Source organism: Amphibalanus amphitrite, unplaced genomic scaffold, assembly GCF_019059575.1.
Source record: "Amphibalanus amphitrite isolate SeventyFive unplaced genomic scaffold, NRLGWU_Aamphi_draft 000272F_arrow, whole genome shotgun sequence".
NCBI classification, from domain to species: domain Eukaryota; kingdom Metazoa; phylum Arthropoda; class Thecostraca; order Balanomorpha; family Balanidae; genus Amphibalanus; species Amphibalanus amphitrite.
In genome coordinates this window covers 604,241-748,419 of record NW_024881767.1, presented here as the reverse complement: position 1 = coordinate 748,419, position 144,179 = coordinate 604,241, and the positions used below count along the sequence as shown (strand labels likewise).

Below are 144,179 nucleotides of genomic sequence, written 5' to 3'. Positions count from 1 at the left end.
AACCTAACCTAACCTAACCTAACCTAACCTAACCTAACCTAACCTAACCTAACCTAACCTAACCTAACCTAACCTAACCTAACCTAACCTAACCTAACCTAACCTAACCTAACCTAACCTAACCTAACCTAACCTAACCTAACCTAACCTAACCTAACCTAACCTAACCTAACCTAACCTAACCTAACCTAACCTAACCTAACCTAACCTAACCTAACCTAACCTAACCTAACCTAACCTAACCTAACCTAACCTAACCTAACCTAACCTAACCTAACCTAACCTAACCTAACCTAACCTAACCTAACCTAACCTAACCTAACCTAACCTAACCTAACCTAACCTAACCTAACCTAACCTAACCTAACCTAACCTAACCTAACCTAACCTAACCTAACCTAACCTAACCTAACCTAACCTAACCTAACCTAACCTAACCTAACCTAACCTAACCTAACCTAACATACCCATTTGTGCTCATTGTTCCAGATTTTGTCCTGATAATTCCAGGGGGCTGGAAAAATCAGGACCTGACTTTGAACCTTCCTGAAAAGGGTTTAAAAGGTCGTTTCAAGGGTTTTGTTTTTTCTAAGGGTAGCCCCATCAATTCTCTATCGAAATCTGTTTTCCTAAACCCTGTATCTCTTTTCGTTCAAAAGATATAGCCCTTTAAGTTTTTTGCGATTTGGGCATTTTTGCCCAAATTTTGGTTTATCCTAAATTCGTTAAAAATTTTCCTAAGGGGTTGGTTTTTTGGGTTTCTCAGTAGAGTTCTGCACGGCTGCAATTTTCCACAGCCTAGCCGCCCCGCAGCCGTGGCTCCACAGCCACAGCCGCCCACAGCCGTGGCAAACTGTGGGCAGCCAGCCGTCAGCCGGCCGTGATGAAATGCAACCAAATAGTATATAATAAGTTGTTTTTAGTTGAAACATATAGCCAAAAGCACATTGCAATGGGCTATAGATTCTCAAGCTCATGAAGCATCATAGGCTAAGTGGTTGTGTATCTGGCTTTAGGCCGAAGGCCTGAAGCCTGATGCGCATCGCATGCCTACACAAGCCCTTGCAAGGGGTTAAGAAAGATGGGTAGGTTAGGTAAGGTAGGTACCTACATCAACAGAAAACATAAACAACGAACCAGAATAGAAGCACTAGCAGTGTAGAATAGACATCTAATGCCAAATCCTGAAGCATGGTTGTGGGACAGAACAACAGACCCTGATGCTTTTCATTATCAATGTTAGGTATGGAAAATGAAACTGAAGTTGATGGACAAACAGTGATTGTCTAGTCAAAACTCTTGCTTCTTTCTTACCCTGCATATTTTCTGGGGTGTGATATGCCAGGCTTGAAGCAACCTTCTGAGCAAGTCTCCAACTAATTTGATATGCAAGGCATCAAAACACTAGTGAGCATCCAAGAAAGAAAAACATTCATCTATTTTGATTTTTCCAAATAATGATCTTCGCTCAAATCCCCAAGGACGTGCGATTGCTCTTTCAATCAAAAATTTTACTTGAGTCAAATGACGTAAAAAGCAAAGAAGTGGCAATAAATTGTTTTGTGTCACCATAAACAGCCATAGAAATCATAATTAATCAATAATAATGCTATACAGTTAAAAATTTGCTCTCAAACAAATATCAATTATCAAATTTTTACATTTTTAGAGGAAGACGTCATTATATTAGTAAAATCAACAGCTCGCGTAAGAAATATTGTGTTCAGGGTTTTCACCGTCATGTGAATTACGTGTTCAGGGTTTCCACCATCATGTGAATTAACCGTAAATAAGGTTCATACTCACTTATAATCTAATTCCATTGGCTTCGTTGATCAGCATTTTCTGTTAGCGGTCACTCACACGCCAGTTAGAACATAAAGCGCCAGTTTTATATTATGTAATTGGACTTGCCGAAAATCCAGAAGTACATCTAAGAGTTATTTTAGATAATATTTTATGAAGCCTTTACCTGCCTTTACCTAGGCGTGATTTCTTTTTCTATTACCTGAAAGAATTATTGAACGCTCATCTTCAATAGCTGTAAGGTGCTCTCCTAATGACCAGGTAAGATTGAGATTGATTTGAGGGGGATGTGACAGCAACATGTTGCATTTTCTGAAACTGTCAAGCTATTGATGATGAAGGAACAATTGGTGCCTATAATTAGTATTCTGTACCAGAGTGCAAACTCTTCTACAGCAAATGGTAAAACCATTACAGGTTTTCAAAGGCTTCACCACTTTCAATATTGCTGGGCATCCTTTGCATGATTTTTACAGGCTAGGCTGCTTATCAGAATGTAAGATTAAGGATTTAAAATTTTATATTTGAGTACTTAAGATTGAGCTTGAAATCTCACAGCCGTGGCCACAGCCGTAGCCGTGTTCTTGGAGATATTTGCAGCCGCCCCGGCCCACAGCCGTGGGGCTGCAGCCAGCCGCGGCTGCAGCCGGCCGGTGCAGACCTCTATTTCTCAGTATCTCTTTATCCTGCATAAAACACTACTGTTGGATTTATCCTACCTCGGCTTTTAATTTTTTGCTTAATTTCACGAAGACGGGGTCCGCCTTTCCATATCCTCATAGGTACCGAAAAGTCCTGACGGGTAACAGTTTCCCGATTCTCAGTCAACATTGCACAGAGTCGGTTCTAAGAATCGGATCAACTTGATTCTTTCAACAGTCGATAGGGTTTGATGAGCTCTATCTGTGACAGAAATTTTGAGTGAATCGGGCGAAAAATGTGGAAATGGGGACGAAAAAACAAAATTTTGGAAAAAACTAACTTTTTTGTTTATGGACATTTTTGCAAAAACAAAACGGTTTTAGATGTATCTTGTGACGCTGAGCAACTTTTTCAAATAATTTTTTTCAAAAAAATGACGTCATCACCTCCAAAAATGCAAAAAACCTTAATATTAGCACTTTTTTGAGGTTGCTTCGTTATTCTTAAAACTGAGAGTAAAATGTCATCTAAATAAAAGATAGAACTTGCTAAGATGTATCTTATAAAAAAATATTTTTGAAAATCGGTTCACTGGTTCTTGAGATATGGTCTTCCAAATGTCCACTTTGACGCGTCAACCCTTGATCTTTCAGCGGTTCCTGGGGCTGTGTTTATGGATCAAAAAACGGTTTTTTTCGTGCATGCACCTTGGTTTGATGCCCTCTATCGAATTTGCGGGTCAAAATCAAAAAATTTTTTTTTGGTTTTTGCCCAAAATTTTTGATTTTTTCAAAAAAAATTTGGAAATTTTTGGCATGAGTCGATTTGCTGTGTCATTGTCCATACACCCTGCAAGTTTCAAAAAGATCGGTTGGTAAACAAGCGAGTTATGATTTTTTAATGAATTTTTGCTATTTTTTGGTCAAAATTCAAAATGGCGCTAGACCAAAAATCAACCCACCATTAGATGCAGAATTTGATGGCGCATCCAACCCTGGTCTTGGTTTTTCGCTCACTTTACTCAAAACCGAGTAAAATCCAAAAAACTGGAAAATTACTCACTTAGCACTATTATTTGATTGATTTATTGTGCAATCCTACAAAGTGGATCAAAAACTTTCTTGCATGGAATCAATAGAGCACAATAACATCTTTTAAATGATAGGTATTTAATTCGCGTATCTGCTCAGGTTTCATAGATATTTAGGTGTAAACATTGAAAAAACACATGCTTGTAACTTTCGAAATTTTGAGTTTTTGACTTTTTCATGCCCATAACCAGAAAGATCTCGTCGAGCTGAATCTAATGATAATTGAAAATTTGCTCTAGCCTATTTCGTTAAGTTTCTAGAGGCCTTTGAAATTTCAACCCTTTACGTACTTTTTCCCAAAACTGCCTTTGGTTTTTTGCTCATATCTTTGAAAATTTTCATCCAAACGGATTTTTTTTTTGTATTGAGCTTGTAGAGAATTGAGCGGCCTACCGATTCCAGGGTAGTATATCGCCTATGCGGCTTTTTTCATTGCAGACTGATTTTCTGAAAAAATTAAAATAATAGTGTGTTTTTTGGGATTATCTTTTTCAAAAAAGGTGATAACAGATTTTGCTGTATATGAATCGACGCGCCTCGTCAAGAGCTATCGAATGATACCCAGATTTTTGACATTCGTTAAAAAATAGCCGAGATATCTTATTAAAACAACCTTGAACTTAAATTTTTAACCTTCAAGGCCGTTTCTAAGGTCTTTCTGGTCATTTTGGTATAAAGATAAGTTATGTTTTTTCGATTCAGTATGTCGCATTCTATCATAATCCACTCTTTAAAATGGCAAAGACACAAATTTTGAAAAATTCAAAATTTTCAAAATTTTCAAAATTTGCAAAAATGTTCTTGAGATGGTCATATCAAAGTTTGTAATATACATGTTTAAGCGAATATGGATACTTAACGAGATATTAAGCATTGAATAGTACTACTGAAACACTTAGAAACTTCACGTGGTGCTGTAAATTTTCTAAGTTTTTCCAAATCTTTTGTTTTTCAAGTAAAACATCAAAATTGGGTATCATTGGAAAGCTCTCTGCAAGACAAGCCCGATGGTGCGCTCAGATCATACCTTACTTGTACAGTGCGGATTCTACAGTTGTTTGAAAATTGTATTTTTTGCTATGTTTGACACTAATTGTTACAAAAACAAAAGGAAGTGTTATCATTTTGATGGGCATATGTTGTAGAACTTCTTATCGTCTATCTAAAAGGTAAGTAAAGTTTTTTGATATCGTTTTGAGAACTAGGCGAAAAATTACTTTAAACTTTTTGTACTTTTGACTCAAAATTTCAGGGTTAAAATAACAAAGTACTTAAACTATAGGTTACAGGTCTAATAGAACATAAAAAGTTCTATACATTAAGATGTAAAACATTGTCCTAGTTTATTTAGTTCCTGAGCTATAGATGATCAAATATTGTAAATTTTTTCAAAGATTTACCTCTAGAAAGCAAACTACCGCGATTTTGGTTATTTGCTCTTCTGGGGTGCTTCTGCTACCTATTACCAACATTTTAGTGGTATTTTGAATGAAAAATTTTGACAAAAAAAATTTTTGAAAATTTTTTTTTTCTCAAAATTTTGACTTTTTTTTCTTTCTTCTGATAGAGCTGGACGAACTGATTAATAATCACAAACATTTACAACAGTTGATACTCGTTTTCATCCTTAAAAATTGTCAACAAGTTTTTCTTTAACATTATGAAACCGTGTAGTAGCCGTACTAAATGAACGATATTATCAAAAGTACTGATATTTTCTAACGCAAATATATTAGTAATATGTTCAGAATTGATTGGAGCATCTTTTAAGCAATTTTCAAAAAATTAAGTTTTTTTGAAAAAATTTGAGTTTTATACAAGATAGATTTTTTAAAACCAGATTTTCTGAAAGAGGACAAAAAGTTACATAAGGAACATCACCAAGAAGAATGAATTGACTTTGTTTAGGACGTCTTTACAGTGGTTATATTTGTAGCTTTGGCTGAACTGAAATGTTGGGTGCTGTATACCGATTTTTTATTATTTTTTGCTACCATATATTAAAAATCGCTGATAGCAGTTTTGTAGTGCTGCCAAAGAGCAATTTTTCTAATACATAACAATACATCTTGTTTGAAATTTGTAGATGCTACAGGTGGTTCAATTAAAAAATATGTATTTTTTGCAAAAATTGGTTTTTTTCTTTCTTGTGGGAAAACTACTCAAGATACAGATTTGAGACTTGCTTTTTTGAACTCAGCATGTCAAACTTCATAGGACTAGAAGGTTTTTATTAAAAAATATTCATTAGTTTTTCTCTTGATTTTGGGTAAAAACTAAATATAGCGTATAACTCGCAATTTTTATCCTACCTAAAATTTTCTTGGATTTTTGGAGTCAGAAGGACATGATTGATCGTCTGGTACCAAAATTTGTTGAAAAAAACGATTGAAAATTTTTGCTGGAATCTTAAGCAAATTCCTTAGAGGTTTGTTGCTTAATAACTCAAGTAGTTTTTTTCCTACAAAAATTTCACTTGGATTTTCAGAATCAGCATGACTCATTGCATATGATTGAATTGCAAAAAACGATAAAGAAGACAATTTGCATAAAATCTGGATTAATTAGGGCATTCCTTAGCCCTGGATTTTTAAGAACCGATCTGGAATAATAAGGACACGCTCTCTAAGGAGATCATTTTTCGCCGTTTTTCGACCAACTTTGCGCTTCTCTAGCTCTGTTATTACAATAGGTAGGAAAAAATAAAAGGTGTCAAACGATAGGTTCGTTCTTCCTTAATGAGTGTGCAAAGACTCATTTGCATAACATTAACGTGTTAAGAGATATTTAGGATAACATAGGACCATGTTTTGGGAAAATCTGGAATTTTCAGCACCGATGTATAGCACCGATTGGGAAAGCTGGGCTGTAGGCGACGAAATACCGGCTGAGTTGTCACACGTTGAAGAGGTTTATAGACATCAGTCTTGTGAAAAAGTTAAACTTTTGCCTTCAATATTTCTACATACATACATACATAAAGGTTTATTTGACCACGTCCCAGTAAACATGACGACGTCGGCCCGACGTCGGGCCGAGGCTCGGCCCGACGTCGGCCCAACGTCGGTTCAACCTCGGCCCGACATCGGCTGGACGTCGGATATGCCCGCATGTTCCGACGTCCAGCCGAAGTCCAGCCGACGTCGAGCCGACGTCGGGCCGAGATCGTTTGCCGAGGTTGACGAGATCGTTTGTCGTTGGACCGACGGGGCCGACGTCGGCATGTTTATTGGGACAACGCGCCAAAAATATCAACCGGCGGCGGGATTCGAGCCCCCCAGTCGCCGACGTCGGCATGTTTACTGGGACAACACGCCAAAAGCATCATCCGGCGATGGGATTCGAGCCCCGTGTCATTCAAACGCGAGGTTAGTGCGCTAACCACTACACCACGCAGCCAGCTAACGAAGTTAGTTTGTTTTGTTGGGTTATGGCCTTTCGGTCTGACAAGAGCATATCAGAGCCGGAAGGATCATAGGATGGAGACATTGGTCTTCTTGGCGAGCACCCTGGGTCCAGTTCATATAGAGTCCCTGGTCCCATTGCTGTTACGTGACACTTATTGGAAAGGGCGACCCCACAATGGATTCATATAGCCACTCTTACACACCTGCACCAACGTTTCCCAAAGTGTCCCTTTGATAAGTGGCACTTTGGCAAAGTGACACTTGCCGACTGGCCTTTCTATATGAACTGCCGGGCACGGCCCTGGTGAGTTGCAGGGGCTGAGCCTGACCAAAGGATAGGCCGAGCAGCCCCCAAGCACTCACCGCACCCGGCTACGGGCGAGCTCGGCTTACGGGCAATCCCAAATGGGATAAAGTTTCCCGTCCAGTCCGGATCAGGGGGTTGCGGCGTGGAGGAAGATTTGAGTTTCCTGAGGATATTTTGAATACAGAAGCTCTCTATGAAACATGAAACATGTATTTTATATAATTTTAACGGTCAAAACAGCGGCCGATGTCGGTCCGACGTCGCCCCGACGTCGGCCCGACGTCGGCTGGACCTCAGCAATTGATCTCGGTCCGACGTCGGCCCGACGTCGGCTGGACCTCGGCTGGACGTCGGAACATGCGGGCATATCCGACATCCAGCCGACGTCGTGCCGAGGTTGGACCGACGTCGGGCCGACGTCGGCATGCCGATGCCGAGTTGCCGACGTCACCCCGACGTTGGCCGACGTCGGGCCGACGTCGGCATGTTTACTGGGGTGACAGTCAACGACTGGTAAAAAGGCCGTACATGAGCTGTGCAATGGTGGCACCACATGAAGAAGTGAAAAGCATCACAAAAATTAAAAACACAGTGCATTTCAAAAGAGCTCCGAACATATCTACGTGGGGATCACATCCTGTTCATTAGATCTATGAGTACAGGCACAGTGGACTTTTTATACCGCTCAGTTTTGGCCCGCGGTACGACAAACTTTCGCTGCCGGCGCAGAGGGCGCCTCACATTTGCCAGCTGCTCGCCCGGGTACAGTGGGTGGGCGGGGTTGGCGAACAGGCAATTTTAGAAATGTCTTTACATAGATTACAAAACCGTTAAGATTATTGTATTCACTTCAAGCCTTCCCTATTGTTCTTGATGATGATGCGGGAACTATTCCTAATTAGTGTTTCTAGTTAGTAAAAGAGCGTATTGTGCAAACGATGAAAAAAGCATAAACGGAAGATTTTAAATGCAATTTTCTCTAACAATTAATGGTAACTTATCTACACATCAAGGAAAAGGTGCATGCTAACTGATAATTTAACGTTCTTGGGGCCAGTTGTTTTCTTCTTTACTTACGTCGCCCCAATGGCCGCGAATACACTTGTGATAACGCCTATCGTAGAAAATATGTAGAGTTACTGGGGTAGGTGTGATGGATATCCGTCGCTATCCATGTGCGGGTTATCCCTCACACTTTTAGGGTGCGGGTCGGATAAAACCCCTCGTTTTTTCGCGATTATCTCGCGCTAAAAGCGGTGGATCGTGACGAAACTTTGAGTGTCCTCGAACTTAGCTACGTTACTGGTTACACATTCCATATACAGTTCATGATCCTGAAACCAATGACCTTTGACCTTTGATCTTATTCTGAGACCATGGCAGACCGAACTGATTTGCCGTTTATGTTAGCGCACATAAAATTGCGTTTCCAGACTTCTATTGTGATAGCATATAAACGTGCCAACATGTGAACTGATGGTTATCCCATGCATCATGATGGGTTTCAAGTTGACTTGTCAGTTGTCGGCCAGGTCAAGGTCATTGACGTTTGGTGACTTCGGGTGACTGTTTCAAATTTTACGATTTAAAGGAATTTTTTTTAGCTTATTTCGAATCCAGCATTCGTTGAGACATTTGAGAAGTACGTATAGTTGTGGTGCCAATGCAACTTGCTACGAAGCTGTCGCTGGTGGTTTAGGTACAGCTGCTATAAACAGGTGGTGCGGGTGGGACGCCTACTAACTAGTAACTACTTGACCCAAACTTACCCAGCCCATCCTAGCTTAATCCTCGCCCCCCCCTAGTTTTTTCTCGATAGCTCCGAAGTCCGAACACGCCAGCAACAGAGAGCTGAAACTAGGCATACCTGACCTTTGATTCAATCCAGATCTTGTGACACCAACCAGATTTTCAGGTCAGGTCAAGTTACTGACCTATGACGTCATAAGTGGACGGTCCTCAGATGCCGCAACTTCGCAACGCCCTCAGTCCCAGAGGAGCTTTTATAGGGGGATGAAACTTACAGTATATGTGCATCTTCTAGAAGTCTAACAACTTGTACCTCTAGGATTTTTCCTAAAGATCACATGAGGTCAGGTCGGTCACGTGACCTCACCACTATAAGTCAATTGAGAGAAATGAAAACTGCTATTCTGGCGCCGGGAACGATCTCAAACTATCTCAAGCACACGCATCGTGATTTCATGCACTCATTGCAAGGTTGGATGCTTCAATTTTGCATTGCTGACGTTGCGTGATTATGACGTCACTAGGGTCATACGAGCTTTTCGTCAATAACTCCCGATCAAACGGAGCTAGCGAGTCGGTCAAGCCACCAATGGACTGAGGAAGACCTGCCGAATCGAATAATATGCAACATGACCTCCTTTGACCAATTTCACGACCTAAGGGTCTCTGACCTGACCATGACCAGAGGTCAACACCTCAAGTTGACCTCACCCGAACAAAAAGGATGCCATTCGACGCGCCTGAGCAAGGCGAGCACGTTTATGCTAAAATCGCGCTCTGCAACTGTTCTTAAGAAGTTATTAATCAAAAACCGAACCCGTGTTTTGGGTCACTTGACCTGACCTCAGAGGTCACCGGTTGACCTGAGACCTTAAAATCGGGTACTATAATAGCTGCTGTGTCTCCTAACGGCACCCACGTTCGTTTTTTTTCCGCGACGCTCCACCTCCATCAGGGGCGAAAAACGACGATGGGGTCGTACCAACCCTCCCCCGGCCCGTAGAAAACCAACAGGTACTGCAGGGTTAACCCGCGCCCCGTAGGGGGGGCCGAAACGGCCCCCCTGTCCTTTTCGGTCGATATCTCCTAAACCGCTTCAGATATCGCCACCAAACTTTCAGGACTCCTCCGGGCATCAATTTTACACATTGTGACCAAAAACTTTTCCAGAGGCTATGATAGGTTGGCCACAAATGACGTCGGAATGACGTCATGTTCTGTCATTTTCGACCGAATAAAGACCTTCGCGAGAAGACCTTTCAGGCCTACAGCTTTGAAGATACAGAAAAATGATCAAGACATAAAAGGTGTAGAATAGACAGGGCTACAAAACTGCTATCTCGGATTTTTGAAATTTTTGAGTTTTGAACCCCAAAAATTAAAAAAACATTTTTTTGGATATATTAGCCAAAAAATCCAAAAAGTTTTTTGAGTTTAAAAAAAAACCGGAATATTTGTGATAGTACCTACCGTTTTCTATCTACATACCGAATTTCAGATCGATACCTCGTTTTTTGGCCAAGTTATAGCGAAAAAAACTGTTCAAAATTGATGACGTCAAATTTTCAAACTCAATTTTTGGCAGTTTTAGACGTCGTAGAGCAAAACAAAGACCACCATTAGACTTCCCGTGACGAGCTGCATCGAATAGATACCCATTTTATGCAAAAATATCAACTTTGAAATTTGACCTTATTTGACCTGACCTTGACCTGACCTTCACCAAAACGTGACCTAGGCTGGCCCCAAAGGCTGCCTAACCCACATAATCGCATTTGTCATGTAAAATGGACCATAAAACATGTATCACACGACACTTTCATACTGTGACCCCGGTGACCTGACCTCGCTGTGACCTGACCTGGTATCAGTGACCTCAGATAGCAAAGTATGTGTTTGACGAACAATGTACCATCGATGGTTTTCAATAAATTACCAATTAACTCGATTTCACAACACATTTCTTGAAATGCCTGTGAACGGTGAAAATCTGACCTTTGACCTGACCTGTGACGTCATTGGTTTGACCTAGGTCAATGAAATTTGGTCACAAGGTAGTTCCCGGGTGGGGCTATCGAACACCGTTTGAATTTTGAAAATCGGCCGGTAACTTTCCGAGATCTTAGGGGGGCCGAAACGCACCCCCCCCCCCCTACGGGTGGTAGGGTCCGCCGGTAGCCCTACGGGGCGCGGGTTAACTCTCGCCCTTATTGGTGTTTTGTTAGCCGCAAACGCACATAGGTTGTTGGACATTGGTTGAACTTCCCGGTCAGGTCAGTGACTCAAAAGTCGGGAAAATAGGGACCTTTTAAAACATTGGAAAGTTAGGTTGTTACGAGGTTTTTCGGGGCGCTGATCGCGAATTTCTTGTTAGCTTTGATCACCGATGATGTCTTGATGTTTTTAGGCCAGGTCGGGTCAGGTCAGGTCAGGTCAACCAGTAGGCGTCTTGCTAGCTGTCCATAATAGGTGTCAACCACCACTGGCAGATTCGTGACATGGTACGAAGGCTCCAAAATTACTTTGTAAATGTTCAAATGGGTGCTCAATTCGAAATCAACTTAAAAAACTAGCCTAAAACATAATTTTAAACCTAGAAAAAGTGAACTTAGGTCACCAGTAAAACGCCTTTTGGGCGAAGAACGAGCGAGCGAGATAGTGAGCCCTGCACGTGCGGAGGGGCGAGAGGGTGCTTCCAACGGGCTTGCGCAAAGCACCCTTCTAACCGGTCGCTAGCGGTGTGCCAAATTTGAACGCAATCGGCCCAACCGTTCCTGAGATCTGGAAGCGGCATGCTGCACGTGCGCACGTGCAAACGGGGTCCAAAATGACTTTTGCACGGCACCCTACCACCTGGTCCCCAACCGTGTACCAAATTTGAGCGCAATCGGCCCAGCCGTTCTCGAGATCTGGAAACGCCCCTGCACGTGCGCACGTGCAGTAGCACCCTAACCGCAACACATGGGAATGCATTGCCTGGTGGGTGCCTACCTGTATGCCAAGTTTCAGCGAAATCGCCCCAGTAATTACCGAGTTACTGAAATGGGAACAAACTAGGGTTACCCGCGTGCTCCGCAACGCGAAGAAGGGTGATTTTTTGATCCGTGGGTATTGGGTTGGTCTGTATCGATTTGGTTGGTAGATATCCATTTCGTTCGATTGCTTTTTGACGGCCAAGCATTTTGTAAGAAAACAAAAAGATACATCGCATCGAGGTGCCCGTGTCGTATTATCATGCGTTCTACTTTAGAATGATTCGAAAACTGGCGTGAAGTCTTTTGAGGGCCATCGATGAATTTCGCTAAAAATGACAATGTAATGGTTTGGAACATTTACATTTTTAAGGATACTGTTGCTAATCATGCAAAAATGAAGAGTGAATATTGGACAGAATTGAATGCTCTATCCAATGGTACCATATTCAATTGCCAAAGGTATCAGGTTATGCAGCAAACCCCGTGTGATTAATAAAGTGGCACAAAATTGACAAACACCATTTTCTCCTGTGATTTGCACCACCTTGCTTTGGATCAATCAGCTTTTCACAATTTTTATATGATAGGCGGTACATTTCTCTTGCCAACAGGCGTTGTTCCAACTCGCCCTGTTTAACGGTCACCTAAAAATAAAATCAATTCCAAAATCCGCCAAAAACCGCAATTTTTCAACAAAAGTGCCCTCCCCGGTGCACGTGGCTTGTGCTATCCTCTGTATCGCACACGATTCCATTGCCCATTCAATTATCTACACGATGCTGTTTTCCCCGTGCCGGTCGGACCCCTGGTCACCAAGATATTGCACGGGAACTGGACCCGTGTCGGCCAAAATTAGCCGTTTTCGCCCGATTTCGCACGCCGATTTATACATGTAAAGTCTATGACGCGAATTTGCACTTTTTGAGCACGCGCCACGCGCTCCCTATCAATCCGATCAAGCTGAGACCCCTCAAAGGCACGTCGCGCATCCTTGATCTATAAGTTGTGCAAATTTCACCGGGCTAGGTGCAACGGTCTGGCCTGTAGTCCACGCAAAGCACCACCAAGTCGGGACCTCGGTAACGGACAGACGCACCCTCCTCAAATAGTAATATAGATTTGGCACCTCTTATTGCTGTATTTTGCACGTGCACTGGGGGTGACCTACATGCATCGAGATTATCCTATTTTGGGTAGAAGGGATGCTGCTACCCTACAAAAATTACCGCAAGTCAATCGCCAAAGCGGCTGCTGAGATATGAGCCTCCCAAAATCACTACTTTTGCAAAGCAGCTTGAACACCCTTGACTTTTCACGTGGCACGTGCCACGACCGTCACGGAGATGTATCAAAAGTAGTCAATTACGGGGTAGAAGGGATGGGGCTACCCAACAAAAAAGACCGCAGGCCAATCGGTCCAGCGGTTGCTGAGATATAAGCCTCTCAAAAGCGTTACAGGCCAGGCCAGGCCGGGCCGGGCCGGGCCGCTCATACTGAGATTTTTCCGTTATATTGAAAAGACTCACTTCGCTCGCTGCGCTCGCTCGCTCGTAATCAAAGGTTAATACCCTTGACCTTACCTTCACGACACCCACCATAATGCATGAGACAGCCATCATTTCACATGTTTGAACGTTTGCAATCACAAAAAGACTGGAAACGAGCGGATAATAGCCGTTTTACGAAGGGCTACCCATGGCAAATGCATCTAATTTGAACAAATCTGCACCAAATGTGCACCTTATCTGCACAAATGTGTACTAGATGGCGGTCGTGAAATACTCCTCAGCTGAATGTTCGAATTCTGTTCTCCTTTTGTTTTTAACTGAACGTGAACTAGATTGAACAAGATTTTCATTGGACAAGATTGTTGACGGCCCTACTGTGAAACGAGACCCGATGAATTCTCAAACTCCCTAGTTATTTTGTAACAACCCTAGGTTCGTTGCATACTAACTAGGGAGGTTGCAACGACCCTAGTTTCGTTACAACGTCCCGGAACGGGCAGTTATTTTGTAACGTCCCTAGGGCCGTTGCAAAAAAAAAACTGATCGTTCAGGGAGGTTACAACCACCCTAGGGTCGTTGAAAATTAACTGAAATCGCATACTCCCTGTAACATGTATACTGATGTGTGCACCGATCTTCTTTGTGTCCATATTACATGAATCATGACAGTGGTCGATAAAATTTCAAACGTGCAACGCTCGTTGGAGCAAGATATTAGCAATACCTGGAAGAGCTGGGCCCTGTTCATGAACCCCGGCGGTCGCTGCGGCCGCTGCGGCCAGCCGGGTTGTTACGTCACGAAAAGGGGCGGGGCTCATGTAGTATGACGAATGTATGACGTCACCTTGCTGCGGCCGCTGCGATCTCTGCGGCCGCCATCCAGCGACCGCCGAGCTGCAAGAAAGTAATTGCACTGAACTTGGCGCACTGAAGTCAAAGTGTAGGCTGTGTTGCCATGGAGACGATGTTGTAAACAAATTCATTCCGTCCGGTGTTGCATGCCATGATACCTAAAAATTAGATTAATGCTTTTATATGAGATTTAATGTTATTTGTGCTACGATTTAATGAAAAGAATGCCAAATCATTTATGTGACCCACTTACAAAAATACAGAAACACCAGACGGCCTTGAGAAACGCCCTTTTCATCACAGGAATGGAATACACAAATAAAAAAAAGCGCGTGGAAACTATTGATTAGTAATCGTCTCAAGCGCGCAATTATCGGAAACTATTTCGGCAGCAGACGTGTTCATGGAACGCTGATTGCGGTCGAGTGGGTGATGACGTTTCAAAAATGGGCGGAGCTTAGAGCCTGCGGCCGGCCGCAGCGGCCGCAGGGTTCATGAACAGGGCCCTGGAGACAATCCGCCCGTCTACATGGATGTTCCTTACGCCTAAAATACAGCATTGACTTGTGGCTTTCTAATCGTCCGGTGCTGTTATCGGCTGCTCGGTACCGCGGTGCATGTTCCCTCATTCGCGTGACGTCATAAATGGCGTCACGCAAGGTCAACATTGCAAAAGTGACGCATTTACCTTGCAAGGAGCTCATCAAATCACGATTTTGTGTGCTTGAGATTGTTGGAGGTCGTTCGTAGCGCCAGAATAGCAGTTTTCATTTTCCCTTTGACTCATAATGGTGAGGAACGAAAAAAAAATCAAATGAAAAAGAAATTCCTGATCTAAGGATTTTCTAACTCTAAATCTCTATAATCTCTATCCACAGGCCAGATCTATCATATACAGGATATCCACACTCATTTTGAAAGCTTATATTTCGTTTTATGACCGACTTCTCGTCATTGCAAATTTACTGATTTGACCTTGTTTGACCTCCCTTTGAAGTCACAGGTCAAATATCAAGATCATCGATATCCTTTCTTGTGCATCTGAATGAGCTCTTTCAATTGCCGTTTGAATTTTTCCGATCCGGCTATTGGTTCCGGATATACAATGGGGGGCCCTTTGCCCCCCCCCCTCCAACAGGACGTGGAACCTGCCAGACCTCAACGGGGCGCGTGTTAATACAGACCTAGAAACCCATAGCTTGCTAAATGCGTGTAATCCTTTCTTTTCATTGGAACCGAGCGATGCCGAGAACAATGATTGGTCAGGAACTAGCTGGAAGTGTGCTTAGATGTGTCAGACATCAGGTGCTGTTTAGTCCATTTACAGCTCAGTTTTATGCTCAGCGACATCGGAACTGCTCCATATCGGAAAACGACAGAACTTTTTGACGTCACTGTGACGTCATCTTAAGTGCTGCAACTACCAAACGTTCTTAAAACATTGCCTAGGTATTCATTTGAAGCTATGCCAAGTTTCAAGCACGTAGCTCATACGGTTTCAGAGATATTTCACAAAACGTAAAGGGGGCAGCCTTATTCTCCCCCCCCCCCCAGCAGCTCGTGGGCTACCGAAGGTCATGTGCAGCGTCAAATACGACTACAACAAATATATGGTGACGTATCGGAACCGCCTCGAACAGACAGCTACACAACCACGTCAATGTGTGATCACGTGTGCTGCAGCGTAGATTCTTATATGTTTTGTTCTCATATGTGCGGGACGAAGGGGGGGGGGGAGTTTCTGTCGGCTGACGCGACGCGGCAGCACGAGCGGCGTGACTATGCTTAGTGCGATAGATTTGACACTATTGTATTGAGAGCGGCCGTGTGCCTGCACGCTTTTTGCTGGGAATCAGCCCCGACCGTCTGAACCAAAACATGACATTGCTGACTGGCCTCACGCAGTCACCGAAACTGCTATATGCGCCAATAAGAGAGCTGACACAATAAATGCAGTGACTGAGGAGCCGAGGGGCACAGGATTGTGCAGTTATCAATTGCAAGCACACCTCCGACGTGCACTTGTGGTCCTTAGATGATATTGAAAGTGAAGCGTTGAAGGCAAAATGGAATATAAAGCATCCTATGCATGAAAATTTGTTCATAGACCGGTTATTGGGAGAAATAATTTTCAACTTCGTTGCATGGTTCTTGAAGGGGAGTCAAGAAGTGAGTGACTGCCAATGACTGACAAGGTGGTGACTGTGAAGGAAGTGGAGGACCACATTCTTACAGATTGTCCGGAAAGTCCTGGCGCTTCTTTTGGAAGCCGTCTAACGCGCGCTGTGATTATTGGACATTCAGCCAATCACCACAGACATGACCACTCGTTGACCGCTCAGCTAGGGGTCGTGTAAATATGACCCTGGAATCGTGTTCAGCGATGGGTAAATGGTCAAAGATGCGCCTTGTCGCTGAATGCCTGCGCGCGGCCGCCGGGTGCGACTTGAACGAGGCGCGAGTTTCAGCCCGATGCGGCGTTTTCGATGAATGGTTAAGCAGGTTAAGGTTAATTCCGACTTGGGAATTCCTTAGAAATATCCTCAGGCCGGTACAACTGCGGTATGTCAAAACTGCCGAGAACGGAGCAGCATTTCAGCGCGGCAATCGAAGAAAGTGCGGGGGTCTGATGAACAAAAATGTCCCATCATCTTCGTCAATGTCGAATAAATGAATAACAGGCTGGTTCACGAGGGGTTCCTGGACAGCCACGTCAACCCGAGGTTCAAGACGACTTGCCCTAAGGGTCACTTTGCATTTCGACAGCACAGAGTGCCCTCCAACAACGCCGCTGCCGTTCAAGCTAAACTCACATAGGAGCTTGCCGGGCCAGATCACCGTGGCGAAATGAGATAAGGCCGTCTTATTCTCCTAACCTGACCTGCTCGACTAAGGCGTTCTACGCGTTTTATAGAACAGGATCTAGGCCATTTATCACCCCAACCTGGAGTCACTGAAGAATCGCATCATGAAAGCATAGGAGGACCTGGAAATGGCACAAATCGTCAAAACCCGCAGGCGCTTCCTCCCCTACGTCGAGGCCGTCGTCGGCGCCGACGATAGTTACATTGAATGAGTACGTAGCGGAAGCATGTCGCTTGGTGTCCCTGGTCATTTTTTTTGATCCATTGATGAGTATCTATGAACCAATGGCATTTGTTTTAGACAATGTTTAAAAGCGCCAGAACTTTCCGGACACCCTGTACGTATCGTCGTGTGACCTTTCAGATGATTATACAACGGAAAGGTATCAATGCTGGCAGTGCCTGAAAACATTATCAGCGAAGAACTACAGCGATAACCCGCGCCCCAGTGGCAGTCTAAGCCAACTTCGCCCTAGTGAGGGGGGGCATATGTTACCACCCACCTCTAACTCAAAAACTAAGAGGGCTAGAAAGACGCGGTAAAAAGCAGTCGATAGCTCTCAATGCGTACGTTTGAAAGTATTTCAGTCATTTTTCACCTTAGAGCAATATTGGGGTCACCAGAGGTCATCAAAGGTCAAAATTTGCCAATTGTCATTATATTTTTCAGAAAACATGCCGCTATCTCAGGAACTATGGTAGCTAGAATAACGCAGGGAAGAGCAATCGATAGCTTTTGAACTCTTCTTTGAAAAGGTCATTATCAATATTGACCTCAGGTCAACGGTTTGGCCTCCAGAGGGCAAAAAGTCCAAAAATAGCTGTTTTTACGAAAAGTGTTTTTCGACAATAACTTTCGACTACAAAACGCCACGACATTTCTATTGCCAGAATCGTGTTCCTCTCGCCGAGACGCGTCGAATGAACTATAATTTGACCTTGAAAGGTCAAGCTGAAAATTTGACCTCAGGTCAAGGTCATGACCTTACCGGAAAAGGTCATGCTGCATATCAGTCGATGCGTCTCAACAAGGCAAACACAATGAGACCATCCCCAGCGTTCTATCTCTTTCCAATCGCGAGTTATTGGCAAAAAACTGTTTGTAGCCTCAAGTGACCTCGGATGACCTGTCTAGAGGCTATCAGCAAAAATGACACTTTGGTCATCACGAGTGGACTAAATCATTGTGATTCTGAAATATTTGGACTGTTCCGATGCGTACACACGGATCTAGAGGCATTTTCATTTTTCTCCATTGACTTGTAATGGAAAGGTTTCACCACTGACCTGACCTTAGGTCACGGATATAAAAAATCCGAGATATACAAATTGTAGGCGCCCATAACAGCATGCAACCCACCAAGTTTGAAACCTTTCTGACAAACACTGCAGGCTGGACATGATTGCAAACTTTTTTTAGGCTTGGTCAGTTAACTTGACCTGGTGACCTGACCTGACATGACCTGGGGTCAAAAATTTCACACATTGTCCAAAATTGATGTACCAAAAGCTACCCCAAGCGGCGCGGCGCTACGCGCCGCGGTTTTTTATTCACACGCAAAAAACGCGACAGGGTGGTAACATATGCCCCCCCCCCCCACTGGGGCGAAGGATAAAGGATTCAGCCACTCAGAAGTTCGTGTGTTGACTTTTTCAAAAGAAAAGTGCGTGTTGACCTTCCGAAGCGAAACTACGCATTTTTTAGGAAATTGAAGAAATATTCGATCGTTTGACCCTCGCCGGCACAGGGGGAACCCCCTAAGGTTTTACGCAAATAACTCGCGTAAAAAGCGGCCGATCGCGACGAAACTTTCAGTACCCTCGCATTTATTAATTGTACACATACCCTGAAAATTTCATGACCCTGACCCCAATGACCTTTGACCTGTGACCTATTTTCCGAGACTATGTTTGGCCGGAATGGCGATTCGGCGTATGTCGGCTCGCATTAGCCGCGCGTTTGCAAGCTTTTCGTGGTTTCAAACGTTCAAACATGTGATTTGATGTTGCTCCCATGCATTAGGGTGGGTGTCAAGGTCACCTGAAGGTCAGGTCAGGTCATTGACCTTTGGTGACCTCGGCTCACTTTTTCGAGTTTTACATGTTTCTTGGCTAGTTTTTGGAGCTGAATTCGAATTTAGCAACCATTTGAACATTAACGAAGTAGTTTTGGTGCCGTCGTAACATGTAACGAAGCTGTTAAAGGCGGATGACACGTACTAGAAAATACCCGTCACGACCCCTACCGGTTGACCTGACCTGACCTGACCTAACCTGACCTGACCCGACCTGGTCTAAACGCTTAACGACATCATCTGTGATCAAAACTAACACGATATTCGTGATCAGCACCCCGGAAAATCCCTTAGCAGCCACACTTTACTACTTTCTAACAGGTCCCGATATTCCCGATTTTTGGGTTATTGACCTGATCTGGAAGGTCAACCGATGACCTAGGACCTTAACCCTATTCCTGGCGGGCTCCGCCGGGACAAGAAACTGGCGGGGGGGCCGATTCGGCCCCCCCTGAGATCTCGAGAACGAAGCAAGATAGCGACAAGCGGTAAACGGCATCGGATACGCACGGCCAAGATCTACAATTTTTACTAAGGTCATTTTCAGGTCAGGTCAAAGATGACGTCACAGGGGTCGAAAAAGTCAAAATGGCGGCGCTAGATATGGAGAGAGTTTTTCTCGAATAACTTTCGAATTAGTCAAAATAGGAACAAACTAAGGGCATCATCGTGATCCTCTCGTCAATCCGCATCGAATGATGTATATGTTGACCTCGAAAGGTCAAGGTCAAAGGTTGACCTCAGGTCACGTGACCTCGAGGTCATCATGTATATCATTCGATGCGTCTTGACGAGCTGAACACAATGAGACCATCCACGCGTCTGTATCTTATTCCTGTACGGAGTTATTGGCCAAAAACCTTTGGTGACCTTTGATGACGTCACATGACCTCACAGCTGCCCAACAGCAAAACAGACCTCAAGGTAGTGAAGGTTGATCGTATATGAAGTCATGTATGGTATATGGGGCCATTCCGACCCGTTTTAGTGGTAAAAACAGGGAGTTGATTTTTCCCCCATTGACTTATAATGGGGAGGTCGCGAAATTGACCTGACCTTAGGTCACCGATATCAAAATTCCGAGATATACAAATTGCACATACTGGTACCCTAACTAAACCCTGAAGAGAAGAAATTGATCGGTCAAAAACTCTAGCTCTGGCGTGATTGCAAACTTTTCTGAGGTAGGGTCACCAAACCGCCTCTGGTGACCTGACCTGAGGTCAGATCAACTCAAAATTTTCAGACATGTTGCGTAGAAGCCTTTTAGTAAAAGTCAGAAAATTTGAGCTTCCTAGCTCAACGCGTTTGGGAGAAATAACCAAAAAACCTCAGGGGGGGGCTCCTGAGGCCCCCCCCGCCAGGAATAGGGTTAAAATTGGGTATCTTTGGCTTCCTCACGTGATGGGCAACACGCTCGTTTTTTCTGCGAAGCTCTAGCTCCATCAGGGGCCAAACGCGAGGGGGGTCGTACCAACCCTCCTTGTGCCGTCGAAGGACTCAAAATGGCCTGTGCCGGCGAGGGTTTATGACTTTTGACGTATGCTGGGTGTACAATGAGAGTTAAAATTATCAGGGGTATACCAGCCCTTGACACTTACAAGGTTTGACTAGGTCGATACCAAAGGTCAGACATGGTCAGACTATGTGACCCTCTGGTACCACCACAGGCGGATCCAGACCTGCGTTTTTTTTGGGGGGGGGGGGGGGCAACTCATGCCAGGAGCCAAACCTAGGGTACCGCCAAATCCTGTTTTCTCATCGGATTTAGGCCACTTATTTTTCGTCACAGCCCTGAAACGATATTTTCTTAACTAGAAATGAAATAAAAAATATAAAAATGGTAGCCCACCTGACCCGTGCCCTTATATTACTTTAAAAACACTTCAAGTTGCTTTTGTTGACCAGCTAGCCCACTCCGGGTCGGTGCTTGGCACAGCCCTCGCGGGCCGGGAGGTGTCGGTTGGACACCCCTGCCGTTCGGCCCTTGATCAAGCTAGAGCTTCGCGGAAAAAGCAAGCGTGTCGCGCGTGAGTAACGAGAGGAAGCCGATGGTACCCGATTTTAGGGTTTTTGGTCATCGGTTGACCAGGTCACACTGTGACCTGGTTAACCGATGACCAAGAACCCTATCCCTATCAGTATCAGTATCCCAACCCTATCAGTATCCCAAAATTTGTCGATTTGGGTGCGAAGTGACAGCTAAATGAAAATTATTTTGCACTGTCATCCCCATTTTTTAAGGGCTATTTCCCACTTCAAATTTTACTGACAGTAAGCATTTGCGTCGATGGTCGTTTTACATCCTGCAGACTGTCACAATTGTACAAGGTGTCCCAAAAAAGTTAACCTAGAATAAATATCCGACGCTGATAGTCAGTTGGTCAGTTTCCATCCTTGAATAACTGACAAGTCGCTACCAACTTAACAGCGGAAAGGAATTTCTAAAGGAACCTCACTATGGAAGGCTGGAACTTACCAGCAATCAATCATTTTAATGACCAATCCCGGTGCATTTGGGGAAGGCTAATTAATATTGCCGCCCCTGTCGAGTTTCGAATGGGAGGATCTAAAGCCCCTGCCGCCATCCCCCCTTGATCAGCCAGTTGGTACCACTCTAATTCCACCTCCCAGCCCCCTGGTAAGGCGCTAGTGTCCATTCACGTTCGACCATGCACCCCAAGTATCACTCAAGTTTCTGCTAGCAAAAGCTACCACCACCCATGGTCAAAACAAGGGGCTAGTGTTGTCACATAATGCAGCCTGAGCATATCAATGCTGTTCATGTAAGATTGAAAAGTAACAGATTACTTTGGTCTTCTTGCTGGCACGGCCGCTGCTTTCCAGAGTGTGCTGTGAAACTCCCTCGCCAAGTGTTAGAGAGCCTGTTAATAGCCAAACTCTTTGTCATCCTCGTTCATGTTTTTTATTTAGCTTTTATAATGTAAATGTTTATTGAAATTCGTTAACATGTACATACCAAATCAGGGCATAGCATGCATTTACACTTGCATCATGAAAAAAGTAATAACAGAGCTGTATTGGCTAAACCTAAGCTAACTCAACATTTTTTGTTTTGTTGGTTTGAGCAGAATGTGTAGTGAGAACCGTTTTCCACCTTGATTTGAGAGTTTTTTGTTTAAATAAATAGACGCGATAAACCTAACTGACACTTAAGAAGTTGAGCGCTGCTCGAGAAATATCAGCGCTCTTGTATGTATTTATAGTAGATACACAGCTCCAATGTTAAACAATGAACAGTCCAGGATAAAATGTGGTCGTTTTTGTTAAAAAGGTATATGCCGAATCAGTTTTCACTAAAAAGTATTTAGTGCTGCTCACTTTATCATTCAGCTTTAGGCCCTTCAAAGTGCACTTTGACATCGGTGAGACGTTCCTTGGGCTCTTCCACGACGCACACTGGACGATGCTTGGATGCTGAACTGGCTGCATTCTTGAGAAACATTTTCTGGATCTCTTCGATTGACTTGCCATTGGTATCCGGAAGGCAGAACAGGCTGAATGCCAGCATCAGGAAATGCATCAGCGTAAAGAACCAGTATATCCCAGACATGCCTACTGTTTGCAGAACTAGCGGGAAGGTGTAAACCATCAAGAAATTGGATGTGCCGAAGAAGGCCAGACATATTCCACCCAGTTCCGAACGGATCGAGTTAGGAAGTAGCTCACCAAACAAGACGCTCTTTAGGGGACTGATACCCAGAGACATGAAAAATACAATCACCAGGACAGAAGTGAGGGACAGCCAGGCGTGGTCGGAGAGCTGTTCGCGGTAGAAAAAGTAGCACCCGGCGACAAGACAGCCGGCGCCTCCGACGGCGCCGTTCACCATTAGCAGCGTTCGCCGGTGCAGTCTGTTCATGACGACACTGCACATGATGGTGGCAACGACGCGGACAACGCCCACAAGGATTGAGCCCATATACGGGTTACTGAAACCACCAACGTCCTTGAAAATCACCGGCGCGAAGGTGGTGGTCGTAAATCCGCCAGAGAATACAAAGAACACGTACAGTGCAAGCACCAGTAGGAACGGAACGAGATTATGGCGGTGACGCAGACGACCAAGAACTTGGACTAAAGTAGCGTCATGTTTGTGACCATCCCCAAGAGATTCTCGAATTCCTTTTAGTTCCGAATCAACATTGAAGTCGTCTCCAAAGTAGAACTTAAGTGACCTGGCGGCCTCTTCTGCCGGGTGCCCTTTCACGATCAGCCAGCGCGGTGAGCGAGGCAACATCAAAGTTATCACAAACATAAACACCATAGGACTGATGCCCATCACGAGGCACATCTGCCGCCAACCGAGCAGCCAGCCGGTTAGGTACGTGCACGTGATTCCCGACACGCCAATGGTGATCATCGACGACGTCAGAAAGCCTCTCAGATTGGCCGATGCGATTTCGCCCACGTGCGTGTTGGTGGGGCCCGTCGTCACCCCGTTGAACAGCCCCAGCAGCAGCCGTCCTGCCAGCAGCACCCAGAAGTTGTTGCCGAGCGCTACCATCAGGTAGCCTCCGGCCACCAGCGGGGCGCAGATTTGACAGACGCGGATGGCACCGTACATGGGGTTCACGTAGCTGGAGATGAGGTACCCGAGCATGTTGCCCACAGAGGTGATGGAGCATATCCAGGAGATTTGTGACACGCTCAGCTGGAGGCCGGCGTCGGCCGAGGTGATCTGTTCGGTGAATACGCCGGCGAAAGCCACCGACACTCCCATGACGAGGTGATTCATGGCCAGCGCCAGCGTGGTGACCACCTGCCGTGGAGCACCCAGAAACGTCAGGACACAGTCAATATGCGGTGCATTAGACAGAACGGTTCAATCCTTCATTTCGGGGGGTGGGGGGGGGGAGGATGGTGTGGGAGGAGTGGGATTCAGGCTGGCTTCTAGTTCTTTTCTGTGAAGAGATTGGGGGTAGGGGTAGGTGATGAGCCACGTAACAAGTTTGTACCTATTGTGCCGCAAAACTCGTGTTAGAAATGGGTATAGGTTTCTTTTTACGGCAGAATGCCTGTCATTGTCAATTAGACAGATTTTACCCTTTTTGACTTTTCTGCGACGTCACATCTCAAAAATCGACGTCATTAGGACTGAACATTGGGCATCGCGACAAGATCTTTCGAATGCATGCCGTTTAAATTTTTCTAATCAGACCACTGATTCCTGATATCCGGCCCAGGGCCTCCTCTAAGGAATTTTCACTGGGGGGGGGGGAGGGGCAGAGGCTCAGAAGCCAAACCTAGGGTACCCCCAAATCCGGTTTTCTCATCGGATTTAGGCCACTTATTTTTCATCACACCCCTGATGCCATGATTTTTATTTTTATTTTGAAAAAATAGAGAAATAGTAGGCCGCCTGACTCTATACCGGTGGATCCAGACCGGCACGGGCAGGGTGACATTTGGGGTAAATATCCCCCGCGCAGCGTCCGAAATTGACGAAAATTTCCGGCTTTCCGAAAATGAAACAAAATGCCTTTATTAAAAAGTATTAAACGGCACAGCAGTGCGTAAGGAATCTAACTGATCACAGAAAGCGGCTTAGGTATCGATTTCCCAAACGCTGCAAAACAGCTACCTGCCTGAAAACAGCTCACCATCCTAAAAAGCTACTTGCCTGAAAATGACTCAAGAAACAGGCCACAGGTCAATGAGAATGAGGGTCAGGGAACAGGGTAATTACATTTTAAGGAAATGAGTAGAATTGAAGTGATCACGAGAATACCTACTAAAACTTTTGCCAGCTGGGCCACTTTTTACGCGAGTTGTTCGCAAAAACCTAGGGGTGGGGTATATCATACCCCTCAATAAGTGAGAGGGCTTATCGCTGCTAGTCCCAAACACTGTGGAAAAAAAACGTTTATATCGTGCTATCAAGCTCAGCCGCACTCTTATTTGACCGTAGAAAAATTTCTCTTCAAGAATAAACCCGTCTCCCGAAAAAAACAATACTTCTCCGTGTTAAACCGTAAGCGCTTGACTGATTGAGACTAGAGAGGGCGACCGTTCGGCCTGTTTCCTTCTCAAAGTGATACCCCGTTCGGGCTTCAGTCGGCGTTCGATGGTAAAATCTGCCATGTCTGACCTCATTCCGCGGCTCATCCTAGGCGGATCTGTAAAAAAACCTGTAGGGGAAGTTGGGGCAATGCCGGAGTTGGGGCAAAGCCGAAATTCGAGATATTTCGAAAACCGTACGACATGGATGCCACTTGTCAGTGATGCTCTGAAGTTTAAGTGACTACCAATTATCGCATGTTTGTTACCAGTCGTCATTCGGAATACTTCGGCTGTGAGGGCGCCAAGAGCGTTTTCAAGGTACGTTTCCTTTGTACTACATGCGTCTTCGAAGCTGCATTTCCTACTCATTATGCTACCGTTTGTCCGGCCAATTCGGTCAAGTAATCTTCAGCACGTCTTTGCAAAAGTGTGCTGCCTATTTGAAATTTATACAGCACGTTGAAAAGTTATGGGCCTGCAAATGAAAGTATGGCTGGCTGGGGTAATGCCGAAAACGTGCAATTACGCGCGTTAAAGCACGCTACGTGAACTTTACCGCTGTAGAATAGCAACGCGTATTTTTAGTCACACAAATTACACTTTTTACCGACACAATGGCCTGTTACCATAAGGAATGATTTACCTGGCCTTTTCTTATTATATCACACAATTATAACTTCCAGTGTGCACCAAGCGTCCTCAAGCTCTTAAAACGCGTGTCAGCTTTGACGAATTCTGGATAAAATTTGAGATAAAATAGCAAAACATCAATTTCGGCATTCCCGTAGATCATTTCTCCCATTTTCGGCTTTCCCCGCAGTCCGGGGCAACGCCGAAAAAGTCACTTCTTTGATATTTTTAGTTTGTGCGCTTAACGGTATGCGAATTCATCAAATGCGCCTGGTATGTTTGAAAGGCAAAAGACTGGCCTCTCGAATGACGCCAACAAGAATAGCTTATGTTGTCTACCTTGCGTGCTACGGGCGTCAGAAAAAAAGTATTCGGCGTTCCCCCAACTTCCCCTAGATAAGAAACCAACGATATAAGGAAACTAAAATTAGTAACGTGGTGATCCTGGAGATAGTCTGGATTGTTTGTTTGGTAAGCTTATAGTGAAATTTCCTCGTTTTTCTACGTGATTTGCTTAACTGCGTGGCCCCCCAGTGACGCGATTTCAGCTCCACTGGGGGGGGGGGGCAGCGGCATCACTGGGGGGGGGGGGCCGCGCCCCCCCCAGTTAACATGTTAGAGGAGGCCCTGATCCGGCCAGAGCCTAAATTGTGAACAACCAAAAATGCCGATAATTTTTACTTTGACCTGACCTCTGACGTCATCGGTGACCTCGAGGTCAATGAAAATAGGTTTCGCTCGACAGTTTTTCCAGGGCTATCAGACGCCGTTTGAATTTTGACGATCGGCCCAGTAGTTTCGGAAATAGGAGGGGGGCTCTGGAGAGCCTCCCCTCAGTCACTCGCGTTATGGAAAATACCCCGGTCATGCGCGGGTTAATTGCCTAATCTTAAACTGTATGGTAATGAAGAGAGCTGTTGAGCATCAATAGCGACAATGTGACACGCATATATGTATGTGGACAAAACTAACAATAGGAGTGGACATTGCAAAACGGAACACAATCTGCAATTGTTGCATTTCTTACCTGCATTAAAAGGCCACGCCGTCGCCCGTGTCCTCTCACTGCGTTTTTAGAAGAAAGCGTCATTTTGAAGAGTGTAGATTCAGTATCTCAATAATTGTCCTGCACTCAGATGTACAACAAAAGAATATGCAGTGCTGAGTACCGTTTGAAAGAAAAATAAGGTAGACGGCGAGGCTCTCCGGCCGGTCGGAGGAGGAGGTGGGAGTCGCCCACTGCTGCACTCGACGGCAGCCGGCTGACGTCTGGCCCGCGGTCCGACCGACGGGCGACGTCCTCTGACGGTGTTACGTCACACCGGCCCCTCCCGTGACACGTGCCGGGGTGATGAGACCAGACCACCCAGCGCCAGTGCTGCCGGTGCCAGCCGGACAGCTGATGTCAGCACGCAGTCCCGCGACGCCGCGTCGAGACAGCCCCGGTGGAGCTGGGATCAGTTGTCTGTCTGTTTCCAGAGACGCGAGCTAAACACACCCTGATTTGGTTCAGAAAAATACACCGGCTGCTAGAGTCCATATTACGGCGTGATTCACCCGCGCCCTGGTGGGGTCTGTTTATAACTCGACTTGGTGTGTGTGTGTGTGGGGGGGGGAATATTTCCCCCCGTATCTCCGAACCTACTGAACGGATTCGCAAAAATCAAACGGCGTTCAATACCCATGTCAAAACTGTCAGAAGAATTTTAATTTTATTGACCTTGGGGTCACCGATAATGTCACAGGTAACATCGAGTAAAACGCAATTTATCGAAAATCATCGACAGAGCGTAGATATACCTAGTAGATATGTTGCTAATAGAGGTCACTGATACCAGGTCAGGCTACAGAGGTCAGGTTACCAAGGGTCAACACATGAACCCAATTTTACTGGGGCCGTGTGATGTGTTTTATGGTCAATTTTTCATTTGACGTCCTCGGTCCGGTCTGCACGGTAATCACGTTCACATAGTTGACTGATATAAGGTCGATCCCCCGCTGACGAGTTCTCTCGAGAGAACCACACCGCCTGCGGGTTCACAACGGCCCCTCCCCTTTAACGAGAAAAACGAAATAGTGTTCTAGGAATTCCATGGAAGAAGGTAAAACAAAAATCACTGCTGCACGTGCTGCCGCGGTCGCTGCCCTCTGTCGACTGGCGCCTTGGCGTGTCCCTCTCCGCTTCCCTCTCGCCCCTGCCTCCCCGCGGCCATGCGCCGTCCTCCCGCCGTCCCTCCCCCTGCCGTTGTTCCCCCTCTCTCCCCTCACTTCGCCGTGCGTCCCTACCCGATCCGTCAACATACCTTACCGTCTCCGCCGTCAAGGTGGCTATTCCAACTCAATGGTGTTGGTAAGACCAATAAAACACCTTTTGGGGCGACCGACGAAGCGAGCGAGAGGGTGGGCCCTGCACGTGCGAAATTGCAAGGGGGTACCTCCAACAAACTTGTGCACTGTACCCTACTAACCGGTCCCTAGCGATGTGCCAAATTTGAGCGCACTCGACCCAGCTGTTCTCGAGATCTGGAAGCGGCACCTTGCACGCGCGCACTTGCAAAATGGGTCCCAACTGACTTTTGCACGGCACCTTACTAACCGGTCCCTGAACATGTACCAAATTTCAGCGCAATTGGTTCAGCCGTTCTCGAGATCTGAAATCGACCCCTGCACGTGCACACGTGCAGAAGCACCCAAACTGTGGCACATGGGTATGCATTGCATAGTGGGTGCCTACATGCTTGCCAACTTTCAGCGCAATCACGTCCCAGTAGTTACGGAGACATTGCAATTGTTACAAAACTGACACCTCTTTGTTTTGCACGTAGTACGTGCATAAGGGATCACCCACATGCATCGGAAATAGTCCAATACTTAATAGAAGGAATGAAGCTATCCTACAAAAATTACCGCATGTCAAGGCTGAAACAGACTCTTTCCGCATTCAGGAAATCGCATGCGAGAGCCTATTCAAATACATTATAATTCTTCTCGCATCAATCGCATCCGGGAGGTGCGTGCGATTGATGCGAGCGTGCTTCCATGTATTTGAATAGGCTCTCGCATGTGATTTCCTGACTGCGGAAAGAGTCTGTTTCAGGCATAAATCAGTCAAGTGGTTGCTGAAATATAGGCCTCGCAAAAGCGTTCGCACGGCAGGCCGGTCGGCCGGCTGGCCGGCCACTCATACTCAGAATTTTCAGTTAATCTACGAAAGACCACGCTCGCTTCGCTCGCTCCATAACGACCATCAGGGACGGTTTAGGTTACTTTTTGATTAAGGCCAGGTCAAGGTCAGGTAAAATAAGGTCGAATTTCAAAGTTGATATTTTTGCATAAAAAGGGTAGGGGAGAGTGGGGTGGGTTGTATCAGTTTTTACTCCGAGACCCCTAACCTCGTAACTATCCGTGATAAACTCATTATTACCATACTATCTCCTTCCTTGATTCTTCTGCTTTCTTGTGCAAAGTAACTCATGGTGTGTCAAAAGTGGAAATAGCCGCCCGGCTTTAGTTCGCCAGCCTTGTCAATAGATGGCAGTACCACAATATGGGCAGCGGATCGTGCAATTGACGTCAAATTTTCGTTATCTGCTAAGAATTGAATGACGGATCTTTTCATGCAAGAATCAAGTAAATCGGTCCACAACTTTTCTAGCAACAGAGATATGAAGTCAAACACCCTGCCAGAGCGGCGGCGCGGCGGCCGGCGGCAGCCGTTACGCGCCGCCTGGGAGACTGGCGGCGCTGAACAGGATTCCGAATTGGCACTGCACTAAAACCTGTTAACTGCTTGGAATAGTTATTATAGCAAAATTTTCATTCAAGTGAGGAATAACCAAGGGCAGGAAGTATGTATGCTTGTGTGCGTACTATGTAAGCCAAGAAACTGCAATAACAGATACTCGCTAATATTAGATCCAGCCAAGTCCAAACGCATTCCAGGTGATGTGTTTCCGATGGGTCAACAATATTTATCGTTCGAGGGCGGATACAGTTTTAACAATACAAAAAAATATTTTTGCACAGCTCTATTCCTTGAATAATTCTCTTCAACACCTCATTCCTAGTTAGGCGAATTAGCCCACCCTGGTTGAATAAATAAGGCGATCTCGCCACAAGGTCGGGGAAAACCGACCGAAAACGGCCGCGCTCAACGTTAATTTGGGCATGCAGACTCTTAAAAACTTGCATTGGGCGGGCAGGGTTTCCCAGGTATTGGCTCCAAAACACCGTATACGGCTCCCGAATACGTCCAAGTGACCCGCTTCGTTCCTAGTTAAGCTCAAATTAGATCAAGTGACTCATAGGGAGCAAAAAAGCGACAAAAAGCATGAATTTCCCTATGGCGGCGGGCTGCCGGGTTGCCAGACGGGGCACCGGCTATTTCCACTTTTGACACACCATGTTTCCGCTACCTCTACCAGTTTTTCTTCTACGGTCTGCCGAATAGAACAATGTTTTTGATACAACTTGCCCCATGGCTTGGGTGAGTTGTATCACATGGTGGGGTAATTTGTATCACTATCTCACGTTTCAGGGAGTGTGCTTGTTACTGGTTTTGAACATAACAACAACATTAAATGGGGTTGATACAATGTATATGCTCAAAGGCTTCACTTTTATTAGACCGAACTTAGGTCAATCCGAACGAAACATCGAAACGAACGAATTATCAACAGACTAGACGCAGTGGCCCGTTAAGAGCAAAGAAGCCAACACATTGTGCTGAAATGGAACGAGTACTAGGGTGACCCGCGTGCTCCGCAACGCGAAAAGGGGGTATTTACGATCGGCGGGTGTTTGGTTGTTCTTGTGTCGGTTGGGTTATCAATCCATTTCGGTCGATTGCTTTTTGACGGCTAAACGTTTTGGTTTGTGGAAAAAATATCCACCGCATCGAGGTGCCCGTGTCTGATAAGCATGCTTTCCACTTCAGAATCTGTCAAATGTGCTTTATAATTTAGGCGCGTAGTTTTATGACAAATGAAAGGCGTAGATAGTTTTCACTAAAAATCGTTTTGCAGAGGTTTGAAACATTTATATTTTTAAGAATACTGTTGCTTGTCATGCAAACGTGATGATTGAATCTTGGAGAGAATTGAATGCTCTTTCTAATGATAGCATTTTCAATTGTCAAGCGTATCAGGTTAAGCAGCAAATCCCGTGTAACTTTTTAGTGGCACATTTTGGACAAATACCATTTTAATTCAGCGATTTTTCCACATTGTTTTTGATCAATTAGCTTTTCACAATTTTTCCATGAGAGACGGTACATTTTTATTGCTAATAGTCGCTGTTTCAACTCATTCCGTCTGACGATCACCTGAAATTAATATAAATTCCAAAATCCGTTTAAAATGGCACTTTTTGAAATGAAATTGCCCTCACACTTGCACGTGGCGCGTGCCACCCCTGCACCGCACACTATTCGATTGCCCGTTCGATTCTCTACACGATGCTGTTTTCCCCGTGCCGATCGGGCGCACGGCTACCGAGATATTGCACGGGGAACGGACCCGTGTCGGGCAAATTTAGCCATTTTCGCCCGTTTTTGCCAGCCGATTTATACATGTAAAGTCTATGACGCGAATTTGCACTTTTTGGGCACGCGCCACGCGCTCGCTATCGATCCGATCGAGCCGAGACCGCTCAAAGGCACGTTGTCCATCCTTGTTCTATAACTTGCGCAAATTTCAGCGCGGTAGGTGCAACGGTGTGATCTGTAACCCGCGCTACGTAGCACCATGTCGCGACCTTCGTAATAGACAGAAACTACGCCCTCCTCAAATAGTATAGTAGATTGACTAGCTACCTACAAATTAACGTGAGCCAGGGCTTAGCTTTCGCGATCAAAAGCAACATAGGTACCCATGCATACATACATACATACATGTTACAACATACCCCACCCGGCTCTGATACAACATGTACCTCGCCGCCATCTTGGAAAAAAACATCCTCGTGCTCAAAAACAGCGGACAGCTGGAGAAATCCATTTTCACTCACGCAGCCTTAGAACCAACCCTCACCACCGCTACGGAGATCTTTCAAATTCGTGCGCATTTGAATGCCCAAAACACACATTTTCTTGCAACTTGTTTTTTTAGAATGACATTAAAAAAACATAAAATCGGCTCTTACCTCGAGACGCGTCCACCCAGCCACACGATAGAACAGGGAAAGATGGCGCCCGGAAAAACTCGTCGGCTGGTCGTGTCACGAGCGCAATCTATTGGATAAGTTTGGCACAATTCGCCCTGATACAACTTGGACATGATACAACTCTCCCCGCTCTCCCCTACCTATTCGATGCAGCTTAACCCGCGCCGTGCTGGTGGCTTGAACTTTCCGCCGAGTGCTGGGGGGGGGGGGGGCGTTTTCACGCCCCCCCGTCTAACTCGGCTCCTGGGCCACGTAGCGACACGCGGTAAGCGGCAATCGAAAGAGCGTCAAAAATAAGGACGAAAACACTTCGGTCATTTTTTGGGTCAGGTCAAAGGTCAGGTCACCAGAGGTCACCAAAGGTAAAATGTTGACTATTTCAACATTTTGGAAACTGCCAACGGCTATCTCGGGAACCGATAGAGCTACAGCGCCGCGGAAAAGCGCATTCGATAGCCCTTTTACAGACCTTTCTGAGTAATGTTCTCAGATTTGACCTCAGGTCAACGGTTTAGCCTCCAGAGGGCAAAAACTCAAAAATAGCCGTTTTTACGAAAAACGTTTTTTCGTCAATAACTTTTGACTCATAAGCGCCATGACATTACTTTTGCCAGCATCGTGTTTCTCTCGTTGAGACGCGTCGAATGAACTATTCGTTGACCTTGAAAGGTCATTTTGAAAATATGACCTCAGGTCAAGGTCATGACCTGACCGAAAAGGGTCATGTTGCATATCAGTCGATCCGTATCGTCGAGCTGAACACATCTGACGTGTTTTCACCGCTCTAGCACGTCTCTATCAAAAGTTATAGCCAAAAAACTGCTGGCGACCGTTCATGACCTGAGATGACCTCAGGGGCACACAGAGGGGTCACAGGTGCATTTTTCCTATTCAGTGTGTCATGTTTACCTATGAACCGATGTTTGAGAGCGTTTTGAACGATATTCGTCCAAAAGAGGCGCATTTCAATTTTCTCCCATTGACTTATAATGGAGAGGTCGCAAAATTGACCTGACCTTAGGTCACAGATATCAAAAATCCGAGATATACATTTTATACATACTGTTACTCATATCAATCGCTGAAAGTTTCAAAGTGATCGTTCAGTCGGTGTAGCTATAGCGAGCCTTTGAACTTTTTCTGAGGTAAGGTCACTTGACGTGACCTGGTGACCTGACCTTGAACGGCCTAGGTCTGAAATTTTCACAAAATGTGCGGAAATGATGTAGGAACACGTGTACCAAAAACAGCGGCGCTGCGCGCCGCCGTTTTTGAGATATTCGCGAAAAACCTGAGGGGGGGGGGGGGGGGCGTAAAAACGCCCCCCCCCCAGCACGGCGCGGGTTAACACGAGAAATCCAACAATGGTCTTAGTTTTGTGTACATGATCTATAACAGCTAAAAATTTGGTTGAAATGTTTGACGTCATCAATTTTGAGCAGTTTTTTGCCATGATTTTGCCCAAAACAGAGCTACCGAGCTCAAATTTGGCACGTCGATAGCAGACTAACAGTTCTACAAAAAAAAAAACACAACAAATATAATACTACCGTAAAGTGGGGCTATTTGAGACAGTGGGGCTATTTGAGACAGTATTTAAAATCGCTATAAAATGAATATCGTTGGAATTTTGTGTGATATTTTTGCTCACGGAGGTGTAGAATCGAGCAGTAAATCGCCTGAGCAAAAATTAAGCATAAATTTCAAACGGTTTTTACTTTATAACAATTTTAAATACTGTCTCAAATAGCCCCACTGTTTCAAATAGCCCCACCTTACGGTACCCTTGCAATTTTTGAAATTTTGGCCCTCGCCCTGGCAGGGGGGTCGATACGACCCCCTCTAAGGTTTTTCGAAGATAGCGTAAAAACGGCGGCGCGCAGCGCCGTTAAATTTGCACAGCCTATGGGGCAACCCTTTTATATCTACATTGCCTGAAAATTTCAGGTCCGGGTGGCCTTGGGTCAGGTCACCAGGCCATAAAAACCGGTACAAAGTTATGGTCAAATTTCAATTTTCTTTATGCACCTGTCCAACTCACATTTTTGGACTGATTTCTTTCAAACTTTCAGGATGCGTTAAAAAGTTAATCGAGTTGAATAACGTGTAGCTCGTTTTTTTTTATGTCACTGACCTGAGGTCAGTTAGAGGTCACTACGTCGTTATGTTTAGCCTATGGGGAAATTTTCAATTCGGAAAATACTGGAGATATTCGCTTCGTTCTATCACTTTTGTGCTTTGAAACCTCAGTACTTAATATTATGTTGCTTGGTGCTTCATTGTTTGGTGTAGCTACTTGTCCATGGGTCAGGTCAAATGAGGTCAACTGAGGTCAAATGACGTTTGTGCCAATAACTTGTCACATAATAAAGATAAAGCTTTCAAAATGGTATCATTTTGTTCCTTTTGAAGAGCCAAGTCGAATGATATGCAGCATTAAGCATTTCGACCAATCTTAAAACTTAAGTTCCACTTAAGATGTGCTCAACTTTTTAAGTACACTTAAGCAAGCAAAAGTAAATCATCCGACGCGCCTTGACGTGCTGAGTTCCCTGACGCTTTTCTTTTTCCTCTATCGTAGTTAGATCAAAAGTTATAAGCGAAAAACTTTTGACCTGTTTTTAGCGAATTTTTTTTTCATTCATATCCCCCCCAAAAAAACAGGGATGCGGAGCCCTGGAAATTTCAGACAGCTTCGGCTCCGGCTCCGGCTTCGGAGAAATAAAATCGGCTCCGGCTCCGGCTCTGGCTCCGGGTGAAATAACATGGCGGCTCCGTCTCCGGCTCCGGCTCCGGGCAAAAATGTGCCGGCTCCGGCGGCTCCGGCTCCGGCTCCGCACCCCTGCCCAAAACCCCCTAAATATTGACCTAGAGGAAACAAATTTTCACAGGGGCGTGAACCCCAGGGGCCCACCTACCTACCAAATTTGGTGTTTCTAGGTGCCATAGGAGCCAATCGCGACGGGAGGGGGTTGCATCGACCCCCCCCCTGTCAGGCCGTGTTATGAAAATTGCCCTGCCAGGGCGAGGTTTTTTTTTAATCGAATCGAAAAAAGAATCGTTAACTTTTTGGCTGAATCAAACCTGAATCGTTCCTTTTTTGTTTTTAGTATCTGAATCAAATGGAAACGATTCACCATTTTTGAAATTATTGAACGGAGATTTAATCGCAAAAAAATCAAATGAATCAATGATTGAATCGATCATAAAAAGGTGAATCAATAATTAATCAGTCTGCAAGGATGGTCCGGCAAGGGCTAATGCTGAACTGGTGACAAAAAGTTTTCACAGGGCGATATTTTCTATGGGTCCACCTACCCTATAAATTTGGTGTTGATATTTGCCATAAGGGTTTGTGCCAACCCACCCTGGACGTTTGTGTTATAGGAAGGGTGTTGGCTCAGCAAGCGCTAACCCTCGCCCGTAGCTGCCTATTGGTGTTTTTTTCCAGCCGCGAACGTATAGGGGGTTCCGTTGGACCCCCCTTGCTGTTTCGCCCCTGATCGAGCTAGAGCTTCGCGGAAAAAACGAGCGTGTTGCCCGGACGAGAGGAAGCCGATAATACCCAATTTAACCCGGCGGCCGCTGGGCCTCCGCGCCACCCGCCGGCCGCTGGGGGGGGGGGCATATAGTTGCCCCCCTTTACTTCTGCGACGATATCGTCGCAACGCGAAGAGATAGAGAAGCGAAACTTCGCACACATCTTCCTGAATACCTAGCCGAGGTTGTGTTCAAATTTGGTGTTGATCCCATTTGAAATGACGTCACAGTGACGTCATAAGTGAAATTATAGATTTGCGACTCTCATATTCTTCACGATACATCAGATATATGGGACCGAATATAAAGGGCCGATTATTGGTCAGAAACTAGATGGAAGTGTAGTTAGATGTTTTAGGATGACAGCAGGTGCTGTCTAGTTCATTTACAGTTGAGTTTCATGCTCAGCGTCATCAGAAACGGTCCATATCGGAAAACGACAAAACTTTATGACGTCACTGTGACGTCATCTTAGGAGCTGCAACCACCAAACTTTCTTCAAACATTGCCTATGTATTCATTTGAAGCTATGCCAAGTTTCACGTTCGTAGCTCATCAGGTTTCGGAGATATTTCACAAAACGTAAGGGGGGCAACTTTATGCCCCCCCCCCCAGCGGCTCGTGGGTTAAGGGTCCTAGGTCATCGGTTGACCTTCCAGGTCAGGTCAATGACCCAAAAGTCGGGAAAATTGATACCTGTAAGAACGTCGTAAATTGTGGCTGCTATGGGGTTTTTCGGGGTGCTGATCACGAAAGTATTGTTAGTTATCATCATAGATGAAATCTTCATGCATTTAGGCCAGGTCAGAACAGCCAGTGCCTAAGGGTTTTGCCGGGTATTCATAGAAGTTGGGAACCGCCTCTGACAGCTTCCTAACATGTTATGAAGGCACCAATGGTGCATCGTAAATGTTCAAATGGTTGCTAAATTCAAATTCATCTCCAAAATTTAGCCGAGAAACATGTAAAACTCGAAAAAGTGAGTCGAATTCATTAAAGGTCAATGACCTGACCTGATCTTCCGGTGATCTTACACCCACCTTAATGCCGGGGACCAACATCATATCCCATGTTTGAATGCTTGAAACCACGAAAAGACTGCAAACGTGCGGCTTATGCGAGCCGAGATACGCCGAATCGCGATTGCGGCCAAACATAGTCTCGAAAAGTAGGCCACAGGTCAAAGGTCGTTTGCGTCAGAGTCAAAAACTTTTCAGGGTAGGTGTAAAAGTGATTAACGCGAGGGTACTGAAAGTTTCGTCGCGATCGGCCGCTTTTTACTCGAGTTACTCACGAAAAACTGAGGGGGGGGGTCCAATCGACCCCCCTTATACGGGCGAGGGTTAATTAAAGGCCTTTAAAACATAAATCGGTTACGTTTCTTTTCAAGCAAAGAAAGCAGGGAAATTCCGTCAAATTCCATTGAACGCATTTGCCGTCGGATCTCTAATGACACGAGGGTAAGCGATGAGCTCCTGACCCGTCCTCGACCAACGCTGTTGGGCACCCCGCACTCCGCCGTGCTGCGGCGGCGCAACGTGCGCGCGCCGCACAGTCTCTCGCGCAGCGGCCGCCCGGCCGGGCCGACTCGCTCGTTGGCGCTGCATCAGTAGCACTGCTGGGAGCTGACTGGGAGGAGTGCGCGCCCGGCGCTGAGTGGAGGGTGTTGGATAGTGCTGCGCTGGCTCTCACTTGAGACAGCTGGGTTAAACACGTGTGAGAGCTGAGCCATTCAGGTCCCACTGGTGTGGTGTTGTGGGCTTTACTAACAGGATTTTAACTGCTGATTGTATTTCAATCGTCTTGAACCGTCAAATGTGTTGCTGAGTTATTTTTTGCCTTGTCTTTTTCTTGGAAGATGACTTTTCGTTCTTAGGAGAAAAGTGGGAAAAATAGTGAAAAGCGCCATTTCAAGCTCAACAGTCAAATGTGTTTTTGGCATTTATGGAAACAGTCAAATGTGTATGTTTGTCTAAATAACCCTTCAAAAGTAACAGTTAAGTTCACGGCTAGTGGAGATTGGGACTTTAGCTAACCAGAGTCGACCAGTATGGAGCTGAGTGAGAGCACGTCAGTCGCGCCCGATGCGCCGGCGGTGACCAACTCGAGTGTGCCGGACGTCGCCGAGCACCACTACCATCCGGCGTTCGTGGTCACCATGAGCGCGCTGATGGCCACATTCATCGTGTGCAGCCTGGTGGGCAACACGCTGGTCATCATCACCATCTGCCGACACCGGCAGATGCGCACGCGCACCAACCTGTTCCTGATGAACCTGGCGGTGGCGGACGTGATGGTGGCGCTGCTGGACATGCCGGTGGCGCTGGTCACGCTGATCGCCGGCCGCTGGGTGTTCGGTGACGTCCTCTGCCAGATGAACGCCTTCTTCGTCGGCCTCGGCACCATGACGTCCGTCCACACGCTGATGCACATCAGGTGAGTGATGTCGCCGCCGGACATCAATGTGACAAGCCATTTTGCCATCGCAGCCGCCGTCGACATGTTTGATTTGCTGGTGTTGTAGGTACAAAATAACCAGGAAGGTTATCATTGACGCATTATTGGAAAAGCTGCATTAGCGATATTGCAAAGCCACCAAAGTGCTTTGATCAAGCAGCGCCATTTTAGGGTGGAAAGGCGTCAGTCTTATTTGTTCACGGCCGACTGCTCCGCCTCAGTGAGTCACTGTATAGAGACCATCGACTGGTAACCCGCGCCCCGCTGAGGTAATGAGCCGAACGCGCACCGCTGAGGGGGAAGGGGGGGGGGGGCTAGATTTTTGCCCCAGTGTTGGTTGTAATAGATGAGCTTAACCCTATTAGTGGCAGGGGGGGTTATTTTTATCCACCCCTAAGGTTTTTCGGGAATATCTCCGAAACCGCTGAAGCTACGATGCTGAAATTTTCTGACTTTTCCTAAAACTAAATTAGGCACATTCCCTGAAAATTTCAAGTTCATTACTTTACCAGGGGCGGCTCCAGAGCACTGGGAATTGGGGAGTCCTATTCGTATATGCGAGTCATTTGGGCGAAGATCACGATGCTGATGTATTATAACTGTATGCACCAGTTTTACGAACAGTGAATGAAAGGTATCATGTGATAACATACACAAAATTATTGTGCATCCTCTTTTGACACGTTTTTGCTATAATAGGCGGATCCAGGCGTCCAAAAAGGGGGGTTATGTTTTACCTCCCAACATAGGTGCCCTGACACCGCCTATGCATGACCAATACAATTGTAGTCGTTCTTTCATAAGAAAATTGTAACATAACAAGACCATTACCACCCTTTCCAGAAACAGTACCAACAAAAACCTTATTTACTATACTTTTTGTGTACCCCCAATCTCAATGATCTGTATCCGCCTATGATTTTCGAAAATGCATATTTTTAGGATCCATGTGAACTCCTGGTTCATTCTCTATCGATCGGCAAAAGTTGCGTTAACCCATTAACGCCCAGCGGTACCAAAAGGTACCAACGCACATTTTGGCTTGCTGCGTTGAGACCATACGTTTTTTCGCCACGTAGATTCTGTCATTGGATAATCGTCTCCTTTCCGGATATGCTGTTGGGTAAAAATAACGTGCTGCTAAGAAGAACTTCGTGTGAGGTGCAGAAAAGCGAGGAGTGTTTCGAGGCGCCACAGTCACTGGCTGACGTCGGGAGAAGGAAACGTTTGTATTTGCTTGTCTGTGAATATTTTTCTAGCCAAAGTGTGTTTACATTAAAGATTAAGAGCTTGTAGCTGCAGTTAAGCAGAAAATCCGATGTTTCGTCATGAATCCTGGCGTCCCTAGGGACAGAATTATTGTTGGTACCTTTTGGTACCACTGGGCGTTAAGCTAAGCGTTTTTTCGCTATTTCATGCGTGTGCAGTATGTGCAGACGCGTAACAATGTTCAACGGAGTGATGCGGACAAATTGCCATTTGGGGCGCCATCCCTCAAGGGGACGCTATCGCCTAAAGAAATTGGGTGCGTAAGAGGAGCGCCTGTGAGGCCATAGTGGCCCCTATATGCAAAAGAGAGGCGCATATAAAGTTCATAGGGGCGATTCAATGCAAATGAGGATGTCCATAGGAGCGACTTTGATGCCCATAGGAGCACGTGCATGCGAAAGAGGGGCACCCGTGAAGCCTATAGGAGTGCCTCTGAGGTCCATGAGGCCCATAGTATATGTAGGGGCACCAACATGCAAAAGGGGCGCCGCCATGCAAAAGGAGCGCCCATAAAGGTCAAAGTCGAACTTCCATACGAAAGCTTGGCCACTGCATCCCAAAGATGAACGGCTCTGAGGCATACAGAAAGAGGTGCGCCTGTGAAGCCCATAGGGGCGCCTCAGTGGGAACGAGGGGCGCCTGCTAGGTCTAAAGCGGCGCCCCACTTTCGCCCACATGCGAAAGAGGGGGGCACCTAGGTAACCCATGGGGGCGTCTCTATGCGAAAAGGGGCGCCTGTGTAGACTGCGAGTCGTTCGCGTAACGTTTCTCAGGGACGGTGTGCAGTTTACGGCAAATAGAATCTAAAAAGAGATCGAAGAGGGGAGTGCCTTCGTCGCCCTCGCCGCTTGAAACTGATGCATTCATTGCTGCTTGGTCATTCACCGCTGACGTGACGCATTGATGTTGGATAGGATGCTTGCCCTGTAATCGCTGGTATTATTGCGGGTACCCCTGCGGAGCAGACATGTGGTCAAGGCCCCAAATGAATACCTATTGCTTGGGGGGAGGGGAAGGGACACGGTTTTGAGATCATCGTGTTGTTTAGGAAGGCTGTTGCTGTTGTTCAGGAAGATGTGGGTAACGGCGTCACATCCCAGTGCAGTTTGTGTGGTAGCATACGGAGGAAATATTGATGCGGATCGTAGTGACAGATGAGTTCCTGCAGACCTGCTGCTTGGTACGTGCACCTGATAATGCTGCATACGCCGCGACTGATGCAGACACTGGATTAGAGTAGGCTCCGCCATGAAGGCGTATGCATTGTACTGACGTGGCTGTCACTAGAGTCATCTGTGGCAAGTGGCGCGTGGCGCTCTGCCCGGAGACGTACATGGAGAAGTATAACGGCTAGAGCCTAGAAACATGACGTGTTGACTGCTGCAACGTGTGCCTCTGCGCAAGCAGCACTGTACTATCCGGCTGAAGTCCATTTTGGAGATCTGTCTCGTTGGTTGCTGGATTAGATTTAATAGGTTATAGCGCGTGTCTTGCAGTGCACGAACTGTAACTACAGACTGTGCTGTATCTTGAACAATGGGCTTCATGTTTATTTTCATAATTTTGAAAGAAAAATTAACACAAAATGTAGGGTGGTTGCTGGTAATGGCTTTAAGAAAACCGTTAGTTTTGTCACTTGTATAAAGATATTTGTGCATCTTAGGAAAATAAACAACCCTACAAGACTTGAAACCTGGGCTGCAGAATCTGAGTCGGGAGTCGGTCGGAGTCGATATATCTAACTGAAGTCGGAGTCAGAGTCGGAGTCGATTGTGGAAGCCGGAGCTGGAGTTCGAGTCGCCGAAAATCCCGCGACTCCGCAGACATGCCAGGACTGCGGAGATGGAGTATGAGTTAGAGTCGGTCGGAGTCGACAATCATGCCTGGAGTCTGAGTCGGAGTCGGTGTTGAAATGTAAAAGTCTGAGTTGGAGTCAGAGTCAGTCACTGAAAATTCATCGACTCCGCAGCCTTGCTTGAAACAGTACAGTTCTTCACTAGACCGACCCACTACCAGGTGAATAATAGCATTGACGTTTATGGCAATTAGGCAAAACATGCAGTAATGACGTCATAACCAGACAACTTGAAAAACATAAGCGGCGAGCGTTTGCCATAATATTGCCGATCAGTATGTCGTCTTATATTCTGATTTTCACGAATGAGCTGCAAAGTCTTCTTGGCAAACATATCTTGTATGCTGCTAAAATGCATGTTTTTGCGAAAAAATGATGTCATTAACGCCCAGTGGTACCAAAAGGTACCACTTCAAAAAAGGATATTTCTAAATTTCGCACATTTACCAAACTCACATGGTACCCTTAGGGGACCATTACCTCTAAATCGGCAAATGGGCATTCGTGTGCGTTCCCTGGGGAATTACGGGCGTTAATGGGTTAAGATTGGTTCAGAAAATTGGCCGTGATAAACAGTCTAAAATGTATCTGCAATTTGCCCGTTTTTACCCCCTCTACATTGACATTTTACCCCCTCTACATTGACATTTTCTTAATCTTTATTTTTTGAAATGTAGATCACGTTGAGCGAAATCGAATGCCGTTTGAATTTTGAAAATCGGCCCGTTAGATCTCGAGATATCAAGGGGGGGTCGTAAACAGCCCCCCTGCCACTAATAGGGGTAGCCAGGAGCCTGCCGGCTGCCACTAATAGGGTTAACAGATGTTCGTAGAAGAACTGGCAAACAGTAGTTGGAAGGTCTCAACAAGACGGATCTTTGGAGCGCATTATTTCTGCCTCAGTAAGTCACAGGTCAGGTCAAGGGTAAAACTACAATGTTGTCATGAGCAGCACGATAGGTTCTTTGCAAAGGTGAAGTTCAACAAGGGTCAAACGGCTGAGGTTTGAGGGTCCGGCCGACCCCGTTCTACGTTGAACGATGAAGAAAGCCGAGTACGGGAGAAAGTTAAACTTCGCAGATGTGCAAATCTGATTTCTGACCTTGAGCCGATAATTGCGTCATTTTAGAGAGCTGTTTTGTTTTTGAAGACTTCCTTTGCTGAGGATGCGGGCAGTCATGAATAATTCATCAACGACGTGGACGTAAATGGATATTATAACGACTATTTCATTACCAGTTACATGTTTTCGGGTAACAGCTATGCTCTTTTCAGACTCATTTCATTTGCGCTCAGAATCAAAGAAATAACTTAACAATTTCATTGCAATGGAAACGTTTTTCATGAAAGTAACAATGATGTGTTCATTGTTTGTGACTATATCACAACAAAGCGAGAATAATGCCAGTTAGATAGTTTTCCGCCACAGACAGTTCGTTACAAGGTGTGATAGTCCGTGGGCGAGCTGCAGCCAGTGCGCCGCACGTGGCAGAGCTCTCCGGCAGGCGCCACGCAGACCACTGCACGTAGGCGGCCCGCTCGGCCCGCTCCATTAGGGAAATGCGCGGCTGGCGTGTAGTCGCCAGAAAGTCGGCAGTTTGTTGATAAAGTACGGGTCGCCATGGGCTGCTGGTCACAGTGTACTGAATGCAGCTTCCAAGGAGGGACCGGCGTGGGTCGGTCAGATGGATTAGTTCTGGGTAAACATTATTAGATACCATTGAACGACCTGTCACGAGGAAAAAGCCCCTAGCAGAGACCTGGGCAAGGTTAATTGCTTTTCTGTTAGAGCCGTAAGGACAGGCTTAGTGATTGAGAGTCAGAATCTGCCTTCAAAAAGTAGTCGGTGAATTCAAAGGTCTTATCTATGCCGCAGAGACGGCAGGGGCGTCGCCACGGATTTTTGACTGGGGGGGACGGATTGGCTGACTAAAAACCCAAAAGCTAGTTACCGTACAATTTCAGGCCTATGCACTACTTATAACGCATACACAATACACATGTTCTCATGTTCTCGCGTGGAGGCGTTATTAGTCACACTCTTTTCTATCTGTGCATGAATTGGCGGCGCGAAGCGCCGCGAAAATTGGCAAAAACTCTTTGCAAAACAGTCCCAAAACGCATAAATTTTGCATCCCGAGTAATAAGTTTGATACCAGGACAGTTAGGATCTGGTCACCAAGTCCAGCAGCCCTGCCTCTAAAAAATCGTGTGGTCCTCTGTCAACCATAGGTACAGCTTATTTCCAAGAAGTTTGAAACTCTGTGCAGTGTAGCTGCAGGACCGCGGGGTCGGAGTCGACTTCGGTCGTAGTCGACGGTTTTGGTCGGATACGGAGTTGGAGTCACCAAAGTCGTACCAGACTTCAACTCTGAAGTCAGAGTCAACGTCATCCCCGAGGATGGGTCGGATAAAAGCTGGAGATTCTGTTGGCTGTGGTGATTGAAGGCCGGGTCATGGTAAGACCAATGTAGGACCATACTGAGTATTACATCCTCCTGGGCTCTCTCAGACCAGGACGAGGTCCTCTCACCCTCAAGCATCAAGCGTTCAAAGGACATGGTGAGACCTTCTGCTGTCGGATGGCCTTGAACGGGAAGAGGGCCGTTTGAGAGTGAGCTGAAGGTCTTGACTATTACGAATATCCTACATAAAATGTGTGGTCTTTGCAAGCTTGAGACTTTGGGACAGATCTTCAGCCCTTGTTGAATATGGTCGCCCCTACAACTGGAGCTTTGGCTCCCTATCGAGGACCTGGGACGGACAGTCCAGAGCTGCACCTCGTAGGTAATGTTATCTTTTAACGTGCCAAGAAATGTTCAAAGAGACAAAAGCATCACATCACATGTTTTTCACTCCGATGCGGGCCGAGGGATGCCGTGATCGGAGATGGGGTGGGGACTCCGAGCGATTTTTTAAAAGCCGGAGTCAGAGCTACCAAAATCAATCTACTCCGCAGCCCTGCAAGCAAGTGCAGTGTCAGCAATTCGCATGATTCAATTTGTATACGAGTAGGTATCCGCAATTTCATCCCAAAACGACAATACACCAATTTCGTTGATCACTTTTTTAATCATTCATGAGGATATTTTTGCGGGGGACGTCCCCCCCGGATTCCTCGACTGGGGGGGACGCGTCCCCCCCGTCCCCCCCGGTTTCGACGCCCATGAGAGACGGGTTGGGGGAAAACGTTTTAGGTCCGCTATGCTTACCATTCGCCAATTTAAGCGAATTATTAACGCAATCGCTGACGTTTTGTCATGGTTTATTTCAGCTATTTGTTTTTTGCCTAAACTACAACTTGCGACCCAGGTCATTTAATGTTTGGCCACCATCAGGTGACCAGGTCACGTCAAATAGCCTAACCCCAAGGAAGATTCAAATGCTAACCACAGCTTAAGTGAATGAACGATTGCTTTGAAACTTCCAGCGGTTAACCCGCGACCGCCTGGAGGGGAGGGGGGGGGGTCGGATCCGACCCCCATCCGTTTTTCACGAATAACTCACGAACCGCTTACGGTATCAACTTACAACTTCGTGTACCTTCCCCTGGATCAATTTGACGGCTTTTGTCAATTTTTTTAGGCAAATTTTCTAATAACTTTTAGAGATATATCGATTTTAATGATGTAACTACGTGGCTTTTTTTTCGTCAAAAAATGGTAAATGTTTGAAAAATCGCCAAAAATCAAAAGTTTATGCAAATTGCAAATTAAACACATGAAAATACGCAGTTCAATTAGTTCTTTAAAATGACGTCGATGACCTAAGGGCAGGTCAATTGTGCGATCTCTAAATTACGCATATGCCAATGGGAGATATTTTAACTGCGCCATCGACCTACATACAAGAAGACCTCTTTCGGTCAGGTCAGCACCTCAACAGTTTGCCAGTTTTTCCAGTTGACTGTTAGGTTCTGAGACGTAATGAGTGCGCTGACCATTACCAGGCCCGGGATCTAAAGATAATCTGGACGAGAGAGTGGGATGAGATGTTTGTTTCGCCAATGCCAAGAGCGCAGGGCCCGCTCGGGCCACCACGGCAAGTGGCTCCGTGATCGTGAGTCCGAGCTGCCGCCGACCGACTCCGGGAACCGCCTGCCGGCGGCAACGCCCGGCGACGACCTTCAGCTGAGGTGAAACTAGAGACCGTCCTTGTGCAGCGCTCATCAGTGCCCACTGGGGCCGGGAACGGGTGAACTGCGCCCGTCCTTATCGGCGTCTGGCAGGCAGATCTAGCCGGAACACCATCCAGCAAATGGCCCGAATAGCAGCACTGAACTGGTAGTACAAGAGGCGAGCACACCCACCTGCCGTGCTGGATCCTCGGTCGTAAGTCAGCGCTCGCGGGATGGCGACCTATCTTCAGCGGCTGCTGGTCAGACCAGTCAGACTATTCGTGTTCGTTCGTCGTTAGCCTCGTACAGAGCATGTCCGTATGCCGTCTGTAATAGGATGGATCTACATACTCAGCGCAGGTGTCATACGGAGAATAGCTGGACACTCGACACAAACATGCACACTACACACACACATACATAATGTACACACGCCTCTCCCCCAGCACTAGGGCCGTATCAGAGCCGAGGCGGCCGCCGGGTGTAGGTACATACAGATACACACGGAGTGGGTACACAGCGCCGCTGCCGATGGCGTGCGTCCGAGCCGGTCGCCGGTCGCGACACGTGCCCCTGTGGGTAATGGCAGGGTCACCCGTGACGCGGCTTGGAAGGCGGAGACAGGGCCGGTGGCGGCTGTCGGCGGCAGCTTCCAGGTGGTGTATTTTATAGGAATGGCGTACATGTCCTCACTCTGACCGAGGTCTTACTCATTCCGGCTCAGAGGAGAGCTTTACATGGGTGGTCGACATACTACGCTTCGTACTTCTCAATGAAGGTTCCACGTCGGTACACCATCGGCGATTGGCCTCGGTGACCTAGCGGGTGGTTTTGTTATCTTTGCACCGATGACGTGTAACCGGGACCACGGCTGGTCGCACGGCCGTCAGACAGCGAGTGTGGCAGGAACCTGGCGGACCCGCTCGGCCCGAAATCCGCAGCGGTCTCAGACTGCCTCACAGAAGGTACGTACTTACCTGTGCGACGTGCCGCACGCCCAGCAGTTGGCGCTTCCCTCCGCGGCGCAGCTGGCTCGCTGCCATGGTGTTCCACACCACTTCAAAGGTGTTCCACCCATACGAAGCACAGTCGAGCAAATAATATTTCCTCCAGCTGTGCTCAGAATCTCTCCACCAGCTGTTTTCAGAATCTTACCGCCAGCTGTGTGCCGAATTTTACCCATACCCACCCATAGAAAATCAAACAATTTGACCTTAATAACCGATACCAATTGTTGTTTTGTGGTGATGACTGTGGACGCAGTCCGGTCGATGGAGGCAAATTGTCCCGCCCCGTTTATCGACCCTGCTGCCTCGAGTCGGCTGTGTACCGCGCGCCTGCGGGTCCGCCCAGGGTCAGGGTCACGGGTGCTGGTGGCGCGGTGGCGGCCGGATGGTGCTGCCTCACCGGGGAGCTGACCGATGACGGCCGGGCCGACCGGTGAACAGACAGTTAAAGGAAGACTACCACCTTCAAAAAGTTTTCTCAGATCGGCCTATGATTTATTCCCTGGACAAAACAAAATTTTGTAATTCACCTGACAAAGTATCATCACGTGAATCGCGAAAAAAATTGTCGATTATCATACAATTATCAATCGGTTAATGTCTAGCGACAATGTTTACACATCACTAGACTTCAAGGTCATAAGATTATTACATTTTATTTGAAAAAGTAAGGTATTTTATGATTTACTAATATATGATTTCATAAGTAATTGGCCATGTTTAATTTATTTTGCATTTAAGTTCGTAAAACATTTAAAAATCATGGCTCATTTGGAATGGGTCTGGCCCATGTTAAACCCCATTTCCCACACTTTTTTGGAAAAAATGAACTACTGAATATATAAGTTTAACTTTTATTTTGACACTCCAAAATTCTTCTCTGATCTAGAAACAATCAAAGTTTTGACATATATTTACCAAAAGATAAGAAAATTAATGTTTCAAAGTTATCGATAAACAGTAGAGATGTCGGTTTTCTTGGACTAAAAAATGGCATCAAACTGAACTTTGGTCTCCGATTTCTCGCAAACGGGTTCGAATTTCGGAAAACCGACTTCAGTCTGGGACATAGGTGGCTCAGCTCTAGTGAAAACCGTTTTGTGGAAAAAAGGTGGCAGTCTACCTTTAACAACGGCTCCGACCAGTCGTTGGTGCTCATCAGTGGGGAGCTGACCAATTAGAGACGTGGGTGGGGACAGGGTGGTGTTTGAACTGAATTAGGTAAACAATCTGGATATCGTGGCGTGTGAGCGCCTCCTGCCCAGCAGGGGAGTGTGGTTGATTTTGGAGGCCAGGTGCCGAGAAATTGACACAGGATGAGGACTAAACATTGACCTGGATTCAATACCTTTGGCACAGGGAGACATATTGTGTGAGGCGTCCTACCTTGTAAACTCATTGTTTCTGAGTGCCATGGGAGCCAATCGCCAGGGGCGTATTCACCCCACCCTCCGGCCATTCGCGTTATTAAACCTCGCCCGCATATGCCATTTTCCCATCCTAAAACGGAGCTATCAAAGACCATTTGGAAACTGGACAAGGGGCAAGTTTCGGGGCAAGCTCGGACAAGTTTCAGGGCAAGTTTCTGGACAAGTTTCGGGGCAAAGGGTGAGGGAGGGGGCCTACAGAGCCTCTCACCCCTTCACTCGCGTTATGGAACATACCTACCTCACACATGCTACACATACTTACTACAGGTGACATAATCAGTGATATAATCAGTAATATAGGACGGGCTCCCGCTGAGCTGCTGCGCACCATCCAGCCGACGCTCCTAGCATCAAACAAAACAGCATCGCCCTGGTTTTCAGTCGAGGAAATAATTTTATTGATAATATAGTTCTAAGACATTTTAGATGAAAAATAAAAACTTCCATTTTTTTCGGGAACCACCGGTATTAAAGGGGCAATAAATCTTACTTTTAACAGGCACAGTGGAAAGGGGGCGATTTTTGCCCACCCCTCCTGTTTTTCGCAAATAACTTGCGCCGCAAACATAATAGTAATGTGAAAATTTGGCTACCAGTCCAGAATTGAATTGCGGATCTTCTCCTGCAAGATTTTTTAAACACTTTTTCCGTTTTGCCCCGCACCCGGGGTAAAACGGGAAATGGAGTGGGGCAATACGGGTTTAGACAAGCTGGGAACAATCTAAGGGCATCATCGTGATCCTCTCGTCAATTCGCATCGAATCACATATATATTGACCTCGAAAGTTCAATATCAAAGGTTGACCTCAGGTCACGTGACCTCAAGGTCATCATGTATATCATTCGATGCGCCTTGACGAGCTGAACACAATGAGAGCATCCGAGCGGCTGTATCCCGTTCCTGTAAAGAGTTATTGGCAAAAAAAACTTTGGTGACCTTTGATGACGTCACATGACCTTACAGCTGCCTAACAGCAAAACAGGCCTCAAAGTAGTGAAGGTTGATCGCATATGAGGTCATGTATGGTTAGGTTAACCTGACCTTAGGTCATCGATATCAAAATTCCGAGATATACAAATTGTAGCTGCCAATGACCTTATAACATCCTGTGACTTTCAAAGGGCTCCCTCATCTACTGTAGCTCTGACACGGTGACAAAGTTGCAAACAAGTGACTTGAGGTTGGGTCATTCAAAGTGACCTGGTGACCTGACCTTTAAAGTTAGGAGGTTTAAACTTGCACACCATGTGTAAAATTGATGAGAAAATAGTCATACCAAATTTCGCGGCGCTACGCGCCGCGCTATTAACGAAAAACCTCAAAGGGGGGCGGATACCCCCCGTCGGTGCGCGGGTTAACATGGTTAGCTTTCTTTCGGTAGCAAAGTCACTTGGCGTCTCAGCACGTGTTTTAACATTATGTTTCGAATATTAGTACGTGCCTAAAAGCCAAGGCCGTATAAAGGAGGTAGAATGGTTAGCTGTTTGTTTACATCAGTTACCTTGAAAGATGACGTCAGCGGGTGTCTACCAATCATCGCCAATATTTTTCTTCGAGGATTTTATCCTCTAAGGCAGTTTGATAATAACCTTTGGGCTACCTTACAGCCTAAAAATTATGTAGTGCACAGCAACGTCCTAAAAACCGACAACACATTGACACCCCGTGACGTCATCTGTCTCCTGAGCCCTCCCTATGTGGCATCATAGAACCGTAATATGGCCTTGACCGTAAGCGCCTGCTAAAAGATTTGTCTTGCAGTGTCGAAAGGTTATTTTGGCCTTTTTTTGCATATTAATTATTATGTTTCTAGCAATTGCTGTTTGCTCGGCTGTTCTGATAATTTTCCTTTTGTTCATGGCAGCAGAAAATGATGAAACCAGAGATATGTGAGCCCTCTTTGCATCGCTGTAGCATGTAAGTTACGTTTCCATTCAATGACGAAATTTTCGATAAATGTACATATATAAAAAGATGGGCACTAAAGCGTGGGTGATATCTTTCTAGTTGAGGTTGATTTGCCATTGGATATACAGTGCAGGGATATGCTTATTTTGCACTCCTCTGAGATGCAGAGATAAGAATTTGCTATCTCTGTATCCCTCTGAGATGCAGAGATAAGAATTTGCTATCTCTGTATCCCTCTGAGATGCAAAGATATGGAGGATTCTTCATGGTTACGAGTGGAAGATAAGGATATATTTTCCAAGCGGGTTACTGAAAACCGCGGCGATGAAGGAGCGAGGTTTTTCTGTAACACGCGAGGAAAAGATATCCGATCTTCCACGACTGAGCCATGAAGAATCCTATATCTTTCTATGTTGAGGTTTATTCTTAATTAATTCAATATTACATTTAAATGCATTCATCTATGTAAAATAGATTGAAAGCAGTTTGTTTTTATGTTTCATACACAAACAATCATTAAAATGGTTCAGTTATTGACCCATTATCACTTGAACTCTTGATTTTTGGCTATGAACCCTCGAGACCTTATTTTTGCATCTCAGAGAAGTGCGAGATAGAAATATCCCTGCACTGTAGACCCAACGGCAAATAAACCTCAACTAGAAAGATATAGAGGATTCTTCATGGCTCCGATTGGAAGATAAGGATATCTTTTCCAAGCGGGTTACTGAAAACCGAGCGACGAAGGAGCGAGGTTTTTCTGTAATACGCGAGGAAAAGATATCCGATCTTCCACGAGTGAGCCATGAGGAATCCTATATCTTTCTATGTTGAGGTTTATTCTTAATTAAGAAAATAATATATTTAAATGCATTCATCCATGTAAAAATAGATTCAGAGTAGTTTGTTCTTATTTCATAAGTTTCATCCATAAACAACCATTAAAAATGTCGTTCGGTTATTGACCCATCATCACTTAAACTCTTGATTTTTCGTTATGAACCCTAGCTCGAGACCTTATCTTTGCATCTCAGAGGGATGCAGAGATAACAAATTCTTATCTCTGCATCTCAGAGGAGTGCGAGATAGAAATATCCCTGCACTGTAGACCCAATGGCAAATAAACCTCAACTAGAAAGATAGGAATTTGTTAGGTATCTCTGCATCCTCTGAAATGCAAAAAATAAGGTATCGAGTGTTCATCACAAAAAAATCAAGAGTTCAAGTGATGATGGGTTAACCCTCGCCCGTATTGGTGTTTTTCCAGCCGCGAACGTATAAGGGGGGGGGGGTCCGTTGGACCCCCCCTTGCCGTTTCGCCCCTGATCGAGCTAGAGCTTCGCGGAAAAAACGAGCGTGTTGCCCATGACGAGAGGAAGCCGATGATACCTAATTTTAAGGTCCTAGGTCACTGGTTGACCTTGCAGGTCAGGTCAATGACCCCAAAGGCGGGAAAATCGGGACCTGTTAGAACGTCGTAAAGTGTGGCTGCTATGGGGTTTTTCGGGGTGCTGATCACGAATATCATGTTAGTTTTGATCACAGATGATGTCTTTACGCATTTAGTCCAGGTCGGGTCAGGTCAGGTCAGGTCAATCAGTAGGGGTCCTGCCGGGTATTCGTAGTAGGTGTCAGCCGCCTCTGACAGCTTCGTAACATGTTACGAAGGCACCAAAACTACTTCGTAAATGTTCATATGGTTGCTAAATTCGAATTCAGCTCCAAAAACTGGCCTAGAAACATGTAAAACTCGAAAAAGTGAACCGAGGTCACCAAAGGTCAATGACCTGACCTGACCTTCAGGTGACCTTGACACCAACCCTAATGCATGGGGGCAACATCATATCACATGTTTGGACGCTTGAAACCACGAAAAGACTGCAAACGCGCGGCTAATGCGAGCCGACATACGCCGAATCGCGATTCCGGCCAAACATGGTCTCGAAAAGTAGGTCACAGGTCAAAGGTCATTGGGGTCAGGGTCATGAAATTTTCAGGGTAGGTGTAAAATTGATCAACGCGAGGGTACTGAAAGTTTCGTCGCGATCGGCCGCTTTTTACGCGAGTTATTCGCGAAAAACCATGGGGGGGGGGTCCGTTCGACCCCCCCCCCCTATACGGGCGAGGGTTAATAACCGAACTGTTTTCAATAGCTGTTTGTGTATGAAACATGAAATAAAAACAAACCACTCTAAAACTTTTTCTAAATTAATAAATGCAATAAGATATAATATGCGATTGTTTAAGAATAAGCCTCAACCTAGAAAGCATATATATATATATATATATATATATATATATATATATATATATATATATATATATATATATATATATATATATATATATATATATATATATACAACGGGGCTTGTGCAAAGCACCCTTCTAAACGGTCGCTAGCGGTGTGCCAAATTTGAACGCAATCGGCCCAGCCGTTCCTGAGATCTGGAAGCGGCATTCTGCACAAGCGCACGTGCAAACGGGGTCTAAACTGACTTTTGCACGGCACCCTACTAACCGGTCCCCAGCCGTGTACCAAATTTGAGCACAATCGGCCCCGCCGTTCTCGAGATCTGGAAACGCCCCCTGCACGTGCGCACGTGCAGTAGCACCCTAACCGCAGCACATGACAATGCATTGCCTGGTGAGTGCCTACCTGTATGCCAAGTTTCAGCGAAATCGCCCAAGTAATTACCGAGTTATTAAAATGGGAACAAATTTGACACCTCTTATTGTTGTATTTTGCACGTGCACTGGGGGTGACCCACATGCATCGAGAGTATCCTATTTTTGGTAGAAGGGATGCAGCTACCCTACAAAAATTACCGCAAGACAATCGCCTTAGCGGCTGCTGAGATATGAGCCTCTCAAAATCACTACTTTTGCAAAATAGCTTGAACACCCTTGACTTTTCACGTGGCACGTGCCACGACGGTCACTAAGATGTATCAAAAGTAGTCAATTACGGGGTAAAAGGGATGGGGCTACCCAACAAAAAAGACCGCAGGCCAATCGGTCCAGCGGTTGCTGAGATATAAGCCTCTCAAAAGCGTTACAGGCCGGGCCGGGCCGGGCCGCTAATACTGAGATTTTCCCGTTATTACGAGCGAGCGAGCGCAGCGAGCGAAGTGAGTCTTTTCAATACGAGCGAGCGAGATAGTGAGCCCTGCACGTGCGGAAGGGCGAGAGGGTACTTCCAACGGACTTGTGCAAAGCACCCTTCTAACCGGTCGCTAGCGGTGTGCCAAATTTGAGCGCAATCGGCCCAGCCGTTTCTGAGATCTGAAAGCGGCGTTCTGCACGTGCGCACGTGCAAACGGGGTCCAAACTGACTTTTGCACGGCACCCTCCTAACCGGTCCCCAGCCGTGTACCAAATTTGAGCGCAATCGGCCCAGCCGTTCTCGAGATCTGGAAGCGCCCCCTGCACGTGCGCACGTGCAGTAGCACCCTAACCGCAACACATGGGAATGCATTGCCTGGTGGGTGCCTACCTGTATGCCAAGTTTCAGCGAAATCGCCCCAGTAATTACCGAGTTATTGAAATGGGAACAAATTTGACACCTCTTATTGTTGTATTTTGCACGTGCACTGGGGGTCACTCACATAGATCAAGAGTATCCGACCTTTGGTAGAAGGGATGCAGCTACCCTATAAAAATTACCGCAAGACAATCGCTCAAGCCGCTGCTGAGATATGGGCCTCTCAAAATCACTACTTTTGCAAAACTGCTTGAACACCCTTGACTTTTCACGTGGCACGTGCCACGACGGTCACTGAGATGTATCAAAAGTAGTCAATTACGGGGTAGAAGGGATGGGGCTACCCAGCAAAAAAGACCGCAGGGCAATCGGTCCAGCGGTTGCTGAGATATAAGCCTCTCAAAAGCGTTACAGGCCGGGCCGCTCATACTGAGATTTTTCCCTTATATTGAAAAGACTTCGCTTCGCTCGCTGCGCTCGCTCGCTCGTAACCAGTAAAACGCCTTTTGGGCGAAGAACTAGCGAGCGAGATAGTGAGCCTGGCACGTGCGGAAGGGCGAGAGGGTGCTTCCGACGGGCTTGCGCAAAGCGGCAAAGCACCCTTCTAACCGGTCGCTAGCGGTGTGCCAAATTTGAACGCAATCGGCCCAGCCGTTCCTGAGATCTGGAAGCGGCATTCTGCACGGGCGCACGTGCAAACGGGGTCCAAAATGACTTTTGCACGGCACCCTACTAACTGGTCTCCAACCGTGTACCAAATTTGAGGGCCCGGCCTGTAACGCTTTTGAGAGGCTTATATCTCAGCAACCGCTGCACAGTGGGCGATCCGGCCGGTGTAGCCTCGCGAAACCTATCGGCATTCATAACATCCATGTTTTTGAAGCTAGAACCACAATATTTAGGAGCAACCTTCTTGAATATCCAATGAGCATATGTTTCAAACAAGGACTATCTCTTAAAGGATTTGTGCTCTGTGATTGGTAAATTCCTTTTTAATGACCTCCTTACAAATTATTTATGTTTTTGATGTATTTAGCTTGATACAAATTTTCGGCCACGGGCCTTGATCACATATCAGTTTAAACACAGACACGAAAAACACACAGACACCAATGCAGTTACAGTTTTGCCAGTTTTTTTTTCAGTTTCTGTACAACTTCGCGTGATAAAAAAGCACAATATACCTACAGTTCTAAGGAATATGTTAGATGGGCCCAATAAAAACGATCATAGACAACCTAATAGGTCAAAAATTAACTTTAAATTCGTTTTCGTATTCGATTCATTCATCTACTTTTCAACGTTCACTCATGTACATGCACATAAAACCCGATAACTACATAATGTACCACGATGATACATTTCGATTCAGTTGCGGCTTTAGCTTTCGGATTTGTAGCGACTCACTTATCTTTCGGTGTGGATGGTCGCCGGTTTTTTGAATGATTTCCACCGTTAGAGGAATTACACCCCTTTGAAGTTCTAATTCTCTGTGAGCCGATCTAAAGTGATCACCAATGGGTGTGTCTCGGGTCTTGTTCTTGGCGCTTAAGACATGCTCATTAAAACGTAGCCTAATAGGCCGTTTTGTCTCGCCCACATATGTTACTTCTTCTCCACCTTTCTGGCAGACGCTACATGTGATTCTATACACTACACCTGCGGTTAGGCACTTCCCTTTCAATCCCGACTCACAAGTATTGCAAACTCGCGACCCTGCTGGGCACTTGGGATGGGAGAGGGCAGAACGTGTGAGGCGGCTTTTCAATGTGTTCTTGCTTTGCCAGGCTACTCGCAAGTTTAAATCAGTTTTTCTCACGATGGCTACAGAAAACAGTTGGTGCGGAGGCTGCAACGAGAGGCTACTCGAGCAGAGACACATCCGACGACAAATGGAGAGCACCGGCACCACAAAAAGCAGCAAGTACAGCAGCTAGACGGGTACCTGACTCTACCATATATCGACGAGACCGTCTGTGCCAAAGTCAATGCCATCGTGAGAAAAACTGATTTAAACTTGCGAGTAGCCTGGCAAAGCAAGAACACATTGAAAAGCCGCCTCACACGTTCTGCCCTCTCCCATCCCAAGTGCCCAGCAGGGTCGCGAGTTTGCAATACTTGTGAGTCGGGATTGAAAGGGAAGTGCCTAACCGCAGGTGTAGTGTATAGAATCACATGTAGCGTCTGCCAGAAAGGTGGAGAAGAAGTAACATATGTGGGCGAGACAAAACGGCCTATTAGGCTACGTTTTAATGAGCATGTCTTAAGCGCCAAGAACAAGACCCGAGACACACCCATTGGTGATCACTTTAGATCGGCTCACAGAGAATTAGAACTTCAAAGGGGTGTAATTCCTCTAACGGTGGAAATCATTCAAAAAACCGGCGACCATCCACACCGAAAGATAAGTGAGTCGCTACAAATCCGAAAGCTAAAGCCGCAACTGAATCGAAATGTATCATCGTGGTACATTATGTAGTTATCGGGTTTTATGTGCATGTACATGAGTGAACGTTGAAAAGTAGATGAATGAATCGAATACGAAAACGAATTTAAAGTTAATTTTTGACCTATTAGGTTGTCTATGATCGTTTTTATTGGGCCCATCTAACATATTCCTTAGAACTGTAGGTATATTGTGCTTTTTTATCACGCGAAGTTGTACAGAAACTGAAAAAAAAACTGGCAAAACTGTAACTGCATTGGTGTCTGTGTGTTTTTCGTGTCTGTGTTTAAACTGATATGTGATCAAGGCCCGTGGCCGAAAATTTGTATCAAGCTAAATACATCAAAAACATAAATAATTTGTAAGGAGGTCATTAAAAAGGAATTTACCAATCACCTACATGCCTTACATACAAAGAGCACTACAAGAATTAAAAGTGATTTGTGCTCTGTGGCGAGCTTGCAATTTGCCTAATTGCTGTTCGAATAACGCATGAATACTTTTGAGGGTAGGTCGAAATTCATGACGATATGAGCTGGGTAGGACATTGAAATGGTGTGTACCTCCATAGAAAATTGCTTCCAAACCAATTTTTTATTCAATCGATCATGCCCTACCAATTTATACGTATCATGAAACAGCGTAAATCTCGCCCGGCAAGGCCCCATTTCATAACGTAACCCAAGCAGCGGGTTTGGTTTTTGGTAAATAACTTCGCAAAAAATGGCCGCAGAACCACGATTTTGACATCGCCGTGTTCGCCTTGCTCAGGCGCGTCGAATGGTATACTTTTGTTTAGATGAGGCCACCGTAAGGTCAACCTGGCCTTGACCTCGAGTCAAGGTCAGGTCAGAGGTCTCCAAATCACGAAGTTGGTCGAAGGAGGTCATATCGCATATCATTCGATTCGGCAGGTCTTACGGAGTCCATTGGTGACTTTGTCGACTCTCTAGTTCAATTTGATTGGGAGTTATTGACGAAAAACTCGTATGACCCTAATGACGTCATAAATGACGTCATGCAAGGTCAACAATGCAAAAATGCAGCATCAGATCTTGCAAGGAGTGCATGAAGTAGCGATTCCATGTATTTGAGACAATTGAATATCATTCCTGGCGCCAAAATAACAGTTTTCATATTTCCCCATTGACTTATAGGTGAGGTCACGTGACCAACCTGACTTTATGTGACATTTAGGAAAAATCTGAGATATACAAGTTGTAAGACCTCTGAAGGACAATAAGTCCTGCAAGTCTCACCTCCCTGTGAAAGTTACTCTGGCACTGAGAGCGTTGCAAGGTTGCGACATCTGAGGATCGTGCAGAGGTTCATTTATGACGTCATAGGTCAGTGACCTGACCTGACTTGAAAGTGCGGCTGGTGTCACAAGATCCAGCGTGCATCAAAGGTCAGGTATGCCAGGTTGCAGCTCTCTATTGCCTGGGTGTTTTGAGCTATCGCGAAAACACCCTTTGGGGCATTTACCACTTGTGCTCAAGTGCACCAAGCCACGGCCAACCCTTAGAAGAAAAAAGTGTCTGGATGCTAGGGCTGCAAGTTGCTGCAAATTTTCACTGGCTCCCCTAATAGATAGTGTCTTAGTGCATGCGATGCAGCATTATTTTCAGTTCATCCTCGTAAAACTTTTTTTTGCTGGGCTTGGTTAACCCGCGCCCCGTTGGGCTCTGCCGAGCAACGCGCCCCGTTGGGGGGGGGGGGGCCATTTTGGCCCCCCCTAAGATCTCGAGAACCACGCAACGTAGCGACAAGCGGCAAACGGTGTTGGATAGCCCTATCAGGGAACTACCTTGTGACCCAATTTTATTGACCTAGGTCAAACCGATGACGTCACAGGTCAGGTCAAAGGTCAAATTTTCACCGTTTACAGGCATTTCAAGAAATGCGTTGTAAAATCGAGTAAAATGCATTTCATTGAAAATCATCGATGGGGAAATGTTCTTCAAACACATATTTTGCTAGTTGAGGTCACTGATACCAGGTCAGGTCACTGAGGTCAGGTCACTGGGGGGTCACAATATGAAAGTGTCGTGTGATACATGTTTTATGGTCCATTTTACATGACAAATGCGATTATGTGGGTCAGGCAGCCTTTGGGGCCAGCTTAGGTCACGTTTTGGTCAAGGTCAGGTCAAGGTCAGGTCAAGGTCAGGTCAAATAAGGTCAAATTTGAAAGTTGATATTTTTGCATAAAATGGGTATCGAATCGATGCAGCTCGTCAAGGGGAGTTCAATGGTGGTCTTTGTTTTGCCGTACGAGGTCTAGAATCGCTAAAAATTGAGTTAAAAAATTTGACGTCATCATTTTTGAACAGTTTTTTTCGCTATAACTTGGCCAAAAAACGAGATATCGATCTGAAAGTTGGTATGTATATAGAAGAGCGCAGGGGCTATCACATATATTCCGGTTTTTTCGAAATTCGGAAAAATTTTGGATTTTTTTTTAGTTTTTCTAAAAAATCATTTTTTTTAAGTTTTTGGGTCAAAAACCCAAAATTTTGAAAATCCGAAATAGCAGTTTTGTAGCGCCGCTTTTTGTCTATTAGACCATATAAAGAACTTTGAAATTGCTTGATAACTGTAGATTTGGTGAGCGTTTCAAGATTGCATGTTTTTTGCTCATTTTTGCTCGAACATGACCTCAGTTTGAGCTCAATAACTCCTGACCTAAGGTGACCTAAGACTTGAAATTTGGTGTGAAGGTGTCAAATTGATGCCCGGAAAGGTACTGAAAATTTAGCGGCGCTGCGCGCCGCCGTTTTCTTGCTATTCAGGAAAAACCACAGGGGGGGGCCAAAATGGCCCCCCCCCAACGGGGCGAGGGTTAATTCAGTGAACGTAATGTTCAGTGGTAGAAAAAATATAAAAAGTTAACCTAATTATAAGACATTTTGAACTGATTTTGTCTACTTGCTTTCTATGGCGGAATCGTCTAAACACCTAAATTTCACTTTCCATGCAAAATGGATGCTCAACACCTAGCAATTTCATCGTTCCGCAAAATATTCAAAGAGCGTAAAAATCGGCTGTGATTATCCCCCTTATGAAGTGTTACGGAACGCTGTCTTTAACGACACTTTTGTCTACGAAAAAATGTCTCCTGAGCCATGCAAATGCACTAATCGTAATCTTTGATGAATTTTCTGTCGACTAGTATGCGTTGTTTTCCAATTTTCGGAAAAAGTCTCTTTGAGGTTTCGCGAGGCTAGACCGGCCCGATCGCCTACCGTGCGCTGGACCGATTGGCCTGCGGTCTTTTTTGTTGGGTATCCCCGTGGTAGCCCCATCCCTTCTACCCTGTAATTGACTACTTTTGATGCATCTCAGTGACCGTCGTGGCACGTGCCACGTGAAAAGTCAAGGGTGTTCAAGCAGTTTTGCAAAAGTAGTGATTTTGAGAGGCTCATATCTCAGCAGCGGCTAGAGCGATTGTCTTGCGGTAATTTTTATAGTGTAGCTGCATCCCTTCTACCAAAGGTCGGATACTCTTGATCTATGTGAGTGACCCCCACTACACGTGCAAAACACAAAAAGAAGAGGTGCCAAATTTGTTCCCATTTCAGTAACTCGGTAATTACTGGGGCGATTTCGCTGAAACTTGGCATACAGGTAGGCACCCACCAGGCAATGCATTCCCATGTGTTGCGGTTAGGGTGCTACTGCACGTGCGCACGTGCAGGGGGCGTTTCCAGATCTTGAGAACGGCTGGGCTGATTGCGCTCAAATTTGGTACACGGTTGGGGACCGCTTAGTAGGGTACCGTGCAAAAGTCATTTTGGACCCCGTTTGCACGTGCGCACGTGCAGAATGCCGCTTCCAGATCTCAGGAACGGCTGGGCCGATTGCGTTCAAATTTGGCACACCGCTAGCGACCGGTTAGAACGGTGCTTTGCACAAGCCCGTTGGAAGTACCCTCTCGCCCTTCCGCACGTGCAGGGCTCACTATCTCGCTCGCTCGTTCTTCGCCCAAAAGGCGTTTTACTGGTTACGAGCGAGCGAGCGCAGCGAGCGAAGTGAGTCTTTTCAATATAACGGAAAAATCTCAGTATGAGCGGCCCGGCCCGGCCCGGCCTGTAACGCTTTTGAGAGGCTTATATCTCAGGAACCGCTGGACCGATTGGCCTGCGGTCTTTTTTGCTGGGTAGCCCCATTCCTTCTACCCCGTAATTGACTACTTTTGATGCATCCCAGTGACCGTCGTGGCACGTGCCACGTGAAAAGTCAAGGGTGTTCAAGCTGTTTTGCAAAAGTAGTGATTTTGAGAGGCCCATATCTCAGCAGCCGCTTGGGCGATTGTCTTGCGGTAATTTTTGTAGGGTAGCTGCATCCCTTCTACCAAAGGTCGGATATTCTTGATCTATGTGAGGGACCCCCACTGCACGTGCAAAGTGAAAAAAGAATAGGTGCCAAATTTGTTCCCATTTCAATAACTCGGTAATTACTGGGGCGATTTCGCTGAAACTTGGCATACAGGTAGGCACCCACCAGGCAATGCATTCCCATGTGTTGCGGTTAGGGTGCTACTGCACGTGCGCACGTGCAGGGGGCGCTCCCAGATCTCGAGAACGGCTGAGCCGATTGCGCTCAAATTTGGTACACGGTTGGGGACCAGTTAGTAGGGTGCCGTGCAGAAGTCAGTTTGGACCTCTTTTGCACGTGCGCACGTGCAGAATGCCGCTTCCAGATCTCAGGAACGGCTGGGCCGATTGCGTTCAAATTTGGCACACCGCTAGCGACCGGCTAGAAGGGTGCTTTGCACAAGCCCGTTGGAAGTACCCTCTCGCCCTTGCGCACGTGCAGGGCTCACTATCTCGCTCGCTCGTTCTTCACCTAAAAGGCGTTTTACTGGTAATAATTATGCATGTGTCTGCCGGGGAAAATGAAAAATTATCAGGACGAGTGAAAAGGTCTGAGTGAATCTTTTCACGAGTCCCGAGTGAAAAGATGGCACGAGTGCTGATAATTTTTGCCATCTTCCCGGCAGACCCATGCACAATTTTATTTCTTGCACACTTATAGTTGCTATAAATTCTTAAATTTATTAATTCTATGAACTCAAAAACGGGTTATCTTGTCCCGGCCGGGAAAAGACCCAAGTGCCCCGTTTGGAAAAGATGTCCTTATTTTCCACTCGGAGCCATGAAGAATCCTCTTTATCCCCGAGAAGAGCAATATGCATCTTTAATGAAAAAGCCATTAAGCCTTTCTCTGTTCAGCTACATTTGGCTGTGAGTAGTTTTTAATCCTCATTGTGTTTCAGCTATTTATTTAAAAAAACAGAATAAATAAACAAGCAGGCAGCACCTAGCATCAGAAAAGGGTGAATGTCGCCACATTCTATGTAAATCGTTTTGGCTGACCCATCAGGCCAATAGCCACTGGATGCCACTGGAAAATTGCCCCAGAATGGCGGAGGAAGTCAAACGAAGTCGATTCATGCACGCGACCCGAAATGGTAGCCATGCAGAAAAGCAGTAAATGTGGGTTGACGAACAAATACATTCAGTCATATTTATAACAAAATAAAATTTCCTAAAATGCCCCTCCATGTGATATCTTTATTATTTCTATCCATCACATATTTTCGGAAATATGACTAACATAAATGATAACGTTACTTATGGGACATCCGGTATTTGTGCACTGTATACACATGCTGACCGGTATCAGGAAACGTTGGTGCCGATAGCCACAATCGAGCCCCATTTAGATAACTGGTATGCGTGCATGCATCACCGGGCTGACCACTGCCACGGGCTGACATTGTAGTCTCATTGAAACTTCTCATGTCTCACATTTTGTTTTATAGTTTCTGTTTTTCTTTTAAAATGAGGCGTGCAAATGTTGAACCAAAACAAAAATGATCATAACCTGACTTTTACCATGTCGCAGTCCCCATGTTCTGTCACCAAGTCCGTCCCCCCGTTTCAGCATCCACAAGTACATCAGCATGACGCGGCCGTTCAGCCGCTTCATGACGCGTCAGAAGATCCTGGCTCTGATGGCGGCTGCCTGGCTGTGGTGCATCGGGTACAACCTCACCCCGCAGATGGGGCTGACGCACACAGGTAACGCCGCCGCGCCGGCTCCGCGGCTCACACGGGCCACCTTTGTCAGCGGCTCTCACGTACTTACCGCTCTGGCGTACCTGCCTGGCTGCTGACGACGGCTCACTTATCACCGGGGATGGCGCAGTAATGGAGCCTGCGAAACTCTTCTCCATGGTATCTGTACTTGTATTGAACAGCTAAAACTCACCCCACTGAAACATTATCACCAGTATAACGCCTTTTGGGGCGACTAACGGAGCGACCGAGAGGATGGGCCTTGCACGTACGAAATTTCGAGGGGGTACCTCCAACTGACTTGTGCACGGCACCTTAACCCGCGCCCGGCTGGGGGTCCTGGATTTCCACGCCCTGCTGGGGGGTGTTTGAACACCCCCCCTTGTAACTCGGCTCCTGGGCCACGTAAGGATACGCGGAAGGCGGCGTTCGAAAGAGCGTAAAAATAATGACGAAATCACTTCGGTCAATTTTTTGGTCAGGTCAAAGGTCAGGTCACCAGAGGTCATTGCCGAAGGCAAAATTTCGCCGATTTCCAGGTCGAATGTCGAAAATTTCCAAGAAGCCAACGCATAGCTCGGGAACCAATAGAGCTAGAGCGCCGCGGAAAGGCGCATTCGATGGCCCTATTAACGCCCTTTCTGAGTAATTCTCTCAGATTTGACCTAACCTCAACGGTTTTGCCTGCAGGGGGCAAAATCTGCAAAAATAGCCGATTTTTTCGGAAACAGTTTTTCTGCAATAACTTTTGACCCAACCCTTGTATGAGCTTACTTTCACCGGCATCGTGTTCCTCTCGTCAAGACGCATCGAATGAACTATAACTTGACCTTGAAAGGTCAACTTAAAAAATGACCTCAGGTCAAGGTCATGACCTGACCGGAAAGGGTCATGTTGCATATCAGTCGATCCGTATCGTCGAGCTGAACACATAAAAGGCGTTTTCATCGCTCTAGCATGCCTCTATCAAAAGTTATCTGCGAAAAACTGTTAGATACCATTCGTGACCTAAGATGACCTCAGGGCATAAACAGGGGTCACGGACACCATTTTCATGTGCAGTGTGTCTAAACCACTTGTACTTCGGTGTTTGGGAGTGTTTATAATGTCAAAAAGAGGCGCATTTCAATTTTCTCCCATTGACTTATAATGGGGAGGTCGCAAAATTGACCTGACCTTAGGTCATCGATATCAAAATTCTGAGATATACAGTTTGTACATGCTATTGCTTTTAGCAATCGCTGAAAGTTTCAAAGCGATCGGTCACTCGGTGTAACTATGACAGACATTGAAACTTTTTATGAGGTGAGGTCACTTCAAGTGACCTGGTGACCTGACCTTGAATGACCTTGGTCTGAAATTTTCACAACATGTGTAGAATTGATGTACAATAAGGTGTACCAAAAACGGCGGCGCTCCGCGCCGCCGTTTTTTAGATATTCGCGAAAAACCACAAGGGGGTGTTCAAACACCCCCCAGCAGGGCGCGGGTTAATAACCGGTCTCTAGCGATGTGCCAGATTTGAGCACAATCGGCCCAGCCGTTCTCGAGATCTGGAAGCGGCACCCTGCACGTGCGCACGTGCAAAATGGGTCCCAACTGACTTGTGCACGGCACCCTACTAACTGGTCCCTAACCGTGTACCAAATTTGAGCGCCATGGGTCCAGCCGTTCTCGAGATCTGGAAACGACCCCTGCACGTGCGCACGTGCAGCAGCACCCCAACTCTGGCACATGGATATGCAGTGCCTAGTGGGTGCCTACCTTCATGCCAACTTTCAGCGCAATCGGCCAAGTAGTTACCGATTGTTGCAACAATTGTAATTGTTGTAATTGTTGCAACAATGCAACAATTACAAAACTGACACCTTTTCGTTTTGCACGTGGCACGTGCATAAGGTGGGTGTAACCCGTCTCAATATATACATTTGTCTATTGCTACTCAGTGAATGAAATAGCTCTAGACTCTGTTCGTATGCCTTTGGTGGAGCTAACCCTTGGACAAATTTGCAAAACTCTCCCCCCCTCATTATTATATTCAAAATCAATAAAACGTGAATTTTATTAGAAAATGGTAACTTTTACTTCCGTTCGAAAGCATGTAGGATTAGCATATACAGCGTTCGAAAAATGTAGCTACAGCATGTATAATTCGGGATGTAAACGAATTTTGACATTGTGGTCTCGTTCTTCGGGGTGTTCAGCGTTATTGCAAATTAATTTGAGTCAAATTAGTCGACTATTCCTAAACTAAGAAAAAAAAAGACTGATTTTCCCCCGGTCAATGCCCTTTCACTAGATATAAGTTACATTGTAAAAATATGTTTATATCAAATTGTTTAGAGTGAATAATTGAGCAGTGTATGTAAAGGATTTGCATCTGAGTCACGCACGAAAATCACTGACTAGACCTGAGTCAAAATCAATCGAGTATAAGTCCGATACCGAGACAACATAAAAATGCGTATAGGACACACGTCATTGCTGATGCTGAAGCTGACTCGCCTGTAACATAAAATCCATACCTCAAATTAACACCGGCAAAATTCCACACCCCACCGGCCAAATGACCCTGCCAGCGGGTGATTTGGCCGCTTTGCAGACCTCTGTGAGACGTCAAAATTTAAGTGTGAGTAGTCACTCCATCACTTTCAGTTTGCTATACAGGAAAGTAAAATGAATGCGACATCTGCGGTCTGCCAGCGTTTAGAGAGTGCAGAAATGTGTCCTCAATTTCGAGATATATCATATTTTCAAATGGGCAGCCAAATTATACCATCCTCCTGGCTTCCATACACCACATCTTTTGAACAGCCTTCGTATTATGATTTTATTCCAGTGTTTTAACCCTCGCCGGCACAGACCATTTTGCGTCCTTCGATGGCACAGGGGGGGGGGGGGGGTACAATAAGCGCGCGTTTGGCCCCTAATTGAGCTAGAGCCTCGCAAAAAACATCGCGTAGGTCGTCACGAGGCGAGGCAAACGGTACCCAGTTTTAAGCTCATAGGTCAAATGGTGACCTCTGAAGTCAGGTCAATGACTCAAAAGTCGGGAAAATCAGGACCTGTTAGAACGTCGTTAGGTGTGCTTGTTAGTTTTGATCACAGATGTTATCTTCATACATTTAGGCCAGGTCCCATCAGGTCAGGTCAGGTCAACCAGTAGGGGTCCCGTCAGGTCAGGTCAGGTCAACCAGTAGGGGTCCTGCAGGGTATTCGTAGTAGGTGTCAACCACCTCTGACAGCTTCTTAAAATATTACGAAGGCACCAAAATTATTATGTATACAGGGTGATCCAAAAAAATTGGAACCCCTAACTTAAAATGTCTATCAGTCCGAAAGTATTCACTTTATTGACAAATTGCGAACACCATTAGAAAGGGCATTAAATCTTCCATAAAATCACATAAAATTGGTGCATGTATGTTGTAAAGCATTGGCACACTATTAGCTTTTGGAATGAGCGTCAGAAAACTGAGTGAAACGAAATCGCCAAATGTTAACAATGCGCTGAAATCCGTTAGCACTCTATCTGTTGTCTTTTTGCGAATAACACCACATCCAAATTCAATTTTATTTCATAAAGGTTTACACAGAAGCTTACAGTAGAACAGATATACGCGTCCTAGCTTCCGCTGTTCATCACAGCATGTGCTCAACGCGAGCTCCGGGGGCCGTCACGCAGACCTGCAGTTGCTTGGGGACGGCTTCGACTGCGCGGCCCAGCAGTCTCTGGGACAACTGGTCCCAGCAGGCCGTCAGCCTTTCCTTTCCTTACAATAGCACGTGAATGAGCTACTTTATTCATGAACCTCCAACAAGCGACATGGTCAGAACAGCAAACCGTCAATCACTGATTTGCGCATAATGTTTCAAAACCGTTTCACTGAGTTTCGTGACACAAATTTTATAGGCATATGTCTAGGGCAATATTTATAACAATAAGTAAGTACAATCAACGTGGTTTTATAGAGAATTGAACGCTCTTTCTAATGGTGTTTGCAATTTATCAATAAAGTGAAAATTTTCTGACTTACAGACATTTTATGTTAGGGGTTCCAATTTTTTTGGATCACCCTGTATGTTCAAAGGGTTGCTAAATTCGAATTCAGCTCAAAAAACTGGTCTAGAAACATGTTAACTCGAAAATATGACCCGAGGTCATCAAAGGTCAATGGCCTGACCTGACCTTCAAGTGACCTTGAAACCCACCCTAATGCATGGGACCAGCTTCATATCACATATTTGAGCGCTTGAAACCACGAACAGACTGCAAACGCGCGGCTAATGCGAGTCGAACTGCGCCGAATCGCGATTCCGGCCAAACATGGTCTCGAAAATTAGGTCACAGGTCAAAGGTCATTTAGGTCAGGGTCATGAAATTTTCAGGGTAGGTTTAAAATTCATTAACGTGGGAGTACTGAAAGTTTTGTTGCGATCAACTGCTTTTTACACGACTTATATGCGAAAAAACTCTAAAGGGTGCATCAACCTCCCTCTGCCAGCGAGGGTTAAAATCGAAAATTATGCCTGATACCTATAGAAAAAATGAGGTTTTTAAGCATCTGTGCTACTCAAGCTGACAAATTTTAGGATGCACAAATAAACGCAACTTTACCAAATCTGCACCAAATCTGCACCTTACCTGCACCAAATGTGTTTTGCAGATGGCCGTCGTGAAAACGGCTATTGTGTGTCTGCTGATCCGCGCTCGCTGTCTGTCTCCAGTGTACAAGCGCGGGACGACCCAGTGTGGTCCCGAGATCCCCAGCACCGTCCAGCAGCGGATCCACAGCGCCATCAACAGTCTCGTCAACCTCTACCTGCCACTCGGCGTCATGATCTTCTGCTACTTCAGGATCTTCCAGGAAATACGAGCTCACCTCAGCAGGTCGGTCCACACAACGTCCGCCTCAGTGAGCAGCGGATCTCTCTTCAGACAGTGGGTACCTATGATATTTTGAATCTCTTGTCATTTATTTGAGTTTACTTGCTGTGACCTCTATATGCGAGATTCGTGCCAACATGCTCATGCAAGCATCTGTTAGGAATGTGCCGTGATGTACCAGAATGCATAATTGGATTGTTCACACTAACCTTCGCCTGGTGTTCGTGTTAATGTCGTGTTGATGGACAAATTTAATTCGCAGCGTGGATTCGGAATGTGACGCTCTGCAGCTCCTGGCACAAAGCGGCCTCCTCTCTCACCGCCGGCCGTAGCCAGCTGGTGCCAGCTGCCTCCAGAATCCCGTTGCTTCATTTGAAAACCACAATTCTAACGAATAGCATTGTCAATTTTCAAACATCCCGCGGTTATAAATGTGCCTTGGCGGAAGGCTTCGGAACGGGCGGGCGGGCAACCATCAGATACCGAGCTAAGACTAGAAATAACTGGCCCTGTCGTGCGGCTTACGGGCGTGGAGTCCGCCACCTCAGGCGTGACGGCTATCGGCGGACTCCGAACGAAGTACACGAGCCGAGGCCAGTCGACTCTGCTGCAGTCGCAATCAGCGCAGCGCTGGGAGACATGGATGGTCGCTCTCTAACGCCACAAAGGCATGATTGAATTTCGGGTGTTTTGGCTCTACCGCTCTGCAAGTTTCTCTCTCTTCATTATTCGAATGCTGGCCAGCTTGGTGTTGTTCGTTGGATCTGCCAGCTTCACGCTCTCAACCAATCAGTGGAGATGCTTTCAACAATTCCCGGCCAACCGACGAAATATGAGAGCTGACAGCACCTCCCGTTCGCAGGGATGCGAAAATCAGCCAGCAATCAGGCGAGGGGAAGAAAGAGAGAGAGAGAGAGAGAGAGAGAGAGAGAGGAGAGAGAGAGAGAGAGAGAGAGAGAGAGAGAGAGAGAGAGAGAGAGAGAGAGAGAGAGAGAGAGAGAGAGAGAGAGAGAGAGAGAGAGAGAGAGAGAGAGAGAGAGAGAGAGAGAGGATTTTTTTTTGCTGAAAATGAAATAGTTAATGATGACATGCAACGAACTCTTTTACTATCAATCCATTGCAATTGGGGGGGGGGGGGTTGATGCAACCCCCCCCCCCCAAGTGTTTTCGCGAATAACTCGAGTAAAAAGCGGCCGATCGCGACGAAACTTTCAGTACCCTCGCGTTAATTAATTTTACACCTACCCTGAAATTTTCATGACCCTGACCCTAATGACCTTTGACCTGTGACCCACTTTTCGAGACCATGCTTGTAGTATTGCATGTTTTATGCGAGTTTAAAATGTTTCCATCCTTTTTGGTCCACCCTGTATTCCAGGCGGGCTCTGAAAGGTTTGATTCTGGGCATGTGGGGGCCTTTTCGGCCTCCCTTCAGATCTCAAAAACTACACATCGCAGCGACAAACGGCAAACGGCGTTTGATAGGTCGTTTAAAGATCTACAACTTTTACATAAAACACTTTCAGGTAGGTCAATATTGAGGTCACCAGAGGTCATCAACGATGAAATGTTTTGGAATTAGTTACCTATATAACTTTTAAACTAAGAAACATAGAGACAAAAACATTTTTGTTTCTCTCGTCGAGGCGATGCGAAATAAGTATGCGATGACCTTCACAGGTCAATTTGAAATTTGACCCGAGGTCAAGGTCAGGTGATTCATCAATGAGGTTGTGGGGCATGGTCATGCTGCATACCAAACGACGCGCCTTGACCAGGCGAGCAGTTTGGTACCACTTACAAGTCTTTAGCACCATCATGTCGTGATTTATTGACAGAAAAACGATTTGTGACGTCACATGACCTCAGATGACCTTTGCCGGTGCCCCTGTCAATTAGCGGCACCAGGATCATCACCGATGAGATAATCTTCCATAATACTGAAAGATTTGGGTGTTTTCGACTCGTTTACACGAAGCAGGAGGCGTTTCAATATTTTCCCATAGGCTTGCAATGTAAAGGTCATGAGTCTGGCCTGACCTCAGGTCACAGATATAAACATTCTGAGATATACAAATTGCACGTACTGGTACCCTAACTAAAACCTGAAGAGAAGAAATTGATCCGCCAAAAACTAGCTCTGGCATGATTGCAAACTTTTATGAGGTGGGGTCACCAAACCGCCTCTGGTGACCTGACCTGACCTGACCCGGCAACTTTTTTTTTATCAAAATGTGCGCAATGAATGTTTAGGAAGTCACCAAGTATGAGCTTTCAGTCTTGCGGCGTTTGGCAATGGCACAAGAAAAACCTGAAGGGTGTACTTAAAGGCCTCCCCCCCACCCGCCCGGAATAGGGTTAAGATGTATTTTACACCCATACGGAGCGATGACAGGAGGCCAAAGCTGCTCGTCGTTTTTTTCCTTATCCCGCGCCCCACTGCACAGTGGGGATTTTTCCGATCTAGCGCCTATTAATTCAAAAAGTATTTTTTGGATTTTGGTTTATTTTTTGTGTCAGTAGGGCTAAGAAATGTCTGAATTTTTCATATATGGCATTGTTTTATCTGTATGTCCACAGCAAAACTAGGAAAAATGCGCCCAAAGTTCACACTCATGTGTGATTACTCAATGGGCTCAGCAAGGCCCGAAAGTATAGCTCAATTTCATTGTCCTGTCCTGTTGGTTTTAATCTTGCGAGGTCTTAAAGTTGCATATCGTCTGAAAGGCACCTTTATTAGGAATGGAATGGCAAACAGAAAGTATGCCACAACCTTACTAAGGTCACAAAAATGCCCTTTACAAAAAACCCTTACAGACACCATATTGAAGGAATGGTATTCTAAATAAATGTAGGAAATCAACAATGTTCTCCACACTTTTCCACTCCGAAATATATCCTATCGAATTCGCCACTTTCTTCTGCACAAGACAACGCCTAGTTTGGCTGCCGAAACTTGCCTGAACACGGAATATTCACATTAGAGTATCTTAACACCCCACTCGAGGAGCGCTAGGGCAAACAGCACGATATAGGTATGTTCCGGACATAGGCGAATAATTTTACTTCGTGATTTATATGATGCATATTTTCTGAGACACATTCATTAGGAATAGGATGACAAGCGTAAATTATACATACCGTAACCTTATTAACCATCGCACTTGTGGGGAGGGGGAGGGGGAAGGGGTCGGATAAAACCCCATGGTTTTCCGCAAATTACTCGCGCAAAAAGCGGCCGATCGCGCCGAAACTTTCGGTACCCTCGAGATCATCAATTTTACATCTAACCTAAAAATTTCATGACTCTGAACCAACTGACCTTTGACCTGTGGCATATTTCTCGAGACCATGTTTGGCCGGAATCGCGATTCGGCGTATGCCAGCTCACATTATCCGCCGTTTCCAGTCTTTTTGTGGTTTTAAACGTTCAAATATGTGAAATGATGTTGGTGCCATGCATAATGGTGGGTGTCAGGGTCACGTGAAGGTCAAGTCAAGGTCATTGACCTTTTGATGACCTTGGTTCACTTTCTCGAGTTTTACTTGTTGCTAGGGTAGTTTTTGGTGCTGATTTCGATTTTAGCAGCCATTTGAATATTTACGAAGTAGTTCTAGTGCCTTCGTTCCATGTTACGAAGCTATCAGTAGTAGGTGACACTTCTATGGATGGCCGGCAGGACGCCTACTAATTGATCTAACCTGACCTGACCCGACCTGGCCTAAATGCATAAAGACATCGTCTGTGATCAAAACTAACATGAAATTCGTGATCAGCACCCCAAAATACCCCGTAACACCCTAACTTTGCGAAGTTTTAAGAGGTCTCGATTTCCCAACTTTAGTTGGGTCATTAAACTGACTTGGAAAGTCAGCTTATGACCTTGGACTTTGAAATTGGATATATTCGGCCTAATTTCGTCATAGGCATCACGCTTGATTTTTCCGCGAAGCTCTAGCTTGATCAGGGGCCAAACAGCTGAGCGGGGGGTCCAATTGAACCCCCTATACTATGTTGATTATGCACATTTACAGGTAAAATTCTCACCAGGACACACCAGCCAACATCTGTGCACAATCTGGCTACAATTCTACCTATGGTTTGCCCTCTACGAATAAATACGTGCTAGATCGGAAAAATCCCCACTGTGCACTGGGGTCTGCGTATAACACGCCCTACTGGGGGGGGGGGGCTCTCCATAGCACCAAAGCACCAGTGAATTCAGCACGTCAAGGCGCGTCGAATGATATAGTTTATGCTTGCTTAAGTGTGCTTAACAATTTTCTTAATTATTAAGTAAACTTTAATTAATTAATTAAGTTCGAGTTGACCAAATTGCATCATATTGCATATCATTCGATTCGGCTAATCCCCAGGAGCACAATGACACCATTTTTAAGCTTTATTGTCATTGTGTGCCAAGTTATTGGCAAAAACGTCATTTGACCTCAGTTGACCTCATTTGACCTGACCTATGGATAAGTACACCAAATAAGGAAGCACCAAGTGACATGCTGTTAGTTACTGTGGTTTCAAAGCACAAACGTGATAGGACGAAGCGGATATCTCCAGTACCTACTTACCGAATTGAATATTTTCCCATAGGCTTAACATTACGGCGTAATGACCTCGGCTCTAACTGACCTCAGGTCAGTGACATAAAAAAACGAACTATATGTTATACAACTCGGTGAACTTAGCACATCCTGCAAGTTTGAAGGAAATCAGTCAAAAATTGTGAGTTGGACAGGTGCATAAAGAAAATTGAAATTTGACCATGACCTTGTACCGTTTTTTCTAACCTGGTGACCTGACCCAAAGTCACCCGGACCTGAAATTTTCAAGTCATGTAAAGAGGTTGCCCCGCAGGCTGTGTCACGCTGCGCGCCGCCGTTTTTACACTATGTTTGAAAAACCTTAAGGGGGGGGTTGCATCAACCCTGCCAGGGCGAGGGTTAAGAGAAATGTTATTTTTAATAATTGTTGACAAAAAAAGACACATACTATTTTTTCAGCATCGTGATCGTCTAGTCGAGGCGCATCAAATGAAATAGGTATAAGTTGACCTTACCGGAAAAGGCCATTCTGCTTATCAGCATATCAAATTGTCAACCTGAACACACCTAAGTCGTTTTCATCGTTCTAGCGAGTCCCTATCAAAAGTTATTAAAAAAACTGCCGGGACATTTCATGACCTGAGATGACCTCGAGGACTTAGGTGGAAGAGGAGTCGGAGGGGTCACAGGTGCTGTTTTCCTATTCAGTGTGTCAAGTTTACCTGCATCATTCCCGATGACCCGCGCCCCGTAGGGGGGGGCGAAACGGCCCCCCCTGTCCTTTTCGGTCGATATCTCGTAAACGGCTGGAGATATCGCCACCAAACTTTCAGGACCCCTCCGGGCATACATTTTACACATTGTGACCATTTTTTTCCAGTGGCTACGATAGGTTGGCCACAAATGACGTCAGAATGACGTCATGTTCTGTCATTTTCGACCGAAAAAAGACCTTCGCGAGAAGACCTGTCAGGCCTACAGCTTTGAAGATACAGAAAAACGATCAAGACATAAAAGGTGTACGATTGACAGGGCTACAAAATTGCTATCTCGGATTTTTGAAATTTCTGAGTTTTGACCCCCAAAAATCAAAAAAGCATTTTTTTTTATATATTAGCCGAAAAATCCAAAAAGTTTTTTGATTTTCGAAAAAACGGAATATATGTGATAGTACCTACCGTCTTCTATCTACATACCAAATTTCAGATCGAACCTCGTTTTTTGGCCAAGTTATAGCGAAAAAACTGTTCAAAAATGATGACGTCAAAATTTTCAAACTCAATTTTTGGCAATTCTAGACCTCGTAGAGCAAAACAAAGACCACCATTAGACTCCCCGTGACGAGCTGCATCGAATCGTACCCATTTTATGCAAAAATATCAACTTTGAAATTTGACCTAAATTGACCTGACCTTGACCTGACCTTCACCAAAACGTGACCTAGGCTGGCCCCAAAGGCTGCCTAACCCACATAATCGCATTTGTCATGTAAAATGGGCCATAAAACATGTATCACACGACACTTTCATATTGTGACCCAGGTGACCTGACCTCGCTGTGACCTGACCTGGTATCAGTGACCTCAGATAGCAAAGTATGTGTTTGACGAACATTGTACCATCGATGGTTTTCAATGAATTACTAATTTACTCGATTTCACAACACATTTCTTGAAATGCCTGTGAACGGTGAAAATCTGACCTTTGACCTGACCTGTGACGTCATCGGTTTGACCTAGGTCAATGAAATTTGGTCACAAGGTAGTTCCCGGGTGGGGCTATCAAACGCCGTTTGAATTTTGAAAATCGGCCGGTAAATTTCCGAGGTCTTAGGGGGGGGGGCCGAAACGCCCCCCCCCCCCTCCCTACGGGTGGCAGGGTCCGCCGGTAGCCCTACGGGGCGCGGGTTAATTAAGGATGTCTAGAATGGCTAGGTTAGGTTAAACAGATGCCTTTCAATTTTCTCCCATTGACAAATTGGAGATGTCGCAAAATTGGCCTAGCCTTAGGTCCCCGATATCAAAATTTGTAGATATACATTTCGTAGATAATGTTACTGTTATCAGTTGCTGAAAGGTTTAACCTTCCAGGCGGTGGAGGGGGGGGCATTTTTTGCCCCCTTTAGTTTTTTCGATATATCTCGAGAACCGCTGCGCCGATCGTCACCAAATTTTCAGTACCCTCCCCGGAGTAGCAGCGCACATGGTGACCAAATTTTTTTTTTCCAAAGGCTATGATAGGTTGGCCGCTAATGACGTCATATAGCGCTTTCCCTAGAAGCCCCGTGAACGGTGAAACATTTTATCTTTGACCTGACCTGTGACGTCATCGGTGACCCCGAGGTCAATGAAATTTGGTTTCTTACAACAAATTTGACAGGGCTATCGAACGCCGTTTGAATTATTCGGATCCGTCCAGGAGTTTCGGAGATACGAGGGGGGCAAAAAAATGCCCCCCCCCACCGCGCGGAAGGTGGCTGGGAGGCCCACCACCTGCCGGGTTAAGGCAATTGTTCGGGTGGTGTAGCTATGACGAGTATTTTAACTTTTTATGAGGTGAGGTCACTTGACGTGACCTGGTGACCCGACCTTCACCGATCTGGTTCTATAATTAAAAAAAAAACATGTGCGGAAAAGATGCGGGGACGGGACAGCTAATCGAAAACCGGCGGCGTTCCGCGTTTTTGTATTTGAGATATCTGCGTAAAACAACATGTGGGTGTCCAAACACTCCCCGGCACGGCGTCGGCTACCAGGAGTAGTCAGTGCGCAGACCAAGAGTGACAGGACGATGCAATTACATTAGGGATGACGAACGTTTTTGACACAATGAGATATTGCTACTAATTTCGGAGAGCGCAAGTAAACTGATGTTTGTTCCGAAAGCTTTGAAAGAGCATGAAGTGTTTGTGTGGAATTACGCCAAGACGATATGATGTTGGCAGTGGCACGCCCTGGTCTGTGGATTTTAACACAATCTATCGTGAATTGCTCACATAATGAGCTGGACATGCTCATTGATATTGCATCCGCGAGTCCAGTAAGATATTGCAATAGATTAGCGGGAAGACTCCTGTCATAAGCCGCAATACCCCATTAGGTAATATTGCAGGTGCCTGGGTGATGTGATAGCAGCTGCTGGCCGTCAACATGTATACAGTCAGTTGAGTTTGAAGCCCGATTGGATGATGGTCAGTGCGGCGCCTGTGTGACGGCGGTTGACGTGTCCGTGGCGGTCGCGCCGTCCGCCCGCAGGATGCGCGAGAACTCGAACATGGCGCAGCGGAGCAGCGTGCTGCAGCAGCAGCGGATCGCCGTCACCCTGTGCCTGGTGCTGGCCTGCTTCCTGCTCTGCATGGCGCCCTACATGGTCTACTCAAACCTGCTGGCCGTGTCCCGCGGCGGCTCCAGCCGCGTGCCGCTCATCCTCAACCCGATCGTGAGTGGCGCGCCGCGCCGGAGGGGCTGACGGGGGACGGGCCCTGCGGGAGGAGGCTGACGGGGGATGCACAGTGATGCAAATGAGGTTCACGAGTGGCCATAAATACCAAAAAGTCAAGTTTACCAAACCGAGTAAATCGCGATATGACTAACCAAAGAAATGTTTGGTGCATCTGAAATCACATAGCTTTCATGTTTTTGTCAAAACCAGCCTCGTGTATGATTGTCAGAAGTGGTGACATTTTCTATGTCGTAAAATGACTGTCAGATACTTGCAAGTTCAAACGCAGCTAGCGTGCGTTCATTTAATACAAACTACAAAAATTATACATGGCAGTGATCCCTAAAGCCTGTTGCTTCTGATCCTGGGTCAAAAAAATCCGTATCTCTTTTGGGTTGGCGGTGATCTAATTATCTGTCATCATGGGTGCTCACTAAAAATTGACACAAACTTTGAATGGCTGCATATCAAATGTGAAGCAAGCTATAGTACGATGCAACTTAGCATAGAGATTAAAGGGACGTTTTTATCATACCGAGCATAAAATTTCACGGATGTAATGAAAACAGTGGCGTTGGAGGTCGTTTTAAACAAGGACTACCAAAAGCCCATTGGCAGGCTTTCCCAAAATAGCACGTCAATGGTAGAGTTTGGCACGTACAAATACCTAATGAAAACTTAAATCTCAAAATTAGTTAGCGCCAAAATTAGTTAGCGCAGGGCCCGTCCCCCGTCAGGTCCTCCCGCAGCGTCCCGTCCCCCGTCAGCCCCTCCCGCAGCGTCCCATCCCACAGTGATGCAAATGGGGTCCACGAGTGGCCATAAATACCGAAAAGGCCCAAATTTCAAGTTCGCCTAATCGAATAAATCGTAATGTGGCCAGTAAGGCAAATGTTTGAGGTGTCTGTCTGAAAAAAACATGATTTTCATATTTTTGTCAAAACCGGCCTCGTGTATGATTGTCAGAAGTCGTGACATTTTCTATGTCGTAAAATGACTGTCAGATACTCGCAAGTTCAAACGCCGCTAGCGTACGTTCATTTCGTACAAATGGCAAAAATTATACATGGCAATGATCCCCAAAGTCTGCTGCTTCTAATGCAGGGTAAAAAAGTATCTATTTTTGGTTTGGCGTTGATCTATTTGTCATCATGTTGCAATCGCATTTTTTTACTAAAAATATTTGCTTTCGTTTCACCTACAGCAGTTTACACAGTGTGTGCCCATTAGTACACTATACCATAGCATTCCCTAATCATTTCTGAGCCGCACTGTGAAAGAATTAAGGCGCTAGCACAGGGCTGATCGGCGCTACTTTTTTTCAGACACCCCAAACATTTGCCTTACTGGCCATATTACGATTTATTCGATTAGGCGAACTTGAAATTTGGGCCTTTTCGGTATTTATGGCCAATCGTGGACCCCATTTGCATCACTGTGGGATGGGACGCTGCGGGAGGGGCTGACGGGGGACGGGACGCTGCGGGAGGACCTGACGGGGGACGGGCCCTGCGGGAAGGAGTGCTGATAGCTGTGAGCGATGTCTCACTGCATGAAAGGTATTTTTCAACACAACAAGCCAATGATAGCTCGACAACTGTGCTATCAGTCACTTGGACCCTAATTCATAAAGCGAAGTCGCGTGATGTTCAGAATCTTATCATGAGCCCATTGTTAACCAAACTAATCAATAATCATATAAGGTTTTTATGATAAACGTAAGATCGTGCTTCGCCAAAGTACTTGATTTTGCCTTTTTCTACCACACTGTGTGGATAATAAAGTCAGTGAGCGACGGAATGTAAAGAATGGAGCAACGCATGTCTCCGTGTGATCAATGATCATTTCATTTACGGACAATGTGCCTACCTGGGCGGCAGCCGGCCACCTAGGCGCCAGTTTATCGGCTGCCTGGGTAGGGGAGCGGAATAGGAGACGTCCCGCGGCGCCCATCAATGGATGGTGTAATTATCTACCCAATTTGCGAAAATGAGCGTCCCTCTTGCAGGCCATCAACAGTGTTGGTAGCTTTCGCCTTAATTAGTGTCTACAATTAACCCTCACAAGACCTATCGATTTTATACATGCCGTCAATATAGGTGTCAACCTATCACATTGTAATGTCAACGCAAACTACGCTATATACCTAGTCAATACCTAATATCAGGCCGAGGGAAGGGGAGCATCCGTGTCCTTTCTCCCCTAATTTAGCTTGAGTTGTGTGGAAGAAGGTAAAAGTAAGCCTGGCCTTCGATATTTAAAATGTCAGCTATTTGTATCACATTTTTAAGGAATCGTGAAATGGAAATGTCAAGGTTGGCACTGCCCCTCTCCTCGGCCGAGGAGGTGATTACATTAAAAAGTAATAGAAATGCTGAGCGCGGAAAACAGTTGCTGTGTTGTGCTGATTTTTGTTCTTCAGAATATGTCCATATTCCAAAACAGCGGGTCCGTGCCATGACCGCGCTCACAGCGTAACTTTGTGGTTTCAGTCGTACTGGTTCCTGTATCTTAGCTCAGTGCTCAACCCCATCATATACGGAGCCAGGAGCTCGACGTTCCGGCAGAGCTACAGAGAGATTCTCTGCGGAGCCAAGCGGTCCAAAATCCTCACCGTCGGTAAGTGTGCCACTCCCAACACACAGCGCTCACCCAACTGTCGTTGTTTCGTCGTGCAGTGGCTTATGCTTCTCAAGCTCCTAACAGTTTATCTGGGACGTTTCACTCTGCCGGCTGGGTTCATTTATTCTTGGTGTGGCTGAATTCCCAGTCTGTTTCTCGGTCCGTGTTTCTGTTGATGCGAGATGGGACCTGTAGCAGGAGCCAGATCCCCCGCCGCGTGGCGCCGGTCCAGATACACAGAACCCCGGGCTCCGGCCACACCGTGTCGCCGGCCACAGCGTCCGGCTCTGACCTGCTCCGGTCGACAGCCGCCGGGCCCGCCGCCAGGTCATCGGCCGGTCAAATCAACGTAGGTACCGCGCTGGATGGCACAGCAGCGGCCGCCTCTGAGGGGTGTCTGTGGCCGTCCCTAAATGTGTCTGTGGCCGTCCCTGAGGGGTGTCATTGGCCATCCCCGATGCTCTATAGAGACTACTATAGTAGTCTCTGGTACTCTGGTACTCTGCTGCATGACTTGGAGAAGATCTCCATCCACCATGAATGAGTCGCTCTGTATACAACTGTGCTATTTCTGACCGCAGTTAGATGGGCAGCCCGGGCTGTTTGTAAATGGTTCCGGCAAATTTTGAACAATCACATTAAAGTCCAGGGATTTCGGTGCTGTGCATGACGACTCCAAGCGACAGCCTCGCTCGACGTCCGTTCTCGGTGACTATCGCATGAAATGAGGGGCCCTCGCTCCTGCGCTATCGGGGTAGAAGATTCCGGCGAAACGCACCGTTAAATTGGCCCGTTTATGGGACCTGACTAGATTTCAGGCGTCATTACATGTATGCCCCGCTGTAGCGAGAAGTGTCATTGGCTAAAAATGTGTCTGATCTTCCGATATAAGGAAAGCTGGCCTGTGGCTTGAGGTCTGAATACACTTTGTATTCGTCCTATAAGTACGTTTGTATGAACATCAGCTTAACCCGCGCCCTGGTGGGGGGCTATTTTTTGCCCCCCTCCAGACTTTTCGATATATCTCCAGAACCGCTGCGCCGATCGTCACCAAATTTTCAGTACCCTCCTGGACATCAATTTTACACATTGTGTCAAAAAAAAATTCCAAAGGCTATGATAGGTTAGCCGGAAATGACGTCAGAGTGACGTCATGTTCTGCCGTTTTCGACCCAAAAAAGGGTTTCGCGGAAAGAGCTGTCAGGCCTATAGCTTTGCAAATACAGAAAAAAACGATAAGACATAAAAGCTGTAGAATTGACAGGGCTACAAAACTGCTATCTCGGATTTTTGAAATTTATGGATTTTGACCCCCAAAATCATAAAGTATATTTTTTGAATATAATAGCCGAAAAATCCAAAAAGTTTTTTGAATTTCGCAAAAACGACATACATGTGATAGTCCTTACCGCCTTCTATCCACATACCAAATTTGAGCTTGATACCTCTTTTTTTGCGAAGTTATAGCGAAAAAACGGTTCAAAATTGATGACGTCAAATTTTCAAACTCAATTTCTAGCAATTCTAGACCCCGTAGCGCAAAACAAAGACCACCATTAGACTCCCCGTGACGAGCTGCATCGAATCAATACCCATTTAGTGCAAAACTATGATGTTTAAAATTTGACCTTTTTTTACCTGACCTTGACCTGACCTTCACCAGAAAGTGACCTAAGCCGTACCTGATAGTCTTATAACCAACACCATTGAGTTGGAAATGAAAAATTGGCCATAAAACATGCATCGCACAACCTTAGTACCTAAAGTTAGGTTCATGTGACCTGACCTGTGACCCTTGGTGACCTGACCTGTTACCTGACCTGGTAATGTCAGTGACCTCTTATAGCAACATATGTACTAGGCAACTGACGCCCTATCGCTGATTCTCGACAAAATGTGTTTTCTTCGGTGTTATAGCGCATTCCCTAGATGACCCGTGAACGGTGAAACATTTCATCTTTGACCTGACCTGTGACGTCATCGGTGACCCCTAGGTCAATGAAATTTGGTTTCCTTCGACAAATTCGACAGGCCTTTCGAACGCCGTTTGAATTTCGCGGATCCGTCCAGTAGTTTCGGAGATACGAGGGGATCAAAAAATAGCCCCCCCCACCAGGTCGCGTTATAAACAGACCCCACCAGGGCGCGGGTTAAAATCATCATTATTCAGGTGTGTGCCACCGATAAAGGACATGCAGCTACTTTTTGCTAATCGCATAGGTATCAGATTTGGCAAAGGAGAATAAGTCATTAATCTATGTGCGTTATATATCTTACTTTTAATTACAGTATCAGTATAAAGTGTTCGATTGTAGAGAGAACAGAACTAGACCATGCGTCTTAAAAAGGGTACCAAATGCAAGTTTCTACAGTATCGGCCTTGCACCGTAGTTGTCGAAGAATGGACTGAGACTGATTGCTCAAAACGTGTTCTCAGGCTACAAAGACAATATTCGGTGCATACAATATCAATCAAAGGTCAAGGTCAAGGTCAGGTCAGGTCACCAAAAACAAAATATAAAAAGAACATGTGTGACACATGTTTTATGGGCCATTTTATTCATAGAATTCAATAGGCACTCTCAATAAGTGATATGGACCACATCTGGATGAATTTCAGGTCGTGGTCAGGTCAAGGTCAGGTCTAGAGATGTCAATCGGATACCAACTTTTTTGGTATACCGATGCCAAACCGATACCAACTTGGTATTTGGTATTTCAATCGTAATATGTTTGGTATTTTGTCGGTATCATAAACCCTCACTAATGTATAAGAGGCTAAGAAATCGGTAAAAAGTTCGTATTTCCCTCATTTTCCAAAGTTGGTTTGGTTTCGGTATGTTCCCGTAGTTTTGGTTGGTATTTGGTTTTGTATCGGTATTCCGATTTTTCGTAATTGACATCACTAGTCAGGTCAAGTGAGGTCAAATTTTCAAGTTGGTGGTTAACCCGGCACCGCCTGGGCTATTTCCGTACCCACGACAGCCTGGGGGGGGGGGTCGGATCCGACCCCCCCCCTGTTATCTCGAGAACCAATGGTCGTATCGAGCCCCGCGAGGCGGCGTTCGAAAGGTCTCTACGAGACCTTCCCAAAGCACTCTTAAGATTTTAAGATTGAGGTCAACTTCCGGGTCAAGGTCAGGTCAAAGGTCAAATTCAGGGGTTTTGCATGATTAGGCTTACGGACAGCGGAATCGATAGCTGCTGCTCGAAACTCACCAAAAATGACCTCAAAGGTCTAGTGAAGGTACCATGTGCGTATAGGGGTCATACTAAGTACGGGTCAAGGTCAGGTCAGGTCACGAAAGGTCACGGTTTTCAATTTCTGCTACATGGGCGTGCGACACATTTTTTATGGCTTATTTTTCACGCCGAATCCGATGGTAATGGTTATATGTGACCCCAAGTCACTGTGCTGGTGATAAGTGTGCATTGAAAGTATAACAAATTCGTTTATACCATACATAACTAAACCAGGGCTAAGAAAAAAAGTCAATTTTTCAACTTTTTATTTTTGACATAAAAATGCACTTTTCTAGACGAGCTTTGTCCCAGAAATCTAGTGGTGCCATTTGTTTTCACATGCGATGTTCAGAAGTGCCTCTAATTCACGAAAATGCTTATGACGTCACCATGCCCTATGCATGTTGGAGCTATTTTTTACAATTTGGGGGTCAAAAATCAAGATAGAAAGTTGAAATTTGGGGCATCTAATGTTCTAATCGAGCTCTACAACATATATTCCGGTTTTTTGGAAATTCCCAAAATTTTGGATTTTATTAGCTGTTTTCCAAAAAATATAGTTTTTTGAATTTTTAGGGGTAAAAAACGCATTTTATGGAAAATCCGAGATAGCCATTTTAAAGAACTCGTTGAGCTGCGTCTTTTCATGTCCGTAATTTGCAATTTGCTTCAAACCCTGATTTTTGGCGATTTTTTAAACATTTACCACTTTTTGACTAAAAATGCCATGTAGTTACATCACTAAAATCGATATATCTAAAAAAAAATTGAATTTTTTTTCTTGAAAATTGCACAGAAGACGTCAAATGGATGGAGGAGAAGGTATGCCAAGTTTCAAGTAGATAGCGAAAGTGGTTCATGAGTTATTCAAGAAAAACGGAGGGGGGGTCGGATCCGACCCCCTCCCCAGGCGGTCGCGGGTTAAGGCCTAAAAAGGTGTTTATCTGATGCAGCTTTTCACGGAAAATCGAATGATGCTATTTTTGTTTTCTTACGAGGTCTAGAACTTCCAAAAATTCATTTGTTCAAAAACTGTGTGTGTCGTGACGTGATGAAACTTTTAATAACTCCCATATTTTTGAACCGATTGTCCTGGAAATTAGTATGTAGAAGCTTATATACCACTTCTCTGACAGATATTCCGGTTTTTTTCGATACGCCCAAAAATTTTGGATTTTATAATTATTTTCCCAAAAAAGTCAGTTTTTTATTTGGGCCAAAATCCGATATTAAAAAAAATGAGATAGCATTTAGATAGACCAAGTACAATCACGTATAACCTTTTTTTACGTCTTGATTCCTTTAGAAATGAAGATGTAAGCGGCGTTTGAAATTTTGCCCTTTTTTAGGCGAAAATGGCGGACATGACGTTACTTAAACGTCGTTTTCTGAAGAAAAAAAAAATCCGAAGGATTTCGCTCAAATTTTCAGGAAATGTCTTAAATTGATGTATGATAAGGTACTGAAAGTTTGATGTTGCTGGCGTAACGCGTTTAGAAGTTATTGGTGAAAAACGGGAGGGGGCAGATTCTGCCCCCCCCCCCAGCGGGGCGCGGGTTAATAACGCATACCGTACAGTTAGGTAGGTACGTATCTGAGCTGTCGACTGAGCAAGTTTTGCCGGTATATTTATACCGACCAGTCTAGTACATACCACGGTGACTATAAATAGTACCTACATACCAGTTTGGATTTTTTGTATTCCAAACATTTTTTTTTCTGCTCAGTTAGTTGACTTTATGAATCCAAATATTCTAAACACTATAAATTAGGCAAAGATCTTCCTTCATATTCCATGATCTTTTGGGTGTTGGTGTTTCTCATGAATTTTCTTGGTTTTTGGTTCGGTTTTAGCCATAGTCTCTGGAACCTTGGGGTAGCGGGGGCAGCCTTTCCCTGCACAATTTCGGGTCGTAGGGGTGCTGTCCCCACAACTTACACGTACTAAGATTCTTTGTACGCATAAAATATTCAAGTGATGGAATTTAACGACATTTCTAAGTCCTAACAGAAGAAATTTGAAATTTGACTTTGTATTTAAACATAACATTGTTTTCAATTTCCTTTCTTTGGCAATTAAAGTAAAGCTGAAAACCCTGTTAGGTCTTAGGAATGCTCAAATTACAGGGACACATTGAACACACACCACCCTAGAGCTGTACGACGTGGTGCAATTGAGTTGCAAAGGAAACCATGTTAGTTATCTGGTCCCCCAAAATGTGCTGATTTAGACAAAGCATTGAATTACTCCCCCCCCCTATTCCCCACCCAACAACGTGTTTAGTGTCATTTGACCCCAACACGCACAGCTAGATCCACACTTCGGTTTGCCTCCACAACTTCAAAGTGATTCCTGCGTCCCCAGGTCGGCTTGCAATGTCTGAGATTGGCATCACCATGTCGCGTACCGAGCAAAGCCCATTGACGGCTGGCTGTTCTGTGTGCGTGTGGCCGTGGTGGCGCTCAGCTCCCCGTGCCGTCTGTCCGCAGGGAGCCTCCGCAGTGTGGGCAGCACCCGTCTCTACAGCCACCGTGTCAGCGCGCCGGCCACCTCTCCGTGTGAGTCGCCCGGCTCGCAGTCGACCCCGGCCCGCTGGCTGGAGGTGCCGCCCGTGCTGCACGGCCCCAAACCGGCGCAGCTCTCGCAGACCAGGGCTCTAGAGGCCGACCAAACGCCGCCAGATACTGCGCAGAGTCCACCTGCGCCGCACACCCCACACAGAGTGACAGAAAAAGAACGGTATTGAAGTTCACTAGCAGCTGTTTAAATACACAATGGCGGCGTCTCGCTGACGAAACAACAGCCCTGTTTTAAGGATTTTTTAGTTCACTCTGGACAGCTGTCAGTGATACAGCGCTTGCGCAGGGCGCCAGCTGAACGGAATAACTCTACCAGATGTCAGGGACGTTGAGACGAGCCCGGGCTCTCAATCTTCTCCAAGTTAATAAGTGCCAGGCCACAAGAACAGGGACCAATTGTGGTGTTGTAATATTTATGTTCGCCTCACTGCGAGACCAACAAATGGTCTCTGCCTCCGTCCGCCATACATTATAATAGTTGCTGATGTCCCACAAACATTCACATCATAGTCACTTACCGCAAATTCTTTGTCCGAAGTGTCACGCTGGGAATGTCTTGATAACCGACAGAGAACACTTGCTTGACGTTTGATGTGTGTCTGTGGGGCTACGTGAAACGTTTAGCGAACTATGCAGTATGCGATGCGCTTTCGACTGAAAATAGCAATTTTAAAGATAGATAGATGGCAAACAGCAAACATTTCAACGCTATCTTCTTGCTTCTTCTGGCCTAGGAAAGTGCCGACACTTATGTTCTTCGCATTTCTAGCGTCAGTTGATTTGCAATGTTTTTCTTTTTGTTTCCATGGCTGCTGTTTGTGCGTGAACAACGTCTTTGTACCCAGTGGCGGTCGCAGGGGGGGGGGGGGGGGGGGGGCTTTCAGGGCCATGCCCCCAAAGGCAAGTTAGGGGGGCCATCATATCATTTCCCCCCCCCCCCCCCAACAACCGATGGGCCGCCCTGAGCGTATGGGGCCCTGGCCCTTATTCGATTGTCACGAAGCTCAAGAAACCCACGCCCAGCTATTAATCGATCCTACACCGGCCTTTGAGCGTCCTACACTGACCTCTGAGGGCCCTTCGGCGGCGGCCAATCGCCCACATTGACTGCTGAGAGCCCACATCGACCTCTGAGGGCCCTCTAATCGCCTTTGAGGGCCACTAAACTGGCCTCAGGGGGCCCCAACCGGGTCTGAGGGTCTCACACCGGTCTCTGGTGGCCTCATTTCTGTCTCTGGGACCCAAGGCTGACCATTATGTGCCTCTTAGGAGTAGGACCCCGTACTGGCTTCTGAAGGATCGATGCTGGCTTCTGAGGACCCACACCGGTCTTTAAGGGCCCCACACCGACATCTGAGGCCCCACACTAGCCTCTAAGGGGGCCCAAAACTGGCCTCTCTAGGCCCCCAACTGGCCTATGAGATTTCTACACCACCCACCGGCTACTGATGACCCTATTATGTTCTCTGTGGCCTAAGATTTACCTTTGGGCGTCACACACTTGCCTCTGAGGGCCCACATCAGCCTCTGGGGCCCCATCTGGGGCCTTTGAGGCCCTTCTCCGACCCTTGGGTCCAACGCCGGCCTCTTGGGGTCTGACTTACATTACTTACTCGCATTTGTGCTTACCTAAGTAAAAAAAAAAAGAAGAAACAATACACATGTGATTGAACACGTATCTACTGATGACCCAATGTCAAAAGTACCGGGGTTACATGAGCGATCCGTTCCAAATACGCACTACGCTAATGCGCATCAGCTTCCCACAAACGTATCTACGGCACCGGTTACATGAGACTAATTCGTTTTATCTACGTCAAACGGATCTTGTTTGGCTCACCCGCGCTGACTCCTCGACGGCCGGTAATTCGTATCACAAACGGAATAGGATTAGCGTACAGTCATGGCGCAGTTGCGGCATTTACCGGGACGACTGAACTAAATTTTAAATACTTATATCATTTGATAGGCTCAAAAACATTTAAAATTAACATGAAATCAAAAAAATGAAAACAAAGTTTTCTTGTTTTAAGTCAGTGGGCACTGATTCGCCATGCAGCGACAGCAGGGTGGGCAGAAAAAAATTATCTATCAAAATATTTCATTCATTTTATTTCACATGCAAAGACTAAACCAAAATACCAACATTTTTTTTGCTATTTTCTACGAGGCAGCCAATAAAAAAATGCAAAGAATAGTTCTTGTGAAATACGGCCCGAATCGTGTTCCTCGCTTACATGAGCGATCCGTTCCAAATACGCACTACGCTAATTCGCATCAGCTCCCCAAAAACGCATTCAGTGCACCGATTACATGAGCAAATTCGTATCAGTGACGTCAAACGGATCTAGTTCGGCTCTCGGCCCGATGCGCATTACAAACGGAATAGCATACAAATGTGGCGCACTTCCGTAGCAATAGAGGTGACTGAATCAAAAACTTAATATTTTATGTCTTTTTTGCATTTAATCTGCTCAAAACATTCTCAATTAACTTAACAAAAAAAGTTAAACATAAAGTTGTCTTGTTTTGACTCATTGAGCACTTGCCTCTCTTGATTCGTCTGTAGTGCTGTCAGAAAAATGTTTCAAATGAAAGTACTTTGATATTTTCTTTTTGGTTTTCACTATATTTATTTTGAAAACTTGACAAAATACCGACATATTTTTTAAATAATTATTTCAAAAGAAGCAAATGAAAAAAAATACCTATTATTTTGCATTTTAATGTTTCTTTTTGGAAAGAAATAGTTCCTGTAATACGTATCTTGGTGCTATTCGCTTCTAAGCCTCTTTCCCTGCGCATTTTGTTCGGACCGCCGATTCGTATTAGCAGGTGGATACATGAGTCGATAGTACGCTCCTGATTCGCATTAGCGGTGAATCCGATCGTGATGCGTATTTGCTTTGCTCATGTAACCGCGGATCGGATCGCCGATTCGTACTAGCAGGTGGCTAGGGTAAGGTGCCTAATTAGCGACCCCCTTAATTTGAACCGTCATTGCTCACGCTCTGTGGGTGCCACTGTGTTACTGGCTTGATTTTTGGAGAGATCGTTCATTTTTCTATTAAAATATAGTCATTTTCTGCCCCAATATTCACTAAATTATTTGTAGTGAGTATTTTGGCAAACCATTGCAAAAAACGCTAATAGGGAACTCTTCCCGATTAGCGGCCGGGGAGGGTCGCTAATAAGTCTATGGGTTTCCCCATATCAAAAATGGCAAAAAATGCGACGCCTGAAAAGATGAAATATGATCTCGAAAAGGTAACCTATACGCAAAGCACTCAATCACTCGAACAGGAACGTTTCATCCAACACATTTACGTAAGTAAAAACTGATCACGTGATGCACCGAAGGCGAAAAGAAGGCGGAAACCCAAATTTTGCGGGCTATCTTGTTTGATATTCGAGGTCCGCGCTGAATTCGGCACCCCTGCAGTCGGTGACGACATTTGGCATCCCCTGCCACACATTGCAAGCTTCAGCAACACCTCATTTTCATTTCCCTCTTTTCCCCTTTCTATCCCTTCTTGAGCTATTTGCGACCATGTCAGGCGCAAATAGGAAATATGAGTTGCGACACATTTTTAACCGCCATGCTGTGCACAGTTGAGCGATTCACTATGGGAAAACGGCAATCAATTAAAAAAGGAATGTAGATTCAGAATAAAAAAGGTGCATCATCCTAATGTGCATCGCTTTTCATTAGAGAGGGCCTAAACACACACGATTTGGATAAGAAACTCGTCATTTTTATTTAAACTTACCTGAAACGTCCCACCAGAAACATCGACGACCGGAAAATAATTTAATTTGATAACCAAAGTATGGCTGACCTTTTGACGATGTTTTTACCCCGTTTTCTCCTGCCAGTTTTTCTGTAGGGAGGTAGGTCGCAAATCGGAAAGGGTCGCTAATTAGGCACCTTACCCTACATGAGTCGGTAATGCGTTCCTAATTCGAATTAGCGGCTAAATACGTATTTACTGTGCTTATGTAACCCCGATAAAGTTTTAGCGCGATATCTTCGAAAAGGGTTAAATTAGCTGCTTTTACTTTTTGTGGCAGCCAATTCACAGTTGCGTGAATTATTGACATTATCAGTGCTTCCAAATGCACTCATCGATACCTGTTCGACAAGGTACACTCTCAAAGTTCGCAATGAGCCCCGCTCGGGTGCCGCTCCCTGCCCTACCCCCCCCCCCCCCCCCGCTTCACTGGCATTGGCTGGATTCCTGCACCCAGTCACCCGCGCGGGCCGCGCTGACCCCCCGGGTCAGCGCGGGGCCCCTTTGCCAAGCTGGCCCCCGAAACGCCAAGTCTGCGACCGCCCCTGTTTGTACCTGTTTGCTGCGATGACAACGAAATGTACGATACTCAATTCTTTTACAGGATAAAGGCAGCTAATAATGTCAGGAGCTTCCATATTTTTATTGATAACTAGCATGCGCTTTAGTATCATTAGATTGAGGAAAGTAAATAAATGGGTCCGTATCAAAGCGTCCAAAACCGCAGCACCCAAAGTACGCAACATCCAAAACCGCAGCGTCCAAAGTACGCAACGTCCAAAATACGTCCAATATCGGGTTTATAGGGGGCATTCACAAAGTCCAAAACCGAAACATCCAAAACTGCAACGTCCAAAAACGTATCATCCAAAAAAACGCAACATCCAAAGACGCAACATCCAAAGTATGTAACCTCCAAAACCACAACGTCCAATACCACGACATCCAAGGCACGCAACATCGAAAACCAACCTAACCTAACCTAACCTTAACTAACCTAACCTAACCGAACCTAACCTACTGATTTTTGCCTATCCCTAACCCAACCTAACCTAGCCTAACCTAACCTACTGATTTTTGCCTACCGGGGATAAGGAAACTAAACCTAACCTAACCTAACCTAACCTAACCTAACCTAACCTAACCTAACCTAACCTAACCTACTGATTTATGCCTACCGGGGATAAGGAAACCTAACCTAACCTAACCTCGCCTAACCTAACCTAACCTAAAAGTTTTGGATGTTGCGTACTTTGGATGTTGCGTACTTTGGATGTTGCGTTCTTTGGATGATGCGTCCTTGGATGTTGCTTTTTTGGATGATACGTTTTGGATGTTGCGGTTTGGATGTTTCGGTTTTGGACGTTGTGAATGCTCCCTATATACCCGATTTTGGACGTATTTTGGACGTTGCGTACTTTGGACGCTGCGGTTTTGGATGTTGCGTACTTTGGACGCTGCGGTTTTGGACGCTTTGATGGTCCCCCAAATAAATGCCTACTTAACGGGACAGTATCATCATTTTGGTGAATTTTGATATTGCATAGGCCCCACCTTTCTGGTACGGAAACTGAAGACCGAGTCACCGATCCTCGAAGCTCCACACAGTTCTCCCGCTATCGCCGCTCAAAGTACGAAATGTGTACTACACTTTGAATCGCGCTCCACTTCTCACTGTTTAGATGTTTGCGCCGTATTGAATTAACTGTCAGTAATAAAACGTTTTCCCTGGTCATTTCATCAAATTTATAAAGTCGAAACGTTTTTCGCACTTTATCATCACCGTTAACCTCATTTCCTAAATAGTCGTAGGCATTTCCCGCTTTCCGTTCGGATTCTAAAAGCTCAACGAAGGAATTCCTCCAGATCGAATCACGACCCCCCCCATAGGTATATGAGTTGTGACGTTTTTCACGTGATTGTCACGTTCTCCAATTGTCAATTGTCACATCCACTCCCTCCAATTGTCACGTGATATTTTCATAGGCAATACCTAAGGCTGCCTCTCCCTAACGACAGCTCAATCAGAAAAACGACCGCGTAAGCGTAGCGTCAGTCATTTTTTATCTGCGCCTGCTCTGGCCTCTGTAGTAATTTCGCAGGCTTCTAAACTGGCGACCGTGCTTGTAGTGGTGGTTCGCCATGAATATGAATCATGAAAATGAAATGTGGTTCGCAATATTTTTCACCGAATTCGGTCCTCAAACTATGTTTTTCTGATTCAAAGAAAAAAAGAGCAATGCTAGTAAAAATAAAAATCAGCTCCATACATTGATTTTTTTCGATGATAGGTACTGTCCTTTTAACCCGCACCGGGCCGGGGAGGGGGGGGGGGTGTTTGAATACCCCCCTCCCTGCGTTTTTCGCAGATATCTCAAAAAACGGCGGCGCCTTTTTGGCACACTTGTTCATGCACCTTTTTCACACATATGAAAATTTCAGACCCAGGCCTCTCAAGGTCAGGTCACCAAGTCAGGTCAAGTGACCTCACCTCAGAAAAAAGTTTTAATCCTCATCATAGCTACACCGACTGAACGATCGCCTTGAAACTTTAAGCGATTGATGAGAGTAACAGTATGTACAAAATGTTTATCTCGGAATTTTAATATCGATGACCTAAGGTCAAGTTAATTTTGCGAACTCTCCAATACCTATAGGTACCTAAGTCAATGGGAAAAAATTGAAATGCGCCTCTTTTGGACGAATGATGTTCAAAACCCTCTCAAACATCGGTTTATAGGTAAACATGACACACTGAATCGGACAAATGCACCTGTGACCCCTCTGTGTGCCCCTGAGATCATCTCAGGTCATGAACGGTCACCAGCAGTTTTTTTTACTATAACTTTTGATAAAGACGTGCTAGAGCGATGACAACACGTCAGATGTATTCAGCTCGACGATACGGATCGACTGATATGCAACATGACCCTTTCCGGTCAGGTACCTTAACCTGAGGTCAAATTTTCAAAATGACCTTTCAAGGTCAACACATAGTTCATTCGACGAGTCTCGATGAGAGGAACACGATGCTGGCAAAAGTAATGTCGTGGCTCTCTTGAGTCAAACGTTATTGACGAAAAACCATATTCGTGAAAACTGCTATTTTTACAGTTTTTGCCCTCTGGAGGCTAAACCGTTGACCTGACGTCAAACCTGAGAACAGTATTCAGAAAGGCCTGTAAAAGGGCTATCGAATGCGTTTTTCCGCGGCGCTGTAGCTCTATCGGTTTCCGAGTTAGCCGTTGGCAGTTTCCAAAGTTGTTGAAATGGGCTATATTTGACCTTTGATGACCTCTGGTGACCTGACCTTGGACCTGACCCAAACAATTACCGAGTTGTTTCCGTCATTATTTTTGACGCTCTTTCGAATGCCGCTTACCGCGTGTCGCTACGTGGCCCAGGAGCCAAGTTAGACGGGGCCGGGGGTGTTCAGACACCCCCGGCGCGGCGCGTATGTCGTGGAGCAGCCCGGCGCGGGAAACTGAGCTCTTGGGAGCGATTGCCGTGGTTCAATGTTTTGCGTCGAAATCGGCCGAACATGACGTCACTCTGACGTCATTTCCGGCAGGCCTCTTTTTCGTAAATAGCTTTGGCAAAAATGGTTGTAGAGCTAGAATAACGGTAGTATAGGTATACAATTTTCCTTTGCAAGGAGCGTCGAATGATGTAGGACTGTATCTACTTCTTCGATGACGGCAAACTTTAAACTGGCCTCACATGACCTCACATAACATCTGATGACCTTGACTGAGCTTGGCTCATGGCAGGTCTTTCATGACTAAATGCAATACAACGGTAGAAGCGACTTTTAAATGCCCCTCCCCCTGAATGGCCCTGGTGATTGGCCTAGCCTTCGGGCCTGGTGGTGTATGTACCGTTGGCTACAGAGTGATGTTCCACTTTTCACGGGCAATCAGTTGCCTGGAGTGGTAGACTGTGCCGCATCACACGGACCGAGTTCACAGTTTAATGCTGTAATCCAGACTTCACCATCGACAAGCTTAGTTGCGTGATAAACGGCACAACTTAGTGTTCCAGTCAACTGATAGGCTCTGAGGGGTAGAACATCATTCTTCAGTCAGCTTTACCTAAATGACGCCAGTCAACAGATCTGCAAGTTGCCTGTTTCGACAATGCTGCGGCGCCACTAACCCATCGCCCTTTTCTTGCATCTCAGTCACCGTCAGCACCAAAATGCTGAGTGACACTCAGATATGAGGTGAGTGACCAGTGACCACGCTGCCACTGCGCTTGTCTTACTTTGCAATGCCAGTCGCCTGCATGCGTAGCAGTGAGGTGTCTGTCGTGGGTCTCGTTTCCACTGCCTGCGGCCTGGTCTGCTTGCGGCCTGGCTATATATGTTATTATTGTTACCACGCCTACTTCCTTGATGTGCCCCGTCATTATTCTCCATACCTCCAGCCCCTGCCGATGTTTGGGAAAGAACACAGCCGACGTAAAAAAGTGTTTTTTAGTCATAGTCATCAGGGGCGTAACTTTGTATGCTTTTGGGGGGGCAGGTGCCCCCCCAACTTGAAATCCTGCCACCCCAACATCCCGTTTGCCCCCCCCCCCAGCTTTGGTGGGCGCCCCTTGGCCCAAAAGGCGCCCTCACGGGCCAGGGTCGTAACCACGCGCAACAGATCGTGGTGAGAAAAAAACTGCAATAGGAGCGCCATCCCTCAGGGGGGCGCCATCGCCTATGAGCTTGGGACCTCTGAGGCCATGGGGCGCCTACATGCGAGAGAGGGGCGCCTATGAACTCCATAGGGGTGCCTCAATGGAAAAGAGGGGCGCCTGTGATGGCAATAGGGGCGCCTGCATGCGAAAGAAGGGCACCCTAATTGGTCTCTGAGGCCCTTAGGGGTGCCTCTTAGGCCTATGATAGTAGGTATAGGGGCGCCCACGTGCAAAAGGGGGCGCCCATGAAGGCCATAGTGGCGCCTCCATACGAAAGAGGGGCGACTGCATCATGTATGCCAAATAGGGATGCCTTTGAGGCCCATTTTAGAAAGAGGAGCCCAAAGGGGCGCCTCAATAGGAAAGAGGGGCGCCTGTGAGGTCTATAGGGACGCCTCTGTTAGCCATATGGGCCGTTACATGCGAAAGAGTGGCACCTATGAGGCTTATTGAGGCGCCTCCATGCAAAAAAGGGTAGGTCGTTTGTGTAAAGCTTTTGAGGGACAGTACGCCGTTTGCGGCAAATAAATACTTAGCTAAGTAGCGTGCCCCATTCGTTAAAAAACGCCCCTCAAGCCAAAGTTGGTGCCCCTCTGACTACACTTACCTACGTCTTGCATCATCCCTTTTGCTAATAATGGCGACCCTCGCACCACAGAGTGTATCAATGCAATATTTGCTTTTTTATCAGGGCGTATTTTAAGGGATTTTCACTGGGTCGGCAATCACATTTAGGGGCGGCATTTTGCACTCATAGGGGCGGCACTTGGCATCTGAGGGGGGCGCCATACCTACTGATATTTAATGACAAAAAAAGACACGTTCGACGGTTCTTTTATAACTCTTTCTAAGTAATGATTTCAGATTCAACCTACCTAAGCTCAGCGGTATTACGTCTATTTTTCCGGGATATAACTAGTATTTCTCGTGTCATAATGCGACAAATGAACTATAATTTGACTTTACGAAAATTAATTTAAAAATTTTACCTGAGGTCAAGTTCATGACCTCACCATAAATAAAACATGTTGCATACCAGTCGATCCGTATCGTCAAGCTTAAAACATTCACGGTGTTTTATGGCTCTAAAACAGTGGTCGGCAGGTCGCACGAGTGGTGCCCACTTTATGGGCGCTGGACGGGGCCATTACCCCCACTTGTCATACCCCATTGCAAGCCCCATTGCTTACACAGCAAGGGTCGCTGATATTCGGCCATATCCTTTGACGCCTCTATTTTTCTGCATCTAAATAAAATGCATTACAATTAACTCTCTTTTTATGGAGAGGGAGAGCGGGTGGAGTAAGGATGAAGTCATACATTTTTTATTCATTAGTTACTCGCGTAATGAACAGCGTATTGATTTGTAACGATACGTTCATCCCCCCCAAGTTAATGAATGGTATACCTACCTACTCAAATATTTTCGTGACCCCAGTGACATTTTCATTGAGTTTTTGAAATTTGAATGACCTTCACTCGGTAGCTTTCTCTCCGGATCGGCCGGCGGACAAAACGCAAGCGAAGACAATGCGGGGAGTCCGGTGCTCTACCAACTGAGCTACGGAACAGGCAAATGCTCACCATAGATACACCGACTGAACGATCCCTTTATAACTTCAGCGATTGATAAGACAAACAGTGTGTAACTGTATATATAAAATGTAAGTCTCGAAATTGCTATGTCTTTGACCAAAGGTAAGGACAATTTTGCGACCCTTCCATTAGGTATAAGGAAATGGGAGAAAATCAGGGCATGCATGCCTCTTTTTATAGGTAGACAAATGTCAAAGTTAACGAATTTAAACATAATAAAACAATTAAAAATGAAACACTTAATCGGAAAATTGCCACCCACGACCCCTCGTTATGTCCTTGAGGTCATGTCAGGTCATGGAAGGCCTCCAGCAGTTTTTTCAATAACTTCTGATAGAGACATGCGACATGCCTGAGCGATGAAAACACCTTAGATGATTTCAGTTTGACGATACAAATCGACTGATTTGCAACGTGACCTTTACCAGTCAGGTCATGACCTGGACCTGAGCTCAAATTTCCCAAATGACATTTGAATGTCAAATTATAGTTCATTCGATGCATCTCGACGAGAGGAGCACAGTACTGAAAAAACAATGTCATAACTTTCGTGAGTCAATAATTATTACAGTAAAAAGGTTCTTCATTAAAACAGCTCAGTAGAGGGGCGGAGGGGGTCCACTGTCCACTCCAACCCTCCCCGGCCCGGCACGGGTTAAACTAGTTGTGCTCTGGAGGTTAAGCCGTTGATGTTAGGTCAAGTCTGAGGACTTTATAGGAACGTTGAAGAGCAATCGAATGCGCTTTTTTCGCGGTGCTGTAGTTCTATTCTTCCCCGAGTTATGCGCCAGTTTGTCAATAAATGTTGAAACAGACAACATTTCACCCACATTTCACCTTTGATGACCTCTGGTCACCTGATATTTGACATTTGACTTGACCTAACCAAAGTACGGTTAACCAACTAACCCAAGTAGTTTTGACACTCTTTCGAATGCCGCTTACCGCGTGTCGCTACGTGGCCCAGTAGCCAAGTTATAGGGGTCGGGAGGGGGGTTCAAACCTCAGCCCGGCGCCGGTTAAAGGGACCCTCCCACCTTAACATTAGATTTGAGTTGAGATAGCCAAAATGGGGTCCCTGGCTCACAATTACCGGTTTCGGCACTCACAACATCGATAAATGCCTTAAATCGGAAATATTGAATTTCGAAATTGCAGCATTTTGATTCAGAGGGGCTAATGCTTAGGAATACCCCTCTGAATGTGTGACGTCAGCGCAGATATCTAACGATTTTTAAATGTTTGACTAAAACGTTTTGTAGCACGCGGTGGTATATGCTATTTGCGCGCAACATCTGCCGCAAACGCCGCACTTCTAAAATAAAGTCGCTAGAAACAGCGGAGATCCCAAAAAAGTAAACAAAAGTAAAAGTCTAATATCTTGAAAACCGGTGAATATTTTTCGGTGAAATTTGGTAGATATTCGTTTTCGCTCTTTCTGAACCGAGCGACATCACTTTCATGCCAATTCATAAACTTTTTTGAAGGTGGGAGGGTCCCTTTAAGGGAAGGCACTATCATTTTGGAGGCGCTGCAGATATGCTAAGGGACGACAGGATCATTTTGAGGCGCGCCACCAGCTTTTTTAGGGCACTTAAACCACTTTGAGGGGCACCACCGACACTGTGAGAAGCGCAGTTATCTCTTTGAGCGTTGGGGGTGGCACCATTACATTGAAGGGCGCCATGTGCGCAGTGATGTGGGGCAAAATGACAATGAGGAGCGCCTCCGATACTTAGAAGAGACGCCAACATTACTCGGGGGGGGGGGGGCAACATCACTTTTATTTTGAGGACGCCACCCCCACTGGCGGTCGCAGCCGTTAGCTAAAGGGGGGGGGGGGCAAGTCAAACCCGCGGAACATAACATTTATCCGTCGACCGGGGGGGGGGGGGGGTGATCGGCTAAGTTTTTACGTGTGTAGCAAAGTCGACGCCACAAAGTGCCGCGCAGTTGGCATTTCTTAGGCTACATCCATCTCATTCTTGCGTACAATTTTTGAACTCAGTTTAAGCGAAATAACCACTTCCATTTACCGTCCCAAGGTGTGCTCACCGGTCGGGCCGCCGCACCGTGGTGACAGATCGGAGCAGCATATAAAACCAAGAGAGCATTTTAAGACTATGGCATTTACCCATGACATAGTTGTGTGGCTGCGGGAGAGAGTAGGTACACCGACCTCTAGAGACCCCCCCCCCACAGGTTCCTAGCTTTCAAATTTGGCATTGGGGGCCGCGCGCAGACTCCTGCGGGGCTTTGCAACGACTCTATTGGGGCTCACTCAACCTGCCTAATCCTCAACTGCCAAAAAGACTGTCCCTGGGCCCTGGAGACTTCATCGGTCTCTGTCAGCCAAGGACCCACGCCGGCTCATGGGGCCCCGGCGCCAAAATATGAGGGAATCTGCTCGGAACTAGAGGTGGCAAAAGATGAAAATTTTGGGAACCAGACTCGAACCAGACCCGGCTGGACATTTCTGGAACCAGTCGGACCCGGTCTTAGTTGGAATCGGCACCAGTTGGACCCGTTCCCTAAAAAGTCAATTAATACAAACGACTTGTAGGTGTCATTTGTTGCATCATGTAAAACAGCCTATTTCCCACTGGGAATACTCATGAGCTACTGTGTGCAAAGAAACATTCACTTCATTCACTTCGTATTTTGCACTAATGTGTAGTGTGCAAGATGTATAGTTTATGGTAGGACCCGGTTGGACCCATCTGAAAATTTCCAGGAACCGGTCTGGACCCATATGGGTCCAGACTGGTTCTTTGGACCGGGTCCTCGGGTCCACATTTTGCCACCTCTACTCGGAACCATCGGGACACGTTAGGCTCTGCAGGAGTTTGCGTGCGTTCTCAGAACTTCAGAAGTCCATCCCTGTATGTTTTCAATTAGAGACCAGTTTAGGGCCCTCAGAGACTAGTACAGGGCCTGCAAAGGCCATGACACAAAGGCCGACATGGGCCCTCAGAGGTCAGCGTAAGGTCCTAAAAGACCGGCATGGGCCGGCGTTGGACCCAGAGGCCAGCAAAGGGCCCTCAAAGGCCAAGATGGGCCATCAGAGGCCGGTACGGGCCCTTAGAGGCCGGCATCGGGTCTTCAACAGCCAGTGCGGGCCCTCATAGGCGCCTAAGGTTAGTTTTGGGACCCCAGAGACAGAAATAAGGCCACCAGAGACCGGTGTGAGGCCCTCAGACGCCGGTTTAGGGGCCCTCAAAGGCCAGTGGAGGGCCATCAGAGGTCAATCTGGGCTCTTAGCGGTCAGTGTGGGCGCTTGACCGCCACTGAAGGGCCCTCAGAGTTCAGTGTAGGACGCTCAAAGACCGGTGTGGGAGCTATTAGGTAACAGCTGGGCGTGGGTTTCTTGAGCCTCGTCACAATCGGATAACGGCCAGGGCCCCATACGCTCATGGGGGCCCAACGGCTGTTTGGGAGGGGGGCAAAATGATATGATGCCCCCTTATTCGCCCTTATTTGTCATTGGGGGATGGCCCTGATGCCCCCCCCCTCCGAACGCCACTGTGTACTGTGTACACAGGCCTCTGAGATCACATACTAGTTCATGCAATCTCGAATACGCAGGCCCCGGAGATCCCACGCTAATCCTTAAGGAACCAAGCCGGCATACACCGGGCTTCTGAGTTGCACAGCACCAACCCATGAGGTCATACTTTAGTGTCGTAGAACCACGCTCATTTGGCAGGAGGATCTCATGCCAGCCAATGCTGTGCCTATGAGAGCCTCAAGTAAACCCAACCCGATATTCCACATAAGTTAGAATACCTATATCTCACATCCGGGCGTACTTGTGAACCGGTGCCAGCGACACTGACCGCCAAATTGACAGAATGTGAAACTGAGCCCACTCATGAGTGAAATTTACTTCCTTTGCTGGTGCAAGAAAGACCTTTCACTAAACAAGAAAATGAAACATACAAAAAGTTTTTGTAGGACTTTTGTTCGATCTGAAAAGGTGGGGCCAAAAGATAGTATGGCCCCACCTTTCAGCACCAAAGGGGGGGCCATGGCCCCCGTGGCCCCCCCTGGGACCGCCTATGGCCACCCCATTGTAAGGGGCGGCACTGTAACTTTAAGGACCGCCGCGGATACTTAAAGGGGAGGCTCCATCATATGGAGGGGCGCTACAGATCGTTAATGGGCGGCAATAGGTATGATATTTAGGGACTCCGATACTTCGAAGGGCGCCACCGTTTGTTTGAGGGTGACATCATCACTTTGAGGGGCACCACCGATACCGTTCGGGGCGCCACCGACACTATAAGGGGCGCCACCGACACTGCCAGGAGCACAGTCATCACTTTGACCGGCGCTTCTATGACATTTAACCCGCGCCCTGGTGGGGTCTGTTTATAACGCGACCTGGTGGGGGGGGGGGCTATTTTTTGCCCCCCCCCCCCTCGTATCTCCGAAACTACTGGACGGATCCGCAAAATTCAAACGGCGTTCGAAAGGCCTGTCAAATTTGTCGAAGGAAACCAAATTTCATTGACCTCGGGGTCACCGATGACGTCACAGGTCAGGTCAAAGATGAAATGTTTCACCGTTCACGGGTCATCTAGGGAATGCGCTATAACACCGAAGAAAACGCATTTTGTCGAGAATCAGCGATAAGGCGTCAGTTGCCTAGTACATATATTACTATAAGAGGTCACTGACATTACCAGGTCAGGTCACAGGTCAGGTCACCAAGGGTCACAGGTCAGGTCACATGAACCTAACTTTAGGTACTAAGGTTGTGCGGACGTGTCGGGTCGCGGCCGGCCGGCCGCGGACCATTTTCAGAAGTGGCGGGCAGACCGTGCGTCGAGTACTTGCTTTCTCGCGCGGCGGTACTGGGGTTCACTAGCATTGTTTAAAATATTTTCATTTGCCATGAACTTGAAATTATACACTGTAATTAACGATCTTTTGTCAATTATTACAAGTTCTTCAAATTTATTCTTTGAAAGCAAATGATTTCATTTCACTCAAGAATTGTCTTGTCCACCACTACAACCGCCACCCAGCCGCCATCCATTGGAAGAGACAGGCTCTGCGGCACAAAGTGTCGTTTTAAACTGGACTGGGAACCAATGTGTGATGACATTTCGAGCTAAATTTATGCTCATTGTGTACCTAGAAGCATTGGGAACAACGCTCTGACTGTACATTTTTAGATTTTTGCCTCTAAATGGAAATATTTACAATCAAGTACTTTGCGAGCGCAGTTTAGAAGCTCCCGTAATGTTAAAGTACTATCTCCTACAAGTATGTAAATACTGCTCTTGGGAACCAACAGTTCGCATCGTACTAGCTTTAAATTATATCCATATTGTTCCCAGTACTTTGCTGAACACTGTGGTGAGTGTACATTTTTCGTTTTTTGCTTTACAAGCGTAAAATTCGTCTGGTTTTATACCACTTCATTCGCCTCCATAGCCCTGTAACGGCGCCGCGCGGCGCGGCCGGCCGGCGCCCGCTGTAGTTCCAAACACTGCCCGATAGATGGCAGGCGCAGAAGTGGTCCCAGCCGTCCCGGTACGATGCATGTTTTATGGCCAATTTTTCATTTCCAACTCAATGGTGTTGGTTATAAGACTATCAGGTACGGCTTAGGTCACTTTCTGGTGGAGGTCAGGTCAAGGTCAGGTCAAAAAAGGTCAAATTTCAAAGTTGATATTTTTGCATAAAATGGGTATTGATTCGATGCAGCTCGTCACGGGGAGTCTAATGGTGGTCTTTGTTTTGCGCTACAAGGTCTAGAATTGCTAAAAATTGAGTTTGAAAATTTGACGTCATCAATTTTGAACAGTTTTTTTCGCTGTAACTTGGCCAAAAAAAGAGGTATCGATCTCAAATTTGGTATGTAGATAGAAGGCGGTAAGGACTATCACATATATTCCGGTTTTTTTCGAAATTCAAAAAACTTTTTGGATTTTTCGGCTATTATAATCAAAAAATCTATTTTTTGATTTTTGGGGGTCAAAATCCAAAAATGTTAAAAATCCGAGATAGCAGTTTTGTAGCCCTGTCAATTCTACAGCTTTTATGTCTTTATCGTTTTTCTGTATTTGCAAAGCTATAGGCCTGACAGCTCTTCCCGCGAAACCCTTTTTTGGGTCGAAAACGGCAGAACATGACGTCACTCTGACGTCATTTCCGGCCAACCTATCATAGCCTTTGGAAAAAATTTTGGTCACAATGTGTAAAATTGATGTCCGGGAGGGTACTGAAAGTTTGGTGACGATCGGCGCAGCGGTTCTGGATATATATCGAAAAGTCTGGAGGGGGGGCAAAAAATAGCCCCCCCCCCACCAGGGCGCGGGTTAAGGGCGCCGTGAGCACATTGGGGGGGGGGGCGGCACCATGACGTTGAGGGGTGTTACGGAAGGTTTGAGGGGCGGCAACATGACATTGAGGAGCGCCTCCGACACTTCGAGGGACACCAGCATTTCTTTGAGAGGCGGCACCTTGACTTTTGAGGAGACACCACCGACACTGTAAGGGGCGGCACCATCACTTTGAGGGGCGCCACGGATGGTTTGAGAAGCGGCACCATTATGTATATGGAAGGACGCTACAGAAAGTTAGAGGGCGGCAACATTGTATTGACGAGTTCCTCCAAAACTTTGAAGGGCGCCACTGACACTGTAAGGGGCGGCACCAGCACTTTTAGGGGCGGCAGCATCATTTTAAAGGCCGCCACCGACTCGTTGACAGGAGACACCATCACATTTAGGGGCGTCACTGGCACTTTGAGGGAGGCACCATCACATTGATGGGCGCCACCGATGCTGAAAGGGGCGGCATCATCTTCTTGAGGGGCGGCATCATCTGCTTGAGGGGCAGCTCCATCACAATGAGGGGCGATGTGGATACCTAGAGGGGCGGCACCATTATATTGGTGGGTTCCTCTGACACTCCGAAGAGCGTCACTGACACTATGAGGGGCGGCACTAACATTTTAAGGGGCGGCAGCATCATTTTGAGGCGCGCCACCGACTCGTTGGCGGGCAGCACCATCACATTCAGGGGCGGCATCATCTTCTTGAGGGGCGGCATCGTCTGCTTGAGGGGCGGCTACATCACAATGAGGGGCTATGTGGATACCTAGAGGGGCGGCACCATTATATTGGTGGGTTCCTCCGACACTTCGAAAGGCGTCACTGACACTATAAGGGGCGGCGCCAACACTTTAAGGGGCGGCAGCATCATTTTGAGGGGCGCCACCGACTCGTTGGCGGGCAGCACCATCACATTCAGGGGCGCCACCGGCATTTTGAGGGCGGCACCATCACATTGAGGGGCGCCACCGATACTGAAAGGGGCGGCATCATCTTCTTGAGGGGCGGTATCATCACATTGCGGGGCTCCACAGATGCTTAGAAGGGCGGCACCATTAGGTACATTGAGTGGGGCTACTAACAGATTTAGGGGCGGCACTGTCACATTGAGTTGCGGGATCATCACTTTCTATAGACGGCTGCTTCACTTTAAGAGGCGGCATTATCATTTCGGAGGGCAGCAGCCTCACTATGAATGACGGCACCTAGCCTGCATGTGCGTGCTGCATCCTAGAGGGGGCGGCAACTGGGTCGGCAAACGGCTGTCACTGGGTCGGCATTCTCCGTGACTGGGTCGGCAATTGCCGACCCAGTTAACATGTTAAAATACGCCCTGCTTTTTATTGCATTTTCAATTAATCATCGAGGAAAAGGTCATTTGGATTTTGAAATTCTAACCACATATAATGCGACCATTGATTGAAGTAGTTGAAGCGCCCCTCTGGCCAGTACCTTATGCCATCATTGTTGCTAGAATCGCGCCCCCAGTCTGCAGGCTGCTGATTGGCTCCTGAAGGCGCCCCTCGTGCCAGTTTTGGTGCCCCTCTGCACTGAGTAATGAAATGTATGTGGTACCCGCCAGTGAGGCGCCTACCGATTTTAAGAGCGCTACTCGAGTCATAATCATCGCCCCTCTACCCTATACCTACATATAGGGGCCTGGATGCCATATAACACACTATAATGTGTTATGGCATCCCTGCTGCTAAAAGGGCGCACTTAGCTATAAGGCTAGCGCCTCAACGGCTCATACAAGCGCTCTTCTGACTTATATCATTTCTTTTGCAAAGTACGACGTCGCCTCTCTTTGGACACGGTGGCGCCCCACCAGTTTATCGACGCGCCTTCAGCCACATGAACCGCTCCTCTGGTCAATGCGGTCAATACCTAATGTCATCGCTGCAGCCCTGGTATACCAATAAACTACGGGACAGGCTGTGGGCTCTAACAGGCCAGCATGGGAAATTGAAACAACCTTACTTATCTAGTAAATAACCTTAACCCTCGCCGGCACAGGCCATTTTGCGTCCTTCGACGGCACAAGGGGGGGGGGGTTGGTACGACCCCCCTCGCGTTTGGCCCCTGATCGAGCTAGAGCATCGCGGAAAAAACGAGCGTGTTGCCCGTCACGAGAGGAAGCCGATGATACCCAATTTTAACACGCGCATTGGAAGGGGGGGGGGGCGGATTTCGCCCACCCCTCCTGTTTTTCGCCAATAACTCGCGCTGCATGCATAATATCAATGTGAAATTTCGGCTACCTGTCCAGAATTGAATTGCGGATCTTCTCGTGCAAGAAGTAAGAAAATCGGTTCACAACTTTTCTAGTAATAGCGGTGTAAAGTCAAACATCCTGCCGCCGCGGCGGCGCGGCGGTGCGACGGCCGGCGCTAGCCGTTACGCGCCGCCTGAATTGTAGACTGTGCCGGGGCGGGACGGTTCCGTCTTTACATCGCGCTCCTTACCGCTGATTATATTAGATTCGCGTCAAATTCGGTGAGAAGACTGAGAAATGTACAGGCAATCATATGGTCAACGAATTTTGAAAATCGGCCCGTAACAACTTGAGTTATGAGTGTGTAAACACAAAACTGTGATTGCCGCGTTTCCCGCGTCGGCCGATGCCGCTTCAGCCGGCGACATCTTACCCTTAGCAGGCTTCTAACTGCCATATTTATTGTTGGATTACCTAGAAATTCACCATATATACTCACAAATGTTTGTTCTTTCGTATAGTGAAAGTTTTAAAAAAATCGACCGGTGACTTTTTGAGTTATCGGCGTGTAAACGCAAAAAAGTCGCTAATATGGCAGATTTGACCACATTTGACCTCATTTGACCTTGAAGATATTGACCTAGGGTCATGAAATTCACACACAACAGAGTTCCACATGGCCCCCACCTACCCTCCAAATTTCGTCTTTCTAGCTCCAGCGGGAATGTTACGACGGCACCAAAACTACTTCGTAAATGTTCAAATGGTTGCTAAATTCGAATTCAGCTCCAAAAACTAGCCTGTAAAACTCGAAAAAGTGAACCGAGGTCACCCGAGGTCACCAAAGGTCAATGACCTGACCTGACCCTCAGGTGACCTTGACACCCACCCTAATGTATGGGAGCAACAACAAATCACATGTTTTTGTGTATTTTACCTACATCTCAATTTATTTAGTTCTCGTGTTCCAATGCAAATAGGTAGGTAGATACTTTTCTTGAACCATTGTCCTCTTTCTTTTCTAATGAGAAATCAATAAATCTACAATCTGAAAGTTCAAAAGAGAGTGGAAATTAGCCATATAAATTTAAATGTGTTTATTTTAGAAAAACATTCTCGTTGATTTTATAAAAACACTTATATACGAGTTTTGTCTGCTATGCCTGTGCAGCGAACGGCCTGCGCCATTTTAGCTTACATTTGAAGACATTGTGGCGCCACGCTGTGTTGCGTCGGCTGCCTGGGTTGTCTTCGGTTACATTGAAGATTTGTTCGCATCTAGATATTTTAACAATGGTAAGCATTTCCTAAGCTTTCTGATGTTCCTCCTGTTATTCACTATATGGTCACTATGTGGACTAGGTATTGGCTAAGACAGCGAAGCAATGGTCGACGAGCCGCCTCGGACCGCCGGGACGGCAAGCTCGCGAGGTCGTCGCACTTTCTTCTGGATTTTTTTTCGAATCGTTCCTTCTTGGCTACATTATTCACAATTTCTGTTGTCTTGTCATTCACATGTCTTGCCTTTCTTCATCTAGGGCGAAATCACCCTTTTTACGTCTGCTCTACTGATACCCAATGTGCCACTGAATAGCAGTTCAGTCGGGCACACTGTGGTATTTCCGATCCATTTATGGAAACGTTTCCATTTTTGGAACAATGTTCCAAAAATGGATACGCCGTTTCCAAAAATAGAAACGATCTGTTCCATAAATGGAGAGGCTGTGTGCATCGCTACCTTTAAAGCAAACTGGGCATTGATTGGTGCAATTTGGCATGCGCAGGATGCCACCAATCGACAGCCAGCATTCTAGTTTATGTTCCTGTTCTCCGACTTTCCGATCAGAAAACCGAAAGTTGACGAACGAGGCGATGCTTATAACATGTTGACGTGATAAAAAATTCACACGTTTTTCTAATTGAAAATAATAACATTTATGAATGTTTTGAACAAAAAATAACGTTTTTAACAGACTACTGAAAGACTGACCCATTGATTGGAACAACCACATCACCGGGAACTTCAGTTTTTCATTCATTATCAGGCTGCGTTTTCCGGTGTACCAGCGGCCTGGTGGTCGTCAATCTTTGATTAAATCGCATGAAAGTTGTTGCAAAGCCCTATGTGGAGACTTAAGTGGGCATTTTATGATATTTCAAATGTGCTGAATATGATCGTAGACTCGGATCAACGTAAATCTCCGTGCAAATACGTAAAAAGCAGGATGGAAATAAGGTCTGCACCGTCGTCACACCAAATACCATTGCATTCTGACGATGAATTTATTCATTCTAGCTCATGTGTAACATGGATATTAATTTTATATATTGAAATGATATCTACGCTTTATGTATTGCCCACTTTGGACCACATCTGTCCAGTAGTTTCTGGGAAATCTTAGTTTTAGTTGACTTTTGAATGTGCTCAAGTTGCGGCTCGTAAGGTATTATTATCGAACCCGACGTCCAAGGTTACTGCCGAGAGCCGAGATGCTAAACCAGTCCCAAAACATCAAATTTTTAGTTGCATGTGAATTTTAAAAACACATTTAAGCTAAGTTTGCACACATTTGAACTTCAGCGTTTCTATTTTTGGAACATCGGCGTTTCCATTTTTGGAAACTAAGTCTCCATAAATGGATACGATTCAGGAGCATTTTAAAGACGTGAATTTTAATGCATACGACAGCTTTCCATGCAAGAAGACAAGTGCTTTTGGTGTATCTGAGCTTGTTTTACGCGAAACAGTTGTTATACATCGAATCCAGCCACCCTTGGCAAGAAAATATGTGCGGAGATGTTAGCGTTTCTATTTATGGAACGAGCGTTTCCATTTTTGGAACAGAAGAGTAGTCAAAATTGGAAACGTTTCCAATAATAGAAACGTCTCCATAAATGAATCGGAGATACCACAGTGCGCCCGACTGAGTTGGGGAAACTACGAGGCGAAGATCCAAAAATGGATTGGTCAATAAATGGACTGTTGATGACCATATATGGGCATAAATGCAGCCCTCGCAACTAAGGGTGAAAGGCGGTGTAATGTTCAGGTACTTGCGGTATCGCGTCCGCTCATCGCAGAGAAAAAGCTTCCATTTTCCACTAGAAATCAACGCAATTTGATCAAATTAGGCAAATTCACTTGAAAATGGTGATAGGAAAACGGCTTTTCTGCAGGTTCTGAGCGTCACATTCAGCTGGCCATTCAATAAGTGGATTGGTACCTTGAAAGAAAATTGTTAAAGGATTTAATTTAATTACAGTAAATAAATACAATTAATTTAAAAATGATTACTTAAAGGGAGATAATGACCTTTTCCACAAAATCTGAGTTAGGACCATTTTCTGACAAAACACAACAAGTTATAATGTAAATTAAAACCATTTTGCTCAATTCGGTACTTTGCCGCAAATATCTCAACTTGAAGTCACGTTAGCGGGGAGCGCTGAAAATGACAGTTGAATAAGTACTTACATCACTTTTTGGTACTTGCATGTAATTTTGTAAAATGAGCGTCTTCCTTACATTTGATCTTCATCACATCTAGTTAGTTACCGTAAAACGGGGCTGTAAGGGACAGTGGGGTTATAGGGGACAAATTTCGGGAAAAAGTTTTGAGGGATCTGTGTAATACAGTGAACGAGAAACAAAAGGAAATAGATATATAATATGAAACACTGATGTCTGGACATGCATGCCACATCACCATTTCCAAGATGCTTGTTGTTGTTCTCATGCTATGAGCTTTTGAAAAAAGTGCCAAATTCGCAACAAAATTGTAACCCCGAAAACTTTGCTTGTGGAAACACAACCACGGACTCTGGGACCTTCACAAAGGTATAGTCAATGACCACATGTATCCTGAAGATGCCCATGAAATTACATCCATGTACCCTCCTTGCCTCATCCTCATTTCCGCTTTTTTCTGTTTCAGGTAGATTTTGATGTCAAAACGGGGCTTTAAGGGACACCGTCATTACCAGTCAAAGCGAGGAGTTAAAACAAGGAAAACATATTCGAAAGATGTAATCATGAAAGCTGTGGATGCAGTGAACAGAGGGATGCCTTTCAGGGTAGCTGAGCAGAAGTTTGGGATCCCAAAAAGTGTCATGTAGGCACAATAAGGCACCTGCTACCTGAAAACTGGGCCATCCTACATTCCTTGGAGAGGACAGAGGATGTCCTGTGGTGTACCCCTTCTCAGACATTGTGCAAAAGATCCAAGAACCCAAATACCTCACCAGGGGAATCATGGAAATCAAAGAGGTCAAGGAATACAATGAGTGAGCTGATATCAAACACCTCCAGCTCCAAGGAGCTGCCAGAGACTCTCTGCAGTCTTCTGGTGGATGGTGTTCTGGAGTTCAGAATGGCAGGAGAATGCCTCATTATCAAGTGGTTGTACTCATATCATTTGTGTTTTGATAATAACACATTATTATGTTTCCATATTTGAGTTTCCTTTATGGTATTTATGTTGAAAAAGGAAGTTACCTTTTCCGTCCTCCATTGGAAACTTTGATGGATGCCAATCCATTGTATGTGCACTTAAAAAACAAATATTTTGCACAGGAAAGCAGTAAACATTTTTAAAAACATAGTCTGTGTCCCTTAAAGCCCATTTGATGGTGCTACTAGAGTTTAAAAGGCCATAACAGTGCTCGTCCCTTAAAACCCCGGTGCGGGGCTATAAGGGACAAGCAACAAAAAAAAAAATCGTACATCTATGATACCAATAAAATGCATATTATGCCAAAAGTAAGCAATAACCTTTGAATGACAGGTTGTCAAAGTCAAAACCTGTCCCTTATAGCCCCGTTTTACGGTAATGGTCGTCTATAGTGCCTTCAAAAGAAATTCATGGTTTGGGGGTGGTTTATGTCTAAATTTACGCAACTATTTTTCCTGTTCATCATCTGACGCCATATGCTGCTATTTTAGTAGCAACGACTCAATTTTGAATCGGTCCCGCCGACTGCACAATAAAAGAAGATAGATACAGGGGCCCGGGAACGATTTTCAAGTTGGGGGGGGGGGGCGAGCCTAAAATACCTAACATGATGCATATGAAACAGTGGCATAGCTAGGGGTCTAAGGGGACACGTACCCCCCCCCCCCCCGCCATCGGGTTCAAAGGGACCCTCGGGTCCGAGGGGCCCTGCGGCGCCATTTGACCGCTGAGGGTTAACGATGGCCATATTTTGACTCCGAAGGGCCCCATGGGGCTCGTTAGAACACCTCATGGGTCCTAAATAGCCACACTAAGATCTCTATAAGGGCCCCACGCCGGCTTCTGAGGGCCTCTTGCGGCTTTTAAGAACCCTCCGGTGGTCCCCAAAGGCCCATTACTGGCCTCTGAGAGTTCTTATCGGCCTATGAGGGGCCAGTTCTAGGGGCATTTCCCGCCTGTGATGGTCCCACACTTTTTTTTTTCTGAGGGCCCCAAAACGGCAACTATGGAGGCCCTCATCGGCGCCTATGAGGGCCCACACCGGTGTCTCTGAGGCTTTCACACCCCCAACTCTGAGTGCCAACACCAGTGCCTATTAAAGCTCTATATCGGCGGCTCTGAGGACCCAACAGTCAGCACCTGCGCATCTAAAGGCCACCCACTGGTGACTTTTGGGGGCCCCACACCTGTGACTCTGAGGGCCCCACCGGCGTCTGACAGTACCATGCCAGTCTCTAAGGACCCCACAGGACTTCTTCTGCCGGCCCCTTGCCGGTCACTGAGAACCCCCTGCCGCCTTGTAGAGGGTTCGCGTCAGCAGCTCTAAAGGCCCCACACCCGTCTGTAACGGCTCCACACCAGCGTCTACGATGGCCCAACAGCACTAGTCTGTAAGGACCCTCACCGGCGCCTCTGAGCGAATCACACTAGCACCTCTGAGCGCCCACACGGGCACCCGCATGACGGCCCCACACAGGCACACAGCGCCTATCAAGGCCCCTTACGGGCGGCTCTGAGGGCCCTACGCCGGTGATTCTGAGGGTGCTACCGATAACCGAAGGCAGCACACAGGCCCATAGTGTCGCTGAGCTTTGATCCCATACCGGCCTTCCGAGGGCGTCACGTCAGTGCACTCATTGCCCCACACGGTCCCCTCCCTCACACCCAAAGCGGGTAAACTGTGTTATACCTATAGCAACGATTTTTCCACCGTTGTACGTAATGTATTTCTCAAAGTTGACTCAAATGGTCCAGTATAAAATCTGGCCTGCCAAACTTTTGGTCAAGGTCAGGCCCAAACCAAAGCGGAATGACAATAGCAGAAGTTATCAAATCGATACTGTATCAGCAGAAGCCATTTGGATGGCAAGGTAAATGCCATGTGTTGATGTTTAGATGCATAAAGTAAACAAGAAGGAAAGAAGTCCGGAAAAGGGAGGAAAGATCCTTTATCGCTGCCTCAATGTTGAGGGGGCGCCGCCCCCTCGGCTCTCAAGTTGGGGGGGGGGGGGGCAAGCGCCCCCGCTGCCCCCCCCCCCTGTTCCCGGGTCTATGGATAGATACAACACTTTTGCGGCATAACTGAAAAACTTATGCAGTACTGTTATCAAAATTCTCATAACACCGTTCGACAAACCTGAATTCTTTTTGAAATAAATATGCTTGTATTTTTCGCTTCAGGCTCTGACGCCAAAATAATGAATTTCGTACTCGCAATCGCAAGATTTGGCTGCGTTTCGAAACGACCCCCTGTCCTCTTCCGTCGATATACCCTAAACGGCTGGAGATATCGCCACCAAACTTTCAGGACCGCTCCGGGCATCAATTTTACACATTGTGACCATTTTTTCCGAGAGGCTATGATAGGTTGGCCACAAATGGCGTCAGAATGATGTCATGTTCTGCTATTTTTGACCGAAAAAAAGACCTTCGCGAGAAGAGCTGTCAGGCCTACAGCTTTGAAGATACAGAAAAATGATCAAGACATAAAAGGTGTAAAATGGACAAGGCTACAAAACTGGTATCTCGGATTTTTGAAAATTATGAGCTTTGATCCCAAAAATCAAAAAATATTTTTTGTTGTTATATTAGCCGAAAAATCCAAAACAGTTTTTTGAGTTTCGAAAAATGGAATATATGTGATAGTATCCACCGTCTACATACCAAATTTCAGATCGATATCTCGTTCTTTGGCCAAGTTATAGCGAAAAAACTGATCAAAAATGATGACGTCAAAATTTCAAGCTCAATTTTTGGCAATTCTAGACCACGTAGGGCAAAACAAAGACCACCATTAGACTCCCCGTGACGAGCTGCATGGAATCGATACCCACTTTATGCTAAAATATCAACTTTGAAATTTGGCCTAATTTGACCTGACCTTGACCTGATCTTCACCAAAACGTGACCTAAGCTAGCCCCAAAGGCTGTCTGACCCACATAATCGCATTTGTCATGTAAAATGAACCATAAAACATGTATCACACAACACTTTCATATTGTGACCCCCAGTGACCTGACCTGGTATCAGTGACCTCAGATAGCAAAGTATATGTTTGACGAACAATGTACCATCGATGGTTTTCAATAGCTTACCAATTTACTCGATTTCACAACACATTTCTTGAAATGCCTGTGAACGGTGAAAATCCGACCTTTAACCTGACCTGTGACGTCATCGGTTTGACCTAGGTCAATGAAATTTGGTCACAAGGTAGTTCCCCGGTGGGACTATGGAACGCCGTTTGAATTTTGAAAATCGGCCGGTAAATTTCCGAGATCTTTGGGGGGGGGGGGGGCGAAAGGCCCCCCCCCCTACGGGTGGTAGGGTCCGCCGATAGCCCTGCGGGGCGCGGGTTAAAGACAGATCGGGCTCCTTTTTGGTTAACACATTCGTGAACAGATGCTTTAGATACCCTGTGAGTACCAAACTTGTACTTTGATTTTCAGGTCATGGTCAGGTCATCACAGCCCAGCCACAGGTCACGCAAATCCTATATCATGCATCGGTCACGTGACATATGGTCCATTTAGGCCATAGATTTCGAATTCGATGTCGTTTGTGTCATTCGAGGCCATTTTGAGATGAATTTAGCTTATGTCAGGCCACTCAGGTAAAAAAGGTCAATTTTTTAAGTTAAAATTTTTGAAACAAAAAAAAGATGTCTATCGGATGCAGTTTGAGCTCAGAAACACGATGGTGCTATTTATATTGATGTACGATGTCAATTACATACTGAAAATTGATTTTAAAAAATTATAATTGTAAATTTTTTTGCTATAATGCAAATAACTTAGCCATTTTTGAAGATATCTGGCTACAATTTGCTAAAGTAAGTCTGAAGCATGTGTTCTATCACACATATCGTTTTTTTTCGAAAAGTCAAAACTTTTGAATAAAGGATTAAAATATACATTTTAAATTTAAATATACATATATATACTTTTTGACCTTTTTGAAATTTTGAAAATCCGAGATAGCAGTTTGATAGCGCAGTCTATTCTGAGTCCTCTCATGCAAAGAAATTGGATTTAGCTTAAAACTTAGCCCTTCGTAGCGATTGCTGTGGTTCAATGTTTTGCGTCGAAATCGGCCGAATATGACGTCACTGATGTCATTTCCGGCCGACCTATGGCAGCAACGAAGTTCATATTTTGACACAAGGTGTCAAATTGATGCAGCTGAAGGTACATAATGTTTGGCGTCGATGCGTAAAGTGGTTTGGAAGTTATTGCAGAAAAACGGGAGGGGGCTATGAATAGCCCCCCCTTCCAGTGCAGCTGAAAGTGCGGCACTTGTTGCGCGCAAAGCAGCATACCTCTACCACCGCGTGCTACCTAACGTTTTAGTAAAAGATTTAAAATCGTTAGATCTGCGCTGATGTCACACATTCAGATGGGGTATTCAAATGCATTAGCCCCTCTGAATCCAAAGTGCTGCAACTTTGAAATGAGATGTTTTCGATTGGAGGCATTTTTCGATGTTGTGAGTCACAGGGGAGCACTGCTGCTTCAACCCTATTGGCCTTAGTGTCTAACGGTGGCGGTCATGTTGCGCAGGCCGGGAACCGGCCGCCGCCTGTGTTGACGAATAGGGAATTCGGGACCTCGATTTACGTTTGTGGCCGCCGCATCCGTTACGTTCAAGTTACGGAGTCACGGAACCCGGCATCTTACGCGGAATCGAGTGGAGAACACGATCAAATCTTCAGAATTCCTCAGATATAGGGAACTTATGTGTTTATCACCCGCCGGACCCGTTTTTGGTACCTACAGTGTTTCTACATTTTTTTTCGCACATGTGAAAAGTTAAGACTCGGGTCTTTCAAGGCCAGGTCACCAGGTCATCACCAGGTGATATCAAATGACCTTACCTCAGGAAAAGTTCAAAGGCTCGCTGTAGCTAGATCGATGAACGATCATTTTGAAACTTTCAGCAATCAGCGATTGATAAGAGTAACATTATGTTAAATATTTATGCCTCGGATTTTTTTTTTATTTCTGTGACCCATCGTCAGGACCTGTGATCTCCATTATAAGTCAATGGAAGAACATTAAAATGCGCCTCTTTTGGACGAATGTCGTTCTAAACCCTCTGAAACATTAGTTCATAGGTAAACACTAAACATGACACACGGAATCGGAAAAGTGCACCTGTGACCACTCTGTGTGCCCCTCAGGTCATGAAAGGTCACCAACAGTTTTTTTTTTTTACTAACTTTTGATAGAGACATGCTGGAGCGGTGAAAACATGTCAGATGTGTTCAGCTTGACAATACGGATTGACTGATATGCAACATGGCCCTTTCCGGTCGGGTCATGACCTTGACTTGTGATCACATTTTTAAAATGACGAGGGATACTCGAGTGATACGAGGGATAGAGAGGCCTGTAAAAGGGCTATCGAATGCGCTTTTCCGCGGCGCTGTAGCTCTATTGGTTCCCAAGTTAGCCGTCGGCAGTTTCCAAAATTGTTGTAATGGACTAAATTTGACCTTTGATGACCTCTGGCGACCTGACCTTTGACCTCACCAAAAAATGAACGAAGTGTTTTCGTCATTATTTTGATGTTCTTTCCATTGCCGCTTACTGCGAGTCGCTGCGTGGCTGCGTGTCATGTTTAGTGTTTACCTATGAACTAATGTTTCAGAGGGTTTAGAACGACATTCGTCCAAAAGAGGCGCATTTTAATGTTCTTCCATTGACTTATAATGGAGATCACAGGTCTCTATTCCTGCATGCTTATACCCGACTCAGACTCTGGGCAGTAATCGCCACGCCATGTGTGGATCGCCCATGATCGTAAATACAATACAATACAATACAATACAAGAGCCGAGTTAGATGGCGGGGGGGGGGATTGGGGCGTGAAAACGCACCCCCCCCCAGCACGAAACGGAAAACGCATGCCACCAGCACGGGGCGGGTTGAGTATGTAATATGTATCATCGGCCTTATCTTGTTACGGGCAATACGCTCGTTTTTTCCGCGAAGCTCGCGGCTGGCAAAACACGAGCGAGGGTTAAAGTAAAGTGCTACGTTTATTCTTTTTTTACGTGTTCGTTGCTTTGTCTTTGTTTATTCATCTTCTTTGGTCACTTGTTTCATCTTCATTTGTTTTCGTTGGCACGGTCGTTGACGGCGGGGACGAGGAGCCAGTTTGCGGATTAGGGTTATATAACGACCTCCACGCGGATATCACCGCAGACGCGGCTAGCCCATCGGATTGCAGTCTGATTGGCTGGCTTATATAACGCAGCAATATGTGATTGGATATATAAGTGCTTTACGTTTGTGTCGACTCACTACGTTTACGTGCCCGTCCCGCCCAGACCTCAGGTCATGATGGAGCGCACTTCTGTGTGCTTTGTGCTGTTGATTTGCACTGCTGGCCTGTGCCTGGCCAACTACTCCGAACTTGGTCTGTGTCCCAGTACTCCGCGTCAGGCCGACCTACGTCCCGACCGGCTCGCCGGCGTCTGGTACGAACAGATGCGCTACTTCGACCCGGGTTTCAGCGCTCGCTGCACGCGCTGGCAGCTGTCGCGCTCGGATGGCGACGACGGCGCGTTGCGCCTGAACGAGACACGGCTGGACGCGGTCGACGGCAGCCGATACGAGACCGTGGAGACGGTGCGGCCGGCCGGCGGCGCCGACCAGCCGCTCAGCTCGCCGCGCTTCGACCACATCGTGGTGGCGGCCACCGACTACACGGCGCACGCCGTGGTGCTGCTCTGCCGCCAGCACCGCGGCTTCCACGCGCGCACCGTTCTGGTGCTGACTCGGCAGAGGGCGCCCGAGCGGCGCCGGCTGCGCGCGCTGCTGGACCGGCTGCGGGCCGACGGCCTGCTGGTCGACCGGCTGGTGCAGACTGCGCAGGACAACTGCCCCGACGGCGGCCCCTGAGCGCCGCCCTCTCGGCCGCCGGAACCACGGCGGAACCACGGCGCACGCGCCGCTGGATCGACACCGCTCCGTTCATGCTGTGTAATGTTAAGTTTTGCATTCAAACAGAAGGCCATTTCGTTTTTCCGCTGAATAATGTTGTTCGAGAAATGAATAAGCCAGTAGTCACTTTCATCAGTTATATTTCCTAATCGGGCATCGACGTTTTTGGAACTTACCATTACGCCGATGGTTCGTTCGTTTGGTTACGTGGTTTTGTTAAATGCATGATGAAATATGTCCTCTATACAATTTCTTGTTTAAATAAACGTGTTTTTGCCCGTACTAGCACTTGCCGTCCGAAACGACGGTAGTGCTAGTATGGACGATGCACAAAGCCGTGTATGGTGTGTAACACTTGTCCGGCGTCTTGGGCTATGTTTTATAACTCGTATGACATGCATAAGAATCTGAATGATTTGTTAGATGCAGGTATTTTATTTCATGATATTCAAGAACAGTTTTTATGTACCTAAAGGATGATCCGCATTTGTCCTTCAATATCGGTAAAGAACGATTAAAAAGCTTCCTGGCATTGCGCAATGCTGGTGCACTACCCGGAGTTTTGCCGGGAGGTGCTCGTCGCCGACTGCCGGCCGCGCTCGACACGCCGTGGCCGTCAGAGCGGGCGCAGGGTGACCAGCCACTGACCCGACGCGTGTTTCGTCTCTCCCGCAGGGTGCCGCCTGCCGCCGGCTCTGATCACTGGTCCGTCGCACCATGTATAATGGCATAGGACTGCAGACAGTTCGCGGATCAGGCACCAACGGGTACGTACAGAACAATCTCTCGTTCGTTAAGCAAACCCGCGATAAGGTTAAGTACAGGGACGAGGACGATTTGAAGCGCCTGGAGGCACAGGTCAACCGTGAGCCCAACGAAGAGATCCTAGATCACCAGCGCAAGCGTAAGATCGAGCTCAAGTGTGTCGAGTATCAGGAGCTGCTTCAGGAGCAGGGCTTGTCCCCTGACACTCTTCAGAGGCGTGTCGATCGTTATCGCGAGAAGCTCGCTGACCAGCTGCCGCGCTCACGTGCCTCGGGCGTTGAGCGTGACGCGCAGGGCCGGCCGCTGACGAAGGAGTCCCATCAGATGGCCGAGGCGCAGCAGGAGAAGAACAGCAGACTCAAGGACGCTTTCGGAATCTCAGAGCACTTTGTTGACGGCAGCAGTTTCGATCCGAACCGACGGGCGAAAGAGGAAGAGGCCAGGAAAGAGAAAGAGTCAAAGAAGGAAAAGGAGAGGAACACTCTGGTGAGGTCACCCAGTGCGAGTCCCAGTCCGAAGAAGAAGCACAAGAAGGACAAGTCTAATAAGGCGGAGAAGAAGGCAAAGAAGGCTAAGAAGCAAAAAGACGATAAAGAGAAAAGTAAGCACAAGAAGAAGAACAAGGACAAGAAGAAAAAGTCCAAGAAACGCCGAGACCGGTCCCCCGAGTCTTCCGAGTCGGAGGCGAGCCGCTCTCCGTCGCCATCGGCCGGCGAGTCCGGAGAGGAAGGCGTCCCGGCGCGCAGAGCCGCTTCCCCGCCAGAGAGGCGTCGCCAGAGTCGCTCGCCCGGTCCACGCTCTCGCCGCTCTCCCACCCCGGAGATGAGGAACGGCACGAGAAACGCTAGCGCCGATAGCGCCTCTCCGTCGCCCAAGAAGTCGCGCGGCCGGAGTCCAGAGGAGCAGGTGACCCGTCGACGGGCCAGCTCTGAGTCGGACGCGTCGCCACGCCAGAGTCCGGCTCGTGCCGGACGCCGTCGACCCGCGTCCCCGTCTCCGGCGCGCGGAGGTAGTCGTCGGCGCACTCCGAGTCCCGCTAAAAGGCGAGGCAGCTCGTCACCTGAGGCTCGCAAGCCTCGATCGCCGTCACCGGCAAAGCGTCGCAGGCGAAGCCGAAGCTCAAGCGCATCATCAGACGACTCACGCGACCGCCGCCGTCGCAGGCGTTCCGATAGTCGCGACCGCCGCCGTCGCAGGCGCTCCGACAGCCGCGATCGCCGCCGCCGTTCGCGCTCCCGGTCCCGCAGCCGTGACCGCCGCCGCCGCTCCCGCACCCGCAGTCCCGTCCGCCGCCGCCGCTCTCGCACACGCAGCCCGGTTCGTCGTCGCTCTCGCTCGCGCAGTCCGGCGCGCCGGCGGTCCAGAACGCGCAGTCCAGTCCGCCGGCGCTCGCGCACGCGCAGTCCGCTGCCGCCGCGCCGTCGGCGCCGCTCGAGCTCGTCGGACCGCGGTGGTCGACGCGCTGCTCCGCCAGCGGCGCGGCGCTCTCGCAGTCGCTCGCGCTCTCGCGGCTCGGGAGCTCCACCGGTGCCCAAGAACATGGGTACTGGGAAGTCGGGGGTTAGCCGAAGCTTCCTTGAGAAGCTCGCGGGCTATTCGTTTGACAAGCCGGGCGATGCCCCGGCGGCGGCTGCGGCCCCGCCGGCCGCACGCCGGTCCCCCAGTCGCAGCACGAGTCGCTCCTCGAGCCGCTCGCCGCCGCCCAAGAAGGGTCGTGCGCGTTCTCCGAGCTCGGGCTCGTCGCGTTCGCCGAGCCCCAAGGGCCGCCGCCGTACCTCGCGCTCCGAGAGTCCCGAGACGCTGCGCCGGGCTATCCTTGCTCGCATGGCCGAGAAGAAGAAGAAGAGCGGGGGGCGCCGCTCGCCATCCGGCTCTGACTGAGCCGTGTGCGCGCGGAGCCGCGTGCCAAGTTAGCAGCCACCATCGAGACGGCGGCGCGTCGCAGCGCGCCGGCCGGCGGGACGCGCGGACTCGGTGGCTGAGCAGCGGTAGCGGAGTGCCGCCTCCACCAGCAGCGCCGTTTCGCGAGTGAGCTCGAGTTTCTTATGTGAAGGGGCGTGCGTGTCAATGTGAATGGGCAGTTGTGACTCATTGTCACTTGGTGAGCGTGTGTGCCGATCGAAGCCGGGTCGCGGCAGTTCGCCGCTGGCCTCGGCGTGTTATGCGCGGTGGGTGACCTCTGTGGCGTCTGTAGCTGCGGCGCGCCGCCGCCTCGTGCAGCGGACGGGGCCGGCGCACCACTTTGTCGTCACGAGTTTCCATGCGTTTGTGTAGCGCCGTAAGCGGTGATGTCTTATTTTTAAATGCCGTCACCGCAGGCTCTCATCCCCTACTGTACCATCCGGAGCAGTATCTTGTGACCAGGTGTCAGTTGGTACAATACATCATTTAATGTGGTACTAGTTTTTAGCACCGCGTCTTATTATTCAATGACATCCATTCGTATTGCTAACTCATGCCATTGTGCTTCATTTGCGAGACTGCTAAGTATGCGCTAATGCTTGTGTTTCTGTGTTATATATTTCCTTTTTTTTGTGGTAAGCGTGAAGTCCAATGTAAATCAAGCTTTTTTATTGAGGGAAGCGTGAAGTCCAATGGAAAGCCAAGCAATTGGGGTTAGGGCTGTGATGGGGGGGGAGTGATTAGAGCTTTTTTTATTCGTCGGTAAGCGAACGGCGCTATACTGTAATCACAGATTGACATTGTCTCGCACAACCTTAATCGCACATTGGGTGTTTCATTCAAGTTTTTTTCCCGTGTCTGATGTTCATTCGTTACATACTTTTTTGCCAGTAAAAGACGTCAGGCGTGCGAACAAACTGTCGGTTAGGTACCTATTCCAGCAGGTGGTCCTCATATCGTTTGAGCACGTGTCTTGAGGTAGCGTGAGCGGAGCCGACCTGACCGGACACCGTCTCATTGCAGTCAGCTCGGCTGCCGGCCAGGGCGCTGCGCGCACCTCGCCGGCCTCTAGTAGACTGTGCGTTCGCCGCCGACGGGCGACGGCGTGCGAGCGCCGCCCGGGACGGTGCGCGGCGCCAGCCTCTCCGCCATGACCGGCCCTGCGGCCGAGCAGGCCGCCCTGACGGCGGCTCACCCGCCGCGGCACTCCGCGGGGGCCGCTGAACCCGTGCGGCACTTCGCGGGGGCCGCTGAACCCGTGCGGCACTCCGCGGGGGCCGCTGAACCCCTGCGGCACACCGCGGGGGCCGCTGAACCCCTGCGGCACTCCGCGGGGGCCGCTGAACCCGTGCGGCACTCCGCGGGGGCCGCTGAACCCCTGCGGCACACCGCGAGGGCCGCTGAACCCCTGCGGCACTCCGCGGGGGCCGCCGACTACCCGCCGCGGCAGGCCGCGGGACTATGGTGTGGCCCGGAGCCGGACGCGCGCCGGCCGCCGCCGGTGCTCGGCGGCGCCGACGCTCCGCTGGTGGTGTCTGTGGCAGCCGGATGGCGCGCGGCCGGCGAGCAGGCGCCGCTGCGCGCCCTGCGGCTCGCCTCGCCACACTCGGCACGGTATGTGAGCCGGCCCAGCCGCGCGCGCTGACTCTGCTCCACAGGCGGTCAGCAGATCCGGTGACGGGGACGGGGCTCGCCTGCCGACTCCGGGTTGACTCGGTACCCAGTGGGTGTCACTGATGGTAAGTGGCCGGCCGTGAACGGGCCAGCCTCCAAACGCGACAGCGACACGCTTCGTTGAAAATCGCCTCCTGCTTTACTGGTCTCTTATGCTCGAGCGCACATAGCTGTCAGTCGAGGCGGCACATAGGGTTTGAGATTGCACACGCTGAGTGAGTGAACGAGATTTCAGGACCGAGTGAGTGATTGAGTGTAGAAAATGTGTTGAAACACCTGGCGGAACTTACTTAAAAACACAAAAATTTAGTATGGAAATGTGTTAAGCATCACCAGGGCCTCGTTTCATAAAGCGACTCCGTAACTTACGCCGGTTTTGGTCTTGTATTGCAAGTGCATGTGAAGCGATGACGATAGTTTGACCCTTGAATTTATTTATTTATTTATCTTGCAAGCAAGAACAGAAGGGAGAAGGGGAAATAAATTTATCGCTTCACATGCGCTTGCAATACAAGATCAGAAACCGGCGTAAGTTACGGACTCGCTTTATGAAATCAGGCCCAGGATGTGTTCGAACTGAAGTGCAGGCCATGCTGGTGCCAATTGATGGGGCTCGATGACGCACCGGTGGCGGGTGCGACGCTGTGACCGCTCTCTGAACGGCAGGGTACCTCTGCAGGACTGGGTGGCGCCGTCCACGTGCGTGCTGCTCGAGCGAGAGGAGGGCGCCGCTGGCGGGCTCCGCCCCGGACTGACGGTGGCTGTGGCCGACGGCCGTCCGCTGGCGATCGCCGGGGTCACCGTCCTGTCAGAGGTCAGCAGGGCCGCTCTCCCCAGCCGTCAGCGAACCACTCCCCCACAGCCAGGTGACACAGACCCAGACCCTGTCCCCGCAATGCTTGGCAACAAGAGGTGAGCAAGGTCAACGACGGCTCGGTTGAACCTGTAGTTCTTATTTCTGATTGTCAGGCGCGAAACGACCATCGTAGCCAGCGATGGTTGGTGCCTGATGCCCCAATTAACAGCAAACACTGCAGCGAGATGGGGGGGGGGGGGGCGCTCTGTTACTGGCGAGCGTGGGACCGAGTGAGTGTTTCGTAGCTTTCCTATGGGCATTACGGGCAGAAGTAGTTCAAAATTCAGCCTTTTATGCCCCGGTAGTGTGCTCTAGTGCCGTGGTTGTCTAAGGTGTCCCGATAAGTGTCCTATGGGCCGTGGTTGTACTATGGTGCCGCGAGTGTCTGGTGACTATGTGGTGTGCTCTGGTGCCGCGAGTGTCGGTGGTGTCCCAGTAGTGTCCTATGGTGCCGTGGTTGTCCTATGGTGCCGCGAGTGTCGGTGGTGTCCCGGTAGTGTGTTCTGGAGCCGCTAGTGTCTGTGGTGTCCCAGTAGTGTTTCCTATGGTGCCGTGGTTGTCCTATGGTGCCGCAAGTGTCGGTGGTGTCCCGGTAGTGTCCTATGGTGCCGCGAGTGTCGGTGGTGTCCCGGTAGTGTGCTCTGGAGCCGCTAGTGTCGGTGCTATACTCGGGCGGCCGGTGGTGAGCTCCTGCGGCGTGTATCCAGTTCGGGAGGTGTGAGCTGTTTGGCGATCACGGCGAGTACCTGGCCACCGAGGACGCCCGCCTCGAGGAGGCCGTGGACGACACGGAAGTGCGCTGTCTGCGGCACCGCTGCCGCCCGCCCGTCCGCCAGCTCACTCTGCAGGTACCTGCCACCGTCTGGCTTGTCATATCGATCAGTGAAAACAAAACACGTCTGATGTGATTCATGCGAATGGGGATGCGTCGGGTCCGACCGCTGACCGCCGCTGGTGCGACTATCCGCAGCGTCTGACCCGTCCGCCCGTTCTGCAGTGTGTGAGCGCGGCCGGCCGCCGCCAGCTGTGGCTCTACGGCCTGGAGGTGGAGCTGGAGCCGGCCGCCGCCCGGACAGCGTTCTCGCTGCCGGCGGTGCTGGCCCGGCTGCACGCGCAGCAGGCGCCGCTCTCGGAGGGAGCCGAGCTGGCGCTGCGCGCCGCGCTGGCCGGCTCCGGGCCGGCGCCGCCCGGCCGAACCGCGCTGGCCGCCGGCTGCCGGACACCGGCAGGGGAGCCGGCCGAAGGCGGGAGTCGGGGCGGCGCGGAGCCGGCCGGTGCTGAGGGGGGACATGGGCCGGGACCGGCCGTGGTGGAGCGGTGCCTGGACCGCAGCTGTGTGGCGGCGATTGAGCAGAGACTTTGGCAGAGGATCGGGCCCCGACTGGAGCGGATCGAGCGCCAACAGGACGCGATCCTGGCGGCGCTCCACCGACTGGGCCGGGCGGTGTCGGCCCGGGAAGCGGCTCCCGACATCGGGTCGGAGGACCGGGCCGGTTCCGACAGGCTTGGCCGACAGTGATTAGTGTGACGCACGCGAAACTGTGAATTAATTAATCGCAATTCGCAACTAGTTGTGTTGAGGCAGGAAGCCGTCTGAACGGACCGAGTCACGCCTCTTCCACCGACGCATTAAAGATGAACATATTCATCTGCGAACCAAAACCGAGGATACTCAATGACTTGATTGCTTTCTTCTTTCCTTAGAAGGCGAGCAGTACATGAAATGCACGCGAGATGTGAACAAGGTTGAATCGTCTTTCTTCGTCTGCGTTTCTTGTTGCTGGATCGGAGGGTTGTGCATTTTTGTCGCTTTTGCCTGATGCTGTCATAACTGGCAAGCACTGGGCGGATCAAGGCGAAATCGCCACCAATCGATTCGCCGTGCACTGTTTCACCAGTAATTTCGAATTGGGCGACCTCAGGTAACATAAGTTATCATAAGTACCTGTTATCATAAGTAACATAAGGTAACATAAGTACCTGCTAAGTTATCAGATGACTGTCAAACGGAGCGCTAAGTTGACTCCTCGAGGTCACCACATTCCAAACCGATGGTTAAATTCCGTACGGCCAATCGGATGGTGGAATTTTTGTCTCGGTTCTTGTTAGAATATAGGATGCGTAAAAAACATTAAGTTATTTCACTTCCGGGGTCGCCGTATTCAAGCCGCTAACTGAAATCGTTTGCAGTGAAACGATTGGAAGTGTTTTGTCTCAATCGGTCTAGAAGTCGCTGAATTATGGTCGATTTTTCCCTGCTGATCCCAAAGTGCTCCGTCTGTTTTCTTCAGGTTCACAATGAAATGAGAAATACCAGCACAGCAGCTGTGCCAGGTACACATCATGTTACGTCCGGCACTATGGCCTGCACAATTTTGTGCAAAATCCGCACCACATTACCGAACCCCACATTCTACCTTCGGGCTGCGGTGGTTGGGTTGCCCCCCGGGCCCGGCCGGTTGAAGGTCGCGAACAAATAAAACTATTAAACTAGATTGCGGGACACAAACCTGTGAAAACGTTGTTTGTTGTTCGTTGAGATGTAAAATGGTGTATTCCTCAGAACAATAGTCAGTACCTAGTTCTCTTTTTTTTCCGTAATACGTATATGTGCGATTCTCTCACACAGATCGAACGAGAGATCCGCTTTTTGAGGGTTATGTACCCCAGATCAAGGAGTTTGTGACCATCGAATCGAGAGTATGGTAAAGGAAGGTAAGCAAGGGGAGAGTAATTCGGAGGGCAAATCGCAAAACAAAACAAATTGAACGGTAACTCCCATTTCAAGGGTGACCCCCTCAAGAAATACCTCCGTTTCGAGGGTTCACCTTCGAAACGGGGGTAAATTTCTTTTCAGTGCACGATTGATATACCTACCAGAATAAGCTCCATTAGGGCGACCCACATACATTTCCAGATAACCCGGATAATATAGAGATAGAGAGAGTATTGAGTATTGAGTATGAGGCAATATATGTATAGGGTGCAAAATGACCTGACCTGGCTCTAAGCCACAACACGTGGCTAAACTAGCCTCGGGGCAAAGCTATAGTCACTGTTTAGCGGCACGCTGCTACCCAGTACCTCACATCATCAGGTATGGGTGCCTCCGTTCCTATGGAAACGTAAGCAAACTTCACAATGTTACCAACGTCTTTATGGAAACCGGCTAAGTGTCGATACTTTGTAGCGGCGGGAAAGGTCGTATCGTGAAACAGGGGCCGATATCCACCTATAGTCACGTTAATGGCCAGCTCGTTGGATTTGCTCCGATGTTATCTACTCCAACTGGTATCCGGTGACCGTCTAGATAGGAACAGGGGATGAACTCGTACTATGGGCAGACGGATGAGGAAAGGTCTTCGTGCACCGGGCCAAAAACGACGTTAAAGTTGCGAGGACGTGCTTTGCTCATACAACTGAAGCATACCTAACTAGAAACATTTGGATCATTATGCATGCTCCAGCTGATTAGGGAATAAGGTATGTTAACATTTCCATGTTATGGTAACATGCCAGCTGTTGAGAGACTCTGTAATTTAATCCGTTCACGAATCACAACCTTTATTTGTTTTTGTTTTGTTGGGTTAGGCCATTTCGGTCCATTGAGACCATTGCAGAGCCGGAAGGATTATAGGAATTGGGGGAAACATTGGTCTGGACAGGCACCCTAGAGAGTCACCGGGGCTGAGCCCGTCCGAATGGACAGGCCGACCAGACCCCCAAGCACTCTCTGCACCCGGCTCCGGGTGTGCTCCCTTGAGAGCAGTGGTGCGCTTCAAGGGAGCAGCCCGCATGAGATAAAGTTGCCCATGTCCAGCCCGGATCGAGAGTTGCTGCGTGGAGAAGAAGGATTTGAACTTGATCTGAACATCCTGATGATGGAAACGACGGACGGGTGTTGCGTTCACACTCGTTTCCCCGTGCCTTTTAACCTTGCTTTTAACACTGGTTGCGGCGGGCGGCCGGCTCCCCTCCTTAGTGAAGATATCCGCGCCGCTAGATGGCAGCCCGCTCCGCGGGTACACCGATAACAATGGGAAGCGGGGAGAGTTGCCGATCCGTTAGGTGATCCGTGGTGGTAACATATGCCCCCCCCCCCCCCCACTAGAGAGAAGTTGGCTAAGACCGCCACTGGGGCGCGGGTTAAAGGGACCCTCCCACCTTCAAAAAAGCTAATGAATTGGCATGAAAGTGATGTCGCTCGGTTCAGAAAGAGCAAAAACCAATATCTACCAAATTTCATCGAAAAATATTCACCGGTTTTCAAAATATTAGCCTTTTACTTTTGTTTACTTTTTGGGATCTCCGCTGTTCCTAGCGACTTTATCTGAAAGTGCGGCATTTGTTGCGCGCAAAGCAGCATATACCACCGCGTGCTACCAAACGTTTTAGTAAAAGATTTAAAAATCGTTAGATATCTGCGCTGACGTCACACATTCAGAGGGGTATTCCTATGCATTAGCCCCTCTGAATCAAAATGCGGCTATTTTGAAATTCAATATTTCCGATTTAAGGCATTTCTCGATGTTGTGAGTGCCGAAACCGGTAATTGTGAGCCAGGGACCCCATTTTGGCTATCTCAACTCAAATCTAATGTTAAGGTGGGAGGGCCCCTTTAAGGAATCAAACGGTGATTGAATAAAAATCAAATGAATCAATCCCCGCGTTCGATTTTTTTTTTTTTTTTTAGTGGCCCTAACTTACGTTACTGGCCTCGCGAGGGCATATTTACGTCTGGACAACGAGTTGCGGGGAAAAGTGCTGATTTTGTTGCAGTTTTAGGAGCCGGTGATAAGGCTGGATTTTTGGGTTACATTTTCGTTCTGATTCATGTATTTCATAGTGTTTGGCTTTTGAATATTTAAGTTCTTTCAGATAAATATTACATGCCTTACAACTTTTGTAAAAACGTTTCATTTTTTATAAGCCGACGTTCAGAGTCCTAAAAATACATCAGCACTACAATCATTGTAAACAAACAAATGGAACACCACTTGGCTCTGTTCCAAGGCCATTTTTTAGTTTATCTGGTGGTTTTCTTACTCTTGTACGTCGTTTTGTTGGATCTTGAATATTGACTTATATCATATTTAAGAAGCATGTTGACTGAAAACAATCCGAAGTATCCAGGAGGCTGACAGAGGTCCTGACTCCTGCTGAGCGATATCAATATCAAGTTGAACAAGTTATGAAATTTTGGTTGATAAACGCAAGGTGATCGGGCTCATATCAGCAAGAAAAAGTAAAATTAAAAGAGCTTTTTGGCCAAAAACAAGCTATAATATTGCAGACCTTGGAGCAATACCTTCTGAAGAGCACGCTGAGCAGGATCATGCCAGAAAATGTTGACTGATGAGCGCATATTGATGTATTGGTATCAGTTGGGCAAACTAGACTTTTGGAATCAAAATATGGAGGCATCAATAATTTGATTCTGGTGGGAGGAGCCATGACCAAATATGGGCATGGAATCAATTTTTTGATTCATTTGGGTACACTTTTGACTTCAAATGTATCGTTACGGTTGAAAAAAGGCCCATGACGGTGAGATTTTTCTTTAAAAAGGTAGAAAAATGTGTTAGGTTTGCAAAAAATGTTACCTCAAAACTAAGAAATTGTCCCTTTGGCCTTGTGAATGGGAAAAAGACACAGCCACTGTCCATCACGTAAAAGCTGTTTTGAGGAAATCATACTGTATGTTATTTTTGTATCATGGATCACATACTAAACAATCAGTATTTGTGTAAAATGGCAAAATGAAATTTTCAAACCCCTAATTATCATTGTTGTAGTACTTTTATAGTTATTATATGGTTTTTACCTGTTGCCTCAGTTTTTGTATTCTTGACAAGAAAAAATTGTGAATTGTTATCAAATGTAGTGAAGGTTTAGTACAACAATGCTATAGGTATCTGTTGTGGTGCTGAGGATACCACTAAATGAGAATAATAGCAAGATAAATGTGGTATTCCTGCAAGTCATTGTTGCCTATCTGTTAACATTACCTGTGAATCAAAATAATGATTAGCCAGCTGATGGGGAATCAATATTATGATTATCTGTTTAAAGTGAATCAATTCCTTGATTGCCTTTCACTACCTATAGAATTCAAATTGTTATGTTAGGAGCAATATTATTTTGCTTAGGAGATAGTTCCAGCATTTCTGTTCAAGATCAGGCATGCTCCTTCTTGAAACACTCTCTTATTTCTATGTGATTGGTAAGTTAGAAATGGTCTGCATTTATGCCCAAATATGGTCATAAGGAATCAATCTTTTGATGCCTCCATATTTTGATTCCAAAGGTCTAGTTTGCCCAACTGGTATGGATATTGAATGCTAACTTACAACAGCAAGATAAATTAGTGCTAACTTTCAAGTTAAAAATCTAGAATGAATTGACTATGGGCAGCTTAGATGCTTCATGCTATGCAGATTGTAATGTGCATCAGGTACCTAATCAGTGTCTGGCAAATGAAACATGCGATCATTCCATTGCTACTGGAGGAGAAAGCTTGGATCACTAAATCCACTTTATGTTGATTTTGATGTTAGTCATCACTGTATTTCTTGAAAAAAGGATTTATTAGAATTGTCAATGTGACAATCCATGCAACGATGTGATCATATAATGTGTTCATAGTCATTCGTGATAGTGATTATTGGTCCAATATACAATGGCAAAGCTCTCAGTCTCAGCGTTTCTTCCTGTGGATGCCCAGCAGTGACTCAGAGCTTAGAAGTATTAGTTTTCTTCACAGGGCTGGGATAAAAAGTACTGAGGGTAATCTTCCACCAAGGAACTCTTCTTTGACATGGTATGAGATGTAGGCACAAGTAGGTAGGTGCTTAGTTCCTATGCTCAGTAGTTGTGTATGTTTAGTTGGGTTAGCTTAGATTAGATTGTTAGTTTTTTTTTTTTTTAATTTGCCAAGTGTCCATAAAAATGTGACCTGAGCAATGAGCATACTCCTGACTAACCTGACTGTCACAGTGTCCCAAAATTGAGTTTTGTCTGGGGTGTCAGAGGGGAAAATTACCCACCAAAAAGAGGGGAGAGAGTGGAAAACTGCTGATTTGATTAGATCCAAAAAGAGTGAGAAACGCCATAAAACATGGATTTTATTCTAGGATGTAGAATGTTTGATGCTAAACCGGGCATTCACACAACCGCTCTTTCTAGAGGTAAAAAAATCTAGGTTTTCTTGGTTGGGAGTGGAAAATTGTTCTTAAAAATTGGTGGTGAGAGTGGAAAATGGATTTCCTTTGGATGTCATTTCCCACCCAAATCGACAAATTTTGGGACATTGCCTGACAGCTGACCTAACCTGAATCATCACACATACTTGCAGCCTACCCTAGACCTGCATAGCAGTAGCACCCAGTTATAGGTCCTAGGTACTCACACTAACTCAATCTTACCTGCTAACCTTCAACTTGCCAAAAGTTAGCTCACATTGCCAAGCTGCATCCAGGGAAACAGTCAACTGAGGAACTGGCTCATTGGGTGGCTGGTGTGAGTCTGTGCATTTAAAGTGTTTCTTCTCTGAAGCTGCTCTGCACTGCTGCCTGTCATGTTAGATGCTCAGAAAATGTGGAAGATGATTACTAAAGCTACTTTAGTGCTTTGTTAATGCTCGAGACATGAACAAGTACAGATCCTGAAGGGTACAGCTATGAGTTAGGTGCTAGGTGAGTATGTTATGTGAATGTGCTGTTCCCTGTTTGACCATAGTAAGTATACAAACAAGCACAGGGTCACAGTTATATTCAATCTCCACATAAACATACAACAAAAACGGCCATATGGCCTAACTCTGAACACACCACAGATAACTTAAGCCTTTGCAGGCACAAAAATGTTTTGATTAACAGGACAGGTATACAATATATCCTCTGTCCTTGGGGTATCTTGCTGCCAAGTTGAGGTACGATGACTTAACTTCAGGATTGATCAACCTTTTCTTAGCCACTGCTTATATACGTGGTGCACTCCAGAAGTTTTGAGACTTTTTCAGTAGAGACAGTTGTCTGTTTCAGAGAAGCATGAAACTTGTATGACTCTCGAAATGGAACCTCCCGAGTCCAATGCACCTGCTTTAGCGCTCCTGTCATTGCCTGAAGACCTGCTGATAGGCCTTCAAAGTGAAGGTGCCCAGGGCCTCTGTCACAGCCTCACTCATCTCCTCCACATCCTCCGAAAGACGGCCCATGAGCTTCCCTGTCAGTCTGGGGAAAATCCAGAAGCCACGGGGGCCAGATCAGGACTGTGGGAAGGGTTACGGACGGTTTTGACGCACATCTGTGCCAGATAGTTCGTCTTCATGGTGGACATGTGGGTTGTGTGCGCTGTCCTGGTGCAGGAGCCCCTGGCCACAGTTGAAGAGTTCCGACCTCTTGCGGCGAAATCTCTTTCTCAACTCCCTCAGAACCTTAATCAATCATTCCTTGTTGACCATCTGGCCGTGTAGGGGACCCAGATTATGAAGTTTTTGCCTTTTTGTTCTAAGTAAGGGATTAATTTGAGCTTCCTAGTGGACCTGCGCTGTCTGTCTTTATTGGGTCTGAAGGAGTCGGTGTGTTTTCTGTCTCTTGGTCTCATGATGGTAAAAATACATCCAGCTTTCGTCTCAAGTCACTTGAGAGTCAATTTGCTATGTTTCTCGGGCATTTTTGCCAAGCATATCCCAAAATTTTATTACATAGCGACCCTCCAAGTTTTCTTCACATGAACAACCTGACTGTGCTATACATTGGTCACTGTGACAAGCCACGTGCGACGTGCCATGTTCACGGTGACGCCCTAACCGTCTTTTGCAACGTAGAAAAACAAAATTACGCAAGTACGTTTATAACAACTGTGGTATGGACTTGTGAGAACAACAAGTATCTAGCACTGTTCATCGGGATTTTACGAGGCCAGTCTCAAAACTTCTGGAGTGGACGACGTACGAGAAAGACCAAATGCTTGTTTTGATTTACAGGACATGTATACAATATATCCTCTGTCCTTGGGGGATCTTGCTGCCAAGTTGAGGTACGATGACTGAACTTCAGGATTGATCAACCTTTTCTTAGCCACTGCTCATATACGAGAAAGACCAAATGCTTGTTTGTAAACTGCGTTGAAAATTTAATGATCCACCTTCAATTCTGACATGAAGGCACATATGAAATAGTTCCCTCTCCTTTTGGAATACATAAATCAAAATATTTAATAAATTTTAGTGGATGGACAAGAGCAATTAGCATAGCTTCCCCTCAAACTTCTCTGGCACTGATGAATTACACTGACGCTTATTCGCTTCATATTTTGTAACAAACGCGCTAAAACTGCAATATAACAGCACTATATGCTTCTTGACAAAATGCAATAGAACTAAAAACCTAGCCCTGATGGCATTCGTTCTTGGTGAAAACGTAATTATAAAATATTTTGTAGTAACTATTAAATTCCGGCCGAAAACAGTCCACGGTTTAAAAAAGAATCATTCCAATGACGGTCCATTCTTGCGGTCCTAAAATCGCCACTATTTCCGGCCTCTCCAACGCAACTCGTTGTCCAGACGTAAATATGCCTCGCGAGGAGGGCGCGTATTTACAAATTGCAACCGAGCTCCGCCGTAGGGTATTTTATTTCCGCCGTAGTGTATTTCACTTGGGGGATTTTCTACCATACATCTGCCTGAGCTTAGGGTAATTACAATTTGTCGGCGACGTTCAAAAATGATGCACCTTTTTTCGCAGTATAGGATATCGCATGTGCATATTTCTACCTTTTTGGGTGCGCTTTTCCCTCCATCGGTTTTTCGTGAGTAACTCGCGTAATAACCGTCCGATCGCGACGAAACTTTCAATACCCCCGATTTTATCAATTTTACACCTACCCTGAAAATTTCATGACCCTGACCCAAATGACCTTTGACCTGTGACCTATTTCTCGAGACCATGTTTGGCCCGAATCGCGATTCGGCGTATGTCGGTTCGCATTAGCCGCGCGGTTGCTGTCTTCACGTGGTTTCAAACGTTGAAACATGTGATATGATGCTGGGCCCATCCCATGCATTAGGGTGGGTGTCAAAGTCACCTGAAGGTCAGGTCAGCTCAATGACCTTTGATGACCTCGGTTCACTTTTTCAAGTTTTACATGTTTCTAGGCTAGTTTTTGGAGCTGATTTCGAATTTAGCAACCATTTGAACATTACAGGGGATGTAACGAAATTATCCGGACACCTTTCTTCCCGCTGTAATTAAAAAGCAAAACAATCTGGTACTTTTTCTTTTAACTGAGCATGTAGCCACCTTTCATAAAAAACACAGTGGCGATTATGTTCTGGAGCATTTCAGCCAATGGATTCTCCAGCACACTGGCTTTGATGCGGACCAACGCCGTCTAAACCTGTGCCTACGGTTGAGCGGTGCTTATGGCGGGTGGCTCTTCATACACCTCCTGCTGAACAAGAGCCCACAGGTTTTCGATTGAATTGGGATCGCGACTTTTTCCAAGTCATAGCGTTAGCCGGTAGCCCAGAATGATTATAGGTTCTATCGGAATCACTTCCCGTTCTTTTAGGGACTTTTAAGTAGCGCGCCCGCCGCCGCCCCGTATGAAGACAGCGTGGCTTGAATCAGGCATCAGTGCGCGTTCAAAATACCGTGCCCTCCTATGTCGTCTGGTTGAGCGCCTCCAATCATTCATTGGCCAGTATGTTGCTCCGGTAATACTTGACGCTGATGGCGGTATTATGTGACACTATGTCCTATTGGAGCATTGCTAAGCAGCTGAACATGCTTCAGATCTGGATATTACCCGGATGTTTGACGGCGGCGAAGGCCAGCAAGTTCGAGCGGCTGGCCGCCCATACATGGCCGATTTGACGGTTCAAAGGATAATACAGCTCAAACGGCTACCCATCCAACCAGATCACCTCACCGTTATCTTTCTTCGACCAGTGGACGCAATCTGAAGTGAGGCGAAAAGTGATGAACTGGTTGTTTTCCCGTCAGTGTCAGTTTCGTTGTCTTTTCCAGTTTGAAGGGCACTAGAACCAAGTTAAAGGGCGGGTAGCGGTGAACCATGATATGGGACCTCTTATTATCTGACTTGGTAAGAATTCGAGTCAATTTGCGGATTGATTGGTGCCGTTTCCTTGCCGCTATCTTGATGACTCTCCTCCCCACTTGAAAAAGGGCGGCTTTTGTGGTCGCGACCGGGCTGAGTCTGCCACCGAAGTCCCAGCTTATTACGCCTCAGGCAGATGTGCAATTGGCTGCTGCTGATGTCCAGCTGCTGGCAGACCAGCTTCTGGCTCATGACGCCGTGGATGCCGCCATGCAATTTTACCACGAAAGGAAAGATTGTATCCCTTTCTCGCAACTGCCTTAGACGAAAACTACCATGTGAACCCGTCTGTGAATCGACTCCTACTCAGAGCAAGAGTCACATGACAAGGTCAGGTCACTGCTGAGTTGAAAACCGATAGCAGAGGCACGTATTCCTCCAATATTCCCACTTCTAACATCAGAAAGGATTAGGAAACTGTTCAAACAGATATGGCGAAAAAATGGATGTCCGGATAATTTCGTTACACCCTGTACTGAAGTCGTTTTGGTGCCTTTGTAACATGTTACGAAGCTGTCAGAGAAAAAATTAGCGTTCTGCCCCTCCAAATTTTGCTGATTTGTAGAACTTCATTGCTTAGCAAACCAATCTTGTTCGCATTAAGGAGCTTTGAAATGTCTGTGTAATTCATAATGTTAGTTCTGTAATTTAAAAAATTGATTCAGTGTTGCACATTATCTAACTTAACAACCGGGCATCGCAGGTTTCACGGCTTTTGCTCCACCACCTTCCCTGGAAAAGCTCCATCCTTGCCTATGGGGCAAAACATAAGGGACAAAAACACAAAACAAGACAGATAAAAACAAAGCAAAATTAACTCATTACCTAATGAAATTCAGGCTGGAGCAAAAACATAGATAATAGGCTGATCTATGTCAAATAAGAATGAAATATGAAAATCAACCTGACCAGGCCTTATGGTCTGACCTGGTCCTAACCAGGTCAGACCTGGTTAGGACCAGGTCTGATATCTATAAGAATCTTGGTCCTAACCACCTTACTTCGCCTAACTTAACCCAATTCAACCTAGCCTACCACAACACCTGCAGAGGTACTTTTCTGGGAAAATGATGCCCAGGGAGGTGACTGTCCAACTTATTGGAATACTACCATGATTGCTTGTCAAAATGTGTGTCATCATGCTCTTGTTTGACTAGTGATGTATGATAAATGTGATATTCAATAATTGTCTCCTGGCTGTTGACTGGAGTGATCAAAATATTCAAATAATCAGGGTACAAAGCTGTGCATAGTGCACACTACTCATGTTGTTTTTGTGTAGGCCCTCTGCGCATTGTTGTGTGCACTGCTATGTGCACCTTAAGTAAAAAAGTGACTGGTGGTACATGACAAAAGGTTGTGCAACTGTGAAGTTCATGCCCTTGGTCTTGCTGGTGCCAAATGCCTATAGCTATAGCAGGATCAGTGAGGGTTGTAGACATGCTAAATACATTGTGCATTGAAGATATTGGCACAAAGTTCATCCGTAATTACTATGCTAACACCTTATGTAAGAAGCAACATAAATGTCTAGATGATAAAGCTCTCTGGTCAACATCACACAAATTTATTGACATAGGTAGTTTGCAAGTACATTTTTACATTCATAGCAAATACTTTCAATTTGATTCAGAGACTAGGTGCTAGTAAGCTTGCATTTTTGTAGGTACAACAGTGACCATATATCAAATCATAAAAAAACTTCTCATGGCATTCATCACATACCTTTTTACCGAGCAAGTACCTATCTACCATGCAATGATTCTAAATTTTGTCCGCAATCCATCTATATCTCAACTGACACAATGAATTTGAAATACCCTAACAAAACCTATAACTGTACATAAGAAGAATGCAATACTACAAAAACTATGAATTTCTGAAGTTATTCTCACATGCTGGAATGTTGAAACTCTACTTTTGTCGTCCATTTCAGTTGGGCAAACTAGACCTTTGGAATCAAAATATGGAGGCATCAAAAGATTGATTCCTTTTGACCATATTTGGGCATAAATGCAGACCATTTCTAACTTACCAAACACATAAAAATAAGAGAGTGTTTCCAGAAGGAGCATGCCTGATCTTGAACAGAAATGCTGAAAGTATCTCCTAAGCAAAATAATATTGCTCCTATCATAGCAATTTGAATTCTATAGGTAGTGAAAGGCAATCAAGGAATTGATTCACTTTAAACAGATAATCATAATATTGATTCCCCATCAGCTGGCTAATCATTATTTTGATTCACAGGTAATGTTAAGAGATAGGTAACAATGACTTGCAAGAATACAGCATTTATCTTGCTATTATTCTCATTAAGTGTGATCCTCAGCACCACAACAGATACCTTTAGCATTGTTGTACATAACCTTCACAACATTTGATAACAATTCACAATTTTTAAATGTCAATAATACAAAAACTGAAGCAACAGGTAAAAGCCATATAATAAATATAAAAGCACTACAACAGTGATAATTAGGGGTTTGAAAATTTCATTTTGCCATTTTACACAAATACTGATTGTTTAGTATGCAATTCATGATACAAAAATAACAAACAGTGTGATTTCCTCAAAACAGCTTTTACGTGATGGACAGTGCCTCTATCTTTTTCCCATTCACAAGGCCAAAGGGACAATTTGTTAGTTTTGAGGTAACACTTTTTGCAAACCTACCACATTTTTCTACCTTTTTAAAGAAAAATCTCACCGTCATGGGCCTTTTTTCAACTGTAACGATACATTTGAAGTCAAAAGTGTACCCAAATGAATCAAAAAATTGATTCCATGTCCATATTTGGTCATGGCTCCTCCCACCAGAATCAAATTATTGATGCCTCCATATTTTGATTCCAAAAGTCTAGTTTGCCCAACTGATTTCCACGTTTGATTGAGCCATCATATATAACTGTTTTCGGCTCGCTCTTCAGTCATAAGCTTTCGCACAAATCTTGAATTTTTACACATCATCTTGAACCATACTCCAGTCTTTCCAACAAGGTACTATGTAACATCAAAGCAATTTTGATTTGTTACAACAGCTTCAGATCATGATAGGCTTGAGGTTTGTTACACCATTTGCCAGACAAAACTCTACAAAATGTGTATCAATTCCCAAAGTAAGTAATTGATCATATCAGCATTTGCAGTTTCCACACAATGTTTCATAATATTATTCTATGTTTATATAAAGAACTCAAATAATCCACAAATTGTTCTTGAAACACTCGCAAACAAACATTGCGCCAGATTTCGTATGAAACGCGCCATCATCCTGAAGTTTCTACCACAGACGGTAGTTCAACCGCAGCCGTAGTGCGAAAACCCCTGCCCACCTTACCCCACGGCGGAGCTCGGTTGCAATTTGTAAATACGCGAGGAGGGCGGCGACCTAACTACGCCGCGCAAAAGAAACCGGCCGTCCTAACTAAGACCGGTGGCCACCTTTACTGCAAGACAACATGGGAAAACCCATATCCATGTACTATGCCATGAATATGGGGAAAAACCCATGAATTTACGTTAAAGGAAATAGTTCACTTTCACGAAATTATTTTTTTTGCAATGGATTTGTGATTTTTTATGTTCAAAATGATCAGCAAAGAAAATAAAACATTTTTACAACAAAAGATTATTTTCTATATTTTTGATATAGGAAGAACTTTTCAGTTTCTGTAAGGCACACGCGATCCAGTATGAAAAGAGCATGGGTCCCGAAAATTCTTCAGAAACTAGAGAAATTATCGCGGCCACCGGCATTTGGGCCATCTGCTCGTGCTTTTGTTACTGGAGCGTCTTTTACATCTATGGGAGCGCCTCACTGGAGCGAATTTCTCTAGAGTTCTCGTAGATAATTTCTCTAGTTTCTGAAGAATTTTCGGGACCCATGCTCGTTTCATACTGGATGCGAATATATGCAAGGCACACATCCTCAACGCAAGACACATTTTTCGGGACGAGAAATAGAATATCTTTGCCTAGGGTGATCGTTGGGCTGTAAAAGCTCCTGATTTATGCTCGTCTCAGCCCAAGCTACGGAACTGCTATTCCAGTTCAAAACCCATGTTAAAATGTGAACTATTTCCACATAAATTACAGTGAGACTTACCGTTAAATTGATGTTTGTGAGGGGAGGGAAGGAGGAAGTTTGTGAATGGTAATTGGTAGGGTTGCGATGTTATGATAAAAGTTGGATGATAGGAAAGGTTTGAAGAGTGGAGGATATGTCGCTGCCGCTGTTGAGGGCCGATTGTTGTACCCGGGCCTGTGGTCGCCCAAACCCGGCCGCTGCCGCTGTTCAGCGGCCGGGTCCGTGACTGAAGAATCCTTGGCCGCTGCTCGTCGTTGTGCAGTGGGTGAAGGGACAACCCCAGAGTATGTGGACAGTTCCTTGCGATTTTCGCATTCGTTCGGCGACTATATATTCTTTGTAATGCGGTATGCCTAAGGCCAAGTAATGGTGCTTACTTTACAGTTTGTCGGAATAAGGTGAGTTTAAGACAAAATCAAGTACTAGATCAGTTAGTGCTGGATCATCTCCGAGAAGAGTCGGAAGATCGTTTCTGAGGCGATGATGGCGAAGATTCTACGTCGTCCGGCCAATCCCATTCAAGGTCAGCGGGGGCCCGGCTGCTGTTATGGAACGTGATTGGCCGGACGGCGTAGAATCTTTGCCGTCCGAGAGACATCGAACGCGGGGAATGATTGAATCAATCCAAAAAAGGTGAAACAATAACCAGTCTGGTAAAGACTTGTTTCAGCCAGCGCTACCAGATTTGGAGGATTTCCGCAAATCTGGAGGATTTTGAACTCCCAATTGCGGACAAATTTGGGCTTTGGAGGATTTTCAATTCTGGAGGAAAAGCTGGAGGATTGGCCGCCCGATGAGAAAATTCGATTTAATGGGAAAATTACAACACATACAGAGGCAAATTCACCCCATCCAGCGTCACCTAATCTGTAAAGACAGCACATGTCACCGCCCTTTATCAACGTGAGACTGGAATGTCTCAGTCTGATATCTACGAATGTCATGGTGACAATCCGCCACACTCGTACACTTCGTAGACCACTGTACCATGTGTGACGGTACCGAACAGCAACAGCTCACCTTGGCCTATGAAGACTAAAATTTACAGTTAGCATGTGTTACGATTACTTGAACTTTATTGAACTTAATTTAAACACGAAGGTAGCACTGTAACCGCTTACTAATGCTCAAAACTCTCGGCCACACAAGCCGGCCGCCCGCCGCCACACAGGTCCGTCGCGAGAAGGACAAACAGCGCCTCTGGCGGCCGGCCGACAAATTACGATCAGCTGATCGACAAAACTGGGTCACCGGATCGGCGCGCGACGGCCGATCGTCAACAGCGGCAGCTGATCCACAACATCCTCCCCTTCAAAAAGTACGGACACCTAGGTCACAGGTGCACACCCGAGGGCCTAACCTGGCGAATACGGTTGCGGGCGTCGCACTGGGCGGCCATAGCGGCTAACAGCAGTTGGCGGACGGATGGGAGTTCCGTCCGGCTCCGAATCCGAACTATCCGAGTCCGACAGAGCACATTCACTTTCAGCGCTACTCGGCGAGTCCACACGACCGGAAACTTCATCGGAGCGGACCGCCAGCAATGGCCCGACAGCGGTCCGACCTAACAGCGGAATACAGGCACCGAGGTCCGGTTCCTCGTCAGACACACTGACAGTGACAGGAACCGTCACACATGTCGCCCGTTCTGAATCGTCCCGCACAGAACTTTCTACTTTCTTCAGGTTACTACCATGCACAAGCACCTGCTTTCGTCCCCGCTTAATCCTATAATCAGGTCGCTGCACTTTGACGACTACATATGGTCCAGTAAAACGAGCGGACAGTTTCCTGCTCTTACCACGCTTCACTGCCTGCACTTTTAGCATCACCGTATCGCCTACTTCAATGTCACTCGTTCCAGCCACAGACGAGCGCGACTGGCTGTCCTGCAGTGACTGATGGGCCTGGTCGCGGTCCACCTCGAGACGGCGCTTCAGGTCACTCACATAATTCGCGTAAGTGTCACACTGCAGCTTATCTGCGTCATCAATGATCTCACTCACAACGGGCACACGCGGGTAAACACCATAAACCAACTCGAACGGCGAATATCCTGTCGTGGTGTGCTGTGAGAACCGATAGGCTGACACACACACACTGACCCACCGGTCCCAATCAGCCTGGTTCTCACTCACATAATGGGTGAGCATATCGCACAGAGTGCGGTTGAACCGCTCGGTTTGACCATTCGTTTGTGGATGGTACGACGTGCATCGTAGCTTTTGGATCCCCAATAGCTCACAAATCCGCTTAACTAGCGCGCTTTCGAAGTTCGTGCCCTGATCTGTCAGAATGCTTTTCGGCACTCCAAAACGAGCAAAGAGCTCCACGAAACAGTCGGCCACGGTCGTGGCCTTCTGGTCAGGAATACAATAGGTCTCCACCCACTTCGTGAACAAGTCCGACACGACTAGAACGTACCTGTTCCCAGCATCTGAACAAGGCAGTGGTCCAAGAATATCTGCCGACCACTGGGAGAACGGCTCCCCTACGACAGGTACACTACCTACACCTTCTCGGTGAGAACGGTTCGGCCTTTTCACCCGCGCGCATCCGAGACATGCACGGCAGTAGTCGCGCACGGTCACTTTCAGGTTATGCCAGTAGTAATGACGCGTGATCTGACTCATCGTACGCTTCAACCCGAAATGCGCCGCCATTGGCACATCGTGAGCAAGACGTATCACGTGACTCTGCATGCTTAACGGCACGATTATCTGCGGCTCACGGTCTGAAATGGTCTGTCGGTACACGAGGCCATCACGAACAAACAGGCTGTCTCTATCACGCATATAGAACGCACCGACGTCACCAAGTCTCGCATCGTTCGTGCTCCCAGTCCGTAGACAGTCCATGACAACTGACAGCACCGGGTCCTCCCGCGTCGCCGGCTGCAGCTCTGGCAGGCTGAGCCGGCTAGACGTCGCCTCCGCCCCGACAGCAGCTTCGTCAGCCGCCGAGCTTTTCAGCTCCACAGCTCGGACCGTCGCCGGCACGTCACCTTCGGCCAGCTCACACGAGTCACCATTTGGCACGCAGCCAACACTGACACTGGACAGTCCTTGTTTTGGCACACAGCCAGCATCACCAGACAGTCCTTGTTTTGGCACACAGCCAGCACTGTCACCATCACCACAGTCTCTGGACAGTGCGTCCGCGTGGGGAATCGCAGTCCCCGGTCGGTGAACCACCGTAAAGTCATACTGGGACAACTCCATGACCCAGCGAGCCAGCCGACCAGACGGATCCTTTAGGCTCCAGAGCCACTTGAGCGCCTGGTGGTCCGTCACGACGACGAACTCAGTCCCGAGGACGTACCATCGGAACCTGGTCACGGCCCGAATCACAGCGAGCAGCTCGTGCTCAGTCGTCGTGTAGCGCGACTGACAGTCCGTCCATTTTCCCGAAGCGAAGGCGACTGCATACTCGCCATCACCATCACACTGGCTCAGAGTCGCGCCCCAGCCGCGCGAGCACGCATCGGTCGTGATCCGAAACGGCTGCTCCGGGTCCGGCGGCCGGACCACAGGGAAGGCAGCCACCGCCTTCCGGAGATCCTGGAAGCTCCGCTCTGCTGCCTCCGTCCACTCGAACGAGTGCCGGCGAGTCAGATCAGTCAGACCCACCGCACGCACACTGAAGTGAGGAATCAGGTGACGGAAGTAGCCCGCCATCCCCACGAATCGCAGCACCTCCTTCACGCTGCTCGGCCTCTTGTAGGCCGTGATCGCAGCCACGTTGTCGTACGCCGGCCGGATACACCCCTCAGAGATCACGTGAGACAGAAACGTGACCTCAGACTGTGCGAAGCGGCACTTCTGGGGGTTCAGGCGGATCCCGCTCCGCTCGAGCCGCTCGAACACCTCCCTCAGAACAGCGACATGCTGCTCTAGAGTCTCCGTGAAGATGAGTACGTCGTCCAGATACACGACCACTGACTGGTGCAGCAGGTCCTTCAGCACCGTCGTCATCATCCGCTGGTACGTTGCCGGTCCATTGCACATACCAAAGGCCAGGACTTGGTAGCAGAATTGCCCCTGATCGGTGACGAAGGCTGTCTTCTCTTGTGCCGATTCGTCCAGTTTCACTTGCCAGTACGCAGCCTTCTGATCGAGCTGCGAGAAGACACGGCATTTGGGACCGATCGACGCCAGCAGCGACTCTATCCTAGGTAGAGGAAAAGAGTCTTTCACGGTGCAGCGGTTCAGCTCCCTGAAGTCAGTACATACTCGAAAGCTCTTGCTTCCCTTCTTCTTTACAAGAAGCACCGGGCTCGCGTACGGGCTGGCACACTCCCGTATCACGCCCATTGACAGCATGTCCGCGATCTGCTGGTTGGCAGTCTCTCGCAGAGCCGGCGGAATCGGGTACGGCTTCTTTTTCCGCGGCTCCTCCATCAGCTCTATGCGATGTTCGACAGCTGTGACTCGTCCGAGCTGCCCTGGCGAGCTGAACACGTCCGACTGGTCCAGCACCGCTTTCAGCTTCTCCTGATCCACTGTTGACAGGTGAGACAGGTCAGCCTGTGTCTTCACCTGGTCCAGGAACGGCATCACCTCCTCGTCCAGACTGTCCTCGAAGTCCTCCACCGCACCATCTGTCACCACACACCGGCACACGGTGGCGGCCGGCTCTCTAACCTCCTGTCCAAAACATGAGAGCACACCGGTACTGAAGTTGACAGCCACTTCAGCCGCCTTCAGAAAGTCTGTGCCGAGTAGCACACAGTCAATGCACTCGGCGACCAGGACCTCCATGGTCACCTCACCTGCAGTGCCTGGCACATGCAGAACCACATCTGCAGCTCCGTGAACATGGAGACTTTCCTGTCCAGCTCCCACCACAGCCTTTCGGCTGTGTCGCAGCTGCAGCTGACACCTGTCGGCCGTCGATCGCGACAGAAGCGTCCGCTCGCTGCCGCTGTCCACGACTGCATCCTGCACTAGCCGTCCATTCACCGTCACGTCCAGCTTCAACGTCGAACCGACAACCACTCGCCTGTTGGCCGTCACAGCTCCTGGTCCTGCACCACTGGTGCCAGCACCACCACTGGTGCCACCACTGGCACTCCCCATGGCACCACCTCGGTTACCACCACTGGCACAGTATCGACTGATGTGCCCCACACCTCCGCACTTATAGCACTTGATGCCCTTCGAGCCGCCTGACCGGCTCCCTCCTTTGCACTGTTTGGCAATATGTCCCATCTGGCCACACGAATAACACTTTCGACTCACAGATCTTCCAGTCTCCTGGCAGCGCCTCGCTGCTGACCTCTGCTTGCCATGGAGCAGAGTCATGTGAGTCACCAGCTGGTCCAGCGAGGACAGGTCGCCCTCTCCCAGCTTGTGCGACCAGACCTCTGGCGCACCCTTAATCGCCTGTACGATGGTCATGCGGTCCAGAGACTCGGCTGTCAGCTCTGGCATGACCTGCTGAATCTGACTCTTCAGCGCCTCTACGTACTCCCGCGGAGTCTCGCCTGGCTGCAGACGACGCTGGTCCAGCCCTTGAAGGATCTGCCCCTTCATCACCTCCGGCGTCAGGAGATGCAGCACCTTTTGTTCAGCAGCACTGACTGTAGCATCCCGTTCAGCAGCCTGTACTTCTGCCTCAACCCGGTCGGCCACCCAGGCCGCCCGCCTGCACGAGCCAAGGGCATAACAGATCAAGTCCAGGGCCACCACGCCCGACAGGTTTTTCAAGCTCGCAAAACGCCGAAACTGCTTGAAGAAACGCCGTGGTTCGGCGTACTCGAACACGGGGAGGGGCAGGCTCAGTGCCCCAGTCGCCCCGGCACTCGTGTCCACCGAGTTATCCATCACCGGTCCCGTATCACACAGATTATCCGTCCGGTATCCGTTCACTCAGTTTGTTTACATTATCACACGGGGCGCCGCCATGACACACCTGACCGGTGGCGCCACCCGCGGAATAGTCCCGAAGCTTCCTGTGACGTCACGTCCGGCTAACGCTCTTCCCGCTGCCGGCCGACGCCATCTTCGATGATCTTCGGCACACTGATCGGTTTCGCTCACGCCGACTGCGGCACGCGGCGCCGGTTATAATCCCACCGCTGAATGTTACGATTACTTGAACTTTATTGAACTTAATTTAAACACGAAGGTAGCACTGTAACCGCTTACTAATGCTCAAAACTCTCGGCCACACAAGCCGGCCGCCCGCCGCCACACAGGTCCGTCGCGAGAAGGACAAACAGCGCCTCTGGCGGCCGGCCGACAAATTACGATCAGCTGATCGACAAAACTGGGTCACCGGATCGGCGCGCGACGGCCGATCGTCAACAGCGGCAGCTGATCCACAACACATGTGTATTTTCACTGTTGGCTGAAGTAACGTACAATATTCCACTCATTTTCAGATAAATCCCCCTAACCTATCCCCCTGTCTGATCACGCGATCACAGGTTATTGGGGAATTTGGAGGCCACAGTTTACCGTGTCGAACAAAGGCGAAAGTCCCACTTACCTAAACTTCAACCAGCCGCAGACCACGGAGTTTCATATTACCGATCGAGCGCTCGAACCCGGGCTGACCTCCAGGAGCGACGGGCGCTCTACCAATTGAGCTACAGTTATCACTGGTCGACTCAGTGATCAAGTGCTCCCAAGTGACCCAGGGATGCGGAGCCGTGGAAATTTCAGACGGCTCCGGCTCCGGCTCCGGCTCCGGAGAAAAAAATCGGCTCCGGCTCCGGCTCCGGCTCCGGGTGAAATGTTATGGCGGCTCCGGCTCCGGCTCCGGCTCCGAGTAAAATGGTCCGGCTCCAGCGGCTCCGGCTCCGGCGGCTCCGGCTCCGACTCAGTACATCCCCTATGCAATTAATAAAATACGGGTGGAAGAAAAATTGGATTGGTTATACGCGTTACTCTTTGCCATGACCGGCTCACCGCGTCCCCGCGCAAACGCACCTCGGAGAGAACTGGCAGAACAAAGGACTAGGAAGCGATGGCATTGGAAACGCAGTCGCCGCGAATTGGAGTTCACTGAACCATCGTAAGCTGACACCTGTCTCGGCCTCTCGGCTGCATTGGGGGTGGGGGTGGAGGGTGGGTGGGTGGGAAGAGACGGTGCTGGGAGTCGCAGTCCACTGCACTGGCTTGAAAACAATGGCCGTCACCTGATGACCGGTCCTCATGTTCTGGGGATGCAGTAGACGTGGGGGGGGGGGGGGGGAGCAGACAGGATGTTGATTGCGTACTGTGGGATACTGGGGATATTCGGCTTTTTTCAATCACTTGATGGCCCATGACGTAAGTAACTACCATATGTTTTACTGCCTTGTACTGTCAAACCGAGCTAGGTCAATTATTTTTTTCCTCTTCAAAAAATAAAAAGGAGTCGGAGTCGCCCCCTTTTTTGGCGGCTCCGGCTCCGGCTCCGGCTCCGGGCTATATTGTTTCACGGCTCCGGCTCCGGCTCCGGCTCCGGGCAAAATATGCCGGCTCCGGCGGCTCCGGCTCCGACTCCGGCTCCGGCTCCGCATCCCTGCTCCCAACTATACAGTTGCTGACGCCGCCGAATAAATTGTGCTGAAATGTAATTGTTTAACACCGAGTTTTACAAAGCTGCAGTCGCTATGGTTTTAAACATGCATATAATTACACTGTTTTGAAGACTCCAATCGACCCCCACCAAACACGATTTGGCAGCACTGTAAAGACGTCTGCTGGGCGTGAAGTTTTCCCTTCACTATAGGGTTTACACACAAACTGGTCAAAGTTTGAGCCAGGATATACTAAGTCTAAAAATGCAAAAAACGAACAAATTTTGGCATCAATAGATTCAGCATTTCATCGTGTGCCTCAAACCGTCCATCATTTGGCCTCAAAGGAGGTAAAAATTGTTCAAAATCGAAGTTGAAAAGATGCTTTCTGAGCACATAATCTGGTAGCAATCACGTGACCTGCTATAAGCAGCTTATCGATAATTTACAAACATAATTATTAATATGCTGCTTTAAACAACATTTATCATTCATTTTGAGCTTTCAGTACTTTAAATAAGGTCAAAACATCGCAAAACACAAAAGTTAATACAATAGTCACGTGGGTGTCAGGAAATGTCACAGGTGCGTCAAATTTGTGACTGGGGCTTTACTTTCAAACATCGGATCTACCTGTTTCTTATAGGTATCTTGACTCCAATCTAGAGGATTGTGCCCAAGGTTTCTAATGGAATTTGGAGGAATCTGGAGGATTTTTGCAGCTAATCTGGAGGATTCCGTCTTCCCCATCTGGCAGCACTGGTTTCAGCCAGGAAAGTGAACTTTTTCCATTTCAGGACGCAAAGTGGCTGTTGTTTAATTATCGCATGGAAATTGGCTGCGTTTTTGTTGTAATAAAGCTGTAATTCTGCCGCTTTTCACACGTTTCCGGAGCGCTGTTCGGCAGCCGGCTATTTTGTGTGCAGGGTATGACGTATTTCGCGAGCCGACGTCACAGGCGGTGACGTCGGCTCGCGCGCGAGCCGAGCGCCAACGACAAACTAACGGGAACCCTCGGACACCCTCGGGGCATAAACCGCGGAGTAGCATATTGAGCGAGTCTTATAAGGGAAATTCATATATTTTCGTTTCTCAAATGATAATAAGGGTGTCTCTTACCTTTTTACATATCATTTAGGCTTACCTAACACTTCAGTTGCCAAATATCTGCAATTTATTCAAGCGAAGGTATTTTCAGTAAATATCAATAGTATAGACCGAAATCTTTTGAATAAAAACTCCAACCAACAGAAATAAAAATAACTTAATTTATTCCAACCATTTCCTCCAAACAACCAACATAAAAACTCACTTTTACACACATCATTCATAATAATGCATACTAACACGCCGCTTTTGACAATTGCGGCGTCGAGTGGCGCGCTGCTAGCGCTCTTTTTCGATCGCAGAGACCCTGCACGCGCGCGAGCACACTACGTCACGTCCGGGGGGCACAGGTATATGAAAAATCGCAGTGACGTAACACTTTTCTCGCTTCTCATTGGTCAATAGCCCGTTGCCGGGGTAACGTGCACGTATGTGAGCGCCGGCAAGAGTACTAGCCGGCCGCCGATCAGGGCTCGGCGTCGCACTCACGCGTATATGCAAGGCCCTATATACCAGGTAGGGTCGTCCGGCGATTCTACCTTTTCGTGACGTCAGCTCGTGACGTCATTTGGAGTCAAGTCTCGAAGCCCCGTTCAATCCCCATGTAAATGAGCGATTTTCGAAGCACTGTAGAATGAAGTCTGCACAAGATATATCAAACTTAAGTATCTTATCTAAAAGAGCAGACAATTTTCTGCAAGTTATCTATGACGTGTTTTTCGCTAAATCTTTTGCTTTTTTCACAAAAACGTAAAATGTCCCCCCATGTCTCCGCAGCCTCCCTGCCGCCGGCCGCCGCGCGGTCGCGGTAGTGTAGTGGTTAGCGTGCCCGCGCAGTATTCCAAAGGTCCCGAGTTCGAATCTATGCGGTGCGGAACTTTAATTGCAATTCCAAGCTGAATATACGCACATCCATAATAAATTATTATTCGTATAGCTAAACTGTCACCAAGCTATCCATATAAATTGACTTCACCCAAAATATCGGCAAGATTCTATTAAAATATAAATTCAAATATGGCGGCTTGGACTGCCGCGTGCGTTAGGCTCCGCCCATAGCTCCGCCCACATGCGTGACGTCATTCGTGTTAGTGGACACGCAGAGAGATAGGGGACGACATGGGCCTGCGTATATGCAAGTGTAGTAGCAAGGCCATATCATGTATATATAGATGTAGATGTATAGATAGATAGATAGATATAGATGTATGTGATATATAGATGTAGTAGACGCGTATATACACTGAACCCACTGAACTGAACTCTATACCGTGAACTCTATAACAATAATGCGTATATAGCACTGTAGGTAGGAGTAGTAAAGGTATTTATATACACTGTAAGTAAAGGAATCTTGTGTAGGAATAGGCATCATAAGCAAGATCGTAGGTAAAATTTGCCAAAATATCGAAGATAGCGCCACATAAAATTGTCTTGATTGATTTCTATAATTTTCGGAGTGCATGAGTGAATTACACTTCAAATTGCAGAAAAACTTCATATTCATAAGTGAAGGTCTGTATTTTGGTCTGTCTGTACTCTGTAGGTTTGTATTTTCGCGGGTAAAACTGTTACCCTACCTTACTTTGATCAGAATTTGGAAAGGCTCTTTGGCCTGTGGGGTACCTTTCTCATAGAGCTCGAGGCGACTTGAATGTCAACACATTCAGTCGTTCCTCATATGAACGACTGAACTAGTCGTTCCTCATATGACAGGTGTATGATGGAGCTGACTAATCGAGTGGCTCTCCGCTGAACACGTTCGATCAGGAGTTGGTCTGCTCGGTTAAAAAGGCCCCAATTTTTTATCTGTCTAGTAGTTTCGAAGATAGGAGGGGGAATAGCCCCGCCACCAGGTCGCGTGATAAACAGGTCCCATCAGGGCTCGGGTTAATCTACGAAAGACTACGCTCGCTTTGCTCGCTCCCTAATCAGAGAAATTAATTGATAGTCTGAGAAGGCTTTTAAAATTAGTTTATGTGATGCTTTTAACGTAAGGTCGACTTTAACAACATTACTATTGATAATAATCATGCCCAGTGCCCAATCGTTATAGGAAGCACATGATGAAACTAAATACCTACCAATTAATGTAGTCAA

General features: G+C 46.9%; 4 protein-coding genes across 8 annotated transcripts; 3 read left to right on the top strand and 1 right to left on the bottom strand.

The window, feature by feature from the left end:
• Positions 1–22,177: 22,177 nt before the first annotated feature.
• Positions 22,178–27,220, bottom strand: LOC122387077 (facilitated trehalose transporter Tret1-like). Its single transcript, XM_043376909.1, has 2 exons — positions 26,958–27,220; positions 22,178–24,059 (listed from the first exon to the last, which is right to left on the bottom strand). The coding sequence occupies exons 1-2, from the start codon at positions 27,018–27,020 to the stop codon at positions 22,623–22,625; spliced, it is 1,500 nt and encodes a 499-aa protein (XP_043232844.1). The 5' UTR covers positions 27,021–27,220; the 3' UTR covers positions 22,178–22,622.
• Positions 27,221–37,245: 10,025 nt separating this feature from the next.
• On the top strand, positions 37,246–83,242 carry LOC122387075 (melatonin receptor type 1A-like). Of its 3 annotated transcripts, XM_043376905.1 has the most exons (7): positions 37,262–37,346; positions 37,491–38,068; positions 61,556–61,692; positions 66,418–66,580; positions 74,388–74,571; positions 77,067–77,193; positions 82,930–83,242. In XM_043376905.1, exons 2-7 carry the CDS (start codon positions 37,683–37,685, stop codon positions 83,184–83,186), a joined length of 1,254 nt encoding a protein of 417 aa, XP_043232840.1. In that variant the 5' UTR covers positions 37,262–37,346; positions 37,491–37,682; the 3' UTR covers positions 83,187–83,242. The 3 variants fall into 3 exon arrangements, with proteins under 3 accessions (XP_043232839.1, XP_043232840.1, XP_043232841.1); XM_043376904.1 differs by having other exon boundaries at positions 37,246–38,068; XM_043376906.1 differs by lacking the exons at positions 37,262–37,346; positions 37,491–38,068 and adding an exon at positions 60,588–60,852.
• A 19,387-nt stretch (positions 83,243–102,629) lies between these two features.
• Positions 102,630–116,212, top strand: LOC122387073 (serine/arginine repetitive matrix protein 2-like). 3 transcript variants are annotated; one of them, XM_043376900.1, is made up of 2 exons: positions 102,630–102,947; positions 113,726–116,212. In XM_043376900.1, the coding sequence occupies exon 2, from the start codon at positions 113,768–113,770 to the stop codon at positions 115,694–115,696; it is 1,929 nt and encodes a 642-aa protein (XP_043232835.1). In that variant the 5' UTR covers positions 102,630–102,947; positions 113,726–113,767; the 3' UTR covers positions 115,697–116,212. The 3 variants fall into 3 exon arrangements, with proteins under 3 accessions (XP_043232835.1, XP_043232836.1, XP_043232837.1); XM_043376901.1 differs by lacking the exon at positions 102,630–102,947 and adding an exon at positions 102,973–102,996; XM_043376902.1 differs by lacking the exon at positions 102,630–102,947 and adding an exon at positions 103,013–103,082.
• Positions 116,213–117,044: 832 nt separating this feature from the next.
• On the top strand, positions 117,045–120,007 carry LOC122387074. The gene is made up of 4 exons (XM_043376903.1): positions 117,045–117,331; positions 118,071–118,205; positions 118,955–119,095; positions 119,245–120,007. Exons 1-4 carry the CDS (start codon positions 117,179–117,181, stop codon positions 119,764–119,766), a joined length of 951 nt encoding a protein of 316 aa, XP_043232838.1. The 5' UTR covers positions 117,045–117,178; the 3' UTR covers positions 119,767–120,007.
• The last annotated feature ends 24,172 nt before the right edge of the window (positions 120,008–144,179 follow it).

Coding starts and splice junctions, on each gene's coding strand:
- LOC122387074 (XM_043376903.1), top strand. CDS start 117,179: ATGGTGTGGCCCGGAGCCGGACGCGCGCCGGCCGCCGCCGGTGCTCGG. Junction 117,332..118,070: donor GCCTCGCCACACTCGGCACG/GTATGTGAGCCG, acceptor GTACCTCTGCAG/GACTGGGTGGCGCCGTCCAC. Junction 119,096..119,244: donor TCCGCCAGCTCACTCTGCAG/GTACCTGCCACC, acceptor CCCGTTCTGCAG/TGTGTGAGCGCGGCCGGCCG.
- LOC122387077 (XM_043376909.1), bottom strand. CDS start 27,020: ATGACGCTTTCTTCTAAAAACGCAGTGAGAGGACACGGGCGACGGCGT. Junction 24,060..26,957: donor GGCGTGGCCTTTTAATGCAG/GTAAGAAATGCA, acceptor GCTCCACGGCAG/GTGGTCACCACGCTGGCGCT.
- LOC122387075 (XM_043376904.1), top strand. CDS start 37,683: ATGGAGCTGAGTGAGAGCACGTCAGTCGCGCCCGATGCGCCGGCGGTG. Junction 38,069..61,555: donor CACACGCTGATGCACATCAG/GTGAGTGATGTC, acceptor CCCCCGTTTCAG/CATCCACAAGTACATCAGCA. Junction 61,693..66,417: donor GATGGGGCTGACGCACACAG/GTAACGCCGCCG, acceptor GTCTGTCTCCAG/TGTACAAGCGCGGGACGACC.
- LOC122387073 (XM_043376900.1), top strand. CDS start 113,768: ATGTATAATGGCATAGGACTGCAGACAGTTCGCGGATCAGGCACCAAC.